We start from the raw sequence: 144,179 nt of genomic DNA, 5'->3' as shown, positions 1-144,179 counted from the left end.
ACCCTGTAACAAAAAGCTCCAGAGAGCTCAACCAAACGTGTCGATAGTTCGGCATAAAAAAAGAAAAAGAAGAAAAACTCTTTTCTTTCTTGTGCTTCTGAAGACTCCTTATAAGTTCCATGGAGAGGTACAGCCGATTATATCCAACTTGGCCGAATTTGGTGCAATAGTGATGAAGAGTATTCCGGTGTTACACAAACATGTAGGCCTCTCGGCTCCAACTAATGATTACCGTATGACGGATGAGGCCTCGCAGACTAAGAGTGATACAACCTGTGGATGACTCCCACAAGCATTAGCAGGCCTGTGTTACCATTCTCCCCTCTCCACCTTCCAGGGGATCTCCTTCCCCAAGTGATCAGGGCAGGCAGATAGAGATTCTTGCTGCATAACACACGGTGACAAAAGGGGAAAAGAAAAAAGAAAAATGGAGCAGGCCTGAGCATAAAACCAGGAATTATATGCTGAGGGAAAACAAAATGAACAAAAAGAAAGACTTCACTGTAAAACATTCCAGCAAATGATGACATTGTCACAGATTTTGATCTAGCCAATCATTATTTCAAAAAATTTCACAGTACCTTTATGTTGCACCCGGAGACGACTGGGATAGAGCATACTGTATTTCAATTCTTTCTCCCTGAGCCGCCTCTTGACATCCATAAATGAGCGTCGTCTTTTCTGGGTTTCTGCCGAGAAGTCAGGGAATAACATAATACGGGCATTCTCAAATTTTAGCTCTTTGTGCTTCCTGGCCTCCGCTAGCAGCATGTCGCGGTCCCTATAATTAAGGAACCGTACCAGAAATGGCCTTGGTGGGGCACCTGAGGGTCTGGCTCCCGTGGGGACTCTGTGAGCCCTTTCAGCCACATAGGTAGGGGGGAGATCGCCCAGAGACAGCAATATTTTGAAGAATCGCTCTGCAAACGCAGTCGTGTCTGTGCCCTCGGCTCCTTCCGGTAGGCCGACCACTCGTACGTTATTTCGTCTCTGGCGGTCCTCAGCGTCGTCTGCACGGCGTTGTAGGGCCCCCACCATCTCTTTCAGCTCCCTTAGCTGCGATCCCTGATTGTGTGAGACATCCTCCACTTCAGAAATACGATCCTCCGCGGTGGTTAATCTACCCCTAATCTTGTCCAAATCATGGCGGATAAGATTACATTCCGAGGCCAATAAGTCAATGCGCCCCATTAACTCAGATTTAGAGGCCGCTATAGCCTCTATGATTGGACCAGTTATGGCTGCCGTGTCCAGCTCTATCTCTGCCATGGAGGGAGGATTATCCTCGGATTGCGGTGCAGAGGAGATATCCTGCTGTGCCATCTTTACCTTGCTTGTCGTGGCGCGCTGAGATGTGTACACAGGAGCTGCTTCGGAGGAGGAGTGGGCGGGGCTAGACGCCATGCTGCTCCTAGAACGGAGATTTTGCTGTGCCTTTGGCGGCTGAGAACGGGACGTTCTTTGCTGTTTGGATGCCGAGGACGGCATAATAAGCCACCCAGATTGTTCCGCTCACCTTGGTACACCTTCAGCAGGGTTTTAGTCCCCAAAATCGGCCGTAGACAGGATAAAATACCGGAGGTATGCAGGAGCACAGAGCACACACGTCCTGCCTCGATCACATCCCGGCCACGCCCCCGTCTCTTGTCATTTTTAACATTTTTGACAGTTTTTTAGTGAAATGGTAGGGGTAAGTACCCCCTTACCATTTCACACAGGGGGGGCCGGGATCTGGGGGTCCCCTTGTTAAAGGGGGCTTCCAGATTCCGATAAGCCCCCCGCCCGCAGACCCCCACAACCACCAGCCAGGGTTGTGGGGATGAGGCCCTTGTCCTCATCAACATGGGGACAAGGTGTTTTGGGGGGCTACCCCAAAGCACCCTCCCAATGTTGAGGGCATGTGGCCTGGTACGGTTCAGGAGGGGGGGGGCCGCACTCTCGTCCCCCCCTCTTTTCCTGCGGCCTGCCAGGTTGCGTGCTCGGATAAGGGTCTGGTATGGATTTTTGGGGGGACCCCACGCCTTTTTTTTTTTTTTTGGCGCGGGGTTCCCCTTAAAATCCATACCAGACCTGAAGGGTCTGGTATGGAATTTAGGGGGAACCCCACGTAATTTTTTTTTAAATTTTGGCCGGGGTTCCCCTTAATATCCATACCAGACCTGAAGGGCCTGGTATGGAATTTAGGGGGACTCCCACGTCATTTTTTTTTTTTTAATTTTGGTTCGGGGTTCCCCTTTGGGGAATTTCCATGCCGTTTTTATCAATGAACTTCTATGTGTATTGTCGGCAATGCAATAGCCGCGGGTAGTTTTAAATGGGTTTTTTCCTTCAAAATGTCATTTTGCTGTCAGACTGTTCTAAACACAGGAAACATGCGCCCCTTTACAGGCATACTATAGACACCCCCCAGGTACGAAATTTAAAGGGATATTACACTTTTATTGTTTGACTTTAAGCATTATTAAAATCACTACTCCTGAAAAAACGGCCGTTTTTTTTAAACTTTTTTTTGCATTGATCCATGTCCCCTGGGGCAGGACCCAGGTCCCCAAACACTTTTTATGACAATAACTTGCATATTAGCCTTTAAAATTAGCACTTTTGATTATTCATGTTCGTGTCCCATAGACTTTAATGGTGTTCGCGTGTTTGAACGAACTTTTTTCCTGTTCGCATGTTCTGGTGCGAACCGAACAGGGGGGTGTTCGGCTCATCCCTACTGGCCACAGTTCGGCCCCCTTTAAGTCTGAAGGACAATATACTGGCCCTTTGATTAGATAGTGTGGAGACCCCTGCTATACAGACTGAGTGCCCACAGCCTGTACATTGAATTAGGATGGCACAGAGAGATCTACAAGCCCAGGGAAAGTAGACTGTGCTAGCAATGTGACCAGGGGGTCCTGGAGGATGAGGACCACTTCCTGTTACAGTGCCACCAGTACTTATCTGTGAGGGACACTCACTTCCAGAGACTCTCCGCTCTCATCCCAGACTTCAGTTCTATAGGAGAGAAGAAAAATCTTCAAATTCTATTGAGAGAAGAGGAGCCAATGGTAAAAATAGTTGCACAATATGTGCACAGATTGAAAGGGATATGAAAAACTTAGGACTTAAAAATCATCTAAATGGACTCTCCCCCCCTGCCATTTTATATTACCCCTACCCCCCCCAAAGACTGCCCTACAGCTAACCCCCCCCCCTTCCCATACAAACTCCACTGCTTTGGTAATTCTAAAATGTATTTGGTCCTGCCAATAATGCTTATTTGAATTTGAAATAGAATGAAACACAGAGAGAGACAGAGAGAATGAGACAGAGAGAAAGACAGAAAGAGAGAGGAAGAGAGAGATTATGAGTATAGGTTATGAGAGTACTATCTAATATGTGCAAAATAGTGTTTTGTTTTGGGGACTTGGGTTTACAACCACTTTAACCTCTTCCCGCGGGCTGAATGCATATATGTAAAGCTATGTAAACACAAAACTGTGCTGAGAGCCCGCACCCTGTACGCTCCCAGCACAGTCACCAGTAGGGATCAGAAAGCTCCCTATGCATACTTGCTATATTGCTTGCTACTTGCTTATAGTGGTCACATGACCTGAATGCCCGCCTCCACCTCCCGGCACCTAGAAGTTTTGAAAGAGCCAGGGAGGCGGTGGTGGGAAAGGGTTAAGCATGTGCTATACATGTGGAGTACCTGTGGAAGCTGGAAATCACTGTAGTAGGCACCATTACTAGCTTCCGGGTATCATGCTGACTGACCATGACTAAGGACTAATGTTCGAAACGCGTAGCCTTTTTTTTACAGCTTTGTACATGTATTTAATAAGGAAATACCATTTTGGATGTCATGCTGAGTGCCGACCATCCCTTTCCTTATTCTGGTACATTGGAGCTGTCAGCAGTCTCAAGGTCTAAGCACCGGGGGGAGCATTTATGTAGGAAGGTTGCACACCTGTTTACCATGCTGACTGGCTAACTACTGCATTATGAACACAGGAGGCCACTTGCCTGGCACAATCACCTTTCTGGGAGAATTTTCTCAATGAATGCAAAGCGTTCTTTGGATGAAATGGAAAGGAGGGGGGGCAGGGATATCATAAACACGTCCAATATGCATTCACTAAAAAATGCAAATTGCTCCCTGAATGGTTCCAGTGTTGAGCACGCAAGCGACCTCCTGTGTTCACTAAGCAGCAGAGCAACTGCCTGGCACAGGACCTGGAAGTTAGCAGCAATCACAGTAGTAGCGGTCCCTAAGGTGCATACTACAGTGACTTCCAGCCTCCATGGGGATCCCACAGGTATGGCACATATATACTATACTTTGGTCAAAGCTGAACCAATTCACCTATGCAAAAATTGCTGTACCCAAACTGCAGCTTTAGAGCTGAACTACAGGGATGGTTTAATTTGCATACCTAATTGGGCCAGCTTAGCTCAATGTAAGTATGTATATGTGATCCCTAAATATATTGTAGGGGTGAATTACAAATACTGACCTGCCCTAGAATGTTACCAATGAAGATTTATCACCAGGGCCGATCCTAGGGTCAGAGACGCCTGGGTGCAGAAAAATTTCTGGCACCCCCACATGGGTGTGGTCATCTTACTAACTCCTCCCCTTTACACATGTTTCTATGGCAGCGAGTCAATGGCACGACACCTGAGGATAATGCTCAACAGCTTATCACCGGTAATTCTAAACTTTTCAGTTTACAGTTGTTTCAGTTATGCCCCGTACACACGATCGGAAATTCGGCCAGCAAAAGACCGATGAGAGCTCTTGGTCAGAAAATGCGGCCGTGTGTATGCTCCATCAGACTTTTGCTGGCGGAATTCCAGCCAGCAAAAGATTGAGAGCATGTTCTCAATTTTTCGGATTGAAAAAGTTCCGATTGGAAATTCCGATCGTCTGTACCAATTCCGACCCGCAAAATTCCTACGCATGCTCAGAAACAATTTGACACATGCTCGGAAGCATTGAACTTCATTTTCTCGGCTCGTCGTAGTGTTGTACGTCACAGCGTTCTTGACGGTCGAAAGTTCAGCGAACTTTTGTGTGACCGTGTGTATGCAAGCCAAGCTTGAGGGGAATTCCGTCGGAAAAATCTTGGATGGTTTTTCCACTCTTGTGTACGCGGCATAAGCCTAAAGTGCAAGCATGCCAACCACATCCTGAATTTTACCAGCATTAACTAATCACAGCTCTACTACTTAGCAATGTAGGGATTTGTAAACAAGAAATAAAGAACTTCAATGCAGTAAAAGTCTGCAGCTCCCATTGGCTCCTTCAACATTTCTAACACTGATCAAGGAAAATGAAATAATCCTTTCAAAGAACATGTTAGCACTTAAATCATCCCGACACAATGATTGATATGGTGTCAGGATGACTGAATCACATTATTTCTATTACTACATTGTAATATATAATTAAATAGTTCAACTCACCATATTGTAGAATTGGTGGGAACCCTAAGCTTGTCACTTGCCACCAAATGCAGCGTGCCACCTTCACCTGCCACCAGATGTAGCGTGCCACTGTCGCCTGCCACCAGATGCAGCGTGTCACTTGCCACTATTGCCTGCCACTTGCCACCATTGCCTGTCACCAGATGCAGCCTGTCACTTGCCACCATTGCCTGCTACTTGCCAGCATTGCCCGTCACCAGATGCAGCCTGTCACTTGCCACCATTGCCTGCCACTTGCCATCATTGCCTGTCACCAGATGCAGCCTGTCACTTGCCACCATTGCCTGCCACTTGCCACCATTGCCTGTCACCATATGCAGACTGTCACTAGCCACCATTGCCTGCCACTTTTCACCATTGCCTGTCACCAAATGCAGCCTGTCACTAGCAACCATTGCCTGCTACTTGTCACCATTGCCTGTCACCAGATGCAGCCTGTCACTTGCCACCATTGCCTGCCACCATTGCCTGTCACCAGATGAAGCCTGTAACTAGCCACCATTGCCTGCCACTTGCCATCATTGCCTGTCACCAGATGCAGCCTGTAACTTGCAACCATTGCCTGCCACTTGCCACCATTGCCTGCCACCAGATGCAGACTGTCACTTGCCACCATTGCCTGCCACTTGCCACCATTGCCTGTCACCAGATGCAGCCTGTCATTTGCCACCATTGCCTGCCACTTTCCACCATTGCCTGTCACCAGATGCGGCATGTTACTTGCAAGTTACCACCATTGCCTGCCACTTGCCACCATTGCTTGTCATCAGATGCAGCATTAGCGTGTCACTTGCCACCATTGCCTGCCACTTGCTACAATTGCCTGCCACCTGCCACCATTGCCTGTCATCAAATGCAGCCTGTCACTTGCCACCATTGCCTGCCACTTGCCACCATTGCCTGTCACCAGGCGCAGCCTGTCACTTGCCACCATTGCCTGTCACCAGATGCAGCCTGTTACTTGCCACCATTGCCTGTCACCAGATGCAGCCTGTTACTTGCCACCATTGCCTGCCACAAGATGCAGCGTTTTACTTGCCACCATTGCCTGCCACTTGCCACTATTGCCTATCACTTACCACCATTGCCTGTCATTTTCCACCATTGCCTGCTACTTGCCACCATTGCCCGTCACCAGATGCAGCCTGTCACTAGCCACCATTGCCTGCCACTTGCCATCATTGCCTGTCACCATATGCAGACTGTCACTTGCCACCATTACCTGCCACTTTCCACCATTGCCCGTCACCAGATGCAGCCTGTCACTAGCCACCATTGCTTGCTACTTGCCAACATTGCCTGTCACCAGATGCAGCCTGTCACTTGCCACCATTGCCTATCATCAGATGCAGACTGTCACTTGCCACCATTGCCTGCCACTTGCCACCATTGCCTGTCACCAGATGCAGCCTGTCACTTGCCACCATTGCCTGCCACTTGCCACCATTGCTTGTCATTAGATACAGCATCAGCGTGTCACTTGCCACCATTGCCTGCCACTTGCTACAATTGCCTGCCACTTGCCACCATTGCCTGTCATCAAATGCAGCCTATCACTTGCCACCATTACCTGCCACTTTCCCACCATTGCCTGTCACCAGGGGCAGCCTGTCACTTGCCACCATTGCCTGTCACCAGATGCAGCCTGTCACTTGCCACCATTGCCTGCCACAAGATGCAGCGTTTTACTTGCCACCATTGCCTGTCACTTACCACCATTGCCTGTCACCAGATGCAGCGTGTTACTTGCCACCATTGCCTGCCACTTGCCATCATTGCTTGTCATCAGATGCAGCATCAGCGTGTCACTTGCCACCATTGCCTGCCACTTGCTACAATTGCCTGCCACTTGCCACCATTGCCTGTCATCAAATGCAGCCTGTCACTTGCCACCATTACCTGCCACTTTTCCACCATTGCCTGTCACCAGGGGCAGCCTGTCACTTTCCACCATTGCTTGTCACCAGATGCAGCCTGTCACTTGCCACCATTGTCTGCCACAAGATGCAGTGTTTTATTTGCACCATCGCCTGTCACTTGCCACCATTGCCTGTCACCAGATACAGCCTGTCACTTGCCACCATTGCCTGCCACTTGCCACCATTGCCTGTCATCGAATACAGCGTGTCACTTGCCACCATTGCCTGTCACAAGATGCAGCGTGTCACTTGCCACCATTGCCTGCCACAAGATGCAGCGTGTCACCTGCCACCATTGCCACCACTTGCCACCATTGTCTGTCACTTGCCATCATTGTCTGTTACCAGATGCAGTGTGTTACTCATAGCCTGCCCCCCCCCCCCCCTTCAGCTGGGCATGTTGGGGGCTGCAGTTTCCCCCTAGGATTGCAATGGACCAGCCAGTCCTTGGGACTACATGTCTCATGATCCTCTTTTCTCCTCCTTTTTGTTAGTTTTTTTCCCCTGGCCAATGCGAGGAAACATAGTGGCCGGCTGTCCTGGCAAGCACCTTTTCTGAGAACAGCAGCATGAGGAGGAGGGGGGGGTAAAGAGCCCACAGCTGCTCTCTCTCCACACAGAGACATAGCCGCTCTGATTTCCTATTCTGCTGCACGCTGATAGAAGGAGGGAGGGGGAATGTGCAGGAATCAGAGCCCTCTTCTGACAGCAGCGCCTGGAGGGGGGAGGGAGGTAGCACAGTTTCTCCTCCTCTGACCTGCTCGCCGCTCCTATCATTCTCCGGCGGGGAGAGCAAGCGGCAGGGGGATCCGCGGCACCTGAGCTTCGGCGCCCCCCTCTGCCTCAGTACAAAACATATTACAGCGCACACATTCAAGAATGACATTTCCTGCAAGGCTAGTTAAAAACACCTGAACATATTAAAAAAAATATGGGGGTTTGGTCACACTATATGGTCATATAGTGCTAAGCCCACTTACTGCTACAAAGTACCCCGAATTAGTGGGTCTCTCTGCCTCCCCCTCTGCCTCAGCTTGCGGCTCCTGGGCATGGTGCACCCTGAGCACCCGCCCAAGATCAGCCCTGCTTATCACATACAGTACAGTACATGATTATATACTCACTAAAAGCACAGATCAGAATTGCATGACATATAAGTAACTGAAAATTAATGTGCATAACCATGAAATAGAACAGCTCTCCAGAAGAAGAGAAATTACAGAGACCAAAAGAGAAGTTTATTTTAAAAAGAAAAATCTGTTTTTGTCTCATGAGCTGTAGTCATTGTACTACAACCTGCTATTCTGGAGGTAAAAAATAGGATTTTTTTGGTTAAATATTTTAATGTTTAAAATTTATGACATTTTTTTTTCACAGTGTGTACCAAAAGCTTAGCTTGGCCCAATTTAGGTATGCATAAGTTATATCAGATCAGCCTCTGTGAAAGCTGCAACTGACTGTAGTAGCCCTATCTGGCACAGTGATAGCCACATCCTTCCAGGTGCCAAGTGAATGCCCTTCTGCATGGTAACCGCAGAGGGTGGCTCAGGCTACTATGGTGATTTACAGCTTCCAGAGAGACCAATCTGATATCACATAGCATACTTACATTGGGCCAAGCTGAGCTTTTGGTATACACTGTGAAAAACTATCAGCTATTTTAAACATGCAATTATTTTGGCAAAAAGAGTATTTTTTATCTCCAGAATTGAAGTTTCTAGTACTGTTGAAATAGCTCCTGAGACAAAAACAGATTTTTTTTCCCTCAAATAAACCTCTTTTTCGTTCTCTACAATTTCTCTTTATATTCTTATAAAGAGCTGTTCTTATTACCAGCTAAACAAGTTAGTAATCAGTTGGGTTTATGTCATGCTTTTCTGATCTGTGCCATTACTGAAATTAAAATCATGTGTGTGATAAGTCTTCATTGGTAAAATTCTAAAGCAGTTCAGTATTTGCAATTCAGATACAATCACACCTATATTCAGGATTTATCATGTTAACTGCCACATTCTTGAATGATCACTGTGTTTGTGTATTTTTGCCACGCCAATTGTAAATCATGTAAGACAACATCTTCATATTCTACTGAATAATATTTGGTTTCTCCAGGAGGAAATAAATCCAGATTTGTGGTGAATTTATTAAAGACTAAGGTCTGCAAGATGTAACACCCTGGGGTTTAGTCAGGGAGCTCCTCACAAATTTACTTGCCAGGAGTCTTTATCTTGGTTGATTGATAGAGATCTATTGGTTTCTCCCTAAGTTTGGCCTTGTTGCACTTTTCTCTTCTATCACTAGGTGGCTGGGTGCTTGGTGGTACTAGGTACAAGAAGGGCAACCCAAGGTCAGGTTATGTGTATATGAGGTATCTCAGCCAATGGGCAGGGGTTTTCTTGAATCCCTTGGCCTGCCGGGAGAACCTATATATTCGGTGAGGTCAGATGATCTATGTTCTGTGCCATCTGGACGGCTGTCTGGGTGGACGTTTGTTGTATGCTCCCAGCTGCTAGGCCGGAGATGGGGCCTATCCCATGGGCATCTGGCTGCCAGACTGTGTGAGGGCCTATCCAGAAGTAAGAGGGCAGTGCAGGGTTGGGATTGCTGCTTGCAATCCAACCAAAAGTGACTGTTCTGTTGGCTGGAGAACTGGTCGAAGGTAGAAGGGAAGCTGTAGCCACAAAGGGACCAACCACTTTTACCAGGGACCACAGTGAGTAACTGAAGCAAGTTCCGAAACCACATTCTCACCTCAAGGGCATGATGGAGAATCAGGAAACCTCAGGCGGTGATTAAGTCAGGGACCCAAGCCACAAAGTAGGCGCTTGCAGAGCAGGCTTGTGAGTCAAGTCAGGGACCTCGCTGGTTATAAAGACCAGGGGCTCGTGCCCGAAGTCCAAGCCCGGGGGGGGGGAGCGCTTGGCAGGGGGGGGTGGGTGGGCTTGCTTGCTGGTTGCTACCTGGCTTACCAGTGCCCATTAATGCTGACCACTAAACTGACCTACCTGACACATGCACTGACCTACCTGACACATGCACTCACCTACCTGACACCTGCACTGACCTGACACATGCACTGACTTACCTAACTTTTCCACGTCAGACTTCAGATGACCTCTTAACCCTCTGCAGCTCAGCCTTACCTGTAGTGTGCGGCATGCTCATCCCATTCATGACCAGTCAGACATCAGGCTGCACGCTCCAGGCAGCCAGAGCCAGGTTAGGGGAGCCGCCCATTTAGAGCGCGCGCCAGATTTCATAGTGCTCGGCGCAAGCCCCCCCTCCTCCCGATGCCACTGCTTGCTACACATATATTATACAGCTTTCTTGTACAATTTTCCTTTAGATTTACCAAAATCATATAGTAGGAGGTCAAACCTAAACACTTTCAATTTGTATGCAATCAGGCAGGCCCTTGCACTATATAATTGAAAGTAAATCTCAGGAATGCTACAGTACAGCTTCTTTAAAGGGGTTGTAAAGGTAAAAATTTTTTCACCTTAATGCATTCTATGCATTAAGGTGAAAAAACTTCTGACAATACCGCCGCCCCCAGCCCCCCCGTTTTACTTACCTGACGCCTCGAAAGTCAGCTTCGCGTTCCCGACATCTATTCCTCCGCTCACCCTGGCCGCTGATTGGCTACAGTGGATGGATTGGAAGCAGCGCAGCCATTGGCTCGCGCTGCTGTCAATCACATCCAATGACGCGGCGCGCTGGGGGGCGGGGCCGAGTGATACAGTGAGCGGCTATAGCCGCCGGCTGTATCACGGGAGCGCGCCCGCAAGCACTAACCACCATGCGAGGGAGCTCGCATTAAGGTGGTTAATTCTTGCGGGGAGGAGCTGAAACAGCCGCGAGGGACCCCAGAAGACCAGGTTCGGGGCCACTCTGTGCAGAATGAGCTGCACAGTGAAGGTAAGTATAACATGTTTGTTATTTTTAAGAAAAAAAAAATTTACCTTTACAACCCCTTTAAATGAAGGCGGGAGCAGAAAGGCCAGGCATAGTCGTCATTCTTGATAAGTGCCTATGACAGGTCCAGTGGCTGTATTACCAATTAAGGACCGAGCATCTTTCTGAGATTTTGTGTTTACAAGTTAAAAACAGTTTTTTTTGCTAGAAAATTACTTAGAACCCCCAAACATTATATATATATTTTTCTAACACCCTATATATTTTTCTAACATCCTGTCATGGTATCCACCATGACAGGACCTCTTAAATATGAGGTCTGGGGTCAAAAAGACCTCAGATCTAATATTTACACTAAAATGCAAAATAAATAAATAAATAAATAAATAAATAATGTCATTTAAAAAAAACATTAAAAAATGTCCCTTTATGAGCTATGGGCGGAAGTGACGTTTTAACGTCGCTTCCGCCCTTCAGTGGTATGGAGGCGGGTGGGGGCCATTTTCCCCTCACTCGTCTCCATACCAACCCAGGGAGTAGATCGCCTCCGCCTCTACTGACGACTCCGCTAAGCGGCGGCGAGCACCGGAGAGTGGCGGGAGGGGGCCCCTCTCCTGCCACCGATAACAGTTATCTCGCTGCGAATCCGCCGCAGAGACCACTTTTATCGGAAATCGGACCGCTCACTGAAGAAGAGGATACTGGTATACTGGGGTTATGGTAGTTAGCTGCTGTCATAACAACGATATCCCTCTTCAAAGTGCCAACGAATATCGGCGTGAGGCGGTCTGGAAGTGGTTAACTGCTGCAGAACTGGAAGATAACTGCTGTAGAGGTATTGGGGGGGGGGTAGAGCGTTTCAGATTTCAACTAAGGTTGGCCATACATTATACCAGTGGCGTATTATGCATTGGTGAAGGGTGTTCACTGCACATGGGTCTCCAAGGGGTGGGGGGCCCACTGTGATCCACCCTGCACACATGAATGATTGCCCCTTGGTTTACAGCCGGGGATGATCGGTGCGGCAGGAGGGACAGCTGTAAGCACCGATCTCCCTGCATGACAACCGCTTCTCCCCCTCTCCATCCCGCAGTTATCAGTGCTTACAGCTGTTCCTCTCGCTGCACCGATCCTCCCAGGCTGTTCTCCATGTCCTCCTCCTCTTGTTCTCCTCCACTCCCCGTGTTCTCTCCCAGCCCGCTGTGTCCTCCTTCTCCGGTCCCCCGTTCTCCTCCTCCTCCACCCCTGTTCTCCTCTGGCCCGCTGTGTGCTCTTCCTCTGCCCCCCCCCTCATCTCCCACAGCTGGCTTCCCTCCTCTATGTTATTTACTGGTCCCTTCCTTTTCTGAATTGGACACAGAGAATGATCGTTACCGAATGCTCTCTATGACCTGTAATAACTGAGCAGAGTAACCTGTGTTACACTCTGTTTCAGTTTATGAATGACATCCCTCTGCCTACTCTACTCTGTCCACTGCCCCAACCCCCCCCCAAAAAAAAAAAAAAAAAATTTAAACAAATTAAGTTGTAAGAAAAATAAATACAGTGTTTGTAGCTGCTGACTTTTAATTTTTTTTTTTTTTAGCTGGACCTCCTCTTTAAGCCTCGTACACACGGTATGATTGTTGGACAACCGAGCGTCTGATATTTTTCAAAAGGGCGTGTGCCAGGATCCAGTACTAACATTACACAAATTGTTGTGCCACAAACACGAACGTAGTGACGTGCTACTAGGAATTTCAGCTCTTGAGCGCCACCCTTTGGGCCCCTTCTGCTAATTTCGTGTTTGGTGAGCATTGATTCCGAGCATGCATGTTTGTACTTTCGACTTTTGTGTGACGGATTTGTGTACTGACCATCCGAAAATCTAACATGGAGCTGTGGTTTGACAAAAATTTACTAGCCCGTCATCCGACACTTGTTGGCGGAAAATTGGAAAACAATTGTCAAAAGGAGCGTACTAACGGTAAGAATGTCGGACAACAGTCTGTGAACAGACAATCCCCTTCCAACAATCGTACTGTATGTACGAGGCTTAAGGGAAGGCAAAATCACCTTTAGATTTTTATTTATATATATGACCCTGTTGCAGATTTTCCTTCACTGTTAAAACCATTGTCAGTGGAACGGAAAGTGGTATAAACTAATCTTTCCCAGCAAGCTGCAATATATTACATTTTTGTTCTTTGTTTTAGATGCAATGTCACTTTTTGACTCCCTCACAAATCCCCAAAGTGAGCAGGCCCTTCATTCATAATCAGCTGCATAATTTGAATTCCATGTACTATGTATACTTGTCTTCAAGCATTTAGAAACTGATCATTTCTCAGATGTTCTACCGGTATAACTTGTTCTCTATACCCCTAGGGATAATGTTAGTTTCAATATATATTACCAAGAACATAATGTCCTATTTGCATCTCATACATTTAATGACCACATTTTTATGCCATAAAAGTAAGGGTTACATTGGAACAAAATTGCATACAGCAGGCCGGGTCAGTGACCCTTCAGTTTTTTTTAAATACTTTCAGCAGCTAATTTAATCACTAGCTGAGTATGCATCTCCTTTTTTATAATCCCTACCTATGCTCCAGTTTAAACTGGCACCATCATGGCTTTCCCTGGTTTCCTGTTTTAGGATTTCTTTAGCAGTATTCTATGGAGCCACCCTTGCATGCAGGCACTAGAGATGTGTCTCCCTACACTGTGTTTATCAATAGAAACACTCAGCCCCATAGCCTAGGATAGTAAGGCACTCCCCTGCTCCTCCCTCCTCCCCCTTTTCATTCTCCAAATTAACAGACCCTTTCCTGTGAAGATGGGAAGTCCAGGGAAGCAGCACTGAGAGAGCAGAAGTCAGCATCACTGAAAGTGCTTGGTTAAAAATTGTAACAAAGAGTTTACGGGGGAATTTTTATTTTATTGTGCTCAAAGTATTAAGGTAAAAAACACAGAGGGTTCAATGCTACTTTTTGTATACTACAGTTTCACAGGCGGTGGTGCCAGTCACTGCTCACGGCTTAGCTCCTCCAGGCCTCACTGGGGCACAGGGCTGGGGAGGGGGCGGGCGTGGCTGCCTTTAATTTGCAATTTGACTCTCATGTGCAAGCTGAAAAGCATAGCCAGCTATCAGTGTGGCAGGTAATAGTGTTGGGATCCTTTCAGAGCCTGGTGCAGCTCTGCCCCTATCAGCTAACTCTGGGTCCCATGAGAATGAAAGTATGTATTCTCCTGGGGTCTACTTTTTTTTTTTAAATCACTTTGTTTGTGCGCTGCATTTTTGGATTTTGTATTAATTTTGTCTGTTTTTGCTTATGATCCTGCAATCTAACTTTTTAGGGGTTAGGGGCAAGGAGTTCTGATCACCAAAAAGGTTTTTTATCATGGTTGTTGTTAGCTTGATTTATATCCCTGCTTTTCTACCTTGTAGATTGTAAGCTTTTTGGAGCAGGGCCCTTCTAATGCCCCGTACACACGGTCGGATTTTCCGATGGAAAATGTCCGATCGGAGCGTGTTGTCGGAAATTCCGACCGTGTGTGGGCTCCATCGGACATTTTCCATCGGATTTTCCGACACACAAAGTTGGACAGCAGGAGATAAAATTTTCCGACAACAAAATCCGATCGCGTCAATTCCGACCGTGTGTGGCCTGTTCCGACGCACAAAGTGCCACGCATGCTCAGAAGAAATTCCGAGACGGGACAGCTCGTTCTGGTAAACTTAGCGTTCGCAATGGATACAGCACTTTCGTCACGCTGCAATGTTAAAAATGGTTTAATACAGCGCACTCTCTTCTTCTTTATAATGTGACAAGAATTAAATAGTTTTGCTGCTCATATTCACACACACTTCTCACAAACTTTTATTTGTGTTTTTTTAGTGGGATTCCCTGAATATATTGTTATTAGTTGTCACATCTGACAGTTTTATATTTTTTTTTTTTTGGATTTTCAGCCTTTTTTTTTCTTTAATGTTTTGATTTTTTCCAAGGCTGATCTTTGTTCAATGTTATTTTTATTTTTACTCCAGAATATTTTTGGGTGTGTTTTGTGTGTCAAGTTACTCCAACACCATTGATATCTTTTATTATTTAATCTCAAGGAGATTGTTTGGTGTTGGTGTCCCTTGTTCATTTCACATTGTATATTTGAAATGTACCTGAATCCTCACAAACAAACTGTCCTTTTTGAAGTAAAACACATAGGAGAGTATAATTCAAAACAAAAATCCTTTATTAAGGGATCAGAACCAAACAAAGAGGAAGGCAACACTGGATCAACAGGAGAAATTAGCGAAGCCTGGGACCCCCCACGGCAGACATCAATTCTTCAACATCAAAATTGGTGGCCTGAGGAGTCCATATGTAAGGGAGGGCAGTCTGGTCCAGAAGTCCCAGAGATCCGGATAGCAGCAGATGACATCTGTGTCCCCAGGCTGTGGTACCACAAGAGGCTGTATCTTTTGGCCGACCAGACTGAACCCAGGGCAATCACTGTCTGGTCTTCCTTCCACGCTTCCTTCCGGGCTGTGGCTGTGCAGTTGGGGATGTGGCAGGACGAGGAGTAGGACCTGGAGGAGGACTGGGAGGACCTGGAGGAGGACTGGGGGGACCTGGAGGAGAGGGAGGAGGAGGAGGAGGACCTGCAGGAGGAGGAGGAGGACCATCACAAAGGTGTGTCTGAGGTGTCATTTGGCCCCTCATACCTTTCTCAAGAGCCTCCAATATGAGGGCCTCACACATGACTTGTTGGCCCTCCTCCATCCTCTGCATTTTATATGCAATGAAGGCAGCAATGTTCTCCTCCATGGTGTGGGGGTGCTCCCAGGACCTCTGTAGCCCTCCAAAAGAATCCTATAGCAGCCTCTTCTAGGGCACTCCTCCTACTGCCACTTTCTCTTTTCAGGGGGGGTGGAGGGACCTGCAGATCAGCCAGCCGGCTCGGCCTGGCCACCTCCTGGCTGAGACATCCCTGTGTATGAAAAAGGGACATGGTTGTAATGTTTTGCTTCATCAATCCCAATCCTAAATTAGTACTCCCAACTAACATCTAGTTAACATCATTGATTGGACAAGCAGAAATATTTCAAGGAATGCTATACCTGGCTCAATCTGGGCTCCTCCACATGTGGCCTGGAAGGCCCAGGTTGGGCGTCAGAAGCCTCAGCCGGGGGGGAAGGAAGCGTGGAAGGAAGACTGGAGAGGGATGGCCTGGGTTCAGTCTGGCCTGCCATAAAATGCAGCCTGTCGTAGTACAACATCCTGGGGACATAGATGTCATCTGCTGCTCCTGATCTCTGCGAATCCTGGACTTTCTTGCGCTCCCTTAGATATGTGCTCCTCAGGCAACCAATTAATATCTTTAAATAGGTGATGTCTGCCGTGGGGATCACCTGCTTCACAATTTCACACAATTGCACCAGTGCTGCCTTCCTCTTTGTTTGGTTCTTGAAATGGGGGTGGGTAATCTCCCACAGACAGGGCAGCTCCCGTAACATATCTATGAATACTGACATGAAGTCATTATCTTTCAGTAAGATATCCATGTTCACTGCAAGACACAACACAAGACAAAGCCTAATGTCAGCCAAAACTCTCCTAATCTTGTTACAATATAGGCCTCAATCTAGAAGCAGTATAGGCACAAGTTTGTCTCTTACCTTCGTTCTTACGATCGGCGCGTCCAATGCTCCTTCCTCCGCTCACAGATCGTACTTAATATGCACGCGTGTTACGCTTTATACACACTGCGCATGCGTGTAACTCCGCCCGCCCCTGACGTTCCTTCTAGTCTATACCCCGCCCCTTTTCGTTCGGCGCAGTGGGTGAAGAGCAGATGGCGGAGTTAGAACAGGTGCATGCTAATTCTAGCAACGAGGAGGAGGAAAGCCCGGATCCGGACACGTCCAGATCCAGAAGGAGACGTTTTAAGGCCACAAATATGTCCTTTGGGGAGATGTTGGAGATGGTCGACATCATGAAGAAGTCCGACTATGACGGAAAGTATGGGCCTTACCCCAACCCCAACATCAGAAAGGCCAAGATCATGGCGAAAGTGGTCAAAAGCCTTCACAGGAATTTCGGGGTACGAAGATCTAAAGATCAGCTCAGGAAGCGGTGGTCGGACCTGAAGTTGAGAGAGACAGAGCAGTACCGAAAGATCCGGAGAGTGCTGCAAAAAAGTAAGTAGTTGTGCTGTGTTCCTATTCTTTCTGTCTTTATTACGTTCGTGCTGCTCCATATGCTTTTATTAATTGTAACGTTTAAAAGGGCAACTTTAATGTTCATGGGCCCATTATTCGTTCGTATCAAACATTTTTCTTTCGGCCTCTAGAACACCATTGTTTAGGCCATATGCATTTTCCCACATTTTTTTTGGGCCTACTTGGATGCCAAATATTTGTTTGTGTAGATGGGTTTGTTACTAGAATGAAATGCAAACTAGATTGTGTGTAAGGAGAGGACACTGAGCAGCTGTTTTCACATCTGGACACTGGAGCACTAGTGTGGGACACAAGAACACCATTTTTATTAGGGGGCCACACAGGTGCTCCAGTGTATACTATAGGGGGGTCTCCATCTGTGAAGCTTGTACTAAACAGGTAAAGTATTGCAGCTTGACAAAGGGCAATAAAAAAAATACATCTTGGAACTCGGCTAAAATAGACAATTGTACCCCACTTCCAAGCAATGTTTCCTATTTCTAGTTCTGCCATCAAATATCTGTGTGCTAATTATACCATTTTTGTTTTACATAGGGGAGAAAAGACTCGGAGGACACCCCTCATCCGAGGAGACCAGAGACCCCCCACCTCTGGAAGAAGGGGAACTTACACCAACACAAGCTGAGCAGGAGGATGAAGAAGATGTGGTGGAGATTGGCACCACAACAAGTGAGTGTCTGCGACCACAGGCTCAGGTAAAAGAGATGGATGGTGGCAGATTTTTGAGACCTGTTTTTTTTTTCTTTATCTCTTTTTAGGTGATCGTGATGTGAGGGATAGAGAACGCTTTACTTCAGAAAGTGCCCAGATCCTGATCGGGGAGATCATGGGGTGTAATGACGAACTGCAAAACATCCAGCAAAAAATCCATGATGTTATTAAAAAAAATAATAACATCATTGATGTTTTGGGGCGAATTTAAAACCCCACAAAATCACTTTTTGTATTGTGGTTCAATCTTTTAAATTTTTTTGCAATGTTTTGAAAAGCCAAATTTGAAGGATGCACACAGTGTGCCAACATGTGCTATCTGCCATCACGGGAGATCAATGGACGCGTTTTGGGGGTGCAACCCCTTCCTCAATTATAAAGTCGCGTTGAGGAAGGGCTTGCTCCCCCAAAACACGTCCCTTGATCCCCCCTGATGGCAGATAGCACATGTTGACATTGGGAAATTGGTGTGCATCTTCCAAATTTGGCTTTTCCAGGGGTGATTTCCCCCCATCTGAACGCAATATCAAACACAGTTCCTAAATACTGATGTCTGATATAGCATTCAGGTTTTACCTAATGTGAACTTTGTAAGTTCAAGTTTTTTGGCTTTCTTGTTGGTTTTACACAGGCCTGTTTTATCTGAAATGGACATTTCAATTTTTGATAATGCTACTGCAAAAATTGTTATACAACAAACATGTTGGTTTGTTTTAAAAACCTTTGGTAAATGCACATGTGATTGTGCAGGTATAAAAAAGTGGCTTACTCAAGAATGTGTGGATTATTGTCTCAACACTACAATACTTTTGGGGTGATGTAATAGCTGTTTTATGCAAAAATGGGGGTTATTTCCTAAGGGCAAATCCTCTTTGCACTACAAGTGCAGTTTCAGTGCAGTTGCAAGTGCACTTGTAGTGAAATGTGTTTTTGCATTTAGGAAATAACAGCCAACAGTGCTTTGTATAAGGTTACCCAATCACGACATTTTCTGCACTCAAAACATTTCTGTCAGGGTCAGCTAAAACAAACACAAGCAGTAAATGTCCACAAAGATTTTCTTTTTTTTTTTAATTTTAAAAAGGCTTCACATATTGTCTGGCATATTGATAGCCCCCCTACCCGCAAAGAACTCCAGGTAGCGTAACCGGACATCACGGGCACTCAGGGAGGGCAAGCCAGGACGGCCACTTTCAAGCGCCGTCAGTGTGGTTTGATGTAGGATTCCGGCCTCAGGCCCAACTGAGCCAGCATAGTTGGCCGAATGTTTCCGTAAAAAGTTATGGAGAACACAGCACGCAAGTATTATATGGTTCAGTTTATACTCTGCCATATGGATAGGTGTCAGAAATAGGCGGAACCGGCTGGCCAGGATTCCAAATGTGTTCTCCACCACTCTTCGGGCTCTGGCCAGTAATTAAAAACCCTCTGTTCCGGGGTGAGGGTCCTCATCGGGAATGGCCGCATCAGGTTGTCCCCCAGCGCAAATGCTTCATCAGCAACGAACACAAATGGGAGTCCTTCCACATTGTCCTCTGGAGCTGGCAAGTCCAAGCTGCCATTCTGGAGACGCCTGTAGAACTCCGTCTGGGTGATGACTCCACCATCGGACATCTGGCCATTCTTCCCCACGTCCACATACAAGAAGTCGTAATTAGCCGTCACCACCGCCAACATCACTATACTATTAAACCCCTTGTAATTATAATAGTACGACCCCGAGTTGGGTGGTGGGACGATGTGGACGTGTTTCCCATCAATTGCCCCTCCGCAGTTAGGAAAGTCCCACCGCTGGGCAAAGTGGGAGGCCACAGTCTGCCATTCCTGTGGCGTGGAAGGAAACTGTTGAGGAAAAGACAATAAACATTACTATTTTTACTCTGAAACATGGCAAGCAGATTAGACACAAACATTATGGGGCAACCTCCAGATAGCATTTATTAAGGGGAATTTAACAAGGCCAAAGTATAAGGTACACCTATCATATTCCCCCTCCCTCCCCCCCCTCTCATGGGCCATTTCTAACATTATGGGGTGTGTGTGGAAATCTTGGACAGGTAACCCTCTTCACTTCATTGAGAGATGAATGCCTAAATAATGGGTCTTACTTGGAACAGCCCCTCCTTAGTTACACTATTGGCAGCCCACTGGACAGGTAAGAAGTGTCATAATACAAAGATATAAATACACACTGTACACATTTGAGGACATTTGGACATTCTGCTATTACCTATCAAGATAATAATAGGATACAAAAACTTTAAACAGTACCATTGGAAAGTATACAGGCAGGCCCTTGCACTACATGCTTTGGGTAATTCAGCCATAAATCTGACCACAAAAGAGATGGGTATAGTGTGTATGGGTTTGGCAAAGTCAGCAGATAGATGATTGAGGATAGAGAATTGGGATCAGCTGACTTAGCAGTTGGGGGAGGGAGGGTTACTAAAAATTATTTGGGGACACCACAAAAAAAAGCCTCTGGCGGGGGCGCATGCGCGGCGCGAACCGAGGAGGAAGCAAGGGCTGAGAGCTCCGTGAGCCGCGGAGACTAACGGCACTTCCCCGGGGCGATCAACGCACGTTATTCACCCAACTTATCCCCGCACCCCCGGCGGAACACTCAGCGCATGACGGGCACTAGAAATCGCCATGGAAAACCGTCCCAAAGATCCTTAACGACCTATTTGTTAAGAGAGAAGGAGAGAAACATGCAGGCCCAAGATGGCGCCCGGAAGGCACAGTCACAGGCACATTCTCCTACAGCAGCTCCCTCTCCACCGCATTCCCAGGGAGACAGTGAGTACACGTTTCAACTTACTAAGGCTGATCTGGATGAGAGCTTAACTTTAATGTATGACAAGATTGCCCAGAAATTTCAATCAGAGCTCCACAAATCTACTAACACGCTGTCCCTGGAGATCGCGGCCCTGGGTAGCAGAACTGATTTACTAGAGACAAAACACGATGAGCTCTCCTTGGTGTATTCTGACCTAAGGAAGGAGCATGAGTCCCTATCTGAAACGGTCCTGCAACTCCAAGCTCACATTGAGGACCTCGACAACAGGAACCGCCGCAACAATCTTAGGGTGCGCGGAGTGCCTGAATCGGTCACCGATCTACTACCCACGGTACAGAAGATATTCCGATCCCTCTTACCAGACTCCCCACTGTCGGCCTTCTCCTGTGATAGGATTCATAGGGCCCTTCGCCCTCCCCCTCCCCCAGAGAAACCACCAAGGGACATAGTGCTCTGCCTTAAGGACTTCCTGATCAAAGAGGAAATACTTAGAGCTTCACGGAACACCCCTAATATTCGTCTGGAAGGCACCCCGATTCAAATCTACCCGGATATCTCCCCTACCACCCTGGATAAGCGCAGGAGGATGAAGGAGGTTACTTCTGTTCTCCAAACTGCCAGTATTCGCTACCGATGGGGCTTCCCCTTCAAGCTGCAGGTGCCCCACAATGGCACAACCTACACCGTAACCACACTAGCAGAGGGAAAAGAACTACTGGTGAAGATGGGCCTACTTGATGCGGCTTCCCTGCCCAGACTACCCTCCACTCCACGTCACTCAGCTATTTGGGCAACCCCTCCACCTAGAAGAGACCGCCGAGATCAACGCCGTGACTGACAACAGGACACACTCTTCTTTTTTCTCCCTTTTTTTGGTGTTTACTTTTTCCCCCCACCCTTGTTTTTCTCTTTATTTTTCTCCCTCCAAGGTATCGAGATTTGAACATCTCCCAACATGCTTAGAGAAAATTGGACTCTCCCGGCTCATTACGGACTCCCGGTTGCATCCGCATGATTGTCCCTACACTCTTCATTAATGAGAACTGACTGGCTCCCCGTCTGGTTAGTGATGTTAGAGCTGGTTAATTCCCCACAGGTAAATTCCTCAGACGAATTTATGTCTGTACGGATGACACGAACACAATCACTCAGAGTGTCTGACCTTTCGGTCCGAATGGACACTTTTTTTTGGGTCCATGGGATGTTTTTCCCCATGACCCCCCGGAGCTATGTTTGGCCATTTTTTGGCCTAGTATTCAGGTTTCTAGTTTTTTTGTTTTTCTATGTTTATGATCTTATGCTTTCGTTTTTTTTTTTTTGTGTTATTCACACCAATTGGCTCTATCTTAGTGATTTATGTGCTACTAACTCAGAGTATAGATGCGGGCAGTCCCTCGGGACTGTGCGCCATAGCTGTGTCACGCCTCTGAAGAGGCCGGGTTGCTGTTTGGCTGCTCCCTCTCGGCCTGGACCCCTTACTGACCCTAGCAGATTCACTATAAACAATCATGGGTATTAAAATAATTTCCCATAATGTTAAAGGGTTTAATACCCCTCAAAAAAGAAGAAAAGCGTTCAAAACGTACAAATCTCTTGGCGCAGATGTTATCTTACTCTTTAGCCACTAATATCTTGCAGGACGCCCATATGAACTCAAACTCAGTATTGCTTTTGAGTTTAGACATAAACAAAGCATTTGATAGTGTCCTCTGGACGTATTTAGATACAGTTTTATCTAAATTTGGTTTTAATGGGGCATTTATACATGGCTTCAAAGCCCTTTACCATAACCCAAAAACCATAACCCAAAAACCCGAATTAAGCTTCCAGGATGTTACTCAGAATATTTCTCTCTGAGGTGTGGCACTAGACAGGGGTGTCCTTTATCCCCGCTTCTGTTTGCGCTGGCTATGGAGCCCCTGTCTAGATCCATCTCTAATGACCCAAACATCAAGGGCTACAGAAAGGGAGATCAGGAATTTAAACTTAGCCTTTACGCAGACGACGTACTGCTATTTATTTCAGACCCCCTACTCTCCCTCCCTAACCTCATGTCCTCCCTTGACTCTTTCTATAAATTATCGGGCCTGGGCGTCAACCCCTCCAAATGTTCGGCTCTACCAATTCACCTCCCGCAACTTCTATTGACCACTCTTACAGATAAATTTAAATTCTCATGGAACCATATCTCCCTACAATATCTAGGTGTTAAATTAGCCCCCTCTTTGAAACAGCTATACTCATTGAATTATCCTCCAGCTTTTTCCAATGTCAAATACCTCTTAAATCAATGGTCCTCCTATCACATATCATTTCTAGGGAGAATTCAGGCACTGAAAATGAACATCCTCCCCAAACTCCTATTCCTCTTCAGATCCCTACCCATATATGTTTCTCGATCAGTCCTTCAGAAGGTTCAGATGGACCTGCTTAGGTTTATATGGCAAAACAAAAAGCCACGAATGGGACGTGTACTGATGTATAGAGCCCAGAAGAGGGGAGGTTTGGGATGCCCGGATCTATGGAAGTACTTCCTGGCATCTCGGCTTATCCAAATGGCACGGTGGCATACCATCCCTGCCTCTGTACCATGGCTACAATTTGAACGGATCTCGGTAACTCCATACTACCTCCCCGGTCTTCTCTGGTCCCGCTCAATCTCCCCCAAAGAGATCACCCCACTAAACAATATTGTAGGCCAATCACTTTATCTATGGTCTCTTTACCGTAAAAAATTCAAGTTACAATCAGACGTCCCCCTTTTATCCTCTTTTTTGGGAGAACCCTCATTCCCCCCAGCCTTTTCCTCCAGTTTGCCATATCTTAAATGGATTGCACTAGGCTTGGTGAACCTCGCATCTCTGCTGCAGAACGCCTCCTTTTGTTCCTACACTCACCTGCAGCAGGCTTACGATATGGGCAGATCCGAGTTTCACCAATACTTGCAAATTCGACACTTCTACTCGACTCTTATGTTGGGCGGGGTGGAGATGTCGAAAACCCCATTTGAACTTTTATGTGGAGAAGCGGCGAGGGATAAGTTGACCATCTCCGTACTTTATCGATACCTTAATGATTATAACTCCCCTCAAAAATCCTTAGCAATGGAGGCATGGGAGGTAGAGATGGCCCAAGAGGTCCCTGACGGAGAATGGTAAGACATGATTGACAACATGCACAAATGCACACGTTCTGTGTCAATTAAGGAAACGGTACTCAAGCTTCACACTAGATGGTACTACACTCCAGAGCGTCTTCATAGAATATACCCCCTGGTCTCTGGCACATGTTTCAGAGGATGCCAGGACAGGGGTACGTTGCTGCACACGTTCTGGAGCTGTAAGGCCTTAGACACCGTTTGGCACAAGACTACATCACTCATAAGGCTTCTCTCCGGAATATCGCTTACACTGACATGTCAAATGTGTCTGCTGTTTGCGGAGCTTCCAGATGTTCCCCTCCCCCTACAAAAACTAATCCACACACTCTTCAGTGCGATTCAATGGGCAATAGCATTGAACTGGAAGCGTCCCCAAGTATCCTGGTCACAGGTGATTTCTCGTATGGAGTCCATCAGGTCTATGGAAAGAATACATCATACTCTCCTAGATTCCATGCCTATATTTGACCGAAAGTGGAACATCTGGACAGCTCATCTGCTTAGCAACAGACTGGAAGACCCCTCGGAACCCACGGCTGACCCCCATTGATGCAAATTTTAATTCTATTTGTTAGAACACGCAGAGGGGACACTCCCGGGCCTTCACAGCATATCTGATCCTTACAATAATAGACACATTGTTTTTTATTCCCTGACAGTAAACTCAATTTATTAGAAATGCACATTTATCACAATTGTATGCTTCCTGTTTTCTTGTTTTTTCTTTATTTGTTTGTCTTTTTATTTCCTTTTTATTTCACTTCCTTTGTTTTATGGGCTCATTATGTAGGATTATGAGAACTATGATTCGCACTGTGTGTGATATATCATTTCTCTGTTATGGGCTTTCTAACCATTGTGATTCACGTCACCACAGTGCCTGTACACCCAGATGTTATATTTTCTTACAATAAAAACGTTTGAAAAAAAAAAAAGCCTCTGGCACTCTGCCTGAATTTAAATCAAAAATAACATTACCAAACATTTTAGGGGGTGTTTGGGGTAAAGCACTACTATGGAGCTGATAAAATACATTGTTAAGTGACTACATGAGGTGATTATAGGGCAGGAGACACCATGCTGGGGAGGTTATCGAAGGGCAAATATGTATGAAGGACCTTAAATAATAATTACATAAAAATCCAGCATGCATGAGGACAAAGGGGACATTCACAGCATATTACAAGCATGGTAATTAGGGAATGAGGAAAGAAATACAATATATTATCAAACATTACAGACAATAAAATGTGATATAAAAGGATAAAAATCTTACCTTCATATACTCCTTCTGCAGGACCTGTATGATGGCAGAACAGGTCTCTGGGATAATGATCCCCAGAGCCTGGGGGGAGATGCCTGTCGAGAACTTCAAGTCCTGCAGACTTCTCCCTGTGGCCAAATACCGCAGGGTAGCGACCAACCTCTGCTCCGGAGTGATGGCTTGCCTCATGCAGGTATCCTGCCTGCTGATATAGGGGGTCAGCGAAGCCAACAAACGGTGAAACACGGGGTCCGTCATCCTGAGAAAGTTCCTGAAATCATCAGGATTATTCTCACGGATCTCACGGAGCAAAGGCATATGACAGAACTGGTCACGCTGAAACAACCAATTCTTGGTCCATGAACTCCTCCCCACCCTGTTCATGGACTGGACTTGTGTCAAGGTCAGGACCCCAACACCAAGCCCCCGCACAGCACGAACTCTACGAGGAGTACGCATACGAAACATGGCTAGAAAACGGTCAGCTGCTCAGAACGAAGTAACAGAACACACTGAAGAACAGCAAGGCCTGTGAAGAGCGACCTGAAAAACAGCAACGAGCAGGCAAGATCACACAGAAAACTCTGATACGAACTGACTGCACGCACTGAAGAGCAGATACAAACCCACAAGCACAAACTGAACGGCAGAAAACGATCTGAAAGCCACGAGTCTGAAAAAGCGCGAATCGTCTCTCACCAAACTTTTACTAACACGAGATTAGCAAAAGGAGCCCAAAGGGTGCAGCGCTTGGTTCTGAACCGGCCTTTTCTAGTCTCGTTGTACGTGGTGTACGTGACCGCGTGGTTGGCGATCGGAAATTCCGACAACTTTGTGCGACCGTGTGTAGGCAAAACAAGTTTGAGCCAACATCCGTCGGAAAAAATCCTAGGATTTTGTTGTCGGAATGTCCGAATAAAGTCCGACCGTGTGTACGCCCTATTAGTATATTGTCAAATCCTGGAGCATTATTTCCAAGACTTTTTTTTTTCCCCCAAGTACATTAATGTACCAAATGTTTATACTATAAAATAAAAAGTTGATTCTTTTTTGCTCTGTTTGACTTTTGCAGACTTTAAATACATATTTTATAAGTGCGAACTATTCATATCCCTTTAAATCTGTATTAAATCTAGTTATATACAAAAGTATTTGGTTGTGCACACATGCATGTCCTTGAGTAGAAAGTGTTAAGGAGAGGAGGGGAAGAAAAACCAAAAAAAAAAGGCAGAATTTCAGGGCTCTATTAATTCTTTTGTGGACTAGGTAAACCATGAAATATGTCAACGAAATGTGAATTCTCTCTAAGCACCATATTAACCCCCCCACTCCAAAAAAAAGGGTGTGGTGTCCCCCAAAATCCATACCAAGCGCTTTGGGTCTAGCAAAGATTTTAAGGGGAACTCCATGCCCAAATTTTAAAAAAATGGCCTGCCCCCCCCCCCCCAAATCCATACCAGGCCCTTTGGGTCTGGCTAGATTTTAATAGGGATGGGCCGAACACCCCAGGGTTCGGCTCGCACCAGAACACCACAAACAGGCTAAAGGTTCTAGGGAACATGCAAACCCTTATTAAAGTCTACGGGACAGGAACATGAAAAATCAAAAGTCCTAATTTTAAAGGCTTATAGTTATTGCCATAAAAAGTGTATGGGGACACGGGTTCTGCCATAGGGGACATGTATCAATGCAAAAAAAAGTTTTTAAAACTATTGTTTTTAAAGGCGCAGTAATTTTAATGATGCTTAAAGTGAAACAATAAAAATGTAATATTCCTTTAAATATCATGCCTGGGGGGGGGGGTCCCCTAGTCTGCCTGTAAAGTGGTGCATCTGTACAGTGTATAAAACAAGCCGCAGCAATAATGACATTTCTAAAGGAAAAAAAGTAATTTAAACTTGTTCGTGGCTGTAATGTATTGCTGAGTCCTGGCAATATAGATTAAAAAAATGGTGTGGGGTCCCCCCCTAAAATGAAAAAAAAATTGGCGTGTATCCTCCCAAACTCCATACCAGACCCTTATCCGAGCATGCAGCCTGGCAGGTCAGGATAGGGAGGGGACAAGGGAGCGCCCCCCCCCCCTTACTGAACCATACCAGGCCACATGCCCTTGTAATGGAAATTTGTAAGTTCTGTATATAATTGTATTCTATTTTGTATGTATTGCACACTGCCCTCACTGTGCACACGGCACTAATAATGTTTTCAGTAAATGTTTACATTCTTTCGAGTCCTGATTAGAATAAGCCTGCCTATGTAACGCCCCTTGTTACCATAAATGTACAATTGTAATATTAATGTGATACCTACGTAATCATGTGCATAAAAACCTTCAATTGCGTCATAATAAAGCAGAACAGTTATTTGGAAAGATGCTGAGCGTATCTTTTGTGTCTGTTCCCTACTGCAGTAGTTGTTAATAATTTAGAACCACTAATCAATATGAGGATAGGAGTTGCCTATCATCAATTTAATTGAGTCAGCATGGCGAGCTTTGCCTTAGGAGGGGATTCCAGGTGACCCTGAGTATCCGAAACGAGGAGCTTGAGACGATCCGGGAATTTCTGATAATCAGCCGGCTGAGGTAAGCCTTTTGCTTACATTTGAGTTATCAGACTTCCTTGATCGGTAAGGCATTTTCGGGACAAAGGGTACCTATTTTACTCCCCTTAATTGAACTGTATTGATTGGTGGTTATATGTTATGTTGTCCCTGTCTATTGTCCATCGGAGTGTTATAGATAAGAAAGGGAAGAATAGTGCTGTTCACAGGTATATGTAGTAAATCTGCTAGATAAAGTAGTTTAGAGGCAAGAGGGTATAGGCACAAGTAGAGAAGAGAGAAGACTGGCCAGTCATTATGGGCATTAAATTAAGTAAGGGAATGAAGGGTAAGAGACCCTCAAAAATGCCCAGCGCAAGAGGAGCGCTACATATGAACCGAAGGTGCGGTTCCGCCTATACTGAGCCCCTAGATTAATGGTTAGAGTGGACAGGGCTCCACAATGGGTAACTGGGTTATTGAAGGCCATAGGGACTAAGAATCATGCAGAGTAAACAGCTAGAGAAAACAGCTATCTATGTGAGCAGGATGGATCAAGGGTGACATTAACACTAGACAGAAAGGGACATTTTCATGTTAAGTTGTGGGATGAATTTGGGGTCAGGCACTATAACTATTAGAGTCAAGAAACAGAGAAATGAGAATTAAAACAGAATACTTTATATGTTGTCAGAGAGGGAAGATGGGATGAGCACTCTGGCTGCCCATCTGATCATAGAAGCTAGATATAAAAGATATCTGAACAAAATAAGGAATGCAGAATGTATGCAGGGAAATATTAAAGAGTTAAAAGAAATTGAGAGAATGATATGCATGTGTTGTGTACAAATGGGAAAAATGTAAGCGATTTTAGAGAGATATTGGTGTATCTGTGTGCAAATGCTGGGACCTTTAGTTCTATTGCTTGTGTGTGTCATGTACGCAGATGTGACCCCCTCCTTTGTGCTCTCCTGAAAGAAATGTGGCTGGGATGAGAGGTCAGTGATAAGCTGGAAGAAGGACACCATGCCAATTTCTGTTTTTTAGACAAAACATTTATAACAAAATGTGCCGGGTTAACGAATCTAATGGTAAACAATGTGATCACAATTATTTTGAATCTGTTTTCCAAACATGGTAAAATGAAGGTTACATTTAACCGTGTATTACACAAATTGAATATCCTTTGATAGTGGAAACACTGCATTTAAAAAAGGGAAATTAAGTAAAATTAAGTAATAATGAGTATTAATTTCTAATATGAGTTTAACAATTTTATTAATAATATAGATATATTGAAACTGGTTTAGACAACCTTTGGTTGGAAATGAAATCCAGGTTATTGGGGAAATTTGTAATGAATGAGATTAGTTTAGATTAAGATAACAATTTTGTAATTTTACATTTATTCAATAAGCCCTTATTGAGAGAAAAAAAGATTAAGATGAGGTTGTTATTTGGAATACAGCTGCCATAATATTTAACAAAGCCAAGATGGATGGAATACATAAGAAGTTTTTCTACAAAAATGAAATTTCAAGGTTCTTGATAATAACTTCATGTCAGTCCATGATGTGAGAGTTGTTATAAATAAAATTTAAATATAACAGACCCATCACATCAAATCCACCCACCCTGTTAGGATAGATGCCACCTGCAGCCAGTTGTTTTATAGTTTTTGATGCTTTCTGGTCCATCATACAGATTCTTGGTCCTTTTGTTTTTATTTATTTTTATTTTTGAAATCCAAAGCAGAATGTGTGGATTGTGAAATGATGTGCCCCTTTTTCTTGTAAGTACAGTGGTATAAGCAGAAGAATATTTTGGATTTATGGGCATCTCTCCATGACTGCAGGGTATTGTTATCATTTATTATAATATTGCCAGTCAGAAGTTGTCTTTTGAAACATGAAACTGGAGTTCTTACACAAATAGCGTGATATAAAACAAGCCATTGTAATATATTTATGCAAGCTGGACACAGTAATGAAGGGTTCACCCCGATATATCAGAGCTGTATCTTTTATGCAAAGGTGCTATTAGACAAAGTTAGATATTGTTTTAGTCAAACATTTAATTTTTAATGGTCCGACATTCTGTGCAGCAAATATACAGATAACTAAATGTTTGTCTAATGAAAGGTTTAAAATATGAGTTTGTTTATGTACAAATCTAACAATGAGAAATGCGTACATTTGAATCCAGCCACCTTATTGCCTCTATTGGAGGAGGCTGGAGACAAAGGAAGACACGTGTGTTAAATTGATGGTGTAGGAATCAGCTGCTGTGAGCCCAGTGCAGGACACACTCACTGAAGACCCAGTTATTACATTTTTTGTAGATTTGAGTATGCAGTTTATCACCCAGAAGGATACTCTGTATTCAAAGTCATTGGATCCTTTTTCCCCAGCTCAAGAAGCAGAGCTCCATGTTTTAGCAAAGCCTGTGAACTATAAAAAGAGTGTATATTTATATAGATAGTCGAGATATAGAGAGCTTTTGGTTCCATTTGAAGGGCCAGAAGTTTGTTTTTACTTCGGCAGGTAAACCAATAAAGCATGCCAAGTTAATTTGATCGGCTGTTTTCAGCCTTCCAGGTTCTTGCTGAGGTAGCCATATTAACTTTCACACATGGAAGCAGACCAGGCGACTAAGGATGCTGCATTTACAGCCCCGGACACTTGATGGGTCTGTGCAACTCACAGATTCCACCCTAGTTCTGGCCCAGTATAGCTGGGATTAATAATTCAACTTTAAGGACCCCAGAACGAGAAGAACAAGTGGTCCACAGGGGGCATCTTCTTATGAAACAGGACTTTGGAAAAGGTGATCATTTATGTCTGTCAGCCACTCTTTTCCCTCCAGCTTGACACATGAACTGTGTCACCAGTCACAAGCAGTTATGGCTGCCTTAGTAAATGAGCATGGGATAGAGCCAGGGTTCTCCACAGTTGTTTTTATAACATACCACTTCTTGTTTTACCTGTTACCAAAGGTGTTACCAAAAGCTGAACATCCCTCCCAGAGATTACAAAAAAGATATATCCAGATGCCCAAGTTAGGATCTTACGAGTATGCATTTTGTCTGTATGGACATGTTTTTTGGATGTCCAGTGGCAAATGCTACTGCAAAGGCCACAGTAAAAAGTGTTATCAGAAGTAGTTTGTAAGTACAGAGTGCCAGGGAGTACAGAGAGTAATAGAGGAAATCATTTTTTATAGGAGAGTCCTTACTAGAAGTTTGGAGGTTTTATTTTGACACCCCTTACTGTCTACAATGTATCAGACAAAGTAGAGTAAGAAACTAGAAAACTTTACTAGAATGTTTTTCTTATACTTTATCAAGCCCCTAAGGGGGATGTTGGACTCTCTCCCTATGGGATTTGGTTTGGGAGTGTGTTACTCACTTGCTTATATTTTGTCTCAGCTTCTGAAGTCCTTCATTCGGATCTCATAGAGAATGTTGCTGATCTTTTAAGGTTTTTGACAAACTCATTTATGTGTTTTCTCCCCAATTCCAGATCCTAAAAGTTTGGAAGGATCTAAAACTAAAGCCAGGTGACTTGTGGATTGTTAAGAGACATTTATATATAAGGAAATGTTTGGAGACTCAATACAGCATCTATTTCATGTACAGTTTTTGCAAAACTTGAAGGAAAAGTCACCTGGAGCCACACCAGACACTGCAAAAATGACTAAATTAAAGAAATCTCTGTGTTTGATTTGTTTCCCTCTTGTGATCACAGTCTAGGGTACTTTTTGATTCAGTTACTTTAATTGCAAGGGATATATATATTTGAAAAATAGTTTAGCCATGTTGAAGTCATATTTGTCTTTTGTACGTCTTCCATTTTATGTAGAATTGTCTGTGTTCACATATGCTGATAAGTCAGCATGCTCACAATTAAGCTAGAAGGCCATTCTGGCCACAGGAGTGTACAGCCAGTACTCTGTAAATATGTCTTATCAATCATTTGTTTTTCACAATGAAAAGTCATTTTGTAATGAAAAAGTTGCTCAGCTATTATTTTCTCCACAATGGAGTTTTTTGCCTCTTTGGCCAGGACTACCTCTACCTAAGCGTGTGGAGGTTCCAGGTTAAAGGTGATAGCAGGTATGGTTAGTGATCAAAATATTGATCAAAAGAGGGGAGACTGCAATGGAAATTTGTAAGTTCTGTATATAATTGTATTCTATTTTGTATGTATTGCACACTGCCCTCACTGTGCACACGGCACTAATAATGTTTTCAGTAAATGTTTACATTCTTTTGAGTCCTGATTAGAATAAGCATGCCTATGTAACGCCCCTTGTTACCATAAATGTACAATTGTAATATTAATGTGATACCTACGTAATCATGTGCATAAAAACCTTCAATTGCGGCATAATAAAGCAGAACAGTTATTTGGAAAGATGCTGAGCGTATCTTTTGTGTCTGTTCCCTACTGCAGTAGTTGTTAATAATTTGGAACCACTAATCAATATGAGGATAGGAGTTGCCTATCATCAATTTAACCGAGTCAGCCTCAACATGGGGGGGGTGGGTGCTTTGGGCCAGGGGGGCTCTGCGCCCATCATGTTGAGGGCACGTGGCCTTCCATTGTTTCAGACCTGCCAGTCTGCATGCTTGGGCAAGGGTCTGGTATGGATTTTGGGAGGGGACCCTATGCCAATTTTTTTTTAATTTTAGCATGGAAATTTTGCCGGGAAGTTCCCCTTAAAATACATACCAGACCCAAAGGGCCTAGTATGGACTACGCCATTTGTTTCTCTTTTTTTTCCCATCTATATTGCTGGGAGCCAGCAATACATTACAGCCGCGAGCAAGTTTGGACCATAGACTTTAATAGCGTTCGCATCTTCGCTAAAAAACAGTTGAATGCCTAATTGCCAATGTCACATCAGCATGAGCATGGTTGTTTCTATAATATTAATGCCTCAAATGCAAAACATCATTGTATAGAATTAGAAAAAATAACACTAGTAAATTTATTTTCTATGTATGATTGTCCTCAGCCCAATAGCCTAGTGGTCTGAACTCTAACTCTACCTTGAAAAACCTCATGGGTTCAAATCCCACAGAGGGTATCACCAGTGGCGGCTGATGAAGTTTAAGGATGGGAGGGGGGCCAGACCCTGCCCTTCCTTTTTGACCCCTCCCACTTGGTGAAAATGGGCGTGGTTTCCGCGAAATAGTAGGTATGGCTCTAAGGTAGTGTGGTTAGCGTCTGAGATGAATGAGGGATGGAGGGACAGTAGGACCAGATCCTACAAAACAATAGAAATATGTGTATTCTAGAAAGTTTAACAATCAGCAGATAAAGATATTCCAAACATCCCGGCACCATGGTTTTATGATGTCAGAATGATTGAAGCGCATTATTTCTATTATTACATTCTAATATAAAATGAAATCATTCAACTCACCATAATGCAGACGCAGTGGGAGCCCTGAGCGTGTCACTACTAGCCACGTTGCCTGCCACCAGATGCCATCAGGTGTCCCCAGTGGAGTCCGTCCTTACATGCAGCCTTTGTCCCACCAAATTCAGCCTGTGTCCCACCAAATGCAGCCTGTGTCCCATCACATGAAGCCTGTGTCCCACAACATGAAGCCTGTGTCCCACCAAATGCAGCCTGTGTCTCCCAAATGCAGCCTGTAACTCCCAAATGCAGACTGTGTCCCACCAAATGCAGCCAGCCTGTGTCCACCAAATGCAGCCTGTGTCCATCAAATGCAGCCTGTGTCTCACCAAATGCAGCCTGTGTCCACCAAATGCAGCCTGTGTCCCACCAAATGCAGTCTGTGTCCACCAAATGCAGCCTGTGTCTCACCAAATGCAGCCTGTGTCCACCAAATGCAGCCTGTGTCCCACCAAATGCAGTCTGTGTCCCACCAAATGCAGCCTGTGTCCCACCAAACGCAGCCAGCCTGTGTCCACCAAATGCAGCCTGTGTCCACCAAGTGCAGCCTGTGTCTCACCAAATGCAGCCTGTGTCCACCAAATGCAGCCTGTGTCCACCAAATGCAGCATGTGTCCCACCAAATGCAGCCAGCCTGTGTCCACCAAATGCAGCCTGTGTCTCACCAAATGCAGCCTGTGTCCACCAAATGCAGCCTGTGTCTCCCAAATGCAGCCTGTGTCTCCCAAATGCAGCCTGTGTCCCACCAAATGCAGCCAGCCTGTGTCCACCAAATGCAGCCTGTGTCCACCAAGTGCAGCCTGTGTCTCACCAAATGCAGCCCGTGTCCACCAAATGCAGCCTGTGTCCACCAAATGCAGCCTGTGTCCCACCAAATGCAGCCAGCCTGTGTCCACCAAATGCAGCCTGTGTCTCACCAAATGCAGCCTGTGTCCACCAAATGCAGCCTGTGTCTCCCAAATGCAGCCTGTGTCTCCCAAATGCAGCCTGTGTCCCACCAAATGCAGCCAGCCTGTGTCCACCAAATGCAGCCTGTGTCCACCAAATGCAGCCTGTGTCCCCCAACTGCAGCTTGTGTCCCACAAATGCAGCCTGTGTCCACCAAATGCAGGCTGTGTCCCCCAAATGCAGCCTGTGTCCCACCAAATGCAGCCTGTGTCCCACCAAATGCAGCCTGTGTCCACCAAATTCAGCCAGCCTGTGTCCACCAAATTCAGCCAGCCTGTGTCCACCAAATGCAGCCTGTGTCCACCAAATGCATCCTGTGTCCACCAAATACAGCCTGTGTCCCCCAAATGCAGCCTTGCCTGTGTCATATCGAACCCCCCTCCCCCCTGTTCTCCCCGGGAGCACAGCAGTACTTACCTTGCTCTGTGGTGTCCTCTCCTACTGTGTGGGCACTGGCAGCAGCGATGGAGGAGTTTCATATTTCCTGTTTCCTCTCTCCCGGGCGCAATGGGAGAGAGAACACAGGAAGTGACAACAAACTGAGATATCAATCAAACCGCCCGGCTGTAGTAATAGATACTATGAGCGCCGGGCGGAAGCTACTGGGCGCTTCGGAAAGCACCACAAGGTGGGATAAATGCCTGCAAATGAAGTGCCGCATCTGCAATCTTGTGATTGCATAGACGTGGCGCTTCCCATAAGTGCACTGTGTCCGGCGTCTGAACACAGTGCACTTAAGGACCTTTTTTTGTATTTTTTTTTTTAAGGGCCAGTATTACATTTTTTTTTTTTTTTGTGACTGCCTGGAGGGGGGCGTCCCCCATGCGCCCCCTATGGATGGGCCGCCACTGGGTATCACCTACTGAGAGCTTGCATTGTACTTAGCAGCATATGCTGAAAATAGCTGAATGCCTTTTAGCCAATACACATCAGTTTGGTTGATTTCATAATATCAACTCTTCCAAGTGCATGCAATGGTATGTAAATATTCAATAATAATATGGTGTGGAATTCCAATAATCACACACTAGTTAACGTGCAGTTGACTTCGGTGGGTGGTAGGTTGGCTGGGATTTGAACTCATAATCTGAGTGCTTTGTAGACATCGGTGCACAGCACCACGCCATTGTGAGAAGTACACTGAGACCTGCATAATAGTGTAGTATGATTAAAGAATGAACATAAATAATTACTGCTTCATAGTCACATAAAAAACTAAATTAACATGAAAAAAAAAACAGATATGCAACTGTAAATGTTCAATACATGTAACTTTACAGAATAGCAGATATTACTCTGTAATACTCATTCATAACTGCATTCGTTAGCAAAAGAAGAAAACAAACAAGGAATACTAATTGACATATACATAAATAGATGCACATGTTGTGTGATCATGGCTGCAGTGCAGTTCCATATAATAAACTTGGTAGCTATTGGCACTTGCAAATCCACAGAAATGCTGATTAGCGCCAAATCTGCATTTACAAACGCATGTTCGCTGCTAATGGCGCTCTTTTTCATTCGCATGTTCACCTAGTTGAAGTCTTAATTGGGCGCTATTAAATGTAGAGCAACCATTACTTCCTGGTTTTCTTAGTAAATCAACCCCACTGTGTCCTACATAATTTCTGCACCTGAACTATCAAAAGCAGTTCTTATTAACTCATTAAGTTGCCATTTATAAGTAAGAAACATTGGGGGATATTTATAAAACTGGTGAGTGCAAAATCTGGTGCAGCTCTGCATAGAAACCAATATCTTCAAGGTGTTATTATCAAAGCTTAACTGAACAATCTGACGCTAGAAGCTGATTAGCTACTATGAACAGCTGCACCAGATTCTGTATGCATCAGTTTTAGTAAATCTACCCCTATATAATTATAGTCTGGCCTTCAGTATTTGGATGGCTCATACACTTCCCATCAGTGATCGATTGGGAAAAAATGTGATCGTATTTTTATTCTTTAAAAAAACCCTGTTGGGGATAAACTCCTGATCTTTATGTTTATTCCTTTAACATATGGAGGGGTAAAAAAATTAAAATCCAAAGCTTTAAAATTAAAGCTTTAAAAATTTCAAATGAAAATATCATACTCTTCCTTTCATAGCCACCAGCCCAATTAAGATTTTTTTCTTGCATGATCAGATGCTTCAAATAATTTCCCCAACCTAAGTATCTCTTAAGACAGTGGTCTCCAAACTGCGGCTCTTTGCTTGCCTTTATCTGACCCTTGGGGTAATATCCAGGTAAGGGGTTAATCTAGCAGCACTAATTGAATATTAGTTATCAAAAATTACCAACTATATTGCCAAAAATTAATTAAATCACTTTATTAAATACTTTAAAACAGCATTAAACATGTTAGGCAACAGGTTAATTGGAGTAAAAATAGGTTGGTTATACTGGGTTCCGCTGGGACCCTGTTACTACGTATGTCATCGGATAATGGGTCAGACGGAGCGAACAATTTTTAATAATAATTACATTAGATCAAAAACAAAAACAACAAAAACAAAAAACATACAACGTGGAACAACGTCCGGACGCTTTTAGGATCTTGCTACGTATTAGCTGGTACGAAAGAAATGGTATAATATTTGGTGATATTATTTGGTTTGATTACCGCAATATCAATTGTCAAATGGGGGCCAAAAGGGTACCGGTAAGTAAACGAGAAAGATCCTAGTGAGGTATAAGGGGAAGGGATGATGGGGGGGGGAGGGTGGAGTGGTGCTAGCCGTGCTGATTGATATATGCCTGTTCTGGGCTGCAGGTTCTAATAAGGACACATACGAGGGTAACCTGCCTAATAAAAGAGGTGTCAGTAGAATTGAGGATATTAATAAGCAGGATGCTGTTGGTGGATAATTATCCACATGAATAGTTCCAATTAAAGTCACTGATAATAGCTGTGGTTAAGTAGATAAGAAGTGTATACTTGGATAAGTAAAATTTATGGAACTTTACCAGTCCTTGCACCGATTGTCCTCCAGGTCCTGATCTGAATTGATCATAAGACTCCCATCTTCATTGGCAGAGGATGTGATGTTGTGTGCAGCTTCTAATCCAATGTAAGTAGCTGGAGGGACAGCGGGACTTGAAATAGTGCACCGCAAGCTCGTCCTCTCGATCAGATCGTTGCTGCAGATGCCGCCCGATAAGCAGAGTCACCCAACTTCAGAGGTTCGCCTGAAGGGATTGGATCCACGGGCTAGCTAGTGTTAGCGTACATCTCCATCTGCCTCCTCGTTATCTCCCGTATTCGGAGTATAGCGTCCGTGACGTGTCGGCGTTGATGACGTCAACGCGTTTCGCTATTGGCTGTAGCGTAGCTTAATCTCGGACGAAACCAGGGCTTGTGAAGGCGCTCCTTTTATTTTAGCGGCTGCGTTCAATCACCGCCCTGGAATGTTTGAGTTTTACTGTGTATGGGTCTTTGATAGACCGATCATGTTCCTAAAGCTCAATCTGACACTTTTTATTCACTATTTTTTTGGCATAAAAAGAAGATAGGATTATTGAACGGTAATGGATACTAAAAGGGAGGGGCTGAGATCTTTTTAATTCTAATAGCCTATTGTTGTTAGTATGCCTCCAGAAAGAATTACTATTAGTTCACCCACTGTCTCGAGTTTTAAACAGTGAGGGAAGGTAAAAGGGGAGGGGAGGAAAAGAACAAAGGGAAGAAGGTTAGAGCACAAATAAGAGTGGACACATGGACGTAAACACATAGAAGACATATGTATATATACCAAGGGACTGGTACCAGTCGTATCGGTACATGTACATATGTGGCGTCAATACACTGGCTGAATTGGGACAAGAAACACACAAAGCAGGTCTAGACTGGGGCAATCATCTAGGTGGGTAGAAAGGGCTGGAAATTTAATTCAGTGTTTAACCCCACTGGGACTAGCGACTTCAGGCGGTACACCCACCACTTCTCCTTTTGTAGTAATATGCGGTCAAAGTCGCCACGTCTAGGGGGCAAATTTAAAGCATAAATACCTTTTACCCTCATGCCCCGTGAACTTCCCCCGTGAAATTGGGCAAAGTGTTTTGCTAGGGGTTTCTCTGGGATTTTGGTTTTGTCATTTATTTCTCGCAAATGTTCACCAATGCGGATTTTTAGCTGTCTTTTTGTTTTCCCAATATAAATTTTGGGACACGGACATGTAATCATATAGATTAGTCAGGATGTAGAACAATTAATTAAATCATGGATTTCGAATGACCCTTTCCCGTATGCGTCTGTAAAGGTAGATGTTCTGTCTACATAAGGGCAAATTTGACATCTATTACAAGGATACATGCCAAGTGTCCGTGGATAATCTGATAACCAGGTGTTTTCTTGTTTTCGAATAAATTCTGATTGTATCAAGATGTCTCCCAAATTCTTTGCCCGTCGGGCAACCAACTGGGGAGATGTACCTACAATCCTGCCCAGTCCTGGTGAATTTACCAGTAGGCCCCAATGTTTTTCTAGGATTGACCGAATGTCATTCCATTGGGATCCAAAGGTAGTTATTATCCTAACTGGAGCATCTTTTTTTGGTTGGTTACGTGCATCAGGAATACTAATAGGCTCAATTGAAAGTAGGATTTGGCGATTCCGAATCGCTGCCTTTTTCCTAGCTCGCTTAATTTGCCGATGTGAGTAGCCTCGCTCTCTGAAACGCATGTAGAGATCCTGGCTCTCCTTTCGGTAGTCACTGGCTTTTGAACAGTTTCTTTTGAGGCGCAAAAATTGGCCTACCGGAATACCGTTTTTTATCCAATGGGGGTGGTGGCTGGTGGCGCTCAAAAAAGTATTTGCTGCCGTTTCCTTACGGTAAGTAGAGGTAAGTAGTTGTCCATTCTCAAAACGTATTTGTAGATCGAGAAAGGACAATTTTGTTTGACTGAAGGAATACGTCAGATGTATATTGAATGAATTGACATTCAGTTCATGAATGAACTCCAACATGGGGGCCTACTGGTAAATTCACCAGGACTGGGCAGGATTGTAGGTACATCTCCCCAGTTGGTTGCCCGACGGGCAAAGAATTTGGGAGACATCTTGATACAATCAGAATTTATTTGAAAACAAGAAAACACCTGGTTATCATATTATCCACGGACACTTGGCATGTATCCTTGTAATAGATGTCAAATTTGCACTTATGTAGACAGAACATCTACCTTTACAGACGCATACGGGAAAGGGTCATTTGAAATCCATGATTTAATTAATTGTTCTACATCCTGACTAACCTATATGATTACATGTCCGTGTCCCAAAATTTATATTGGGAAAACAAAAAGACAGCTAAAAATCCGCATTGGTGAACATTTGCGAGAAATTAATGACAAAACCAAAATCCCAGAGAAACCCTAGCAAAACACTTTGCCCAATTTCACGGGGGAAGTTCACGGGGCATGAGAGTAAAAGGTATTTATGCTTTAAATTTGCCCCCTAGACGTGGCGACTTTGACCGCATATTACTACAAAAGGAGAAGTGGTGGGTGTACCGCCTGAAGTCGCTAGTCCCAGTGGGGTTAAACACTGAATTAAATTTCCAGCCCTTTCTACCCACCTAGATGATTGCCCCAGTCTAGACCTGCTTTGTGTGTTTCTTGTCCCAATTCAGCCAGTGTATTGACACCACATATGTACATGTACCGATACGACTGGTACCAGTCCCTTGGTATATATACATATGTCTTCTATGTGTTTACGTCCATGTGTCCACTCTTATTTGTGCTCTAACCTTCTTCCCTTTGTTCTTTTCCTCCCCTCCCCTTTTACCTTCCCTCACTGTTTAAAACTCGAGACAGTGGGTGAACTAATAGTAATTCTTTCTGGAGGCATACTAACAACAATAGGCTATTAGAATTAAAAAGATCTCAGCCCCTCCCTTTTAGTATCCATTACCGTTCAATAATCCTATCTTCTTTTTATGCCAAAAAAATAGTGAATAAAAAGTGTCAGATTGAGCTTTAGGAACATGATCGGTCTATCAAAGACCCATACACAGTAAAACTCAAACATTCCAGGGCGGTGATTGAACGCAGCTGCTAAAATAAAAGGAGCGCCTTCACAAGCCCTGGTTTCGTCCGAGATGAAGCTACGCTACAGCCAATAGCGAAACGCGTTGACGTCATCAACGCTGACACGTCACGGACGCTACACTCCGAATATGGGAGATAACGAGGAGGCAGATGGAGATGTACGCTAACACTAGCTAGCCCGTGGATCCAATCCCTTCAGGCGAACCTCTGAAGTTGGGTGACTCTGCTTATCGGGCGGCATCTGCAGCAACGATCTGATCGAGAGGACGAGCTTGCGGTGCACTATTTCAAGTCCCGCTGTCCCTCCAGCTACTTACATTGGATTAGAAGCTGCACACAACATCACATCCTCTGCCAATGAAGATGGGAGTCTTATGATCAATTCAGATCAGGACCTGGAGGACAATCGGTGCAAGGACTGGTAAAGTTCCATAAATTTTACTTATCCAAGTATACACTTCTTATCTACTTAACCACAGCTATTATCAGTGACTTTAATTGGAACTATTCATGTGGATAATTATCCACCAACAGCATCCTGCTTATTAATATCCTCAATTCTACTGACACCTCTTTTATAAGGCAGGTTACCCTCGTATGTGTCCTTATTAGAACCTGCAGCCCAGAACAGGCATATATCAATCAGCACGGCTAGCACCACTCCACCCTCCCCCCCCCCCCATCATCCTTTCCCCGTATACCTCACTAGGATCTTTCTCGTTTACTTACTGGTACCCTTTTGGCCCCCATTTGACAATTGATATTGCGGTAATCAAACCAAATAATATCACCAAATATTATACCATTTCTTTCGTACCAGCTAATACGTAGCAAGATCCTAAAAGCGTCCGGACGTTGTTCCACGTTGTATGTTTTTTGTTTTTGTTGTTTTTGTTTTTGATCTAATGTAATTATTATTAAAAATTGTTCGCTCCGTCTGACCCATTATCCGATGACATACGTAGTAACAGGGTCCCAGCGGAACCCAGTATAACCAACCTATTTTTACTCCAATTAACCTGTTGCCTAACATGTTTAATGCTGTTTTAAAGTATTTAATAAAGTGATTTAATTAATTTTTGGCAATATAGTTGGTAATTTTTGATAACTAATATTCAATTAGTGCTGCTAGAGTAACCCCTTACCCGGACACTTGTCCCCTTTTTTTTCCCCGTGTATTATGGTTACAGCATGCACCCAATTGACTAATTTTCAGGTGTTTCTTGTTCCCAATTTTCCCTATGCCTTGTATTATTTACCTTGGGGTAATATGCCTCCCACTGACACAAAGCACTATTTCTTCCACTGACCCCAACCATAAGGCATTATTCCTGCCACTAAGTATGGGTCACTATTCCCCCCACTGACACCAATAATGGGGTACTATTCCTCCAAGTAATACCACAGGCTGTTTACTCCCACTGATGCTGGGCCCAGGACATTTCCTACCCCCAACTGGCCACAATTTGCACCCACAACAAGCGCAACTACACTTCATCTGAGCACCACAAACCAAAAACGCTATTTCATTTATTTTTAGTATTATTTATTTAATGAACTTGTATAGCGCTTTATTATAGAACTTATATAAGTACTTTATTGGTACTTATATAGCGCCGTCAATTTATGCAGCGCTTTACATATACATTGTACATTCACATCAGTCCCTACCCTCAAGGAGCTTACAATCTAAGGTTCCTAACTCACATTCATACATACTAGGGACAATTTAGACAGGATCCAATTAACCTACCAGCATGTTTTTGGAGTGTGGGAGGAAACCAGAGTACCCAGAGGAAACCCACGCAGGCACAGGGAGAACATGCAAACTCCCACACACAGACACACACACACACACACACACACACACACACACACACACACACCATAATTCCAAGTCTTCATGTTTTCTTTTGCTAAGAAATCACTTTGAACCCCCCCCTAGCATTTCTTGCTGCAGCCATCTTAACTAAGGGTAGATGATTCATGTAGCATTTACTTCCTGGAATCCATCTGCCCTTAGCTCAAGCATGCAGGCAGGAGGGTGTGCTTAGCTGAGAAAGCCCCTCCTCCCCTCCTGAAGACTCTTGGGATGTATGACATAATTTGTATAGGCATGGAAACCAAAAAGTAACTGAAAAGAAATGTAAAAAAAAAAAAGAAGTTTAAAATAAGCAAATAAAATATACTTTCCTATCTATTTACTAATATTAGCAACATAAAGATTAAAAATAGTCAATGTTGATTGCGAGCACAACATTAAGAGCACAGCTTTAAGAGCACAACATTCATTACACCCCAAAATATAGATCAAAATGTCAATATGTATTATTATGAAAGATTTGCCGATATGTTCAATGACAAACTGTAGTCTTGCTCTTATGTTCTTTTGGGACAGCAACAGTTTTTTACTGGCACACCTCCCATGAAGGTTAAAGTGGTCCAATTTCTTTAGATGTATTCAGTTGGACAACAACTGTTCCAGAAGTTACCTGCAGATCCCACAATTCAATTTTGTTTATTTGAGGCATCTTTTAGCATCAGTCAGCTCTTGAGCTGAATTTGCCTGATTGGCCAATCCTGGACAAATTAACAGCCATTTGAAACCTACATCACGGGTAGATTGATTTTGTTGCAGTAAAAATGATTGTTTAAAATCAATTAGCAATCTTTTTAAATCCATTGCCAAGATTATATAGCTTTGCCTGGACTGGACACTCATACGCCTTTAAAACATCAAACAGTGTATATACAATATAGTCCCTGCTGGGTGTAAAACAATAGGCCTCTTGCATACGGAAAAAATCATTTACTGATGTTTATATGCAGGATCTTGTGAACAGAAAGATACTGAGTGAAGTACACAAGTTATGTTCTGCAAAGACACTTGTGTATACTGACATACAGGCGTGTAAATGTGCATATGCGTGTATACTCATAACATTCTTCTTCATCCTCTTCTAGCTGCCAGTGTTGCAATTGACCTAACATGGGACCCAGCTGCAATACCTGTATATATAATCTGTATGGATTGAAAAGACCTAAACCAATTATCATTCAAATACATTCACCTCATTCTATACAGACGGTCAGATGCTTGCCTACATTGGATAAACTCTACATGGTATACTGTACACCGGCCACTTCACTAGGTATACCTTGCTAGTACCAGGTTGTACCCCTTTTGCCTTCAGAACTGCCTTAACTCTTCGTGGCATAGATTCAACAAGGTATTGGAAACATCCCTCAGTGATTTTGGTCCATATTGACATGATAGCATCACGCAGTTGCTTCAGATTTGTCGACTGCACATCCATGATGCAAATCTCCCTTTCCACCACATTCCAAAGGTGCTTTATTGGATTGAGATCTGGTGAATGTGGAGGCCAATGGAGTATATTAAACATATTGTCATGTTCAAGAAACCAGTTTAAGATGATTTGAGCTTTGTGACATGCTGCATTATCCTGCTGGAAGTAGCCATCAGAAGATGGGTACTCTGTAGTCATAAAGGGATGGACATGGTCAGCAATAATACTTAGGTAGGCCGTGGTATTTAAATAATGCTCAATTGGTAATAAGGGGCCTAAAGTGTGCCAAGAAAATATCCCCCACACCATTACACCACCAGCCTGAACCGTTGATACAAGGCAGGATGGATCCATGCTTTCATGTTGTTTATGACAAATTCGGACCCTACCTTCTGAATGTTGCAGCTGAAATCGAGACTCAACAGACCAGGCAACGTTTTTTCCAATCTTTTATTATCCAGTTTTGTTGAGTCTGTGCAAATTGTAGCCTCAGTTTCCTGTTCTTAGCTGACGGGAGTGGCATCCGTTGTGATCTTCTGCTGCTTCAAGGTTTAATGTGTTGTGCCCTCAGAGATGGTATTCTGCATACCTTGGTTGTAACTAGTGGTTAATTGACCTACGTTTGCCTTTCTATCATCTTGAACCAGTCTGCCCATTCTACTCTGACCTCTAAAATTAACAAGGCATTTTCGTCCACACAACTGCCACTCACTGAATATTTTATTTTTTCGGACCATTCTCTGTAAACCCTAGAGATGGTTGTGCATGAAAATCCCAGTAGATCAACAGTTTTTGCAATACTCAGACCAGCCCGTCTGGCACCAACAACCATGCCATGTTCAAAGTCACCTAAATCCCCTTTCTTCCCAATTCTGATGCTCGGTTTGAACCTCAGCAAGTTGTCTTCACCACGTCTAAATGCCTAAATGCATAGAGTTGCTGCCATGTGATTGGTTGATTAGCAATTTGTGTTACGAAGCAATTGAACAGGTGTAGAAAGTGAAGTCTTCTTCTGGCAATGGGTTCTGTCAGCCATTTCACTGAATCATCAAACACCTAGAGAAGGCTTTTCTGGATAACGAAGCTTATTTTTGTGGTTCCTGCTTTTGGGGAAGACATTCACATTTAAGTGTTTAGCATTTTTGACAGGTTGGCTGTAAGTGTATGGCCACTGTTTGGAATTTCCACAGCAGTGTTAGCCATTGTAGTTTACCCAGGTGTGAGTACCAGTGTTGATTGTGTGTGTTCTCTCTGTGTGAGGTCCTGGTCTAGATCTCTGTCGTTTTGCTAGTCAGAAACTTGGGGTGTTTCCTAAATAAAACATTTCTTGAGTGCAGAAATCTCCTATAATTCTTTTTCTAAAATATAAAAAAAGCATTAGTTATTATTGGGGCATAGACATAATTAATCACATTTAATACACTAGGCTGCTGATTCCATCATAACCCGATGCATAGGCATCTAATATTATGACACAAATGTTAGAAATGTGAACAATTCACAGTGTTCCCCTCATTGTCAGGAAATTAATACGTAATTTTAAAAAATCCTCTTCCTCTTTGTTTTCCAGAGCCAGTAGTCTTGTTTCAGCCAAGTTTCCCAGTCTGGTTCTATTGTTACAAACCAAGGTGGGATTTTCGTTGCTGAATGGAATGAAGCCGTTTCAGAGGCTGATTACTGACTTGAATATCCAAATGTGATGATCAGCAGCCAAAAGGATAAAGGAAATTGGCACATAATGAATCACATTATCATTGGTGCGTTTAATTGTGAATCAGCTGTATATCCCTAGAAGACTTCCCATTTCAAACAGCATTACCATTTAGAATATGGTCGTATTCTCTGTTCCGGCTTTCCAAACCCAGATACATGCATTTCTAGTTGATTTAATACAGTGCTTTTACTGATGCTTCATGACCACTAATGGTAAGGTACATAGAGTTACATCACGCTTTGTGGAGCACAGCATCTGCTCGATAGGGACACTGTGTCCTTGACCTAGTAGTAGTTGTCAAAAGCAGTGTTTTAAGAACTGAAATGGAAAACAAGTATTTGTGCATCTGAATGGAACAAAGGAAAAGCAGTGCTGTTAAAACTTCAAAATACCCTGAAGACATGTTTGATTAGACATGAATATTTTAGATATTGCCAACTGTTACAGGAAAGCCATTATCTTCAAATAGTTTTTAATGGCAAGATACAGTGGTTTCTAAGAAATCTGGTACTTAAAACATTGCTGTAACTTTTACTGGGGACCAGAGTGATACTGTATCTTTTTCTGAGAATCCAGTTGTTGGCTTGTTGTTGTTTTACTGCTGTGGTTCCTAATGCCTCGTACACATGGGCCGAATGTCGGGAGACATGGCCGCTTCAATAAAAAAAATACGGCCTACCTTCGGCCCTTGTGTATGTCAGCCTGTCCGACAAAAGTTAGCCATTTGGCGAGCATGCTGGAAAACCAGCAGCCAACCGGCTAAGAGCGTTGATCACAGTGTTCCGGGCCAGTGGGGTGTCGTCCCCCTGTCAGAACACAACAGTTCAGCTGGGAAGATCGCTGTACTAACGTTGGATTGTTAGTATAGCGGCTCTAACCGCTATAGCTGTCAGGTTTTTTTGTTCAACCCAGCTGACCATAGATTCATTCAGCCAGTGGGCTGAAAGAAAAAAAGAATGAATTCCTCCATCCACACAATCAAGGTGGATAGAGGAATCCTCCCTGATGAGACATTGGGGTTGATTTCCTAAACCTGGAGAATGCAAAATCTGGTGCAGCTGTGCATGGTGGCCAATTAGCTTCTAACCTCAGCTTGTTCAATTAACCACTTTAATACCAGGCACTTTTACCCCCTTCCTGCCCAGGCCAGTTTTCTGCTTTCAGTGCTGTCGCAAGTTGAATGAGAGCAATGAAAAAAGACTGTTGTAATTTTTTAGGAAAATTAAGAAATTATAAAAAATATCACAATTTTTTTTTTTACATACTGTCACCAGTGCAGAACAGCATCATCATATAACTGGTGTGGCGGTGATCAGGGACACTGACTGGTGTTTTAAAAAAATGTTTTAATTTTTTTATTACATTTTATTTTAAAACACACTGTTTTTTATACAGTTAGCAGTTTATTTCATTGCTATAAGCAGGCATTTTACTGAACAAAACAGATTCATTCAGTTTGCTTTGTTTTTATTTATCTGTGATTGGCTAGAACTAATCACATGGTACAGATGGGCTGGGATTGGCCTTGTCTGTACCATTTGATAACACTGACCAATCACAGCTAGCAACACAATTGTACATAATGGATGACATGAAAGGTAGCCAGCCATTATTTACAACTGTCATGTGACCTGCTGTGATTGGTCATTGTGATCACCTGGTACTGACAGCAAGACACTGATCAGCCATTGGCTGTGTTTAAAAAAAATATGTATATATTTTTTATTTTCCGCTATAAAACATATCCAATAAAAAAACTGAAAACATCAAATTTCTTCATAAATTTAGGCCAATATGTATTTTGCTATATATTTTTGTTAAAAAAGTCCCAATAAGTGATACTAATGACATTGGCTGGGAAGGGGTTAACCTCTAGGGCAATCAGAGGGTTAGATGTGTGCCTAACAGTGCTTGGTGTGTGTACTGTGTGATGCTTATGTAGTGCTGGTAGATTTTTAATCTACCGCTGATAGGTAAATCTTGTGGGTTACTTGTTAGGTGAAGTTAGATTTGCCTCCAGCTTGGCTGAGTAGTTCCACACTGTGCCGGTAGGTGTCGTTGTCACCATGGGCTGGTGTTGGAAAGGTAACGTGTTGAAGCATATGAGTGCTCCTCTGTCCCGGGGACAACTCGGTGAAGGTGGTCCTCCGAGTTGCATACTGGGAGAGGGTATTTATGGGGGGAGTATGTAGCGCTGGTAAATTTTTAATCTACCACTGATAGGTAAATCTTGTGGGTTACTTGTTAGGTGAAGTTAGATTTGCCTCTGTTCCAGCTTGGCTGAGTTGCGTGTAGTTCCACACTATGCCGGTGGGTGTCGTTGTCACCATGGACTGGTGTTGGAAAGGCAACGTGTCGAAGCATATGAGTGCTCCACTGTCCCGGAGACAACTTGGTGGAGGTGGCCCTCCGAGTTGCATTCTGGGAGAGGGTATTTATGGGATAGACGCCATGTTCAGGGGTTCGTTTTCAGCCACCTGCTGGCCCTCCTGGCCGATATGGGCGGCACAGTGGTGCAGTGGTAGCACTCTCGCCTAGCAGTAAGAAGGGTCACTGGTTCGAATCCCAACCACGACACTACCTGCTTGGAGTTTGCATGTTCTCCCTGTGCCTGCGTGGGTTTCCTCCGGGTACTCCGGTTTCCTCCCACACTCCAAAGACATGCTGGTAGGTTAATTGGATCCTGTCTAAATTGTCCCTAGTATGTATGAATGTGAGTTAGGGACCTTAGATTGTAAGCCCCTTGAGGGTAGGGACTGATGTGAATGTACAATGTATATGTAAAGTGCTGCGTAAATTGACGGCGCTATATAAGTACCTGAAATAAATAAAATAAATAATAAATAAGAGTACCACCTCGTGGTCCTCCGTGCCGGTGTGTGGTTGGGCCCAGAAGCCTGTCTGGGGCCTACCACAGCAGCAGAGGAATGGTCCTGAGCTGTCTATCCTGAATGAAGAAGCTGGACAACCGAGGAGATCCCAGGGGAGGACCCGTCATGGAAGGATCATGCAGAGTGCTGGTCTGGAGAGGGGCCTGGTGACTCGGTTGGAGGACATATCCTGAAGTAATCTTATTGCATAGTACTGCCGGGTTGGCTTAAAGGTTCAAGTACTGTGTCTGACATTCATCGCAAACCAATGCATCCTGTGGCAGAGGATCATACGGGTTTTATTCCAAACAAGTCTGTGGCAGAGACTTTTGTTTGTGCTGCGTACTGGCTGCTAAGTTAGTGAGAGAAACCTATCCAGGCGGGCAAACTACAAGTGTTCAATTCCAAAGAATGTTCTAAGGAATATTAAGGAAAGGTATTTGAGCTTCCCTGCAACTTTCCTTCTGCCTCTTTCCTGCTACTTCCTTTATTACTTGTTCAATAAAGCATTGGAAAATATACTCAAGTGTTTGGTGCCTACATCGTCCAAAGGTAAACTCAACAGGACCCCTAGACCCGGTGCCGGTGAAACAGAGGTATCGAGAGTGAAGGTAATAGCCCGCTTTAAACCAGCAGCTCCACCGAGAGTTACTGCTACGCTTAAGTCGTGCATAAGTCTATTTAACAGAGTCCCATATTGCTAGTGAATTAGTCAAAATGGGGTTTAAAGCGGTAGTAAACTGTATAAAAAAATATATAGAGAGATCTATATCTATAGATATAGATATATATCTATATATAGATATAGATATACAGTGGAACCTTGGATTATGAGCATAATCCGTTCCAGGAGGATGCTTGTAATCCAAAGCACTCACATATCAAAGCAAGTTTCCCCATAGAAGTCAATGGAAACGAAGATAATTCATTCTACATTGACTTCTATTGCATGCAATACCGCATGTGGCCAGAGGTGAGGGGGTGCCGGAGAGACTCTGAAATACTCGGAGATCGCTCGGAAACCCTCGGAAACACTCGGGAACGGAGTATTTCCGAGTGTTTCTGAGTATTTCCAAACGGCTCAGAGTGTCACTGTCGCCCCCGCACCTCTGGCCAAATGTGGTACTGCGGTATTGCGAAACAATCCGAGGTTCCACTGTCTGTCTGTCTATCTATCTATCTATCTATCTAGATATAAATCTATATAGATATATATTATATATGTATCCAGAAATTAGCCCATCTACCCGCTTATTGGACCTATAAAATTCCTGTCTAGGCTACCCATGATGGCCTTGGATTCCCTGGGGTGGGGTTTACTTTATTTTTCGTGACCTCTCCTCCTCTGTTTTCCTTTTCCTCTTCTCTCTTTTTTCCTCATCCTTATCCTATTCCTTTCTTTTTTCTGTTTCCTCTTTATGTTATTTATCACCAGTAGCCAGTGTGCTGAGCCTTTATTGCTCCCTGGTTCTAATTCTGGTGTCAATCTTTTGCTGGTATTGGCTTATCGCCCTAGGGTTGGGGCACTGCCCTCTCGCACATCTGGAAGCCTATGGGATAGTTTTTTCTTTGGCCCCTATGAGGGTGCTTAGGCCCTTTCTTTCTCTTTATTTTAATATATGAACATGGGTCAATCACAGGTGCTGCTTAGTGTATTCTACATGTTGATCTCTGAGACATTTTTTGATTATATGTAGCTCACTCTCCAGGCTTTGATCGTTGAGCGTTGTACTGATCATTGCTTTCCTAATGGACCGTATTGGTATCGAGGGACCCTCACCTGGTTACCTTTTTGTCTTTTATCTGTTATAATTGTTTATACCATATAAGAGGCCTATTTGTCTGTGGTGTGTATACTTTCAGTCGCTGGCCTTGGTGTATGTTCACTGTTTTGTATGTTTGCCTTTTTACTCAATAAAAATATTGTAAAAGAAAAGTGAAATTCTGCCCGAAAAGGAGAACTTAGCCTTTAAATATGTTAAATGCACATATATTCTTATGGGAATTTTTATGTTGAAATGAATGGTCTGGCAACAGGGTCTCTTTAAGTCAGAAAAACGCTCAGTCACCTGATATGGAAACACTATGGTGGTCTAACACACTGTTGAAATCTTTGACTAGTGTGTTCTTTTAATTACAGATTAGACTTAAGCAGGAGTGCAGATTTTTTTTTTTTTTTTTTTGAGGAATAGTATTTGGCTAATAAAAAAAAAAAAAAAAAAATTACAAAGTAGAAATTGTGGCCACAGTGGGTGTTTGGCGATCGTTTGGAGAATTATTTGGACAATTATCAGATCTGTCATCATTGCTTCCACGTGGGTGATTTAATGCTTCTGAGAGTTGCAGATCATTGTCTGAGATTTTCACTAATTTTAATGTCTGACAGTCCTCATTCATCTCTCTTGAATGGAGCTGGCATTAACACAGAGAGTAGCTCAGTGATTATTGCGGATATGGGAAGACAAGAGATGCAGAGAAAAGTTTAATTGGCAGCAAAGTATCTACAGTCTTCTCTTGCAGCACCTGAGTTCTGGATTCACTAACCGCTAGGGAAAACATTTACATAGGGTATGTTCTTCTTTGTATTTGTTTGGGTATTGTATTGTATTTGTGATTATTCTGATTACTGGCATGTTAACTGACACAAACTGTCACTGTCAATTCAATACAATACAGAGTGTATGTATTTGCATTTGTATGGGCCTAGTGATGATAAAAAATCGTAAGGCAATTCCATGAATGTTCTAGAGCATTACATATTAAGTGCTTGCCGATCAGCCGCCGCAGTTGTACTGCGGCAACATGGCTCGGCTGCGTGAATCGGTGTCGCTTTTATATTTGGCCACTAGGGGCGCGCGCGCCCCCCGCTCGACCATGGAGCTGATGCGTGTGCCCGGCGATCGCTCGGGGCACACGGAGGGGAGAACAGACAGATCTTCTGTTCATACAGAATATGAACAGTGATCTGTCATCTCCCCTACACAGTCCCCTCCCCCCTTAAGTTAGAACACACAATAGGGAACACATTAACCCCTTGATTGCCCCCTACTGGTCAACCCCTTCACTGCCAGTGACATTTTTACAGTAATCAATGCATTTTTTTAGCACCGATTGCTGTAAAAATGCCAATGGTCCCAAAAATGTGTCAAAATTGTCTGACGTGTCCGCCATAATGTCGCAGTCCCGATAAAAATCGCCGATCGTCACCATTACTAGTAAAAAAAAATTAATAATAAAAATACCATTAAACTATCCCCTATTTTGTAGCCGCTATAACTTTTCGCAAACCAATCAATATACGCTTATTGCAATTTTTTTTACCAAAAATATGTAGAACAATACATATTGGCCTAAACTGAGGAAAAAAAATGTTTTTTTATATATTTTTGGGGGATATTTATTATAGCAAAATGTAAAAAATATTGCTTTTTTTTCAAAAGTGTCGCTCTTTTTTGATTATAGCGCAAAAAATAAAAACCGCAGAGGTGATCAAATATCACCAAGAGAAAGCTCTATTTGTGGGAAAAAAAGGACGTCAATTTTGTTTGGGTGCAACGTCGCACGACCGCGCAATTGTCAGTTAAAGCGCCGTATCACAAAAAATGGCCTGGTCAGGAAGTGGGTAAAATCTTCCGGGGCTGAAGCGGTTAAGTTGGTATGGTACAAATAAGTTGTAATATATAACAATTGCATATGAAAAAGCTCTTCCTCTAAAACACAACAGTATATTATTGTTAAAAGTCAAAATATTAATTACATTTTTTTTTTTATACAGACACGTGCTAGGCTGCTAGCATAATAAAAAGTACTTCTCATGTTTGCAGCTTCAGTTTTTGATGGCCAATTTACATTTTTTTTTTTTTACATTTTTTTTTGTTGTTCAGTTTTGAATATCGTTTTATGCACTGACTTATCAGATAGAATGGTCAAGTGCTAACTGCTCAAGTGCTCAAGTGCTGCAGGAGCAGAAAGGGAGCAGGAAAGGGAGCAGATACTGGTCGATATTCGAAACATGTGTGGGCAGGCTGAATGTACCAAGTTCATCGATCGATCAACTTGGGTGCAGCCAGCCTGCCGGATTCACATGTGGTTATTGCTAGTGGCTGCTATAGCCGCTAGCAATTATCACTGCCTCCTCCTGGCGGGGCGGCTTCCCCTTCCCGCCTCCACCCCGCCCCCTCCAGACAATTGCTCAGCAGGAGGTATTCCCCTGTCAGCAGTGTCTGCCTTAGTTAGTACAGCAATCTCCCAGTTTTTTTCCGTTCATCCTGCTTGGTTGGATGAAAAAAAATGAATGTGTATACCAGGCTTTAGTGTAAGAAGACAATGGGTTTGATTTACTAAAGGCTAATAGACTGTACACTTTGCAGTTGCACTCTGTAATACAGAGACCTTTCTCCAGAGTAATAGGGTGAAAATACCCAATCACATGCAAGGAAAATAAAAAAAGAATATTGACATCCATGACTGGATGATGGAAGTCAACAGAGCTTCCCTTCCCCTCATTTACTAAGCTCTAGAGCAAATTACCATGCGCAGTGCAACTGCCCTTTGAAAGTGCACAGTATATTTGCCTTTAATAAATCAACCCCAAAGACTTTGTCAGAGATTTCTTTGCCACAAGGTGCCATGTTGAAAGTCCAGTGACCAGTATGAGAGAGTGAGAGCGATAACACCAAATTTGAAACACCTTCTCCCCATTCGCACCAGAGAGCTTGTAACACTAATGAGTCACATGACACTGGGGAGGGAAAATGGCTAATTGGTCCCAATTTGGACATTTTCACTTAGGGGTGTACTCACTTTTGTTGCCAGCGGTTTAGACATTAATGGCTGTGTGTTGAGTTATTTTGAGGGCACATCAAATTTACACTGTTATACAAGCTGTACAACCATTCAAGGGTATACCCTTTATCGCAAGGATAGAGAGGGTAAAAAGGGGGGAGGCGTATGCCTATATATCAAGAATAATGTACAAGTGAATGTGAGAGATGACATCACTAAGGGAGCTAGGGAGGAGGTGGAATCCTTATGGGTAGAGCTCCAAAGGGATGAAGCTAAGGGGAAAATAATACTGGGAGTATGCTATAGGCCCTCTAACCTGAGGGAGGAAGGGGAGACAGATCTCCTATCACAATTTGGATTAGCAGCAAGGATGGGAAGTGTTATCATAATGGAGGATTTTAATTATCCAGACATAGACTGGGCGGAGGAAACCACGCATTCACCTAAGGCTCGCCAGTTCCTAAATGTCTTGTAGGACAATTTTAGTCAGATGGTAGATGCACCAACTATAAATAAAGCGTTACTGGATCTACTGATTACCAAAATTAGACATGGGAAACTTAACATTAATAAATCACCGGGACCAGATGGCTTGCACCCGAGGGTTCCTAGGGAACTCAGTCAAGTAATTGCCAGACCATTGTTCCTAATTTGTACCGACAGTCTACTGACTGGAATGGTACCAGCTGATTGGAGAAAAGCCAATGTAGCACCAATATTTAAAAAGGGCCCAAAATACATCCTTGGGAATTACAGACCAGTTAGCTTAACATCAATAGTATGTAAACTCTTGGAGGGGATGATAAGGGACTATATACAAGATTTTAGTAATGAGAAAGGTATCATTAGCAGTAATCAGCATGGATTCATGAAGAATCGTTCTTGCCAAACCAATATATTAACCTTCAATGAGGAGGTGAGTTGCCATCTAGATAAAGAAAGGCCCGTAGATGTGGTGTATCTGGATTTTGCAAAAGCATTTGACACAGTTCCCCATAAACGTTTACTGTACAAAATAAGGTCCATTGGCATGGACTATAGGGTGAGTACATGAATTGAAAACTGGCTACAAGGGCGAGTTCACAGGGTGGTGATAAATGGGGAGTACTCGGAATGGTCAGGGGTGGGTAGTGGGGTTCTGTGCTGGGACCAATCCTGTTTAATTTGTTCATAAACGAGCTGGAGGATGGGGTAAACAGTTCAATCTCTGTATCTGCGGACGATACTAAGCTAAGCAGGGCAATAACTTCTCCGCAGTATGTGGAAACCTTGCAAAAAGATCTGAACAAATTAATGGGGTGGGCAACTACATGGCAAATGAGGTTCAATGTAGAACAATGTAAAATAATGCATTTGGGTGGAAAAAATATGAATGCACTCTATACACTGGGGGGAGAACCTCTGGGGGAATCTAGGATGGAAAAGGACCTGGGGGTCCTAGTAGATGATAGGCTCAGCAATGGCATGCAATGCCAAGCAGCTGCTAACAAAGCAAACAGAATATTGGCATGCATTAAAAAGGGGATTAATTCCAGAGATAAAACAATTATTCTTCCGCTCTACAAGACTCTGGTCTGACCGCACCTAGAGTATGCTGTCCAGTTCTGGGCACCAGTACTCAGGAAGGATGTACTGGAAATGGAGTGAGTACAAAGAAGGGCAAAAAAGCTAATAAAGAGTCCCGAGGATATTAGTTATGAGGAAAGGTTGCAAGCACTGAACTTATTCTCTCTGGAGAAGATACCCTTGAGAGGGGATATGATTTCAATATACAAATACCATACTGGTGACCCCACAATAGGGATAAAACTTTTTTGCGAAGGGAGTTTAACAAGACTCGTGGCCACTCATTAAAATTAGAATCATTAGAAGAAAAGAGGTTTAACCTTAAACTACATAGAGGGTTCTTTACTGTAAGAGTGGCACGGATGTGGAATTCACTTCCACAGGTGGTGGTCTCAGCGGGGGGGCATCGATAGTTTCAAGAAACTATTAGAGAAGCACCTGAACGACCGCAACATACAGGGATATACAATGTAAAACTGACATATAATCACACACATAGGTTGTACAAAAATAAAAATAACCATGCGCTAACTCTAAACCATACTAATCAGAAAACATATAAGCTGCTGACACTGCAAATAGAAATTTTGCTGAAAACCGTAGAGTGTATAAAAAGGGTGCAGCGCTATAAATTCAAAGTGATACAAAGAAAATAAGCAGTAGTGAATACTATTACATCAGCATGCGGAGAATAAAAAAAAAAAAAAAAAAGGGGGGGGATAATATAGATGTGCTACCTCCTTTCTGGATTGATTATGTCTACTTGTGATGGGGGCGCTGGAACGCACGAGATTGAGGCTTGAGACGCACGCGGGTCCGCCATCTTGGCGAAACCCGGAAGTGCAGTCGATTGAAGTTGGGGGCTGGATTCGTAATATAGGGGTCTTAGTACCTATAAAAAGGAACATGGCAGCAGTGGGTAGGTACCCCAGAAGAAGTCCTATGAGACGAAACGCGTCGGGAGGACTCCACTGCCGCCATTTTTATTCACAAGCGCTTGTTTTGCTCTTCTTACAATGTAAGTGTGTTTCTTTTTAATAAATTTTACTTATTTACGGAATTACACTATATGGTCATTCTTCTTTCCTTTGTGGGGTTGGTCCAAGGACATCTCTAACTTCCACCCAGAAAAGACACCTTAGCGAGGCTTCCCTAGGACTCCAATGTATCGGGGGGTTCTCCTCATCATCCGCCAGAGGGCAACTGTATAAAGCTTTCCTGACTCATACAGCGTACGCTGTTTTGGGTCCTAGCTCTTCGGTAAGCCTCCATTTTACATGGGTGGTGGTATCTGCACGTTTGTATCTGTTTTATCACATTTCCGAAGAAGGTCATCAAGATTTTGCATATAGTCTCATTTCCATCTTCGGAGTATCTCCTGATTTACATGGTTGCTACCAGACTGTAAAACCTATACTGCATCCACCATCTTGAAGCCCAATATTCATGTTTCACTTTCAATACTTTGAGGACTATTTTGTGTCTTTTTGGTGTTTATCATAAACTCACGTGGTGATTATTAGTGTTCGATTATCAATGTGGATTGCCTGATTCATCTGCGATAGACACTCATCATTTTATCTAATATTATTGTTCATGTAATAGTATTCACTACTGCTTATTTTCTTTGTATCACTTTGAATTTATAGCGCTGCACCCTTTTTATACACACACATAGGTTGGACTTGATAGACTTGTGTCTTTTTTCAACCTCACCTACTATGTAACTATGTAACTATGCCAGAGCTCATCACTGCTTAGAAGAAGGCTTCTGTGCTGAAGGGTGTTCTGGAGAGCTGGGTAGAAGCTGCTGATTATGGACATTGCAAGAAGTTCTTACTCCTTTATACCTAAAGTACCTGTGATTGCTAACATTGGATCAAGGGCCAGGATTTGACATAGAGCAAGAGGAAAATCCAAGAGGAAGAATTTACGCAGAGCAAGAGGAAGATCCAAATTGACCTTTTAATCAGTTGTAAAGGTTTTTTTTTTCTGAAAATATTAAACATGTCTTATGTAGCAAGGTCTCCGGCCTTGTCCAGTCTAATGAGGACCTCGAAAGCCAAAGATAGCTGACATCCTTCAATATGTAGTGGGTTGTGAGGTATAGTGGGTGCAAAGATGGTGAAAGTCATTGGGCGCCAGACACTTCTTGGATGTAAAAGAGATTTTTATTTCTGATAGTTCTTATTGTATTTTGGGGGGAAAGAGGTTTAGGGCCAGGACACCCTTTAAGTAGTTGTAAATTCAACTGGCAGACTCCGAGACTTGAATAGGAGGACAGCCGTGCAGGGAAAGGCACCAGCAAGGCATCACTTCTGCACATGCAGGAATGCTGTCTCCTTCTATAGTAACAGTCTTTAACAGTTCCTAACTCAAACGTAACAGTCCTTTCCGCTCCACAACAACTGCCTCTTGTAGTTCAACACTGAGCTCCCGGTCTCTCACTAGACCCTCTGATTCACTGACTCTGAATCCCTTGAGCTACTCCAAGGTTGGCGGTGGTATCTCTCTCATTGCTCACCCACGCTTCCCTGCTGGGTCCCTAGCTTGGCACTCCAGATACTTCTCAAGCTTCACCTCTGCTGACTGGTGATGATGGTCTGTCGTGTATGCTGGAAAACCAGCATCTGACCAACTCCCGAACAGCGTTCTCAGCCAATGGCAGTGTTGGAGTGTTCTGGGCAGGGGGGTGGGGGGGGGTGCTCAGACGGGGATTGGGGGGGCCGAATTGCTGTCCTAACCTCACATGGTTAGTATAGTGTCTCCTGACAGTTTTTTTCCCGAAAAAAAAAACGAATAGTGTATACCCAGCTTTATGTGCAACCGCCCTGTCAAATTTTTGACATTTGGTCAGCGACAGCGGGTAGACTTCAGAATAAAATAGCTCAGTGGGGAGGATTCCTCCATCTACCTTGAATTTGTGGATGGGGGAAATTTATCTTTTTTTTTGTTCAACCCACTGGTTGAACGAAAAAAAAGACTCATCAATGGCCTGCCTAACGACTCATGCACACAGTCATAGAAGTAAATGACTATACAGTATGTTGCCACACTCAAGTACTTGCCAATGCTTTTTTTTTGCATTGCCGTTTACATGTGTATGTGTTGATGACACATTCCCCAAAATGTGGATGTTCTGCATTTGGGGAATTCATCACGTAAGTGGGTGTGTAAACACCAATGCAAAAAACCATCAGCCTTTTTCCTGAGTATGGCCTTGTAGCACATATATACGGTCCCATGGATAAAGACCCACTTCTGCAAAGCCGCATCTATCTGTGCGCTCAGCAGGAAGGGATTAACAAACAATGCAGGAGGACGGTTTCTAAATTTTGAACCCTTTGTTAGGACAGACAGTGTTCAGATCTAGTTTACAGCTGATAATGAAGAACTGCAAACACAATACAGACAGGGTTAATTATATTAAATATTACTCCACAGCCCCCTCCTAAACATTACAAAGCACAGAGAGCATGGAAGACTTTTTTAAGCAAGTAAAAAACAATCAAAAACCAGTGGGTTGAAGGAAAAAAAAAACTTGATTTTCCCATCCACACTTTCAATGTGGATGGGGGAATCCACCCTGCTGAGCCTTTATATTCTGACAGCAGAAAGACTTTCCCGCCTTCAGAATACACTGATCAGGCCAAATCTGGTGGCGCTGATCGAGTGGAAATTCTTCAACAGGGCAGTTGTACAGAAGTCGATTGGTAGATTGACTTTTGTACAACCACCCTGTCCATACATGGATCGAAATTAGTTTGGTTCCTGCTGAACTGGCTGAATTTCAAAATTTCAATCCATGTATGGGGCCAATTTAATCACCAGTTGTACTGTGGCAGAATGGCACGGCTGGGCGAAACGACGTTATGTAACGTCGCTTTGCCCTGTGGACACTAGGGGGGTGCGCGCCGATGCGAGTGCCTGGCGATCTCAATCACCGCCAGGCTCCCGCGATCGCTCGGGGCACACGGAGAACCGGGATCTGTGTGTGTAGACACACACTTTCCGGTTCTCTGAGGGGAGAACTGACAGATCCTCTGTTCATACAGATTAGTTCCCCTGCACAATCGCAAAAAGTTCTCTGGTCTTTGGCCAGCCAAATGGTCCGGGCTGAAGCGGTTGAAGGGGAGTTCCAAACCCACCCCCACCCCCCCCACCACCACCAAAAAATCATAAGTCAGCAGCTACAAATACTGTAGATGCTAACTTTTAATATGAGGCCTGTCCAGGGATCCCGCCTGTGTCGGCACCCTAGCCGATTTTCTGATCGGCTCTCAGGTGCTGCCAAATGTGGCACCAGAGAGGGGGAGGAGGCAGATAAGTGGAGCTTCCACTTTTGGGTGGAACTGCGCTTTAAGTTGCATTGCCCAGTTTGTGTTCTCCAATCTGTGAGTGTATCAATGGCTGACCTATTGTGTATATAGAACTGGGCATCACAACTCATTTTGGCTGTCACTTATCAGAAGAAAAAACAGAGTGCAGGAAGTGTCCTGTCTCATGCTGGGGCTTTGCAGGAATAGTAGATGATGGCCATTGTGTGCTAATGCTCAGGGTCATTCATAGAGCTAAGTTGCTGATTTGTTTGTTAAAGATAATGGCTGCTAAATGGGTGGTCTAGCAATTAACACTTGATGCACAGGGATCTGACATACCCAACCTAAAAGGTGAATACAGAAATGTACAAAAGTAAAAAATGCTTTTACTTCCCCCTTGTACTAGGAATACATTTGGCACATGAAAATTGCAACAACCTTTTTAGGGCACTCCCACAGAATTTTACTAAAACTTCCACCTAACTATAGCGCCAGAGAAATTTAAACTGCAGTTCTGTCAAGTCACCTAATATTTTTGGATGGTTTTCCTGGAACCTCAAGGCTGAACTCATGGCAAAAAAAAAAAAATATATATATATATAATGATATCTATAAATACAGAATATACCTCAATAGTCACAAAGCATTTCAATCAAATGTGTGTGTGTCAAACACTTTTGCAAACCCAGACATCACCTTGTAAAAGAAGAAGTCTCCTGTATCTGGCCATCATAAACAAGTGTACAGAATACGGGTGTTTTTTTAATACGTCCGCATGTTGTACTTGCCACAGCACAAAATAAAAAATACCCTGTGAAATATAAATCCTGAAGGACTAACCTACTAAACAAAAGCCCGCTATATATTTTTGTTTTATTTTCCCAATACACACTAACAATATGGCTGCTTTGAGCCCACACAAGGCCTCCTTCACATGGACATTTGGAAGCACTAATGTAAAATTCTGTCATCATTGCACGCCCAGGGAGCCGCAGCTCGACATAGAAGCGAATGGCTGTATGCGACAGTACTTCGATATACACCAATGTTTTCATGCATAGGCACGCATAAACCTGTGCATGTGTGTATAATGTATTCTCTGAACACAGATTTTACACCTTCAGGGAATATGACGTTCAGGGAATATGTCACACACACATGCATATTTTTACGCCCATGAGTGAAAGCATCAGCATTTACCTACGTGCAGCCATGTATGCACTTCTATGGTGGGCTGTACACACCACCTATGCTTCATCAGGCACAGAAAAATGACAGAATTTACGCTACACTGTAAAAAATATTGTGCTGGGTCTACTCAAAAAATCTGAGGCAACTATTTGCATCAGCTTTTTAAGTACTGTCAACTAAACTTATTTTTATCTGACTCAGACCTTTCATGTTTTCAATGTTGTTGTTTTAAGTAAAGCCAACTCCATTTTTTTCAGTTTATAGACCATAGTGTTTTAAGTTAGGGGTACATACCTTAAAGCGGAGTTCCACCCGCTTGGGGGGGGGGGGGAGTGGATACCCTCTTTTTAGAGGGTCCCAGCTCCCACTTCCTCCTGGCGTACTGCGGCACCGGAAGCAAGTTCACCTCTCCCCCATCTCGGCAATCATCTGGGACATGTCACAGGTACCAGATGATTGCCCGGCCAGTCACGGCGAGCCGCGCAGCTCGCGCATGCGCAGTGTGTGCCCAGCTGTGAAGTGGAAATGGCTTTGTAGTGACTTGGAAAAAATCTTATCACTGGTGGCGCTCTTTTGTCCTGATGGGCCTCAAACGTATGGGAACTGCCTTGTGCAGGCTTTCAAAGTTCCAAAAGACATCAAACTCTTTAAAATATACAGCATCAAAACTCGTGCGGTTGCACGTTTGGCAAATATATGCGTCCTGCAATTTCAGTCAAATGAAAAGATAATTCTTTTAAATAAATGTAACTCAATTAGAATATGGTAATGCACATACCTTAAAAGTTTTGTCTAGATTACTCAATATTATATATTATTTTTGTAAATGTAAAAGGTGTGTTTTAAGAACAATGAAAATTAAGTAAGATGCTTAAAATAATTAATTTACTTTGATAACATTTATTTTTATGTTGAAAATTTATAATTTTTTTATGTTAAAATTACAAGCCAACAGAATCATTTTTATCTGTGTAGAACCTCAAAACATTTGTGTGCATGAGGTCCTATAATGAGGAAGCTGGTTTATCTCATCCTCGTCTGAGCAGGGTAATGGCTAAAGTTGTCCACACTAGTATATAAAAAAAAATTCCAGTATACTGTATATACCATAATTTGTAAACACTATAAAGTTTGTGTAAACCAATCAATATATATACTTGGTATTTTGTTTTTACCAAAAATATGTAGCAGAATACATATTGGCCTAACTGTATGAAGAAATTATATATATATATATATATATATATATATATATATATATATATATTTTATTATTGGATATGTTTTATAGCAGAAAGTATTTTTTTTTTAAACCAATGTGTTTTATTTATTTTTTTTGTTTATATCACAAAAAATAAAAACCTAGTGGTAATCTATTACCACCAAAAGAAAGCTCTATTGGGAAACAAAAAGGGTATACATTTTGTTTGTCTACAGAGTTGCATGACGGTGCAACTGTCAGTTAAAGTAACACAGTGACAAAAAGGTATAAATTGCATGGTCATGAAGGGGGGTAAATCTTCATAGCTCTCAACTGTCCCTGATTTCAAGGGACTTCCCCTGATTTGGACCAAAGTCCCTCTGTCCCTTTTTCCTCCTCCCTTTTCCCTCATTTTGGTCTGATCTATATAGATGTATATAAAATGCACTTTTTAACTTTCAAAAAGTGTTTCCCAGTGCTAAACCTTTCATCCAATATCTAAACTGCTGCATTTGTAAATTCCAAAAGCCAATATAAAGGAATAGTGGTGGTAAAAGAAAACACTTTAAGGGGGCGTGGCAGGGGGTGTGTCCTATAGCTACATACTTTTGCAAATAGGTGTCCCTTGTTCCATTTCAAAAAGTTGAGAGGTATGAATCTTCTGAGGTCAAGTGGTTATTAATCTGGCTATACACAGACTGAGTTCAGATCAGTGTGTGGGCTCTCCAGCTCAACAGAGGTTGATTAAAAAACATTGGAAATTTTTTATCAATTAGCCGCTGCAGTCAGTCAGCTGATTTGTGTATTCTGACAGCGGTGAGTGCTGTGGTCAAAATACAATGTCCCGATGTGGGGAGGGATTCCTCTATCTACCTTTTTTGTGTGGACGGAGGAATCTAAGGAATCAGATGACTGAAAGGAAAAAGAAAAATAGTTGTTATGTATGGCCGGCTTGCCTGCCTGATTTGATACTAATTAAAATGATTGTTCAGGTTTGTCTTCATATTACATTCTTTTGGTAAATCCAAGGCTCCCCATACACCATACTCTCTGTAAGATGAACTTCAGATCTACCAAAACAATGTCCTAGGACAGGTATCTCTAAACTTTCTAAACAAAGTCCTTCAGGCTTTGTGGGGGGGAGTCCAGTGTGGTCACTAGAAGTAGAAAAGGTCCCAACGTCAGTGGGAAAAACAATGCCCTATCTTTGGTGGGAGGAATTGTACCCTATTGTTGGTGTCATTGGGAGGAATTGTTTCCCATTGTTGGTGTCATTGGAAGGAATTGTGCCCCATCATTGGTGTCATTGGAAGGAATTGTGCCCCATCATTGGTGTCATTGGAAGGAATTGTGCCCCATTGTTGGTGTCATTGGAAGGAATTGTGCCCCATCGTTGGTGTCTTTGGGAGGAATTGTGCCCCATCGTTGGTGTCATTGGGAGGAATTGTGCCCCATTGTCGGTGTCATTGGGAGGAATTGTGCCCCATTGTCGGTGTCATTGGGAGGAATTGTGCCCCATCATTGGTGTCATTGGAAGGAATTGTGCCCCATCATTGGTGTCATTGGAAGGAATTGTGCCCCATCATTGGTGTCATTGGGCCCAATGGTTGCAATTGTGCCCCATCGTTGGTGTCATTGGGAGGAATTGTGCCCCATTGTCTGTGTCATTGGGAGGAATTGTGCCCCTTCATCGATCTCAGTGGTGAATTATGCCCCATTGTTGGCATTAGTGGATGAAATAGTGCCCCAAGGGCCAGATAAAACCAAGAAAAGCACCACATCTGGTCCCCAGGCTGCAGTTTGGAGACCACCGACCTAGGAGAACCTACCGATTATATCCAATTTATTTGTATGCACTACATACTTCCTGGTGGATCTAATGGTCAGTACACACGATAAGAAAATTTCCGTAAGAGGAACAATCGGTTGATTATTTGTTCATTAGTATAGTGCTTTTGACAGCCGACTAAAGGCTTGTTCACGTGTGTGGCTATACTGCACATGTCTAAAAAGTGATCTGCGGTGGATTGCATTTGACAGGCTGTAAATAGGGAATATGTTGCTTCCTCGCTGCCTGTTTTAACCCTCAAAATGCCAACCCACTGTGCAGTAACCGAGTGCATTACTTGTGGTTGTGCCGTAACGAGAATGTGCTATGTTATATGTAGGCGCAGTGTGATGTGTTATTACAATGCATTGCATTGTTGTTGTTTTTATTTTTTATTTTAGGCCCCATTCAGACCTGAGTCATTTTCTGCCTGACACTTGAAACTGTAAAACCATCAACAAGGCAAATCCCATTAATTTCAATGGCCCCCGGTTCACTTCTAAACGTTCTGTCACCTCCAGCAAAATGCCTGTCACTCAAAAAAGTATATGAGCTTTCTTTTTGGCAGATTGAACCCTATAAGGTCTCATGCACATGGACGTTTTTACAGCCGCTTTTTTGAGCGTTTTTTGCAGCTTAAAAAGGCCTGTCTATGTTAGTCTATGGCTTCATGCCCACCTAGGTGTTTTTGAGCTGCAAATGGCATAGGCGTTTTTAAGCTGTAAAAAAAACCCAGGACCAGTGGATTCTGAGAGACGTTTTTCAGCTGTAAAAACGCTCTAATGCTGATAAACGCTCAAAAACGCTCAAAAACATCATTCACCAACGTTTTTTAACGTTTTTGATCCATTGAAAAAAAAAAATAAATAAATAAAATTTGGAAAAAAAAAAAAAAAACTCTAAAAACCGCTAACATGGAAAAACGCTAAAAAACGCTAATAAACGCTAAATGACGCTATTGCAAAAACGTTGAAAAAAGCTGAAAAAAGTAAAAAAATATCACTGCACAGATACTGGTGTTTTCATAACGTTATTTTAACATCCTGTGTGCATGAGGCCTAAACGTCAATCGGAACGCAGCAAAACGTACAACATGCGCATTTCATGAGCGTTTTGTTGCACGTTTTCTGTGCAAACAGTAGCTCTCCATCCCTAAACTCCACCACCCCTCTGCCACCTAGTGCTTTCTATTGGCTAAACAAAGACACCTGAAGATGTAAAACATTTGCAGTAAACTTCCAAAGTTCCTAAAAATCGCTCAAATAAAAATGCTGAAAATTTCTCCTATCAGGTGTAAATGCATCCTAAGACCTGGTTGAACTGCCAAGTCGCATGGCAAGTCGCACCCCATTTGCGGCAATGGAACCGTACAAATTGATTTGACTGATGTCGCAGAGACTTCGAAAAAGGTTCTTGCACTATTTTTATGCGTTTTAAGTGCAACTTGCATTGACTTCTGTTAAATGAAGTTGCACAGATGTCAGCAAGCCGCACATGAAATTGTATTGATAGTCAGCTTTGAAGACCTACTGAAGTAGTGTGACTTCAAAGCCGCACTGGTGTGAACCATGGCTAAGGCCCCATTCACATCACAGTGTAACGGGGACAAGCAATTTCATTGAGCAATTTGCACGAGATTTTACATGTCACAGAGGGCCAGCCCATTCACTTGCATGGGCTGCACTACGTGGCTTGTTTAACCTGAAGTTCCTGCTTCTTTTCAGGTGGCAAGCTTCAAGTGATTTTGAATGGCACGACAATTGTGGCAGAATCGCATCCATTTGGGGTGCCATTAGGGCATAATGGCACCCAAACACTCATTGCGCAGTGATCGCTCCGCTATTTGTAATCGCAGGCAGAATCATGACAGTTCTGCCCGCCATTCCAAATCACGAAGTTTGAATTAAGCCTTACTGAAGTATCACAAAACGACAATTTATTCAGCTGTATGTACAACGCTAAACACCAAGGTGTGTTGTAAAGTGTTGTTGTGTTTTGCTCTGTGTGAAAATGTTGACACATCCTGCATTCATACACAACACACCTGTATAGGCACTTTATTTTTTCTATGTCTTTGTGCAGCTAGTGTGAACGAACCCTTAACTACTTGCCGCCTGCGCTATAGCCAAAAGACGGCTACAGCGCGGGCCTTAATTGCCGGGAGGGCGTCCACTGATGTCCTCCCGAGCAAGCGCTGTGTGCACAACCCTACGGGTCGCGCGCCGGGCGCTCTGTGATCACTGAGTCTAATGCCCCGTACACACGGTCGGACTTTGTTTGGACATTCCGACAACAAAATCCTAGGATTTTTTCCGACCGATGTTGGCTCAAACTTGTCTTGCATACACATGGTCACACAAAGTTGTCGGAAAATCCGATCATTCTGAACGCGGTGACGTAAAACATGTACGTCGGGACTATAAACGGGGCAATGGCCAATAGCTTTCATCTCTTTATTTATTCTGAGCATGCGTGGCACTTTGTCCATCGGATTTGTGTACACACGATCGGAATTTCCAACAACGGATTTTGTTGTCGGAAAATTTTATATCCTGCTCTCAAACTTTGTGTGTCGGAAAATCCGATGGAAAATGTGTGATGGAGCCTACACACGGTAGGAATTTCTGACAACAAGGTCCTATCACACATTTTCCTTCGGAAAATCCGACCGTGTGTACGGGACATAAGAGACTCGGCTGATCACAGATCTGAGTAAGGGGTCGATCCCGGCCCATTACCACGTGATCAGCTGTCAGCCAATGACGGCTAATCACATGATATAAACAGAAGCTCTGTAATCTGTATTTTTTTCTTCCTCGTGCTGTCAGCGTGAGGGGAAAAAAAAGCGATCACCGGCTTCTGTCAGAGGGACATCGGTCCCTCACACAGAAAGCCACGGCTGCATTTTCTGTGCCCACCAGTGTCAGCTGCCAGTTCCCACTGTGCCACCTACCAGTGCCACCTATCAGTACCCACCAGTGCCACCTACCAGTGCCCACAGTGTCACCCACCAATGCCCACCAGTGCTGCCAATCAATGCCCACAAGTGTCTCATAATCAGTGCCACACATCAGTGCTGCCTATCAGTGTCACCTACCAGTGCCCATCAGTGCCACCCATCAGTGATCATCAGTGCCACCTATCAGTGCCGCTTATCAGTGCCACCCATCAGTGCCAACCATCAGTGCTACCCATCAGTGCCACCTATCAGTGCCACCTTATCAGTGCCTATCAGTGCCCAAAAGTGCCGCCTATCAGTGCCCATCGTATTTTAATTTAGCATGAAAAGTGAAAAGCGTGTTCTTCTGTAAAGAAGGCAGGTGAGAAAAGTGTGCTTTAACCACTTACAGACCGCCCGCCGTCGTTATATGGCGGCTGTTTGAACGAGGATATTGTTGTTATGGCAGCAGCTGGCTGCCATAACCCCGGTATCCTCGTTTTCAGCGGGTGGTCTGCTACAAGATAAAAGTGGTCTCTGCGGTGGATTCGCCACGAGATCACTTTTATCGGTGGCAGGAGAGGGCCCCCCTCCTGCCGTGATCCGGTGCCCTCCGCCGCTTACCGGAGCCGTCGGCAGCGGCGGAGGCGATCGCGTCCTCTCACTTGCTGTGCATGGAGACGAGTGAGGGTAAGATGGCCCCCACCCGTCTCCATACAATTGCTGGGTGGAAGTGATGTCAAAACATCACTTCCACCCATATGTCTTAAAGGCACATTTTTAAGTTGTCATTTTTTCAAAATTACAATTTTTTTTTTTTTAATTGCATTTAAGTCCAAATATGAGATCTCAGGTCTTTTTGACCCCAGATCTAATATTTAAGAGGTCCTGTCATGCTTTTTTCTATTTGGCCCCTTTCACACATGCGGACCGTATTTCATCCATCTGTTTTCGGATGAAATACGGACATACATGCATCCCTATGGGATAGCAGGTGTCAGCGGATGTACATCCGCTAACACCCGATGTTGTCCGGCTCCGCTCTCGTCCGATTCTGCGGACGGAAGAAAATCCTATTTTTCTATCCGTCTGCAGAGCGGATCGGATGAACACGGACAGACGGTCCGTGTTCCTCCGATCCCCCATAGGGGAGAGCGGAGATCTGACAGGGCGGTCCCTGCACAGTGTGCAGGTCCCGCCCTGTCATCTGCCTGCTCAGCTGGGGAAAGCGGAGCGATCCCCGCTGAGCAGCGGATAAACACGGGGCAGATCAACACGGATCCGTTCCGTGTGAAAGGGGCCTTACAAGGGATGTTTACATTCCTTGTAATAGGAATACAAGTGACAATTTTTTTTTTTTTTTTTTTTTTAAACAGTGTAAAAATAAAAAATAAAAGGTAAAGTAAATAATAACTTTTTTTTTTTTTAAATGCGCCCTGTCCCGACGAGCTCGCATGCAGAAGCGAACGCATATGTGAGTAGCGCCCGCATATGAAAACAGTGTTCAAACCACACATGTGAGGTATCGCCACGATCGGTAGAGTGAGAGCAATACTTCTAGCCCTGGACCTTCTCTGTAACTTAAAACTTGCAACCTGTAGAATTTTTTAAACGTTGCCTATGGAGATTTTTAAAGGTAAAAGTTTGTCGCCATACCACGAGCGGGCGCAATTTTGAAGCGTGACATGTTGGGTATCAATTTACTCGGCGTAACATTATTTTTCACAATATAAAAAAAATGGGCTAACTTTACTGTTGTCTTATTTTTTAATTCAAAAAAGTGTATTTTTTCAAAAAAAAGTGCGCTCGTAAGACCGCTGCGCAAATACGGTGTGACAGAAAGTATTGCAACGATCGCCATTTTATTCTCTAGGGTGTTAGAAAAAAATGTATAATTTTGGGGGTTCTAAGCAATTTTCTAGCAAAAAACACTGTTTTTAACTTGTAAACACCGCATCTAAAAAAAGAGGCCCGGTCTTAAAGTAGTTAATAGGATTGGGTCCTAAAGAGAAGAGACGCAAAAATTGCATGAGAATCACATCGTGTTTGGGGTGCCATTAAGAGATAATGGCACCCAAACACGTGTTGTGCAGTGATCGCCATGCGATTCCAAAATCGCAAAGTGTGAATGGTGCCTTATTGAACCATCACAATAGGACAATTCATTAAGCTCTATGCACAACACCACACTGCAGTACACTAATGCTGCGTACACACGAGCAGACTTCTCGTCGGACTGAACTCCAAACGACTTTTCAACGGAGTTCCGACGAAACGGACTTGCCTACACACGATCACACCAAAGTCCGATCCTTTCCAACGTGATGAAGTACGACCGGACTAGAAAAGGAAGTTCAATAGCCAGCAGCCAATAGCTGCCCTTGCGTCGTTTTTGGTCCGTCGGACTAGCATACAGGTGAAAATTTTTTTCGATAGGAATCGAGTCCATCGGAAAGATTTGAAATGTTCTATTTCTAGGTCCGTCTGAATTTTCAACAGAAAAGGATGAAGGTCCGATGAAGCCCACACACGATCGGAATGTCCGCCGGAATCATTCCGTCAGACCTTTGCTGCCTGAAAGTCCGCTTGTGTGTACGCGGCATTAGGCTACTTTCACAATGAGGCGCTTTACAGGCGCTATAGCGCTAAAAATAGTGCCTGCAAACTCCAGTCACTCCAGTCCAGTCTCCTGTCACTCCAGTGTGAAAGCCCGAGTGCTTTCACACTGGAGCGGTGCGCTGGAAGGACGCTAAAAAAGTCCTGCAAGCAGCATCTTTGAGGCGGTTTAGGAGTGGTGTATATACTATTCCTAAAATGCCCCTGCCCATTGAAATCAATCAGTGCTTTTAACCCTTTTTCAGCCGTTAGCAGGGGTTAAAAGCGCCCCGCTAGCGTCCAAAAAGCACTGTAAAAATGACGGTAAAGCGCCACTAAAAATAGCGACGCTTTACCGCCGACGCCAGCCTGCCCCAGTGTAAAAGTGCCCTAAGTGTGTTGTGTGTTGTGCTGTGTGAAAATGTTGGCATGCTGCATTCACAAGCAACGCACCTGTATGGTGTGAACAGGGCAAATAGAAGACAATACTGTCACACAGTTTTCAGGCGTTTTAACGCTAGAAATAGCACCTGTAAAGTGCCTGAAAACTGCCTCCTATGCCACCCGAATGTGTAAGCCCGAGTGCCTTCACACTGGGGGTTGTGCTTGCAGAACCTTAGAAAAAGTCCTGCAAGCAGCATCTTTGGGGTGGTATACAGCGCTCCCAAAACGCCCTGCCCATTTAAATGAATGGGCAGCGATTCCAATGCACCTGAAAAGCGATTCGGAAGCGCTGCAACACGGGCGTTTTTAACCCCTTCTTTGGGGTTAAAAGCTCCTGGTTAGTGGCCAAAAAAAGTGCCGCTAAACAGCGGTAAAGCGCAGCTAAAACGATCTGTGCTTTACCGCTAACGCACCGGCGGCCCCAATGTGAAAGGGGTCTAATTTTTTCCATATATTTGTGCAGTTGTTGTGAACGAGCCCTTAATATACATATTACCCTCTTATTGCATTGTAGCTTGAAAAGAAAAGTCTATTCTTCCGTAAATAAAACAGGTGTGAGAAAGTGTTTTTTTTCTTCTTTTGGTATGAGAAAAGTGTCTTTTTCTGTGGGTGTGAGAAATGTGTGGCTTCATAGGACTGCTTCCTGAGCAGAAGAGATGCGAAAATTGTGGCAGAATCGCATTGCGTTTGGGGTGCCATTAAGGCCTCTTGCACACTGCAGCTTGAAAAAGCGCACTACAGCTTTTTTCTTTACTGAGCTAAAATACAGCCCATTAATTGTAATGTGCGTATGCATACAGGCGCGTAAACAAGCACAGCGCATTCTTCAGTAAAAAAATACAAATAGAAACATCTGTTTTTAGTCAGTAATTTACACCTCATACGTGAAAATGCATGCAAATACGTGCAAATGTCCATTTACATATTGCACAGAACAAGAATGCCAGAATAAGTTTGGGCGCATTTGCGCGAAAATGCACGAGTGCATGAAAAGTTACGCGAACACGAAAATGCGCATAAATACGTGCAAATACATGCAAAAATTGTCTGAAAAAGTAGAGGCTCAAGCAGGAGTATCATGTGCAAGAGGCCTAAAGGATAATGGCACCCATATGCGTATTCTGCAGCAATCATCATGGCGCCTTATTGAAGCGTCACAAAAGGACTATTTATTCAGCTCAATGCACAACGCCACACTGAGGTGTGTTGTGAAGTGTTGTTCTGTGTTGTGGTGAGTAAAAATGTTGACATGCTACATTCATACGCAAAACATGCCCTTAATATATAAATCGCCATTGTATTGTATTTTAGCACAAAGTACAAAGCGTATACTTCCGTAAATAAGACAGGTGAGAGAAAAGTGTCTTTTTTTTAATGTGAGAAAAGTGTTTTTATTTTTTGTTGGTGTTAGAAGTGTGGTTTCATAGGATTGCATCCTGAGGAGAACAGACGTGACAATTGCAGCAGAATCGCATTGCGCTTGGGGTACCATTAAGGGATAATGGCACCCAAGTGCACGTTGCACAGCGATCGCTATGTGATTCCAAGTTGTGAAGTGTGAAGGGCGCCTTGTTGAAGCGTCACAAAAGGACAATTCATTCAGCTCTATGCACAACGCCACACTCCGAGGTGTGTTGTAAAGTGTTGTTGTGTGTTGCACAGAGTGAAAACGTTGTCACGCTGCATTCATACGCAATGCATGCCCTTATTATATGAATCGCCATCGTATTGTATTTTAGCACAAGCACAAAGCATATTCTTCTGTAAATAAGACAGGTGTGAAAAAAGTGATTTTCTTTTTCTCTTTTTGTGTGGGAAAAGTGTCTATTTTTTGTTGTTGGTGTGCGAAAAGTGTGGTTTCATAGGATTGTGTACTGAGGAAGAAGAACAATTGCGGCGGAATCGCATCGCGTTTGGGGTGTCATTAGGAGATAATGGCACCCAAACGTGCGTTGTACAGCGATCGCCGCGCGTTTCCAAATCGTGAAGTGTGAATGGCGCTTTATTGAAGCGTCATAAAAGGACAATTCATCATGCACAACGCCACATTGCGACACGCTGAAGTGTGTTGTAAAGTGTTGTGTGTTGTGGTGAGTGAAAATGTTGACACGCTGCATTGATACGCAATGCATGACCTTATTAGATGAATTGCCATTGTATTGTATTTTTAGCATGATAAGTACAAAGCGTATTCTTCCGTAAATAAGACAGGTGTGAGAAAAGTGTCTTTTTTTTTTGATGTGACAAAAGTGTGGTTTAATAGGATCACATCCTGAAGAGAAGAGATACGACAATTGTGGGAGAAGCGCACCATGAATGGGACACCATTAAGGCATAATGGCACCCAAACGCATGTTGCGCAGCGATTGCTGCATTCATACGCAACGCATGCCCTTATTATATGAATCGCCATTGTATTGTATTTTAGCATGAAAAGTACAAAAAATATTCTTCTGTAAAAAAGGACAGGTGTGAGTAAAGTATTTTTTTTTTATGTGAGAAAGGTGTCTTTTTTTTTTTTTTTGGTGTATGAAAAGCGTGTTTTTGTAAGATTGCGTCCTGAGGAGAAGAGAGGGAAGGAGTGTGGTGAAGCAGCGTTGGCCTTTTATGTATACAGAGGAGCCTTGCTGCTTTCACAGGGACACACCCATACTGCCAGTGTCTTGTTACTAAAACCTTGTAGAAACCCAGGAGGGGGCTGGAACAGCTCAATCCTCCTCAGCTGCCTGTCTATTGGCCCTGGCTGCCTCCCCCGGGCACATTTTGGGAGGAGAATGGTACAGGGGGATGGAAAGTTCTTTGCAGTCTGGTTTTTTTTTGTAACAGGGCGGAAAGTTTTCTCCAGGCTGTAAGAAAGAATTAGGCAGGCTCTCCCCTCCTGGAGCTACTGAACTTGCTATACTGGTAAAGGATTGGTGCTCGCATCACACAAGCTTGCTCTTTTCTGAGTCTGACCATTGTTTATAAGACCTTCTCCTATTTGTGTACCCAACAGCTGGCTGGTCGCTGGAAGCGAAGACGCACAACATGATGGCGAGGCTCCCCGTTCTCTTCTGTCTGCTATTCCTCATCGCAGGGATCAGAGGTAAGATCACCTGAGAGGATCTCCAAGCTTTGCCACCACCATACGTCTCTTTATCTCAACCATGCAACTGCCATTTTCATATATCATTACACTTAATACCAATAACTGCCACTTTTTTTTTTTTTTTGGTAATAAGGTTCCTTTATCCTGGTTTGTTGGCTTTGTGAATGGAGCCTGTTGTGTTCACGTGTGTGTGTGTGTGTGTGTGTGTGTGCGAGCGTCAGCCTGGAGCTCTCCCTTTGTGTACGCCGTTCGATTTGCATGCTTGGAGTAGAGCAGCTGACAACTGTTTAGGGCTTTCTAAATATAACCGGTGTGTGTGGATCTGTTTGAAAGAGATGCCCCTCCACCCTGCAGCGTGTGAATGCCAGCTCTTTGTCTCATCCGCCTGCAGATGGGTGGGGCACCTGGTCATTGTATAGGTGTACAAGGGGATTCCAGTGAGTTCTGTGTTCAGGGAGGTGAGCCCCCCCCCCCCCCCCCCAGGCTCATCATGTCTTCCTCCAACAATAGGTAACAAGGTGTGTGTGCCGCTTCGCTTCTATACATACCTCTGTTCCAGAAGATACTGTCACATTTGATGGGAAATAATAATAATAATTATTATATTCAGGATTTGTATAGCGCCAACTGTTTGTGCAGTGCTTTACAAAATAAAGGAAGACCAATAATATACAAGACCAGAGGGTCAATGTTATGGGATTACGGTTTGCTATATTGTCTACGGACAATATCGCGCCTATGTAAAAGGCTCTCGCACCATATGGAAAAAACGATTCCTGCGGTGCGACATATTGCGTTTTTTTTTTTTTTTTTTTTTTCTCCATAAACCTCAAACGGAGCGCATTTAAGAAAAAAAAAAAAAAAAAAAGCACACTATACACATAAAAAATGCTTTTAAAACCACGTGTGAGTTTAGGGTAAGACCTGATTCACAATGGCATGCATGTGTTTATTATTATTCAGGATTTATATAGCACCAACCGTTTTGCAGGACAGTCCTAAATGCATATAAATATATGTAATGATCTTAGGCTGCCTTCACACCTGCACATTTCCTAAACACGCAGAAATGCACATTTTGCACTTGCGGTACCATTAAGCGTTTTAATGACACCCCAAATGCGTTTTGCTGCATGACTTAAAACATTATAAACACGCACATTTAAAAAATAAAAATAGTGTGACACATCTTGACTGAAAAGGTTCTAGAGGTACTTTGGGGCGTCTGTCGCGTGTAGGTTAGTCCATTCAAGCGAATGGGCTGCCCTATTCACGACGTGTGTTAATGCGTGAAAAACGTGAGTGGGTGTGAACGCAGTTTTAAATGAGATAATTCACACTGCGTCTACGTGCTTTTTAGGTGCATTCACTTTTAACTGCGTTTAGAGAAAATAGAATTCTGTGCATCCAGGGGAAGATTAGATACCGTCAATGCATGTAAACGCAAGTACATTTAATCTACGTTCAGACCTGTGTGATTTATCGCACTCCAGCCATCACACAACAAGGGGAATCCTGGTATTGCCCATGAGGCCTATTTACACCTATATAACGGGCCTCCATTATTGTCTAGAGTGGCCAATTCACACCTAATGTAATGTGTGGCCGATTCACACGTAATGTGAGGCCATTATTGTATAGTGGCCAATTCACATGTAATTTGCTGCCATTATTGTCTATAGTGGCCAATTCACATGTAATTTGCTGCCATTATTGTCTATAGTGGCCAATTCACACCTAATGTAATGTGTGTTGTCTATACAGGGCCGATTCACACCTATGTAATGTGACTCTATAATTGTCTATAGCATCAATTCACACCTATTCAATGTGTTTTCATGCTTCTTTTGGTATGACATGCGTTTTTGGGCCCCATAGACTTCAATAAGGGTGCATGGAAAGGCATACGCACGCGTGTGAACGTGGCCAAGAGTACTTGATTTGGATAGAATAAAGTTTGTATATACTACACTGATAATTAAATACAGGAGGCTAGTGCGCACGTAGCTATCACAAAAACTGGGAAAGTTGGAGGTTGAATTTGATTGGTTGCTGTTGGCAGTTTGTGTCCAGGGCCATTCATCGATCCCTGTATAAATGCTCCAATGTGTGATTTTCAGCCTACAGCCAAAGCCTACCATTGATTTGTACAGGCGGCTGTATGCAAACGCCCATCACTCCTGGGCGCAGAAATGTACGCTTTTATCGGCGGTGTACGGCCCTTTGCGTCCCTGTAAATGAACCCTAAATCCTAATACATCGTATGGCTATAGACCGGCAGATGCTGTTCCAGCTTCGATATTTATTTCTATAGCTCCAGCTTCCTCAGCAGAGCTTCATGGTGGGTCATTTTTCCTGTTTTCCAGGGACGGTTTCAGATGTTAGGGGCTTACCTTAGCAAATGGCCTTGGCTGTGGACATTGATCAGCTTTAAATAAAGGAGAATTGCTTTGTAGAATATGGTGCACACAGTGCTTACTGTCTGTTTAGATTAGCTGAGCATTTTAGGCCAACGTGCAGAATTTAATGGCAGCTCAGCGCTTTACAACATGTTGCAGTGCATTGCTACGCATGTAAAGGAAAGAGAAATAAAGTATTTTGGCTTTTGCTGTTAAAAAAAAAAAAAAAAGCACATCAACTCCAAGTCCATTTAGCATGTGTCTGTGTGTGCAAATCCCAACATAAATCTTGTATACAGCCTCAGAATGTAGTGCAAATGGTGACCAACTGGCTCTGGCACACCCTCACCCATTTTCTACCCTTTTACTATTGGCCCATCATAATGTTAAGCAGACTTAATAGGCAGCCCATAGATGAGCCAATTTTTTTTTTTTTTTTTTTTTTTTTTTTTTATTTTTTCGTTCAACTGTTTTGATGTGGATGGGGGAATCCTTCCCACTGTGTCTTTGCATTCTGACAACATGGACACTTCCCTGCCATCACAATACACAGATCAGCACTGCACACTATAGCCTGCATCGCTGATTGAGTTGGGGAAATTCAACAGAGCGGTTGTACAGAAGTCGTTTGGTAGATCGATTTTTCTGTACAACCTCCCTGCCCATACATGGATTAAAATTCAGCCAATCTCTGCAGAACCAGCTGAATTTCGATCCATGTATGGCCGGCTTAATTGATAGAAAAGCACTTGAGGTGGTAGGGTGAGCAAATGAGCTGGTCATTGCAGTAAATCAGGATTTTGAGATTCCAGCAGGGCCGTTGCGCCTATGAGGCTTCCTGGAGCAGCTGTCTGATGCGCACCCATAGGGAGCAGCAAAGAGGGGGTTTCCAAGGACACTTAAAGGGGTTGTAAACCCTTGTTTTATTCAACTTAATGCATCCTATGCATTAGGGTGAAAAAACACTTGGCAGTGTCGGCCCCATCCCCCACCACTAATGCAGCTGAGAACTGAGGGAATGTTATCACTTATAAAAAATATATTTATTGTGTGTATGTGTATGTGTGTGTGTGTGTGTGTGTGTGTGTGTGTGTGTGTATATATATATATCTCTCTTGTAATTAAATTTTTTTTTTTTTTTTTTTTTGCTAAGACTCCTTTCACACTGAGAGCCGCCCCAGGCGTCAGTGGTAAAGTGGCGCTATTCTTAGCACCTATTTAGTGGGCGGTTTTAAAACACACACCCCCTGCCCCCCCCCCCATCGGCCAATAAGGGTTTAAAAACGCCGCTGCGGTGGCACTTTGCCAGCGGTATCACGGCGCTGCCCCATTGTTTTCAGTGGGTAGGAGCAGTGTATTCACCGCTCCTACATCGCTGCAAAGAAGCTGCTGGCAGGACTTTTTGTGACGCCCTGCCAGCGCAGCGCCCCAGTGTGAAAGCACTCGGGCTTTCACATTGGGTTTGCAGCTGAGGCTTTTTACAGGCGCTATTTTGTTTTTAGCGCCTGAAAAAGACGCCTCAGTGTTAAAGGGGTCTAAATGAAAATGTTTGGCCGTTCATTTTGTATTTTCAACTGAATTGGTTATTGGTTATTTTACAAAGTGATTGTAAACTAAAGTGGCAGTAAACCCTTACATATACCCACCGAAGTGACTGGCCTCAAGTTATATACGGAACTGAAACAAAATCCTCCAACATAAGTTGAACTTGTTTAACTGCAGCCCTCCTTCCTCCAGTCTTGTATGGAACTATGCAGGGCTGAGGCTGTCAAAGGCCTACTGTGTTGTGCCCTTGAGGGGGGCAGGGCCATCTCCTGGGATTCTGTGGTGTCAGAAGTGACTTATGCAGATGCCAGAGGAAATTGTGGGCAGACAGAAATTCCACTAAGTGCTTTGGATTGAGGCTAGTACACACTATAGAAAGCTATGCTTTGTTCATTTTAGAGGTTTACACTGACTTTTATTAAAGGAATGCTGGGCAGGAAGGGGTTAAGCAGCAGTAGCCCTTGAGATTATATATAATATTAAAAAAAAAAAAAAAAAAAAAATGCAGCTAGCTGAGAAACTGAAGTAGAAGGAAAACAGCAGCCCTGGTATATAAATGACATCAGCACATATTTTTGTCTCTGCCTAAACCTTTCCAGCCATGCTGAAGCAATATTTCTTAATTGGCAGCTTGGCCAATGCAGAGCGTTGTGTGGCCAAAGTGTACAGAAGTGTACAGGCTGAAGTGACACCAAACAGGTATGACTGAGGCTGTTCAGCATTGTTCGGAATATCCAGAAAAGCAGCCTAGGCCAGGTCACACCTGAATTTGGGGATTTGTTCTAGGTTTATGATCTCTTAAGTTTTTTATTTTTCCAACCTGAAATCCCGACTTCCATGCAGTGTGGTCAGACTCAGGGCAAGGCGTTTGCTGCACACAGCTTCAGACGTGTCTACAAAGAGTGAAAAGGTAAAAGCGGCAATCAGTCTGGAGTCAGTATATACTTCTGAATCATTCGGTTACTCAGATCGAATTAAAGGCTTATATTAAGGTGTGTCTTTGCCCACAACATGCTCATCAATATGTGCATAACCTGATTTAAATGAACAGGCAGTGTGCTATTAAAATACTTTTATGTAACTTGCTGATTAACAAACACACAACTTGTCTTTCTGGGAGCTTGTAAAGGTTTAAATGAAAGCCAAACTTTCTTTTTATTATTCCTTTTAAAGCTGAACTCTGAGCATTACACAGAAAACACCCTTGGGGCTCATTTACACTGGTGTTGTCTGTGAAACGTGATCCACAGTGGATTGCTTTTCATAGGGAAGCAAAGGGGCAGCTAACAGGCATTCAGGAGGCAATACTGCCCCCCCGGCAGCCAAACATGAGTGGGGGGGGGGGATGGGGGCATTTTTGGTACGAAACATTGTGGATTCCTTGGCAGCCTAAGAGGGGCAGTTGGGTGAGCAGCAGGGACCCGCCAAATTTCAATCCATGTATGGGCAGCCTGTCGCGTGTTTCCCGAATAGTCAGTGCCGCTGGCTATAGCCGGCAATGCTGATCGCTGTATTCTGACAGAGGGGAAGGCTTCCCATTGTCGGAATACAATACCACTGCAGGAGGGATTCCCCTATCCACATCGAATGCATGGATAGGGGAATCAAGCATTTATTTATTTATTTTTTTGCTTGCTGGTTGAACAAAAAAAAAAAAAAAAGCATAATGTATGGGATGCCTAAGGCTTGCAGTGCCTCCCCATCATCACACTGCAAGGGGTAATACTCAATAGGACCCCATTTACACAAGAATCAGAGCCAGAATGACAGCTGTCGCTGCTCTGCCTATATAAAGAAATGACAGGCTGATGGAGGCCACAAATGTCTGTGGCTGATCAGACCTCAACCAATTACCTGAGGTTAGAGAAAGATAATCGCCCCTGGATGCAGACAGACTGGGAGTTATTTACTGAAACTGGAGAGTGCAAAATCTGGTGCAGCTCTGTATAGAAACCAATCGGCTTCTAGTTTTTATTGCCAAAGCTTAACTGAACAAGCTGATTGGCTACCATACACAGCTGCACCAGTTTCTGAGTGCTCCAGTTTTAGTTAATCTCCCCCACTGCACCCAAGGATGAACATTGGTCCCCAACAGATAATTGCTGGATGTGCGAATAACCACGGACATGGGGTTGCCACCTGTCCGGGATTCACCCAGACAGTTCGGGTTCAGAATCATGCGTCCAGGTTTCAGACTGCCTGAAACCTGGACACATTATTCAGACCGGACTATGGCTTCCAGATACATCTGGATTAGAGGTGCTGACTGCCAAGGGGTGAGTGAGCTCACCATCCACCCCTGCCTGTGACCGAAGTCTCTCTCCTGCTTCTGAGTGAGTAAACTAAGGTAATTCAGGGTTCTCGGAGCACCCCCCTACATCAGTTCCCCTTTACACCAGAGGTTGCAATGTTCCCCCGTACATCAGAGTTCTTAGTGTCCCCCCTTAAATCAGGGTTCCCAGCGCATCCCTTATGTTAGAGTCCCCAGAGTTCTCCCTTACATCAGAGTCTCCCTTTACAGTGAAAGGGAACTTTGCGAATTCAGATGTAAAAGGGGAAAACTCTGGACTCTTGTTATTAATTTAATATGATTTAGAAATGTTATTTAATAGCAAAATCTATGTATAGTTTATACTATAAAAAAAAAAAAATTGCTGTGTGCCCCTAATGTGTTCGGGTTTGACTTGAAGAAAAGGTGGCAACCCTACACAGACAGCTGCAGCCACTATCAGGCTGTTATTGCTTTTGTATAAGCTGAGCGGCCATAGCTATTTACAAACACCTGTCATTCTGACCTCCAGGAATCTTCTGGTTCTTGCTGCTGGAATTTGCCCTATAGCCTTAATAACACATGTGACTGAGGCCTACGTTTTGGGTAGAGGAATAAGTTGGAATATAGCGTATTCCCTGCTTTGGTAGGCCTCTGACAGTCACTTCTCCTCTCCCATGCTCCAGGTTGTGAATGAGGCCTCACCGTCCTCCCATACAATGCAGGGTTGTTAGCCCTGCATGGTATGTGATTATGTCAGTGTGCTGCCGAGCATCTTAGAGAAGAGGCTTTAGGGGACCAGTCGCAGAGTATGGAGGACACAGGATTTTTGTGCAATCCCTGGACTTTAATTTAAGAGTATTGGGTGAACCTCTGTTCTTTTTATTGGTCCTGTAATCCTTGCATTTTATAATCTGACTGAGGTAGGTCTTCCTATTACAGCGTTTGGGCAAATCTAGATTTTTTTTATTTTTTTTTGTGTGAGCTTTAGGCCCCTTTCACACTTGTGCTGCTTGTCCTGCGACTTGTGACTACAAAGTCACATGACAAGTCATACCCCCATGATTTTCAATGAGTACCATTGAAGTCGCACAGACTTCAAAGTAGTCCCTGTACTACTTTGGCCCCACTTTGCTGTGAGTTAAACAGGCATTCCCTGAAATCACGCGACTTTGAAGTCGCAGTAGTGTGAAAGGGGCCTTTCGGGGATATAAAAATGGTATGCTGTGCAGTGGGAGCTAAATATCTTAAAGCTGTATGGAGGAAGCCCAGTTTCTGGGCTAGTACTGTATTTTTATGTTGGTGGACAAAAGGCAGGGTGCCCTTAGCCCTGGTTCGCACCACTACGGCTTTGAAATCTCGCTACTTCAGTGCAATTTCAAGTCGCAGATTAGTGTGATTTTTGGATCTCCAGTTTCATTGCAGCTTGTGACATCATTAAACAGAAATCAATGCAAATCACGATGAAATTGCAGAAAAGTAGTGCAGGAATTTTTCAAAGTGGCTGCGACTTGAGTTGCAACGATTTGGCGTGGTTCCATTGACGAAAATAGGGTGTGACTTGTGACCTCTTCCTGATCTGCATTTGACCTCTTTCTAAGCTGCATCACCCTTCTTTTGTACATAAAATTAACTTGTTTAAAAAAGAGCTGCTCAGACCCAAGCAAAAACTCATGTAGATGGGCCCTATTGGTGTCTGCTCTAGACTGGGAGATTTCTTCTTATTTCCCATCACTACTGGGAGCGGTAGCATTACTACCTCGCAAACATTGACTTAAAGCTGATCCAGGCAGATCTAGACTCAAATAATGCAGCTCTAATGCATCATTAATGCAAAAATGTATTTTTAAATGCAAGCAGTTTAAGTGCCTGGTTTGGAATCCCTGTAGAGCAGAGATCAGACTTTGAGAAGGAGAAGCGGTACAAGGCACCAGTCAGTTTTTTACTTCAGTGCTAACACATGATTGGTTGGAAGAGCAAAATGATGGAGAGATGAGCTCATTAGTGTGCTCCTTCTTTCATAAGCTTTCCATAGACGAGTGAGAAAGCCGAACGTTCTGTTGATCGAAAAACTAAAATGGCGCGTACCTTTCTGCCATCATTTGTTTTTGTTAACCCCCCCCCCTCCAAAAACCTGCTGGTAGGATAATTGACCTTAGATGTGTTATCACATTTCTGAATGCTAGTCCCTGACTAAGTAAGTAATTAGGGAGGGTCGACTTGGTGACTTGCCTTGAATGTTCAATGAAGAAAGGCTCTCGGGCATATCAGATGTGATGTCCAGAGAACTGGCCCATAGAATCACCTGAAAGTCATATGACCGAATAGAGCTATACGTTCATACATTAATATCTGGTTGCTGTTCGGTTTCTAAAGCTGAACTCAGGCAGGTATAAAAGGCACAAGTGCAGTCCATGTTGTCAACACGCCAAGCCAATGGACCCCCAATGAATCTGCATTATAGTGCACAGTAATGTACTGGCGTGCTGCGTTGGAAGAAAATTGGCACAGGTCCATGTTTTAGGTTCATTGTGGTGCATTTGGCAGCCAATTGAAATGGGCATTTCCATGCATTAACGCCACGTCGGACTGGATAGGTTCGAATTGGTCCTGTTAAAATGTATATAAACCCTAACAATAAACTTTTGCTTATTTAGTCCCTTTTGGTAAATCTTTATAAGGTTGAAAAAAAACACCTGTTGATCCTGCCCGAAATCTTGCGATCTGTGTTGGCTGTTATTTTACATTGTGCTCTGAGGACTACAAGAACGGCATGACAGCCAGGCAGCTAGCATTTTCATGAGAGGGCAGCGACAACAGCCTTTCATAGTTTAGCAATGCAGGCTTCTTTTTGGTTTTAAACATTACTGCTGTTTTTTTCCTTTCCTTGTGCCGACCGGAGAAATAAGAGGCGGGGCAAACTGAAGTTTGTGCAGTAACTACCCAGCATGCTTTACTGGCCCAGTGTTTACCTATAACCCCCTAATTGTGAGCAAGTACGTCATAGAATGGAACAGACTTTCTGGCAGTCGTCTAATTTCAGTTTTAATTTGGGACAATGTGGTCATATTCAAAAAATAGGTTCTGCAACTTGCTTATTCTTTTAGGAAGCTAAAAAATATATTCCCTACACATTCTTATACCTGTTGACCTCATCATCCACTGCTATTTTTTATTGGTTGAAGCTTGAGGAGAAGATCTATGACCTAATAGTGAGCTTCATGCACATGACTGTATTGATCTTACAAAGTTGTCCACGCTGCATCTGACCTGCTGTGTCTCCATACACTTTACACTGGCTGCATGCAGAACCTGGTAGCATAAACAAATTCATGGTGTACAGGCCTCAGCACTTGTGTGAATCAGGCCTATCTTAAAGGGTAAGTTTACCTTTACAGAAAAATCTGTAAGGTGAACTTGCACAGGACCCCCATACCCCCCTCCCGGGTCCCGCTGACCTGGACCACAGCGATATCCCGTTCTGAACCCCGGTATATCCGGGTCAGGAGTCCGGGGCTTTGAAATCCCCTCAGTTGAATGTCCAAAACATACCTCGACAGGAGAGACATTTCGGAGCATTCTAATTGGTCAGCGCTGTCACATGGGCGGCGCCGACCAATCAACAGTCACATAGCCCATCCTGTCAGCTATGAAGAAGACGCATTGATGCCGAGGGGATTTCTAAGTGACGACTCCTGACGCGTATATACTGGGGCTCAGAACGGGAGATTGCTGCGTTCCAGGTCAGCGGGACTGAGGAGAGGGTCCTGTGTAAGTTCACCTTAACAGATTTTTCTGTAATGGTGAACTTGCACTTTAAGCTGGCCAGTTCAGTAGGGACCACCTGAGATTCAAACCATATTAGAGCAGACTTGAGTACAACCAGCATGTCAGATTTGTAGGATGTGATTATTCCATACCTCCCAACTTTTTGAGATGGGAATGAGGGACACCTATTAGCAAAAGTATGCAGGCATAGGACACACCCTCTGTCACGCCCCTTTAAAGAAGAATTATATATTGACTTTTGAAATTTACAAATGCAGCAATTTAGAAATCGAAAGGTTTAGCACTGGGAAACACCATTTTGATAGATAAATAGTTAATTTTATATACAACTATATAAAGCGGACAAAAATGAGGGACAAATAAGGAGGAAAGAGGGACTTTGTTTCAAATCAGGGACAGTCCCTCCAACTCGGGGACAGTTGGAAGCTATGCAATTCCATTAGCAAAAATTATTGTTCTCCCAGCAGGGACAGCTCCCTGCAACCCCCCCCCCCCCCCTCCAACCCCCACTGGCTGTGTTGATTGGGGGGAGGGGGGGAGATAAAGTGATTTCCTTTCCTGTAAAGAAAATCGTATCCTCTTTGGTGATCTTAAGTTGAGATACGTACATTCTGCACTACCTCTGATTACTGAATGAGTTGAGGCTGGTGCCATTCTGCTCTGCAGCTACAAAAAATGTTTAATTCGGAGGTCGGTATAAACATCAATGGTGTAATCGGCAGCAGCACAGAATAACTGAAGGCCAAGTAGGGTTGCCACCTGTCCAGGATTCACCCGGGTTTTGAATCATGTGTCCGGGTTTCAGTTCACCTGAAACCCGGACACATTATTCAGACCAGGCTGTGGCACCCCAAGTAACCGAGATAGTCATACACAAATCTGCTGTCCGGGAGTTGCGGGCAGCTGTTTGGGGGCAGGTTTGACTGAAGGGTGGGGTGATAATGTCAGCAAGAGCAATTTGGCCACACCCACTGTTTGCCAAGGCGTGCTCTGTGCGCTACATTACTACTCCTTGGGGCATCCAAATGTAACCCAGGTCTTTTTATAATCCTACAGTGTTTACAGCAAACAAAATAAAAATTGCCCTGTGCTGCAAAAGTGTTCGGGTTTGGCTTGAAGAAAAGATGGCAACCCTAAGGCCAAGGTCGTTTTTCTTCTGCCCCGTCGGCTGATATTACTAGGCAGTGGTGGTGGTACGTAGTCGTAAATTTAGGTTACATGCATGTAAACATTGGCAAAAACGTATACATACAGTGTAAAATACAATTCAAATCGGAACTGTGAATGCAAACTTTTTCTTGTCTTGCTTTGCACAGCTAAATGCTATGCATTAAAACCAATATGTGCGAATGGATCCACAACATACAATACTGCTGCGTTCAGATCCGTGTAAATTAAGGATCTGAATTCAATGTACTGTACATCCAGGGTGTGTTTTGAACACACAGTACTGAGACAGCAGGCCTTCCCGGATGCCCAGAAAAAATTAAACCTATAAATGGCCTGAATCGTAAGGACTTTTTTTTTTTTTTTTTTTTTTTGTTTTTTCTGCACTACCCAAGAGCTATAACTCCCTGAGGCCCAGTACAGTTTGTGTGATTAATCCCGGCAGAGTTTGTTTGTTTCTGCAGCCAGTTGATCTCACCACCTGCTGCCACAAATATGTTTTACCGCAGTTACAACCGCCAGTATTGCTTAGGAACGAGTCTGGTACTGTTATAATGGTACGTGATTGCGCTTTGCTCTGTATGCACAGATTTTGGCTCTCCGCCTCTTTCTCTGCTTTTAATCAGTATTTGAACTCTGAAAACAGATTTTTATTTATTTTTTTAATTTTCATTTGGTTAGTTAGGCGTTGGCTTTGTATTTATAAAGCAGGACTGCGCTCGCTCAAGCAACATTATTTGCTTTTCATCCTTATGCTTCTAGTATTAGTATACAATACTAATCTTCTTCTTTCTTCTTTCTTTCTTCTTTTTCTTTCTTTCTTTCTTTCTTTCTTTCTTTCTTTCTTCTTCTTCTTCTTCTTCTCTCCTTCTTTCTTCTTTCTTCTTCTTTCTTCTTCTTCTTTCTTCTTCTTTCTTCTTCTTTCTTCTTCTTTCTTCTTCTTTCTTCTTCTTCCCTCCTGCATGTCTGAGCTAAGGGCAGATGGATTCCAGCAAGTAAATGCTACACGAATCATCTGCCCTTACTCAAGATGGCTACGACCAGGAAGGCTAGGGGATTGTTTTAAAAAAGTGATTTCTCAGCAAATATTAAAGCACGGAGACATGGATGGTTTGAGTTGAATGTGCAAAAAAATGATTTAAATATATATATTTTTTTTAGTGGTGCTCAGATACAATGTAGTTCCACTTTGAAAGGAAGAAGTCCAGCCTAATTAAAATGCAGTATAACACATTTCATTACAGTAGAACGTTGTAATATAAAGCCCAGTACCTGACACCCTCAAATTTTGCGTGTTTGCAAAAAAAGTATTGAAATAAATGTACGAAAAAAAAAATGGGCACTGCTAGTCAAATTAGAAGTTCTTTAGAGTTACAGGATAAAAATTTAACAGGAACTAAAAATCTTTTCTTTTTTTTTTTTTTTTGTGTGGTGTTTGATAGCGCACCTTGTCTAGTTTTTACTGTTATCCGGGCTGTGTTAAAGGGATTTCCCCCTTATTTCTCATTCTGCTCTCAATATTTTACCAGACAGGAAGTGAGTCAACAGCAAAACAGAGAGAAATAAAAATCGTACTCTTTTTAGTTACTATGTGGGCATTGTATTGGTGTATGCTGTAGTACGCCCGTGTAAATGAGAAAAAAAGAGAAAAAAAGGGGCATATTTGAAAAGCAATTAATGGGATTTTCACCAAACATTGACTGACTGGTGATGAATCAATCACTGTCGTTTAAAATCACATGAACCTGGAAGATTCACTTGCAGTAATTATTTGGTAAACGTCAGATTCACTACTTTTAGAAATCAGTTGACAGCCAATAAGTTCATATCCAATATGCAGTACATTCAGGACAACATACAAACATTTCTGAACCAGAAGTTTGTATTTGACTGGCCCAAAGAAAATGTGTGGGTTGCAAAGGGGATTGTTAGCTAACGGTGATGTACATGTGGGCTCACATTCACCTGGGGACCTAGCAGACAATATTTTTCTTCAGCCTCAGAAGATCTTCTCTCCCTTTCTCTGTTTAGTTACATTGTCACAGCTTTATTGGCAGGGATTCACCTTGCCAGGGAGAAATGATAACAGTACACTTGTCTATTTTTGGTCTGCTCCTGTCCACTTGTGATTCCATAGCTGCGGCTTCCCTGTGTCAGTGAGTGGTGACTGCTGCAGGGGAGAGGAGGAAGTGTCGTCAACGGCTGGGACATAGGAGCCTCAGAGTGACATTGCAGCTCCTGGAATTCAAGCTCTCCCTCCTCTCCCCTGCAGCTGCTGCTCACTGGTACGCAGTTAAATGAGTATACACCTCCCTTCTTTGTCCCCTCCTCTTCTCCTCCCCTTTTTTTTTTTTTTTTTTTTTCTTTTTTTACACCGGTTCGGCAGTATGGTTAGGTGGAGGCGAATGGACATTTTTAAGCATAGTTAGTTGGGCTGGAAGTCCACTTTTAAGTGTTGTCCCTTCTGCCTTGAGTGTGAAATCATCAAACTTCCAAGAACAGTGGGAAACCACGAATAGCAACCCCTCACCTCTGCCGCCGCCCCCCCCCCCCCCCCCCCCCAAAAAAAAAAGAAAAATCGCATGTTTCAAGATGTTCTCTCATTCCCCATGTCAGGGCCTGGCTGCTTTTGGTGATGGTGTTGCCTTTTTGTGAGTTGATATGTCACTTTGTATACATCACATGCCGATGTACTAATAGGATAGAGGCCAAAGATTTCTGGACTGATCAAAGTTCCCTTATGTAGATTTAGCTCTGTTTCACACCAGTGCAACTTGACAGTTCAAAGTCGCATGACAAGTCACATACCATTTGCGGCAATGGAACCATTCAAATCGCTGCGACTTTGAAAGGTTCCTGTATAACTTCTTTGAAACTTCAGTGTGACTTGCATTGATGTTTGTTAAATGAAGTCGCACAGATGTCAGCAAGCCGCACATGAAATGACACTGATAGTCGGCTTTGAAGTCGCACTGGTGTGAACCAGGACTTGCTGAAGTCCTAGGTGGACAAATCTATCCAAGGATGAGGGGAAATGAAAGATCTGTTGTCATTATTCAGTATTACTTACAGCGGAGGCTCCGTTCAAACAGAATCGCATGACAATGCAAATCACATCGTTGGTTGGTCACATTAATGCAACTCAGCTCAGTGCAATTTTGGAAAGGGTTCCTGTCCTACCTTTGGTGTGTTTGTTTTATCCCCCCCCCCCCCCCCCCCCCCCACACATAGAATATGCAAAAACTGAAAATCTGATTGCAGCAGTGTGAACCTAGGCTATTCAGATGTTTACTTTTCAGGTATACATGGTGGCATCTGGAAAACATATCAAGTGTGGTATACTGTATATACTAGGAAATGTTTTCTGTAAATACAGTGTATGTATAGCTAAAGAATAACAACCCCTTTTTAATGGTTTATTATAGCAGGATATCCTAAACTCTGGTTCCTTGCCGAACAATTTTCCTCTGTTTTAGACTGAAATTCAAAAAGTATGTGACTCATAGAACAGGAATGACCGTTTTTATATCATGTGATTCAAATTATACAGAGGACTGCCACACTTGGGGAAAACATTCAGTAAAACCAGCAGTAACAAGATATAAGAATTAAAAAAATTCTATAAAAACTGCAATCTTTGAACGAAAGCCCCATACACACTATTAGATTTTCTGCAGATTTTTGTCTTCAGATTTACCAAAACCATATAATATGAGGTCAAACCTTTTTTTAAGAGTTTTAATTTGTATGCAATCAGGCAGGCCCTTGTACTACATGGTTTTGGTAAATCTGAAGGCAAAAATCTGCAGAAAATCCTAATGGTGTGTATGGGGCTTGACTCTACATGATTTTCGTTCACTTTGCCCCATGTAAGCTCACGCAGCATGTTTGTGGACGTCGCTCTCTTGGACAGCACATTGATTGATTACTGCTGCCTGATCAAAGCTGAATGACAAATGCTGTGGCTTTGATACCTGGCAGCTGTTCAGTCTTCACAAGGGATATCTTGACTGTGTTGCTCAATTCCTTTCTGTTCATGCTAACCACACACCAGCACAATAGAGAATGTTTGAATAGAAGATCACTTAGAGTAGGGTTACAATAGCGATTAAACTTATTTTCTACTAAGGCAGGTCAAAGATGGTTTGAGTTTCTTACCTGCAACTATGGGGTGCTGACAGGGCAATCCCTCCTGCCTAGATGCCTACACATTGTATTCTCCTCCCGGTGGGGAAAGCCCCCCTCCCCTCAGGAGAAGACCGTGATTATTGCTGGAGGCTTTAGCAGACACTAGCAATCATCGCAAGTAAAATTCAGCAGGCTGGTTGCATTGGGTTGATTGATCAACTTGATACATTCAGCCTGCCCATACAGTTTGAATCTCGGCTGGTTCCTGTTGAACTGACCAAGATTCGAACAGTCTATGCAGGGCTGGTGCAAGAATTTTTGACACCCTAGGCGAAACCTAATGTTGCCTGCCCCCCCCCCCCTTTGCTCCACCCCTGACTCCACCCCTTTGCCCTTCCCATGTTTACCCCGCCTTTTAATGAAGCGCCCATCAAACGCAGCCTCACCAGCGCCTATCAATGAATGTGTGCTTGCCTTCCATTCATTCGGGAGTCGGGACACAGACACAGTCCTCCACCGCCACTGCACCTCTGACATTATGTGCAAACGGAGCAGCGGTTGCCTGCTGATGCTTAGACTTAGTTGCCTGCTGCAGAGAAAAGAGAGTAGGGACACCAGTGGCTGGGCGCCCTAGGCGACTGCCTAGTTTGCCTAGTGGTAGCACCGGCCCTGAGTCTATGGACGGCCTAAGAGATTTAACTTGCTGCTGATCATCTCATTAAGGGCTCATTTCCACTTGCTTCGGCTTCAACACACATTTAACGACTAGTTTATATTGCTTCAAAACAAGGCTTCGGACAAGCTTTGTTAAAGCTCTCTGAATGCCAGTCAAAGCTCCTGCCACTAAATAAAATGGTTAGCTTACAGTCCTGTTTATGCTTTGCTTTTGCTTCGGCTTCACTTCAAAAATGATACCCCCATTTAGCTTTAGTGGCGGCTTCAAAACGTCTTCAAAGCCTCCATAGAAGTCTATGGTAAAGCTCGCTTGAAGCCCCAAGCAAAAGCAAGGTGTAAACAGGACTGTAAGCTAATCAAAGCCCCTGTCCCTAAATAAAATGATTAGTCTTACAGTCCTGTTTACGCTTTGCTTTTGCTTCGGCTTCACTTCAAAAATGATACCCCATGTAGCTTTAGTGGCGCTTCAAAACGTCTTCAAAGCCTCCATAGAAGTCTATGGTAAAGCTCGCTTGAAGCCCCAAGCAAAAGCAAGGTGTAAACAGGACTGTAAGCTAATCATTTTATTTAGTGACAGGGGCTTTGACTGGCGTTCAGAGAACTTTAACACAGCCTGTCCGATGCCTTGTTTTGAAGCAAGTGTAAACTAGCCCTAAAGGCGCGTACACACGGGCAGACTTTTCGACCGGGACTGGTCCGACGGAACAAATCCGTGGGCTTCATCTGACTTTTTCTGTCAAATCAGATGGACTTTAGATTTGAAACATGTTTCAAATCTTTCCGACGGACTCAAGTCCGGTCGAAAAATCTGAACAAAAAAGGACGCTAGGGCAGCTATTGGCTAGTGCCTATGAACTTCCTTATTCTAGTCCCTTCGTATGTCATCACGTTCAAACCAACAGTCATTTGAATGGAATTTAGTCCGTTCGTGTGTGGGGCAAGTCCGGTTGTTCGATAAGTCCGTCAGACCTTTGATGCTGAAAAGTCCGCCGTGTGTACACGGCATAACAGTACATTGATTTTACAGTGTGATGACAGTTGGATAACAATCGGTATAATCTCCCGGAAGCAGAAGGATTATATCACTAGTATAGCCCTAGGTTTAGGGGTAATTAACAGGCTGAATTCTACTGAAAGGGGCACCTTTTTATCTTTCAAATAGAAGAAAGGTTTAAGGCTGGTTGTGTATGTCACTCAGCGAAGTAGACATTCTTTCAAAACATAGCTGGCCATACACAGTTCGAATTCAGCCCTTTTCTCCCTGGATCAGTTAAAATTCAGGAGGCAGACAAGCAGAGCTTCCGCTTTGAAGTAAAGCTGGTCATACATGTTCCAAATGTTGGCCGACACCTACAGAATTGGCCAGTTTTCAAGCTATGGATAGCCTTGTCAGGACCACCTGGCTTGGCAAAAGACAATATCATTATTGAAGTATTTGGCTGAAAAATTGTCAGCTGAATCCATTCACATGAAGTCACTGTCCGGGTATTCAAGCAGGTGCTGTGACTGTCTTAATACAATAGCTGGCTAGAAAAGATTCAGACTTTTGCGCTATTTAGCGTGGATCAATTGATTTTGCATCCCAAACAATACCATAACAGAAAAGTCCAAAAAATAGGGATTACCTAGGCATAAAAAATGGACTATTACCTTTTTAAAAAATAATCCCTATAACTTTTTTTGGTATTTTCTGGCATGGAAAAGCATCTACACTTCATCTTTAGTGCTGGAACCCGCTGCTGTTTATGGTTTGACATGAAAAAGCAGAGTTGTCTTCTTCCATCCTCTCCTTCAAGAGAAGGAAGGACAGACCAGAGAGCAGATTTTACAAGTTAGAAAAACTCTGGAATTTCTGACTACCTCAGAGGGCTCCTTTTTGCCCTATGAGGTAGTCCTAACTGACTTTTCTTTGTTCTCATGTGTCTCAGGTAGGATACGGCTGTTAATGGCCACTAGGTCTTTTGCACAATAGCCATTTGGCCCATGTGTTATTAGGCCCCAACATTTCCACCCAAGAGGCTCAGGTGCCAGCAGCCAGCCCAAATGAATGACACGCTGAAATATGTGACATCTGGATGTTGTACCAAGTGGTACTCTCTTATAAGGCCGTATGGATTGAGGAACATATCCCTGGATACCTTTTTTGGCCCTAAATGTGAGTACACAAGAGAATTCACACTTTGACTCCCTAGCGATCAGGGGTAGTTGAGACGCTGGATAGGTAATATAAGATGATATCGTCATAATGGAGATCTGGGAATCTTTCAAAAAACATGGACAGACAAACAAAACAAAGTGGGGAAGGCCCTGTGTAATACCGTCTGCGTTTTATTAGACAAAAAACAATGAGTGCATACTCCCAAAAGCCAAGGTGTCAAAGTGCTGTATCGGTCAGAATCCTTAGGGATGACCTGCTGATGCATTTCGAGAAACAAGCCCTCTTTCTCAGAGCAAACTAGTCTGTGTCAAAAATTTAAGAAGGATCCTGAGTGATAGAGCTTCTGCTCACGCTTCTGTGTCCTGGGTTTTGTACAACTTTTACACCTTGGCTTTTATGTTTGGTTTTTATCTAATACATGGAAAATACACTAGGCTTTTGCTCCTTTTTGTTTGTCTAAATGCATCCAGCCACTGCATATTTCATAATGTCATTTATTTTGAAAGGCTGCTGGCAGCAGGGCTGGACGCTTCACCTTCTCCCAGGTTTTCCCCTGTAGTAAAAAATTACACTGTATATCTCCCCCATACTGATTTCCAATGCTTGTAAAGTATCATTTGTTTTGCTGGGACATTCAGAACAGTTTACTGCTGAACCATTACTTTACAAATGTTGTCAGGTAAACAAATGTCTGTCTAATGTTTTGCATGCGTCTCGGTGAATGAATCCTGAGACTAAATCGCATTAGAAAGAAACAATGGGGCTCTTTGTCATGTGTGCAACTCTATTTCATCCTGTACCAGATTCTTTGCCACACCCGTGTACAGATGTCAGTAGTTTTACTAATACATTATGTCCTTTCTGAGTTTGCTGTACCCTTCTTCTCTCTCTCTCTCCTTCCTTTTTTTTTTTTTTTTTTTTTTTTTAATAATGATAAAAATGCTGTCTTTATGCAATGAATTGGTTGATATCCGCAATCCCTAGTAAGAGCAAGCAAATTCTAAAATGCTGATATTCCCTGTTGCAATTTTTAAATATAAGCCCCACTAATACATTATATTTAAAATTCCATGCCTGTAAGTCCTCTTCTAAAAGGCTTTAAAGCTGAACTCCAGGGAAAGAAAAAATGCTTCCTTGCAATGGGGCTGTCCGCTGCAAGGGTTAAGAGCTAGTTTACGACTAGGGGGGCCACAAAAAGTAATTGTACTTGCCTATCCTGTTTTCTGGCATTCTCCCAGACTGTAAGACCGGTCCCCACAGCTTCTTCTACTCTATGATCTGGCAGTCGCAGGTCCTCTCACTTCATAAAGTCCAGTGCAGAGCCCAAAGCCCTACATTGGACATAGGGATGCCAGTCCACTGCTGGAGTGTGGGAGTAAATGAGAGCGCCAGCTGCCTGGGGAGTGGAGGATCAGGTAAGGAAACCCATAAGTGCTGAATCACATATCAGATACAGTGGGGAAAACAAGTATTTGTAAGTTTACCCACTTGAAAAAAAAAATATAGACTCTTCATATCAGAGGTGTATTTTTTTTAAATAATAGAGACAGAATATTAACCAAAAATCCAGAAAAAACACATACAAATACTATAAATTAAGTTGCAGTTCAGTGAGTAAAAATACGTATTTGGTCCCCAAGCAAAACATGACTTAGTACTTGGTGGAGAAACCCTTGTTGGAAAGCACAGAGGTAAGACATTTCTTGTAGTTGGTGACCAGGTTTGCATACCTCTCAGGAGGGATTTTGGTCCACTCTTCTTTACAGATCTTCTCTAAATCCTTAAGGTTTCTTGGAAACTCGAAGTTTCAGCTCCCTCTATACATTTTCTATAGGATTAAGGTCTGGAGACTGGCTAGGCCACTCCATGACCTTTTATTGTGCTTCTTCTTGAGCCACTCCTTTGTTGCCTTGGTGCTATGTTTTAGGTCATTGTCATGCTGGAAGACCCATCTTCAGTGTGCTGACTGAGGGAAGAAGGTTCTCATCCAGGATTCTAAATAACATGGCCCTTTCCATTGGCCCCTCAATGCAGCAATGCTGTAGAAAATTTATGGAGGGAACTGAAACCTTGAGTTGCTAAGAGGCGGCCAAGAAACCTTAAGGATTTAGAGAAGATCTGTAAAGAGGGGACCAAAATCCCTCCTGAGATGTGTGCAAACCTGGTAACCAACTAAAGAAACATCTTACCTCTATGCTTGCCAACAAGGGTTTCTCCACCAAGTCCTAAGTCATGTTTTGCTTGGGGATCAAATACTTATTTTACTCACTGAACTACAACTCCATTTATAACATTTGTATAGTGTTTTTTTTTTTTTTTCTGGATTTTTTTTGGTTGACCTTCTATATCTTTCATTTAAAATACACCTATGATAAAAAAATATAGACCCTTCATTTCCTTGTAAGTGGGCAAACTTAAAAAATCTGCAGGGGATCAAAAAAATTATTTTCCTCACTGTATGTGGACCAGTGCAAAGCGGCTGTGCCACCGCCATAAATGTAAGTGAGGTGGTCTGCAAGTGACCAAAGGGTAACTTTTTAAGTGCAGTTACTCTTTACATGATCCCTCTTTCTTATACAGATCGCCTGGTGGACCACTGGGATCCAGAAATGCTCATCTTATCGCCATTTAGGCTTCATAGAAATGAATGGAGATTCTTCTGCTGCATACTGTATATGTACACAGAAGATAAAAAGCCCAGTTATTATTATTATTCAGGATTTATATAGCGCCAACAGTTTATGCAGCACTTTACAACTGAAGGGTAGACCGTACAAATTCAAAACGCTTACAGTAGGAATCGGAGGGACCTGCTCGTTAGAGCTGTTGTGGACCTTCTGTACTGGTGGCCGTGGACCACAAAGAGAGGAGCAAGGACAATTTTGGGTAGTGTAGGGGAATGGTTTCTTCCCTCTTCTAGAAAAGGTGTTTTTTTTTTTTTTTCTCGTCTTAGTTTTACTGCTGGGGGGTGTTCTACGTGCCACTCAATTTTGGATGTGGGGAGAGATTGTGCTCACTGCTGAGTTGTAAGTCTAATAATTATTAGCAGGAGTTCCTGGAGCACTGGTAGGTGTTTCAGGGTTCATCCATGTTAAAAAGGTTGAGCGAGGATGCTCTAGTGACATAGTAGTGAAATTGCTTTGCTCTCCAGTTTATGAACATCGGAGTAAAGTTACAAATGCAACACTTTATGGCCACCAGGATCTTTTCATGTACAGATGGTTGTCACTACTATGTAAAGTAGCAGAGTCAAATTAATTACACGTGTATGTGTTGCTTGTCACAGTTTAGTGAAGCCAGTTCCAGGCTGTTTGCTCAGGATTAACACATTCCATGCTAAGTGAGGAAAGTGTTATGGGGGTTTATTTAAATAGCATGAGGCACAGAGCCCTAATAAGCCATGAAGGTCATAGAAACCATTGCTTTTTATTTATTTATTTTTTTTTTTTAATTCCTTTTCCTATCTGGTATTGCTAGAAGTGCATCCAGGGGACAGTACTGGGGGCAGTGCACTATGGCATAGAGACTGGGCACATGGCAAGAAAAAATGCCTGTGAGGTTTTGGCAAACCCATTCAAATAGGTTACCTTAACACTACTCACATTAACAGAGCACCTAGATGTCAAAGGGACATTGCAATGATATTTTTCCAAAAATTGCTAATGCCTTGGATTAGATCGCTCAACAGGGATATCACAGGATGAAAATACAGTAGTTTAAATGGCAAAGGGGTATTGGCATGATACATTCTTGAGAAGGGGATGTATGTTGTGCACAATTGGGTCCTTTTCACATGGATATCATCAGATCAGTCATGGTTTTTGCTTAGAAAAAAAACTGATGTAAACAACATTCAGGTTATGACAGTTTACATGAGTTTGCATTTCAGTCTACATTCATTTTTGCATCCTCCTTTTTTTTTTTTTTCGCTGTTGCAGAAACCAATCATATATGAAGTATAAAAGAAAAATCTTTTCTAACGAACATATAACGGAAAAGACGTAAACACATGACATCCACTTACATCCTCTAAATGGAAAAGGACACAGCCTTGTTCTGTTTAAAAATAAAACTTATGGACGCATAGAGCAGGGCTCGGGATCGAGCATGCACAAGTGCCCCCATAGCAAGCAGTTTGCTATTGAGGGGGCACTGGTCAAGGGAGAGGGGAGAGGAGCCAGGAGCGCTGGTGTGGGACCCAGTAGCTCTGTGCAAAACCAATTGCACAAAGTAGGTACGTACGACATGTTTGTCGTACAAAGCCGAAACTTTAATACCACTTTAAATAGACTCTGCCTGACCCAAGATGGCTGCTGCAGTCACATGGGGCAGAAGCATCCAACTGGCTAGCTTCCCCAGTGACCCAAGAAACCATAGAGGAACCAGGCTCCTCTTGACTACCTCGCCAATTGCAATGCTGCTGTGAACGAGCGCCACCTACAGTGGAGAAAGTAGACTGCACCTGCCTAAAAGTGGTTCAGCTTTATTTGTTCATTCATTCATTCATTGTCCTTATTTCATCCATATATTTCCAGATTGTTTAGGGCAGATTTACACCTTGCTGGTTTGCCTGCATTCTGGTAAGATGCCAAACCATATATGCTTCCATGGGCTTTCTTCAGTTTTTAGAAAACAAAAACAGAATCCTTCTCACTGGTTGAGCATGCAAACTGGAGGCAAAAACACAACTGTGAAAACAGGCTTTTAATCATGTAGGAATCTTGGGGGAGGCAAGCAGGGCTGTTGCTCTTCCAAATTGAAAGCATTCCAATGTTTGCTTGGAGATATACATCCAACTACATACCAGGTGCTTGGAGGAACCTGGTACAGTCAATAGAAGTCCAAACCACCTCAACTGTCACCTCTCCATTTAAACCAACGGTGCCTCTAATGTAGGATCCTCCCAAACCACCAAGTCACACAGAGTAAGTCCACCTGTCTTGTAGAAAAACCTGATTTCCTCTACAAAAAAAGCAATGATTTCACAATAAAATAAAGAATTACCATGCCCTAGAGTTATAAAAGATTATACAATAAACACCTGACGGAAGCACTAATCTGCTTTTTCACCAGGACAGGAAGCACCCTGACTTTCCCTAAACGGGACACAGACAGAAGTGTAAGCACTCTTTTCTTTGTAAATAAGGAGAAGATTTAGAGCCTTTGTCATGTTTTGATTGTGGTCTGTGTCCCTGTTGGGCACATTCTTTTTGCTTCTGTATGGTCACCCACTAGAACACAAACCGCAATACAAGCGATCAGATATTCTAATATATTCCTACTCAATCCGAATCTTAAAAAAAAAGAAATACCGTTTTTGGAGCGCCGCTTTATTTACATGGGTGCCACCTGTAGTCGCCTAGCTGATTGGATCCGTCCCAGTTTTAGGAGGTTGGCTGGTTGGCATCACTTCTAATTTGACAGCCGTGTGGTTGTGCAGCCCTGAACACACACTGTTCCTTCAATTTTTCTAATGGATAATGGGCACAATTGTCAAGACAAATCAAAGGATGGAACTTTTTTTTTTCATATCTGAGTGAATGAACTTTGAACTGTGAATGTGGGAAAAAATCACACATCCAGCGTCTCCGCCCTGCTGCTGGGACCTCCCCTCCCAGTATACAGCGATTGTCGGCTTTTGAATAAGTAGTTGGGATTGATGTGTACTCAGAAAAGCTTCAGCTGTCAGTGATGCAGTCTGAATCTGTGTTTATAAACCACACTGCTCAGAAGAATATAGAAAGATACAAAGTAACACTATGGGGTTTATTTACTAAAGGCAAATCCACTTTGCACTACAAGTGCATTTAAAAGTGCATTCGGTGTATATCTGAGGGGGACATGCAAGGAGAATAAACAGCATTTTTGATTGTACATGATTGGATAATGAAATCCACTAGAGCTTCCCCTAATTTCAGATCTAAAGCGACTGCCCTTCCAAGTGCACTTGCAGTGCAAAGTGGATTTGCCTTTAATAAATCAACCCCAATGATGTCTTTTTTTTTTTTTTTGTTCATTCATCTGCAGATTGAGCCCCGGTTCACAATGCCGCGACTTGTCATGTGACTTGAGTTCAAAGTCGCATAACGAGTTGTGCCCCATTAACGGCAATGGAACCCTTCTAATCAGTGTGACTCAAGTCACTTCAACTTAGAAAAAGGTTCCTGCACTACTTTGGTGCAACTTCAACACGACTTGCATTGACTTCTGTTGAAATCGGATGGAAGCCGCGATGAAGTCGTGCAGGGATGTCAGATTCAAAGTCAAGCAACTTTGAAGCCACAGCAGTGTGAAAAAGAGCTAAAGGGATGAATTTGGATCTGCAGATGTCAGTTGAAGCAACCTGACCAGTTAAAAAAAATTATATATTTTTATTTTTATTTTTTTTTGTTACTGACCCCTTCTTAACCCTTAGTTTATGCTAATAAGCCCAAATTGACTCTCTCTTATCCTTCTCAATGTAGTTATTTTCCTGCTGATTTTTAATTTTGTTACCAATTTAATATTTTAAACTTCTTCCTTTTTTTTTTTTTTTTTTTTTTTTTTTTTTTTTTTTTTGTTAAATGTGTAAATATATGTTAATTTTTACATTTCCCATGTTAAAGTGCAAAAATGAAGGGGGGGAAAAAATCACTTTATTTCATTTGTAAATGGCTTTGCAAAGTTACAGAAAAAACATGCACGTTTATTCATCTGGAGTAACACTATTTTTAAACTACCATTGCTCAAAGTGCATTTCGTTTGAGCCCCCTTTTTTTTTTTTTTTTTTTTTTTTTTGTTCTTCTAAGGATTGCGAGGGGGGGGGGGGGGGTCCATTATTGCAAGACAATATCATGAACAGAGAGCCCTGTCTGTCCTTAAAAATATGTATTGCTCCCTTTTTAGAAGTGACAAAGATCATGCTGAATAAACTATAAGTACCTGTAATAAATAAAATAACCGGTCTAAAGCAGAGATCGACCGACTTTGGTACATTCAGCCTGCTCATATATGGTTTGAATCTCGGCCAGTTCCTGCTGATCCAGCCAAGATTGGAACTGCCTATGGCTGGCTTTATAAACAAAGGTAGTGGAATATCTGAAACCGGGACAGGTATCCATCCTGAGCCTGTAGAACTGTGCTTGGAAATGTGCACATAATTTTGCAAAGCTGTTAATCGTGGACTAGATTCTAGTTTCCATATGTTGATCGTTGTCGGTGTACACTGATTATCTGACAAAGCTCACTTTTCTAAACATGATCTGATCATAAAACATGACTCTTTAGGACCCCTACACAAGAAAATAGAGCTTCAGGGCATTTTTTCTATTTACAATAAAGCTTGTTGCCTTCTGTACTTTGGGGAGTGTCTCATGGCTGTCTGTTGCTGTCGTCTCTTCTAGCTAAATGCCCATGAGGTTTCTGTAGAACCTCTAAGACTGGTCATCGGGGAATGCATTATTTGAATAAACATTTTTTTTTTCTTTGTCTTGCTTTCTATATCTCCATCTGTTTACCAGACTGTTTTCCCAACCTGCTATAACCATGAAGTTAATCTGATCATATGGCAAATAAAAAGTTACAAATGTTGTGAAAGCATGAACGTTTATTATGTAATTCAATGAAACTGCAGAAGGACCAGATACGTATTTTATATGGTCTGACAAAAATAACGTGGCAGCACAGTGGCTGGGTGGTTAGCACTTCTGCCTAGCAGCACTAAGGTTGTCTGTTCCAAGCCCAACCATGGCACTACCTGAATGTTTGCATGTTCTTCTTGTGCCTGTGTGGGGGTACTCTGCTTTTCCTCCCACACTTCGAAGACATGTTGGTAGGTTAATTGGCTCCTGTCTAGTCTGTATCTACCAAGTGTATGTATGACTGCGAGTTAGGTAGGCCATACATGGCTTGAATCTCGGCCGGTACAGCAGGAGGAACCAGCTGAGATTCAAACTGTGTATGGGCAGGCTAAATGTACCAAGTTGTATGTACAGATGCTGGCTAGCAATAATCACATAATCCTGTATTTCTATATGTTTTTTTGTTTTTGTTTTGTTTTTTTCCTTTTTTATCGTAGGTAACCTCAATCTTTGTTTTTCATTTGCCCAGTTTTGGCTTGGCAACGCCTTGATGGGTTTACCTTTATCTAAAAAAAAAAAAACAAACAAAAAAAAAAAACAACCAACAAAACTACCTGTGCCACAGATGTGACTCAAAATAAAATAGACTGTGCCCCACAGCTATGTTGATCTAAACTGGTGCCAATATGTGTATTGCACCACGTGACTTGTGTTTTGTGTTCAAAATTGATCACTACTATGTACATTGTGACCTTCTATCTAATTCGGGTCAAATTGTGCTTGATTACATGGACCATTTCCTTTGTGTTTTTCAGGAGGCACGGCAGCAAATTCATCATATGAATGGGCTGCTGTGTTCACGCAAAACACAGTTGTTAGAGCTGCATTAATGTGAACCTAGCCTAATAGACAGTAATCACTGACTGCTGCCCAACATCTGGGTCCAGCCAACAGGAACATTTTAGGCATTTGGAAGAATATCGCAGCCCCGTGCCCTTGCCACCTAAGCCCCTTTTAAACCTAAAGCTGTCCATATACTGTACACAATCCGCTGAAGGAGAGAAATCGGTTGCTTTCCCCATCCATGCTAAATAGTCTGGAAAAACCAACTGTCATGCTTCTTTTGCTGTCTGTGTCCCAAGCTAGGGAGTTCACTTTGTCCTGGTTGTCATTTCCACCAGATTGGATAGTGTGGGAAAACCCAATATTTAGAGTTATCCCCAGAACAGGAATACAAAGCATTTGACACAGTTCCCCATAAACGTTTACTGTACAAAGTAAGGTCCGTTGGCATGGACCATAGGGTGAGTGCATGGACCATAGGGTGAGTACATGGATTGAAAACTGCCTACAAGGGCGAGTTCAGAGGGTGGTGATAAATAGGGAGTACTCGGAATGGTCAGGGGTAGGTAGTGGGGTCCACCAGGGTTCTGTGCTGGGACCAATCCTATTTAATTTGTTTATTAAACGATCTGGAGGATGGGGTAAACAGTTCAATCTCTGTATTTGCGGAAGATACTAAGCTAAGCAAGGCAATTAACTTCTCCGCAGGATGTGGAAACCTTGCAAGAAGATCTGAACAAATTAATGTGGTGGGCAACTACATGGAAAATGAGGTTTAATGTAAACTAATGCATTTGGGTGGCAAAAATATGAATGCAACCTCTGGGGGAAGCTAGGATGGAAAAGGACTTGGGGGTCCTAGTAGATGACAGGCTCAGGAATGGCATGCAATGCCAAGCTGCTGCTAACAAAGCAAACAGAATATTGGCATGCATTAAAAAAGGGATTAACTTCAGGAATAAAGTGATAACTCTCACTTTCTACAAGTCCAGCCGCACCTGGAGTATGCTTTCCAGTTCTGGGCACCAGTCCTCAGGAAGGATATACTGGAAATGGAGCGAGTACAAAGGGCAACAAAGCTAATAAAGGGTCTAGAGGATATTAGTTATAAAGAGAGGTTGCGAGCGCTGAACTTATTCTCTCTGGAGAAGAGACGTTTGAGAGGAGATATAATTTAAACTTATAAATACCGTACTGGTGACCCCACAATAGGGATAAAACTTTTTCGCAGGACGGAGTTTAACAAGACACATGGCCACTCATTAAAATTAGAAGAAAATAGGTTTAACCTTAAACTACGTAAAGGGTTCTTTACTGTAAGAGTGGCAAGGATGTGGAATTCCCTTCCACAGGCGGTAGTCTCCGCGGGGGGGGGGGGGGTGGGCATCGATAGCAGTAGAAGCACCTGAACGACCGCAACATATAGGGATATACAGTGTAATACTGACATATAATCACACACATAGGTTAGACTTGATGGACTTGTGTCTTTTTTTTTTTTTTTTTTTTTTTTTTTCTTCAACCTCACCAACTATGTAACAAAGAAAAAATTTCCAAGGGAGACAATTGCTCTTGTGACAAATGTCTAGGAAGATATCTTACTTTTTGGAGATATTTCCTCCTTACTTTTTGTTGCATCTACAGGACAGGAAGTAAGAGTAAAATTTCTCCAGCGCCTGGTGACCCTCTGCTATGGTGGCCAATAGCCTGCAGGCCATACACAGATGGCTCAGGGGGTTAAATGCTCATTAAGTCTAGGGAGGAGACTTTACTAGCAGTATGTTTATCTGCACTCTGGTTTTGGTGGAGGAGGCAGTGGAGAACCGGTCACATGGATCGAGGAAGCATGAAAAGCTATATTTTTGTCTATTTCCTGAAATTCAGCTTTTACTAATCCCCCATCCCAATCCAAAGGGGGGGGGGGGGTAATAAAATAAGGTTGTATCTTGATATACATTAAAGGGGAGTAATCCACTCAAATGTAATATTTTATTGCTAGGTAGAGCATAAGTCGCTTATCTGAACCCCTGACGTCTTACATATTCCAATAGTGAGATGTCCCTGACAGCTCAGCTCTGTTCAGATCTCTCACAAATAGGCTATCCAAGAGAAATTACTTTCAGGTGGTTTAACCCTACAACATCTACCAAAAACTGAAATATCTGTCAACTGATCTCATAAACCCACGTACCTTGGGTTGCCTTATGAATTTTTACACAATGGTTTTCAGAATAAAAAGTCAATATAAAATGGAAAAACTGAATTGAATACTTTGTTTGTACTCCTAAACTTTGAAAACCAAAACCAATCTGAGAGGCGGACCTCCAAAATCAAAAACCGTTGACAATTGTGGTGCGAGGAAAATCTGCTTTTAATTCTTTAATGTTCACGATTGGTTACAAACTGAATGACTAAAGGGGAATAAAACCGTGACTAAAACCTTTTTAGTATGTCAAGTTTGAGAAACTCAACCCCTACCTAGCTAAATTGAATTTCTTTCCCTTAGTAATTGTTTCTGAAGTCCAGCATGGTCCTCCTTCCAGCCCAATTTATTTATTTTATTTCAGGTACTTATATAGCGCCGTCAATTTACGCAGCACTTTACATATACATTGTACATTCACATCAGTCCCTACCCTCAAGGAGCTTACAATCTAAGGTCCCTAACTCACATTCATACATACTAGGGACAATTTAGACAGGATCCAACTAACCTACCAGCATGTCTTTGGAGTGTGGGAGGAAACCGGAGTAACTGGAGGAAACCCACGCAGGCACAGGGAGAACATGCAAACTCCAGGCAGGTAGTGTCATGGTTGGGATTCAAACCAGTGACCCTTCTTACTGCTAGGTGAAAGTGCTACCCACTACACCACTGTGCAAAATGGATGGAATCTACTGTGTGGGTCCAACCCCCACATTTAATTAGAGTAGTCTTTTAGTTTCACTTCCCGTTTCATTCAGAAGGGTCGTCCTGGCCAAGGCCTCAGTAACAGCGTAGGGGTCACAATTGGCTGCTGGGCGGCGATCTTCGAAGTAGCCGAAGCCTTCCTGTCCGACCTGGCGTGGGATACCAATACTGGCACCACGGTTGGCCACACCAGCTGAAAATTCATGAATGCTGGAGGTTTCATGCTGTCCTGTCAGGCGTCGAGAATTGTCCTTTCCACCTCGTGGGTCGTAGACACAGATGTGGTAGTCGTGACGCTTTCCTAGTTTCTCAATGGCATCTTCAATGTGTTTCAGTCCTCCTTCCTTCCGCATGTCTTCTGTGCTGTAGTTTGTGTGACACCCAGCCCCGTTCCAGTTGCCAGTCATGGGTTTTGGGTCCAGCGTTGCCACAACACCAAAATCCTCACATACTCTGTGTAGGATGAAGCGAGCCATCCAAAGGTGGTCTCCCATATCAATACCTTCAAGGGGTCCAACTTGAAACTCCCACTGTGATGGCATAACTTCTGCGTTTGTGCCACAGATTTTGATGCCAGCATACAAGAAGGCTTTGTAGTGACATTCCACAATGGCAGCCCAATGTTTCTATTCATTGCGGTACTCCTATGCTGCCATCTTGCATATGTATAGACATGCTGTAGGACTCTCTCTCAGGTCTGTTGGACATGCCAAAGCTGCACAGTATGTCTGCACATATGTGGAGCTATGTGGAACCCCCTTCACATACGCTGTTATGTGCCGGGCTAGGTCCTGTAGGCTGGCAGAAACCCAGTGCTTTCTGGGTATGCATGTGCAGCTCTGCAAGGTTTTATTGATACTGTGCTGTCTGCTCATGTGAGTAATTACACTGCATTAGAGCTGCACGATTAATCGTCAATCGTTATGGCGATTTTTTTTTTTTTTTTTTTTTTTTTTTCTTCCCCCATTGCGATCTTGACAAGTGTTTCACGATTCTTGCCATGCAAAGAATTCTCTCTGCTCTTCTGAAGCCACAGCCCTCAAAAGAAAGGAAGAGAAAAACCGGGCAGTTTGCCAAGAATCACAACATTCTTTAGCAGTGGAACTTAAGTATAAACATTGTAACAATTTGTCAAAGGAATAGACTTGTGTGTTTTAAATGAGGAAAGTTTAACCACCTAAACACTAAACCTTTTTCTGACATTTTGTTGGTTTCAAGTTGAAATCATTTTTTTAGTAGGGACTCCAGAGAATAAAATGGTGGTTGTTGCAATATTTTATGTCACACTGTGTATTTGCGCAGTGGTCTTTCAGATGCAATTTTTTGGGAAAAAATAATTTTAATGAATTCAAAAAATAAATAAACCAGTAAAATTAGCCCAAATTTTTTTTTTTTTTTGTATAATGTGAAAGATTTTACGTCGTGAGAGAATCGTGATCTTTTTATTCTAAGCAAAAAAATTGTGATTCTCATTTTGGGTAGAATCATGCAGCTCTGCATACATCATCCTTGCCTAGTAATCTATATGTTTCGTTTACAAAAAAACAATTGTTTAGAAGGGAGGTAGGAGTCAAAGGAGGGCAAGTCCTATTTATTGGTGAATGTTCACTTTTAAGATGGATTTGATAAACTACAAAAGTGATCTCATTCAGTTTCCTCTGTTGGGCTAGAAGGCTGTGTACAAGTCTGGTCACCGTCTGCCTGTCATGTGATCATTTAAAAAAGCTCAAAATTCTCCTCCCTAAAAATAAGTCAGGAGATGAGTAACTCTTCTGTAATGCTCCACCCAACATTAGTCAGAGACACATTCCTGTATGCGGTATCTGTTCACTGAGAAATCAGTACAGCTCTCTGACTCTGGTGTGCTAGACCAAAGCTTGCAGAGTCTCATATTTTAGTTATTAAAAAAAAACAAAAGGAAACTCAGTGGTTGAGCTGAAGCCTATTGAGTCATGTACAAGCAAGCAATTCACTTTTTTAATTTTTAATAGAATATTTTTAATCCCAGCAGATCTTTGATTTTTGTACTTAGAATATAAACACCCCACCCCGTGTGTGTAATATGTTCATCTGTATACACACACACACACACACACTCTCACACACACTCTCACACACACACACACACACACACACACACACACACACACACACACACACACACACACACACACACACTTGGGTGTGCTTAGGAGCAGAACTCATGGTGACCTGTGCTTTGCACATCAGGGCTAACTGTGGCCTGTTATGTGCATCGGACACCACGGCTTATGTTGACCTAGACTGTACATTGAGCACTAGAGATCCATGACCTGCACTGTACATCTGGCACCAGGGCTCTGACCTATGCTTTTGTCTCTAGCACCAGTGGTTATGGTGACCTTTGCTGCACTTCTAGCACCAGGATTCCCCATGACCTATGCAGTGCGTCTACCGCCAGGGCTCACAGTGACCTGAGATTCTGCGCTTTACACCAGAGCTTGTGTCCAGTGCGGTGTGTCCGACACCTTTTTGGTCTAGTCTTCACTGAATTATCTGTCGGGAGATGCAACCTAGGGAAAATCTTCAGAAATGCGACCATCCAAGCCAACCTCTACTTCTTGCTTTGTCAAAATCATCACTTCATTGTCGATATGATTTTGATCTCTTTTACTGCTTCACTGGGGTGGATTTACTAAAGGCAAATAGACTGTGCACTCCATTTTCCCCGTATCTTAGTAAATGCGGTAAAACTGCCAATTTCAATCACCCACACGTGTGCAAAAATGGGGGGTGTGTGTTTTGGGGTTTTTTTTTTTCCTTACACCTGATTGGTGAATCTTCACTTTGTAAAAAATACCCACATTTACTAAGCTCTGGGGAAATTGAGTGTATGAAAAGTACAGTCTTTTTGTGTTTAGTAAATCTACCCCACTGGCCTGACCCTTTTTTGCTGCCTTTGTGGTGCTTTGTAAAATTTTTGCTTTTACCAAGTGTGTGTGTGTGTGTGTGTGTGTGTCCTATATCTCTCCTTCCCCAATTTATTCTTTGCAATGTTTAATGACACATGTTTGTCTATTTACTTGGCACAACCTCATTATAATAATTTTTTTTTTTTTTTCCCGCAAAGAGGTATAATATTGGCACTAAAATTTATTCTGTGTGGGTGTGGTCCCTCCTCCCTGAAAATATGCATTTGATAAACAGATGTGTGGATACTGTATAATGTGACCTTTAAAATATTGCCACTGTTTTATTCTCGAGAATTTTATTGCTATAAATGGTCAACTGTAGGTCAAGACACACAAAACTACTTTATTCCAAAACATTTAGTGTGGACAGGTCTTACTGAAGTTATGTATTTTTCTCTTGTCCATGCATTATTTGCCTGTTTGTACTGTACAGTATGTGTATTCACTTTTCCGATATATAAAGTGTGACATTTTTGTGTGTGTGTGTGTGTGTGTGTGAGATTTGTTTTGTGTTTTTGTTTTGTTTGTTTGTTTTTTTTTTTAACAACCCCCCCCCCCCCTTTTTTTTTCCCCTCAATTACAGGTCAAGAAGACTTCGATTTGGGCCAAGCTGTAGGTAAGCAAGTAATACTAAAATTGAATTGTCAATAGGTGCTCTGAGGCTTGCCATTAGAACTTTATTCACAGGAGGATCTAACCGATGCATACTAGCCCATTATGCTTTTACTTTGCAGGGGAATAAAGGGGAAGTAAAACTCATCAGGGTTTACTTCCTCTTTAACACACATACTGTTAATAAAAAGCGAACATAGAGGGGCAAACGAGCCCAAATATGTATAAAAAACATATCACATAAACGTCACGCATAATATCACATATATGGTGCGGAAATAGCCAACATGTTTCGTGGTGGCCGCCGCTTCCTCAGGGCTTAATTCTCCGTATATGAGACCAATTATCTGATATGTGTATAAACAAAAATTAATCATTACATGTTACCATGTACAATATATATAATGATTAATTTTTGTCAGATATTTTGTCTTGTATACAGAGAATTAAGCCCTGAGGAAGCGGCGACCACCGCGAAACATGTTGGCTATTTCCGTACTATATGTGTGATGTGGTGTGTGTGTGTTTTTTTTTTTTTTTTTTTTTTTTTTTTTTACGTATTTGGGCTCTTGTTTGCCCCTATGTTCTCTGTTTGCCCCCCTGTTCTCTTTTTTAATTACTGTATATGTACTAATACATTTTTTACCTTTTTATCATCTTGATCGATATATATTTAATTTTCACCATGAGAGCCACAATTTATCCTTCATAAATCCTTAATTTATATTTTCCTTCCTTTTACTTTAAAAAAAAAAAAAAATTATTGTAATTTTCAGTGTGAATACAAAAATATTTTCCTTCTTTACTATTTACCGGGCTGTTGCTCCCTAAGGTGTGGAGTGTGGGACATTGCTTTCCCCTCCCTCTTAGGCCCTCACGGTTTATAACTTAAACCTGTATACACTTTTAATTCTGGTGGCACGCATTTTCAATTGCTGAGGCATTGCTGCTTTCCAGTTGCTTCAGCTTTTCCACACTTCTGGGTGTATGAATACCTGCACCTCCTGCCTGCCGATGGAAGGTCAAGTAGTTGACCCATTCAAAAGGGTCGAATACCCGCAGTGGTTGGCTGCATCACTTGAGGACATGGGTCGCTGGTAAGAAAAGTATAGATGGGCTTCTTTTACAGGCTAGGCTTTCCCTATAAAGCAGAGCTAAACCCCGATTCTCCTCTTTTCAGGTCCCCCACTGGCTCTTCCTCTTCAGCCAGTGCCCCCAGCTCCTACTGCTGTCTCAAAACATATTTTTTTACAGCTTTCTCAAGGGGCAAATGTCAGCTCATTTCTATACATTATTTCCAATCCTTTGAATGGCTGGGCCCATTTGCTGTGTGTCAGCTACGGTCCTCTAATTCCAGGATCAATCTACATGTGTGAGCTTCTACAGGAGAGATATATTCCAGATCTCCTTGAGGAAGCTGGCTTTGTCATGTGAAACATGTTGGAGATGTTTATATGAGATCTTCCCTATGACTAACTTGAGATATAGCTATCAACCACTGGCATGACATGTAACTGCGATTGTTTTAAACAGTACCTATATTACATTTTTGTATTTTAAAATGTCTTCTAATGTGGTGTACAATAAAGATATGACCACTTATATATTTTTTTTTGTGGCATGCTAGTCTCAGGTCTAAAATGAAGAGGTTACTCACAATATGAACATTTTTGTACGACAGAATACAACGTCAGAAGTGACGTAATGTGTTGAATAGTTTTGTATGTGTTATTTCGTTTCTGAGCATGCGTAGTCCTTGTTCTTACGATTTTTTTAATTTTTTTTTTTTTTTTTTTTTTCGTACGAAAACCATACTAATGAAACAATAATCAGACATTGAGTTCACATCCGACAAATTTTATAGTCTGCACATCCAGCTTTTGTCTAACGAAAAAGCAAAATTGGCTGTCGAAAGCACTGTACTAACGATCCAAAAATCGGCAGATAGCTAGTCGGACAAATTTTTTCCATCTGATTTTCGTATCATTAGTCAGCTGTCCTAGATGGTAATTCTGTTAAATTTGGAGAGATTTCCTTTTTCCTGTTGCATCTCCAGAAGTGGATGTAAAGGCAAATCTCTCCTGCCTGGATATTGGTAGCAAAAAAATAACTTTCCTTTCTCGATTTACTTTCAACCCCACTCAGTATGGTTGTCACCCCAGGACAGGAAGTGAATTATTGGCAAAGTTGCCAGTTTAAAATAAAGGGGGAAAACTTCTAAAAAAAAAAAAAAAAAAAAAAAAAAAAAACTAATGCAGCCACTATATAGGGGCCAATAAGCAGCAATACTATCCATTTTTGTTCTTGGGTTTGGATATGTTTTAGTAACTTAAGCCATGGAATTCCAACGAGAGAACTTTATTAATATTTGCATTAGCTATCTGGCAAATCAAGTCAATATAGTAATTTTTATACATGCCACAGGCTAGCTATAAAATTCCAGACTAAAACCACTGTATAATAATGTGTGTACTACGTATCTAGCAAAATAAGTCAATATAATAATTTTTGTATTTTTTTTTTTTTTCCCCACTGCTTATATAGGTGATGATGATCCCACAGGTAGGCTCTACATTGGTCAATGAATGTATTTGAATGTGTGTGTTGGGGTTCTGCACATTAACAGTGCATGTAAGATAGCGGGCTCAGTTTGCTGTGGACATGGCCTGTATTTTCAGTGAGCGAACTCCCAGGATGGCTTCATTCATAGTTTTTACGTCCGATTCATCTATTGTTAATACACTTTTTTTTTTTTTTTTTTTTTTTTCTTTGAAGACGAATTCTGAATCAGATGGTGTCTTCTCTGTAACAATGAATACTTCAGATGCTACCTGGGTCCTTATTGTCATTCCAGAACTAATGTCCACATGTTTGTGTGAACAATGGTCAAAGCACTGCACATATTTGCCATGCATGGTTCTTCTTGGGCATTAGATGTCTTGTGCTAAACACCTACAAAAGCTCTAGCTAATAGTGGTGTATGGTTGTTACTTATTTTAAGCCAGGACAAAAATGTGTGTCTGATAAACTATCGTACCCCCTTGTCGGGGCTAAGATATGAGTGACAGCAGTAGTGTCTGCACATGCAGACCTGTATTATGTCAAAGTACACATTTTGTCATAAGGTGGTTGTAAGTTTTTTTTTTTTTTTTTTTTTTTTTTTTTTTTTTTTTTTTTTTTTCCTAATGTAAAAAATTAAATCATCCTTTTGGACGGCTGCTGGCCATCAAGTGTCTTTTTGTTCCTATAAGTTGTGATTTTTTTTTTTTTTTTTTTTTTTCTTTATATAAAAAAAAGCACATATTGTATATAGCCTTTGATTAGTCTGATTATTTTTTTTTTTTTCTGATGTTTTAATGATATTTTTTAAAAAAGGGATGTGTTACCATACATTTCTGTATCACTTCCAGTTGCACCTACTCCAGAAAAAAAAATCGACCCAGCAGTTAAACCTGATGGTGAGTTATTTGAGATGCGATGTGTAAAAGATAGTAATGTCAGTGTTCTCCACTATGAGTGTTATCTTGTAGGTACATGTTGTAGAGTAGAAAGTGGGTTATAGATGCAACTATGAACATTGTTTTGTAAAATTGTTGAAGCTTAATCTTCATTATTGCCAGTCCTAGCAGTTGACTGTAATACATACTACATTGCATTACAAACTTTTGAATTGGGAAAAGATATCTGCTGAGCCTAGAAAATGACATTGCATCTTGTAGCATTTGCACTATCAGGAATGAACATCTGGTAAAGCACTTATGCTGCCTGGTAGAATGCCGTGGATTAGACAAGGGTGTTTTGGTGTTGTGCTTAAAGCTGAACTGCGGGCAGTCTTTATAGAGTGTGTATGTACAGATAAATACTGTATATCTCTGTAGGAAGCAGCACTTTTTACCTCTCAGGCCTCTAATGCGTACACATAACAATAGGATGACATAATAAATAAAAAAAATTATAATCTCTGGCTTTTGTTTCCTCATGGTTTTGGCAAAATCAGTTTTTAGACCTGGAGCCGGAGATTTATTAGCGATCCGGGTGGGATGAAATCTCCAGTCCTGGGTCCATATTTCATGAACCACCAGCACATTTGTCAGGTGTGTGCTGGGCTTATTAGTGGTGACCTGACTATAGTTCTGGGCTCAACCCTCCTGAGGAGTCTGTGGGTGCAAGAGGGGTGCATGGCTTCACCGAAAAAGACACAGACCCAAGCCTGAGGGGCTGCTAGCTATTCAAAGAGTGTTGGCAAATAACCCCCCTCATCTGTGAGGAAAGCCCTTTGATTTTGTTTTCTGGAGTTTACTTTAAGGGCTAGTTTACACTTGCTTCAAAACATGGCTTTGGACACGCTTTGCTAAAGCTCTCTGAACACCATCCAAAGCTCCTGTCACTAAATAAAATGGTTAGCTTACAGTCCTGTTTACACCTGCTTTTGCTTGAGGCTTCAGTGGGGCTTCAAGCGAGCTTTGCCATAGACTTCTATGTAGGCTTTGAAGCACCACTGAAGCTACATGGGGTATAATTTTTTAAGTGAAGCTGAAGCAAAGCAAAAGCAAGGTGTAAGCTAACCATTTTATTTAGTGATAGGAGCTTTGACTGGCATTCAGAGAGCTTTAACAAAGCCTGTCCGAAGCGAGTGTAAATGAACCCTAATAGGAGTGGGCCAACAACCCCTTAAATTACAATTTCTGGCAACACTCTTATGCTTTTTAATTCATATAATGATACAAAGCAACAGTATTGAGAATTTCATGCTCACTATCAAGCACATTACCAACAGATCGCAGTAAAACATTTAAAGCAACTGGGTAGGAAATGACATCATGAAATAACCAACACCATATGTGCGCTCTGATGTTCCTTTTGAAAGGGAAAGGATAGATAAAAAGATCATACAAAATAGGGGGATCTAAAATGGAAAAGGTTAAGATCGCAGTATTGTATACAACTACTCCAACCACTGTCGTGAAGTATAAAAACCCATCCTACAAACACAAAAATAGATCAGAATTCAAACCCCCTTGGCGTGCGTGTACCTACGGCATGTATCCTAAAATCTTTTTTTTTTTTTTTTTTATACTTATCCCATCTCTCCCTCGCTGGGTTGTAGGAACACAAGTAATCTAAGATCTAATCGGGCACAACTTCCTGTCTATTGACCATCTCAGAGCAAGACATGACCCCGCCCATTTTAAATACCAGATAATTGACTTGTTACTAAACCCCTGAGAGTTTGGCTTGCTTCCTATTTTGTCTACAGGACAGGAAGTAAAGGGAAAACCTCCCTACAGGTCACAGACAACACTTTAAAAAAAAAACTTCTGTTTACTGTCTGTATACTTGAATATACAGTTGTGATCCACAAAAAACAAAAAAAAAATATATATATTTTTTAAGTTAACCAAAAGCAAAGAAAAAAAAAGCCCTATGCCAAAGGATAGGAGGAGGGATGGAGAGGCAGGATTATCCTCGGGAGGCTGAAGGTCCACTTTAAATCTAGGTGAACAAAGTGCAGTTTTGCTAATGAGAAAAGTGAGATTATTGCAGCAAGTCTCAAGGAAAACGTGGAAGGTATGGACCCAGCTATGTAGAAAACCTAAGCAGGTCTTATGCCGCGTACACACGGTCGGATTTTCCGACGGGAAATGTTGGATGTGAGCTTGTTGTCGGAAAGTCCGACCGTGTGTATGCTCCATCGAACATTTGCTGTCGGACTTTCCGCCAACAAATGTTTGATGGCAGGTTCTCAAATTTTCCGCCAACAAAACTTTGTTGTCGGAAAGTCCGATCGTGTGTACACAAGTTCACGCATGCTCAGAATCAAGCAGAAGGAGCCGCACTGGCTATTGAACTTCCTTTTTCTTGGCTCGTCATATGTCTTGTATGTCACCGCGTTCGTAATTGCTGGCCAACATTTGTGTAACCGTGTGTATGCAAGACAAGTTTGAGCCAACAACTTTCGAACAAAAATCCACGGTTTTGTTGGTGGAAAGTCCAATCGTGTGTACGGGGCATTAGTCTGTAGGTAATATGAAGGTGAAGATTTAATGCATGTACTGTATGGGTATTGTAAAAAGGATTTGGAAAAATGGCTGTATTTAATCTCTCTGCTTCTGCTTTGCATTTATGGATAAAAGTATTTCAGCATGTGACTGTTTAGGTTTCAATAACTTGAGCCCTCTTATGTACTGTATGTCAAGTGGCAGGTTTCAGAGTGTGAGTTACCTTTTACCTTATCTTTAGTTCCCAAGCCAGCAACCTTGGCACCTAAAGCGGATCCCAAGCCAGCAACCTCGGCACCCAAATCAGCGCCAAATGATGATGGTAAGGACATTTTGCTTAAAGAAGATTCGTGGATAAAGTAATGAAGGATGCATAGTGGCCTCATGGATCCATAAGGCATAAACCTCCGAGGCCCACACAGAATGCAGATGCCACCTCCTTTGCCATGATACTGCTTTACACAGTCCAAGGCACACACCTCTCCTTATTTCGTGATTGCATTTTGGGTTGTGAAGGGTGTGCCAAAGCAATGTCAAGATCCTGCTTTTAGGCAAAATATAATGTTCATTGAAACCTACAAGCCGCCGGCCTCAAAGGCTGCCGAGCCTTTTTAGTTTTCCCATTTACAGATCACTGAATGAGTAGTGCGGCTAAGTGGGCGCTCAGCCACAATTTTTTAAAATTGTGATAGCTACCTTGGGGAGGAAGGAGAACACTAGCTGTCAAAGTGGGGAGGGGGGGGGGAGCTGGTCCATTCGATACATGTTACACCCTGAATATGGATGTAACATATTATGAAAGGTGACCTTATCCTTTAAGTGGTTACCACAATAGCAACCGCTGGGAAATCATCCAATGAGGCCACTTTATTCAGTGACTATTGAGGGCATTTCCCTCATCTTTAGAAAGAAATCCTATCCCTCTGTTATTTCTACGGAACAAAAAGTGAAGGAAAATCTCTTCCAATGGGACACAGATGGCAAAAAAAATTGTTCTAATCATTCTCTACACAAAATTTAAAGAGACAGGTTTTGCCTTTTTAAGCATTTCTTGCTGCTTTAAGCATTTAGAGCAAATAACGCTAGAAAGTGTTCTACATCAAAAAGTTATGCTTCTTGTCCTGATTTTTACTACGGAAGTTCAGAAAATGTAAATTACATGTGTATATTCTATGTACATTATACGGCTAAAATGTGTCTAGTCCTGGCAGTCTAGTTGGGTTACCACATTGGATGCATAAATAACCGGAATCTATTCCCCAATATATGTTGCTAGTATGTTTTTAAAGGTATTGTGTTTGAGCAGTCTGTGCTAATTCTGTTAACTTTGTTCTTTTTCTTAGCTGGTTTTGACTTGAGCGACGCTTTTGGTGGAGCTGGTAAGCATTGCATTATCGCTGAAAACTCTTCTGTGTTCTCTGTCTTGTTAAAATGAATGTGCAGTAGATGGGCATCATTAAAGATCGATATTTCTAGCATTCCTATCTGTCTCTCAGAAACGTGGCACTCTCCCATTGCCTGCCCTGCAGTACACTTTTGTACATATTTGTGCAATCTTTATACAGTCTCCTTTGGATTTACAAACGGCTGTGTAGCGTGAACTTACCTACTACCTAAATACCAACTGGTATCCAGTATGGTGGACCCTTAAGTTTCATTATTGGTAAACCTAAAGGAGATTGTTCAATTTTTCATTGTAACCTGTATGACCAGAGTAAGGCAAGCCATAGATGATTTTCTTTTCTTTTCCTCCACCACTGGGGGAAGGAAAGAAAATCATTCAATTTGGACTGTGTTGATGGTGGAATCCATCCTGCAGCACTATTGTGTTCTGCCGGCAGGGAGCCTTTCCCTCCAGCAGATCACAATGATTACTGCTAGTAGCTGTATCCGCCGAGAGTAATCATATGTAATAAACCCTACAGGCTGATTGTACCCAAGTCAATCAATGGATCGACTCGGGTACAATAAGCATGTCCATAGGATTGAATCATGGCCGGTCCCTGCTGAACCGGCCGAGATATGATCGATCTATGGCCAGCTTTAGACTCTTTCCTTTGTCTAACCATAAACTAACTTTACGCTTTTTGCCTTTACTGCAACCACCTACCCATTTATGCTTCAGTGACATTAGTCTAACTCCTTTTTAATCTCTTGTCCTACTCCCACTCTCAGCTTTTTCCTTGACCTAACTTAGTGTTTCTCAACTCCAGTCCTCAAGGCACCCCAACAAGTCATGTTTTCAGGCTCTCCATTATTTTGCACAGATGATTTGATCAGTTTCACTGCCTTAGTAATTACCACAGCCATTTCATCTGGGGGCAATCTTAAAAACATGACCTGTTGGGGCGCCTTGAGGACTGGAGTTGAGAAACTCTGGCCTAACTTACATTGCCCACCTCCACTCCTTTTGCCCAGATACATACCTACTTTGATTTCGAAGCCTCAGGTGTTTATGTTCTGCACAACAGGTCTTAAGTGTTCTAGCTGCACCTGCACAGTAGATCCCCATTTATTTCTATAGGGCTGTTTCAGAAAGCCAAAGACGCTTGGGACAGAGGCCCATAGAAATCTATAGGGTACTACTTTGCAGATGCGATCAGGACACTGAAAGACTCTTCAGTGTTGGATGTGCAGAAACACCAGAGGCCATCCGATTTAAGGGAAATATGCATCTAGGGGATTTGTACATCTGTTTAATGACCTGTTGACTAATCTGGTTTCATTTTGAAGAGAATTCTCTGTAACAGCTTCCATTGTGTACAGTCAGACAATGGTTTATGACCCTAAAAAGAGTAGAGGCTCAACTGTTCTGGAATTTTATCACAACAACCTAGTTGCCAGCATTTAAAAATAAATAAAAAATGCCTTAAGGCTTTTGCAAAGATGTGGCCAGGGAGGGAGCACAAATGGGTGAAGCCTCAAAGTTTGGTTAGCAAAAGGGTAACGCTATAGAAGCAAGTAGCTTCCTCACTCTTTAGGGATCCTATTACTTGTGAATTTCTCACTTGTGAAAGTATCGCTAGTGTGACAAGGGTCTGTAATCCTACAACTGGGTCTTCACACGCAAATTAATTACTATAGCAGCATGATTTGCTAAAGATCTGAATTTCATATTGGCAAATGGCATAAACAACCTAGTAGCACCTCCTTCCCATTAAGTTTTTTTTTACCCTTCTCCAGTAATCCCTAATCCTGATTATTTTATAGTATCAATATGACACCCCCCCCCCACAACACTAATCTAAGTTTCCCTTTACCAAGCAATTTGAAATTAAAGCTTCCCTTCTTTTTTAAACTGCGTTTTTTATTAATCATTATCATAGAAAGAAAACATTAGAAACATATTACATAGAAAATGCATTGTACATTTAGCAATTCATCAGTATCATATGTATTTTTTCATACATGTGTTCATTACAGGACATATTGTATTCAATTCCCAGACGAATAGAAGAAATGTACCTTTTTTAACTAAACAACCCTAACCATCTAAACACTTGCACATATAGCAATAAATAGTAGAAATTTTTAAGACGCCATAGTTCTTATATCTTAGATATTACAGGTAATAGAAATTTTAGTCCCTATCTCAGGCGAATAGATTCATCTCTTATGACCTTACAACAGGAGTGCAGCCCATCATTCAAGGATTTCACATGTATCCGCAAGTTCAGTCCATTCTCCCCATATTTTCATGAATTTACCTGCACACCCCCTAGCTTCATATGTAAGTTTGTATGTCGGTAATAGCCGATTAATCAAGTTTTTCCATTGATTAAGGGAAATAGGTGTGGAATGTATCCACTGCAAAACTATTGTTTTTCTGGCATAATATAATAGGAAACGCAGGAATTGTTTTTGATATAAGCCTAACTCCACATCCTTGAAGATTGCCATTATACACCACTTTGGACTGCAAATATTGGGCAGATTAAAGTTAGTCGCAAAAAAGTGTGTTACTTGTGATCAAAACAGTCTTATTTTTTCGCAGCTAGAGAGCATGTGGAGTAGATCCCATGTGTTCCTATGACATTTATGGCAGATGGGACTGGTTAGTTTCCACATCCAGAAAAGCCACAGAGGAGTGTAATAGATTCTATGAAAGATACGTAATTGTATCATTCAGTCACTAGCAGAAATTGCCGTGACAAAATACATGTTAAGGAGTTCTTCCCGATTGTCATCCGATAGGTCTGGTATATCTGCTACCCAATGGTTTTTTTAGAGCTTGTAAAAAAAATGGATTTATGTTGCCCCGGTGTCTTTTAATAAGTGGAAATCAGCCCTATGTGTTCAGGTTGTATTAATGCTCCCTCTAAAGCAGAGTTTTGAAAGAAAACATTTCTAAGACCTAGTTGGGTCATGCTGCATGTTTTAATTGAAGATACCTAAAACTCCATGTGTTAGGTATCCAAGTTCCTGCCGTAGCGTTTGAAAGGATTTGAATTGACCTTGATCATATAACTGAGATATATATGTTAGGCCCATTGTCGCCCATAGACAGGCATCAGGTAGATCATAAAAATGAGGAAATGTGGGATTAAACCATATTGGATGATTCGGGGATATAGAGGCTGAGACATCTGGAAAGAGAGGTTGACATTGTCCATATATCCTAAGAGAGACCTTTATTATATCTGTACCCTCATCAACTCTAACCGTTTTCCTGAATATTACGTTTATTTAGAGCTTTGTATGAGGAAAGCAGGTCCGCCTCTGCCACAGTAGCAGCATTATCCAGCTGTGGAAAAAGCCACCAGTGTATGTAGACCAGTTGCGAAGCATAATAGTAAAGTCTCAAATTTGGCAGAGCTAATCCACCCTGATTTGTAGGTAATTGTAACGTAGTCAAAGCTATTATAGGGTTCTTAGGAAACCATAAAAAAGTTGACAGTAAAGAATCGATTTCTCGAAAAATCTTTTGGGTACATACACAGGACTATTTGCCAAAATATATAAAAATTTGGGCAAAAATACAATTAGTATACCCATTAGTGTTAATGGCAGGTTTGCCCAGCTGGTTATTTTGCTTTTAAAGGATTCTATGCACGGTAAGAGATTATTTGTTATATAGTTGGAAATCGGTAGTTGTATTGTAACCAGGTATTTTAACTTTGGGGTGACTTGTAACGGGCAGTCTGAGGAGAGATCAAATGGGAGGGTTGGATCCACAGGGAAAACGCTGGATTTAGTCCAGTTCACCCTGAGACCGGAAAAGGTTCCAAAATCACTGATTAGTTGTAGCATTATAGGGATTGTGACCCGGGGATTAGATAAAGTAACATATATCATCCACGTAAAGTGATATGCATTCTTCTAATGAACCGATCCGCATGCCTTGCAAATCTGGTGAGGATCTAGTAAGTCTGGCCAGGGGTTCTATAGCGAGCGTGAATAATAGTGGTGAGAGTGGGCACCCCTGCCTGGTGCCTCTGTGAATTGTGAATGATTTGGATATTATTCCATTAATCCTAATGCGGGCTATAGGTTGGTCATACAATATTCGGATCCAGGTGAGAAAGTTATTCCCTAACCTAAATTTTTCCAATATATAGAAAAGATGAGGCCATTCAACTGAATCAAATGCCTTGTGGGCATCAAGGGATACGACCGCTTTGGGGACAGTCAGTGTATTAGGTGATTAGAGATTTGTAAACAATCTACGTATATTACTATATGTAGATCTCACTGGAATAAAGCCGGCTTGATCTGCGTTTATTAATGTAGTAATTACTGAATTTATGCGGGAGGCTAAAATTTTAGATATAATTTTCAGATCCGTGTTAATTAGGGCAATTGGCCTATACGATTCACAGTAAAGGGGGTCCTTATTGGGCTTAGGAATCAGTATAATTAAAGCCTCCCTCATAGCTGGGGGGAAGACCTTTCTGTTAAACGATAGTGGAGTAAAGTTTATGTAGTGTCTGTATCAGGACCTCTCAATGTTCTAGATACCACTCAATGGGAAAACCGTCCGGTCCCAGGGTTTTATGTTTGGCGAAATTTTTAAGGGCATGATCTATAAAGTTTCTTTTCTTAGTATTGCACTCCTGAGCAGCAGCTACAGCATGTTCCTCAACCTTCCCAATATAAAAAATGACCTGCTGTTGTTGGGATGCTTCTATTGTCAGATTCCAGCATCTTCAGGAGGGTCGGGAAAGGCAGCCAATGCCACTCAGACCTACCGACTTCTTCACGTTTCCACTCTTCTGAGAGGAGAGGTGGCCTTACTGGGCTTGCTCCCTATCTCAGCAGTGTTGCCGCCCTCACACTGCCTTGTCTTGCTGTGTTAGCGTGTAAGCATGCAAACCATAGGCGCTAGTGGGCAGCACTGCCGCTGGATGAGCCAGACACAAAGGGAGAATCTGCTATTGCTTATCCCTTTTGGGTCCTGTACATTGAAGCAGTGATAAAGCAGGGCACAAACATTGTGGGACACAGTCTTCATGGACAACAAATACCCCATAATTTTAGGAATTGGAAATAAGAGGCCCAGAATCAGCCTTTCTTCAGGGGATTGGCACTAGCATGAAGGCACCTGGATGTTCTTGGCTTTTTGCACAGATATTTTGCTTTAAAACTGGAAAATGTGTTTTCACAAGTTATTGCTTGGATTGATCACATGCATTTTTTTTTTTTTTTTTTTTTTCCTTACAGAACCGACAACTCAGAAAACTCAGCCAGGCCATGGTGGAGGAGGAGGAGGCGGCGGCAGTAAGTTCTTGGAGTTAAACAGTTGTTAAGATGTAGTAATTCCATTGAGCTACTGAGAGTTCCCTCTGGTGGCTGACCCCCTAAATCTATTGAGTACAATAACAAAAATATGGAAGAGCAGGCTTGTAATATTTAAAGTTTTGAATCCAAAGCTATTTTCAGGTAAACACCAAAGTAATACCTAAAAGTATGCATGCACTGGAAATATACCCCCCTATCTATGTTAACCACTTCAGCCCCGGAAGATTTGGCTGCCTAGTGACCAGGCCATTTTTTGCAATACGGCGGTGTGTTGCTTTAACTCACAATTGCGCGGTTGCGCGATGCTGTACTCAAACAAAATTTATGTCCTTTTTTCCCCACAAATAGAGCTTTCTTTTGGTGGTATTTGGTCATCTCCGCAGGTTTTTTTTTATTTTTTGCGCTATAAACAAACAAGAGCGACAATTTTGAAAAAACTTATATATAATATAGTTAAAATTTTATATATATATATATATACTTTTATATTTTTTTTATCAGGACTGCGACATTATGGCAGAGATCGGACACTTTTGGCACATTTTTGGGACCATCGACAATTACACAGCCATCAGTGCTATAAAAATGCACTGATTACTGTGTAAATGTCACTGGCAGAGAAGGGGTTAACACTAGGGAGCGATCAAGGGGTTAACTCTGTTCCCTCGTGTGTGTTCTAACTGTAGGGGGATGGGACTGACTAGAGGAGATGACAAATCATTGTTCCTAGCTAGAAGGAACATGCAATCTGTCTCTCCTCTCAGAACAGGGATGGGTGTGTGTTTACACACACCCATCCCTGTTCTGGCTCTCGTGCCCGGCGGTCATTGCAACCGCCGGCCACGCGCATCAGCAGTTCAGCGGGCGCCTGCTATACCCGCTTAAAGGGCTGACGTACAGCTATGACTGTTCACGGGAATGTGCCGCCCTATAATGACGGCGGCTGGTCGGCAAGTGGTTAAAGGAAGACTAAAGTGTATTTTCTGTACCGTTCACACCTGGGCATTTACGATCGTGGGCAGAGTCGCAGCGATTCTGCCCGTGATTCCAAAGCACTCTGCAAAACTGACAAAGCGCACCACGCTTGTTCAGTGCCATTCATTTTCAATGGCACCTAAACACGGGTGCATCGTGCAAAGGTTGTCACAAGCTTCATGCAATGCAGTTTGCTGTGATTGCAGCACAATTTATTGTGGCAGAATAGCGCCCATCTTTAGGTGCCATTGAAAATGTATGCCACTTGAACAAGCGTGGTGGGATTTGTCAGTTTTGCAGAGGGTTTTGGGATGGCGAGCAGAATTGCCACGATTCTGCCCACAATCGCAAATGCCCGGGTGTAAACAGGGCTTAAGTCATGCGCTTGCTTCTAAATGAATGCTGTCTTTTGATCTGATTCACGTTTTTATAGGCTGGTGTGTGTTTTTTCTTTTTGTTTGTTTTTTTTGTTTTTTTGTTTTTTTTTAATTACATTTTTTATTTTGCAAGTACAGAAACTGCTCTTTCATAGATACACTACAGTGGGTGAGCGATTATCACCCTAGGACAGGAACTGTTACTGGCAGCATTATAATAAAAAAATGAACCGAATTTGCAGTGTGTTTGGCGGGTGTTCGCTCCGCCGAACGCCCTGCAATGCATGGTGCAGATCTTTGCCCAATCAGGGTGCAGTAAAAGCTGGTTGTTAAGGAGATAACTGATGAGTCATCAGCTGTTAATGGGCTTCACCCGCTGACAACTGAATTAAAAAAAAAAAATGCATTAAAAAAAGTGTGGGTTACCGTCTGGTATTGATTTTAAGGGGAACCTCAAGCCAAAATGAAAGTGATTGTAAAGTCTCTTCAAAAATAAAAAAAAATAACAAAAATGTTATACTTGCCTGCGCTGTGTAGTTGATTTTGCACAGATCTGCCTGGATCCTCCTCTTCTTGGGTCCCTCTTCGCTGCTCCTTGCCCCTCCCTCCTGTCTAGTGCACATACAGTCAGCAGCTTCCTATGGGGGCACTAGAGCCGAGTCACAGCTCCGTTTGTCCATTCAGACACAGAGCCCCGGCCCCGCCCCCTCTCTCCCCTGATTGGCTGACTTTGATAGTCGCGGGAGCCAATGTCGCAGCTGCTGTGTCTCAGCCAATCAGAAGGAGTGTCCCGGACAGCTTAGACATTCGTGGACAATCGCTGGAGAGAGATGGGGCTCAGGTAAGTAATTAGGGAGTGCTGGGGAGGCTGCTACACACAGAAGCATTTTTATCTTAATGCAAAGAATGCATTAAGATAAAAAAAACCTTCTGCCTTTACAACTCCTTAAAAAAAAAAAACACAAAAAAACAGTGTCTTGCCCCCCAAATCCATACCAGACCCTTATCCAAGCATGCAACCTAGCAAGTAAGGAAAGGAGGGGGGGAGCGAGCACCCCCCCACCTCCTGAACCATACCAGGCCACATGCTTTCAACATGGGGGGGGGGAGAGACACAACTCTGGGCTGTGGGGGTCTGCGGGCAGGGGGCTTATCAGAACCTAGAAGCCCCCTTTAAGAAGGGGCCCCCCTTATGTGAATGAGTGAGTATGGGGCACATACCCCTACCCATTCACTGAAGAAAGTGCCAAAAAGTAATAAAAACAGACAATTTTTGACAATTCCTTGTTTTATTAAAATTTTTTTAGGTGTCCCCCAATATAAATCCATCATCAATCGTGCCTCCCCTGGAACTTGAAAAAAGTAAAAAAAAATCATCGGCCCAGCATGCACCAGTCTGAGATGCCACAAGGGGGGGGGGGGCAGTGCCATGGGGTGACGTTGCCAGGTGGCCACACCCTTACCTATATTAGAACTTTTCAAACGGCGGAGGAGGCATTCAGCGGTCAGCCATCAATGAGTGCGGAGTGGAAGCACTGCAAGCCATACTGTATTACACAATGAAAAGGGAGTTGGTTGATGGGAGCAGAAAGCACAAGAATTGCATCACCCGTGTTTTTGCCCCCTTGCTATACAGTCATAGACAGGGCGTTCCTTAACAAAGCTAGTGTGTGTTTAAATGCTGCGGAAAAAGTGGGGTCATTACCTGCCTATGCTGTCTTTAAGGGATGTCTGTTTAGAATACTGGCTGAACAAAAGTACAAAACTTTTGCTAGAGAAGGCTGTTCAGCCATTTGTCTTTAAACTTTAAATCTAGCAAAACCATGAAGAAGTGTAAAAAAGTGACTTCATAGTTAACACTTGTGTGTATTCGCAATAATGAACTGATTGGATGTGAGAACCCCAGTGGGAGTTCCCAAGATTAGGCTGTCAGCTCCCACAGCTAATAATGGCCCCTCGCATGTAATCTCTCACGCAGCGATCACATGCCAATGATCGGCCCTGGATGCAGATTAGCTGTGGGAGGCAGCACTCAGTCTCCCACTGCTTTCATTGAGGCTGCCTTCTGCAGATTATTGCAAAAAACCTTGCATTCGCAGGTGTGAATGCACTCTTATGCCTTGCAGCACTAGGGTCCTCGGTTTGAATCCCAACCAGGACACCACTATCTGTAAGGAGTTGAAATGTTCTCTCTGTGCTTGTGTGGGTTTCCTCCAGGTACTCCGGTTTCCTCCCGCACTGTCCAAATGACATGCTGGTAGGTTCATTGTTTTCTTGCTAAGTTGGCCCTAAAATGCGTATGTACTATATGTATTTGAGGTGGAGACCTTTATAATATAGGGCCCTTGAGGAAGGTGACTGTGCAATATGTAAAGCACTGCATAAATTGTCAATGCTATATAAATACTTGCAATAAATAATAAACATACAATAGTGGTAACTGGATTGGAAGAGAGATCTTCTTCCCCAACACACTGGATATAGATTGTACAAGGCCATCCGCTTATCGTTCCTCATTTATTTTCAGTGCATGCCTAAAGTCTTGTATTTCACTTGTAATAATGAGGTTTCTTTCTTTTAAGGCTTAGATGACAGGGACCTGATTGATGCTGCTGGAGGTCTGCCCGCTAATGATCCCAGTGGTAAGAATGCATTGTTTTCACAGATTTGAAAAGTGGCCTTCAAAATGTGCTCCATGGTCTCATTCACTGGGCCTGACCCTTCCACTTCTGCAATTCTTTGCTAAATGTTGGTTATGCAATAGTGTCACAGTCATAATCCACAACTATAAATCACTGCTTTTTATTGCCACATATGTTTAGTTGCTAGACCCTTAAAGTGGAAGTAAAGACAAAACCTAACTCTAAAACTACTCCCACCCACATTATAAGCCTAATCTATCTAACCCTGTAAAGAATAATTAAATTAAGTAAAACTATACTTAACCTGTTCTGCACACGCTCCGGTCCCAGGCTGAGCTGTCCGCAGCAGCTTCAGTGTGTAGGAGAGGCAGTCGACAATGGAAGCCCCATAGTGCCTCTATTGGTGATGTCACTTTCCAGCCATTGTTGGCTTTCTCCTGAACACGGGGGGAACCGATGGAGACTGGACCAGAGTAGCTGCAGAACAGGTAAGATGGGGATCTTTTCTTTTCAGGGCTAGATAGATTAGGCTTAGATTTTGGCTGAGAGTAGGCTTAGTGTTAGGTTTTGCCTTTACTTCTACTTTCAGGTATACGTTATTGGTATATTGTATAGGTTTTTAGCACTAATTACTAAAAAAAGAGTTTTGAAGGGTATCTAAACTAAACAACAAAGTGTAAATGTATTGCAGCTTACCAATCCCTAGATGTGATTGCTGAATTAGTTTTATATATTCAAACTAAGAACATTTTCAGTAAGTACAGAAAATACCTGTGGATCTTGCTACAAATGCATTGTCCTAGTCACTTCCTGTGAGATGACATGAAGGTGCAAAGGATGTTCTCTTCCATCTGTAAACTACTGATCTTTCATCCTCCATGTAATGGAGATGGAGAAGAAGACCTATTTGGCATCAAGCTTGGTTGACAACTATGGTTTCGTTCATGGATACAGTAGATGTGAGCATAGCCAACCAAGGACAAGAGGCATGCTGTTTTCAGGATTACCAGGGGAAAAAAGATTTTAAAAAATGCCAGAACAAAGAAAACGAATGCAGCCACATCATCTAAGGACTCCTAAGCTGTAATATATAACTTTTCTGAATTTAGATGCACATTTTTTTTCTTTTATTTATTTATTTTTTTTGATTGTACTTGTTCTAATATAGTAATTATTGGCTGCTTTACTATATTGATGCCAGCTGACCACTGTTGTCTGTTTTGGCACATACTGACACATGGAAAATCATAAATGATGGTTTTTAAAGAGGAATATCATTCCCCTTTCCTTTGGCTTGGTTTTGCCCCCCAGACCCACAATCTATTTTATGGTGCATGTGCAGATGTTCGGAAGGGCTCTGCCCGACCTTCTGTTCCTGGCAAAGCTCTTCGACACATCTGTGTACATGCAGGGGATTTTCCAAAGGTTCGGAACGTCTATAAAAGTCACATGTACGGGAAGCTACGTGTGTGTACATGCGCCATAGGGCTATGTTTGGACTCGAAGCCTGGCGGCACATCTGTGCATGCGCAAAATGCAGGATGGGTGGGGGGGGGGGGCACTAATGTCATTCTTGCCTGGACAAAAAAATAAGTAACATTTTAATACCCAAAAATGAGGGGGTGGGGGAGAATGGAGGCAGGGCAAAATTAATGTTAGTTTTAGGATGAAGGTCTGCTTTAACTTTTGCGCAGTCATTTCTGCTTATTGTGTGAGACAGGAAATGGATACCTACTTTGGACTGCTGATAGAAATAGAAAATCATATTCATTGCAGTAATTACACTATAGAATATTACAGTGGGCAAAACCACATCATAGTAGTTGTCATATCATAAAAGTAGCAGTTTATAAATAAGAAAACTTCAAGGATGTGCTGGCAGCAGAATTGTTATTACTGGCACACAGATTATATGATCATGCATAATCCACACAGTAGCAATATTTTTAGTTCTCCGAACAACCACCCATTAGTAATGCACCATCACCTCTGCTCATAATGCCTTCCGGTGATATCATTAAAATAAACCTCTAAATACTAATGGTTAAAATTAAATGTATTTTCTGGTTTAAATGCCAAATTTGCAATTTTAGCAAAACCTTCTTGTGAAACACCTTGCTAATATTGCACTGCTATTTCCTGGCTTGGTGTTACTGCTCATTGGACAGGGATGATGTTGATGACCTGTATATTGAGAAAATTTTGCAAGGGAAGGTGACTTGGGGTCTGATCATACAATCAACTTTTTAGATTTTACTTTACTTTAGATTTGCCAAAACTATGTAAAAAGAGAGCCTACATAAACCAACCAATTCACACAGGCCTTTGCACTACATAGTTTTTGAGACCTAAAAGATTGTACAATTAGATTGTAATGCGTATGATGAGCTTTTGGAGGCTGCCAGGATCTGTATGTGTATGTCACCTATCTGTGTGAGTGATGTGTGTAAATCACAGCACTAGCTGCTGGTAAAACCATAAACAATTAAAAAAATTTGAAAATGTATACTGTTATGGGGGGGGGGGGGGGTAAATTAATCCTGGGACCTAAAATTTGCATTTTGAAATGAGAAAATTGGCTCTGGCAGTGAAAGGGTTATGGACAATATTACACAATATGCACATGAATGTTGTCGTTGAACTGCAGATAGTGAAGTATTTGAAAAAATGTGTCATAGGCGCAAAAATATATAAATCTATAATATGTGACCTAAATAGCAGATCTGCGACAGTTACAGACCCCCCCAACAATAGTGTGGGGTAAGCAATGTTACAGAAAATGGTGTAACTGTGCTGACCCTAAATAGTATATTTATCTTACCACATATGAAAAATAATCTTTATCAGTGATTCATCATCATGAATTCAAATAAAGTGCATATTTAGTGAACTGCAATATTATAAAGAAAATTATCCTTCTTAATCAAGAAAAAAATATATAAAATCATGTGTTAAACAAAATCAGTCCCAATATTCCTCTTCAAAGGATGATTATCCAAATTTCACATGCACAAATCCACATCCATGATTGGAAAACTTTCACCAATTCGTGAAACACCACCACCTTCTAAAATGGACACTCACAAAAAACAAGGTAAAAAGACACCTTTTGGTTTATGTTGGGTTAACCACTCCACTCATATAAGCATGCCTGAAGATTTCCCAATTGAATTTCCACATTTAATCTCAGGATCTCATAAAAGGCAAAAGGCCATCATTGAGCAACATATTATAATTTAATCATTAAAATAAGTATAGGGAATTTTCACTCACGTGAAAAAAGTGTGGTGCCTATAGACTGGCACTAAGTCTTTCCAGCAATGCTCTTGGGGCTAGCAAGCGTTGTTCCGTCTCCCGGGATCGGTCGTACGATCAAAGCCTCGATTTGGGGCAGGAAGTGACGTTGCCGTTACCCAGAAGCCTCTATGTTTCGCATCTAATCATGCAGCTTCAATACACCTTTTCTTTAGGGCCCTTTCACACTGGGGCGGGGGGCGGCGTCGGCGGTAAAGCACCGCTATTGTAAGTGGCGCTTTACTGTCGGTATTCAGCCGCTAGCGGGACGGTTTTACCCCCCGCTAGCGGCCGAGAAATGGTTAAAAACCACCGCAAAGCGCCTCTGCAGAAGTAAAGCCGCGCTGTCCCATTGACTTCAATGGGCAGGAGCGGTGAAGGAGCGGCATACACTCCGCTCCTTCACCGCTCCGAAGATGCTGCTAGCAGGACTTTTTTTCCCGTACTGCTAGCGCACTGCTCCAGTGTGAAAGCCCTCAGGGCTTTCACACTGGAGACAAAGCAGCAGCACTTTCGGGTCGGTTTGCAGGTGCTATTATTAGCGCAATAGTGCCTGCAAACCGCCCCAGTGTGAAAGGGCCCTTATAATATAATATTGCAGTTCACTAAATATGCACTTTATTTGAGTTCATGATGATGAATCGCTGATTAAAGATTGTTTTGTTTTTGATATGTGGTAAGATAAATAATAATAAATAAGTCAACAGACTCTGTTGAGAAAGGGGCGCGGCTTGCTTACCACCCAAGCGCGCTTGCCCAGGAAACGCGTCCACTACTGATGACGTCATCCCCCTGCAGCCAGCTGTCTCGTGTGTCTCAAGCCTCGTTCTGAGGCCACTCCTCCATTGTCTGAAGCCGGCTCATTACAACCAGGAAGAGCTGTCACTACATCCACCACAGAGACTGTTCACGGGCACAGGACTGGGAGCGCCATCCATGACTCTTACTATCATGCTTGTTTTTATCACCACAATGTGAGTTTATCTCTATATATCTTATTAAAGCAATTTAAATCTATAAAAACGTCTGCACCCAGAGGCGCCTCTTTACTTGTTGTATTCTAACTCTGAATTAGGCCTAACTTTGTAGATTCGCCATTTGCTGGCAGGGGACCGCGGACCCCTTTGGTGTAGCATACAATAGCAATAAAGTGTCCTTTTGTGCTAGCTGTATCTAGGTGGACTACTGGTCCCAGTCAGTCCTGTGCGAACTCTGCCAGCCCTCCTGGCTACAGCAGTCTGACTTCAATGCCAGTAACATTAGTCTCTCCCTCCTGGCTCTGCAGCCACTCCTGGCATGGCTCTCCCAGATCTCCTGACTGTGCCTGTCACACTCACCGAATAGGTGAATCCTTCCTGAAGATTTGCATGGCAGTGTTCCCCGCTGTCCTCTCCTGCTCAGGACACCCCTTGTATGGGTTGTAATGGAGGGGTTCCCTTACAGCTCCTAGCCACAGCCCAAGGTCACTCCCCCCTCCCCAGACAGGGGGGCTCCCTACAAGGCCTCGACAGCCTAACACTCCATCTCTCAATTCTTCCACCCGAACAACTTCTCCCTAGCTGGGCTGACCCAAGGTATTTAAGGAGGTCTGCACCCTGCCTGTCCTAGTTGGGGATTGGTCAGGGCTCCTCAACACACCCCAGGCAGCTCCACCTCTCTTCCCCCCCTCATCTGCTTCTAGAATCTTCTCGCAGCCAGAGGGAGGTAACAAAGAAGTGACACTGCTTGTGAGTCTCCAGCCTACACTAAACCACTCCTTAGCTCCAAGATCAAAACAAACAGGCCTAGCTTTAGGCTAGGCCTGTCTAATTTTACTTGCACTGGCCAAAAAACGAATTCTAGCACCTACCTAAGGTAGAGGGTGTTGCACTTTTTTTTTTTTTTTTTGGCCAATTTGTTGGGCAGATTTAAAAACGCAAAGTGTGTCAAAAACGCACTACATGCTTTTCTGCAGCATCTCCATTGAAATCTATTGAACAAAAAATGCACAGTTCCTCCTTTTAAAAAAAATCCCAGACCCTTTCCAAAAACGCAGCGTCTGAAAAAAGCATAGATGTAAATGTGTTCCATAGGAAACCATGTTAAATGGACTAGTGTGTCAGCAAAAAGCACCAAAAAACGCATAGGTGTGAGCCAGCCAATGCCTCAGTGAAAAGGTAGAGTGCCAGTTCACACCACAATTCCTGTGTTCTGTATGCACGTTTTTGATGTGTTCCGGTGCATTTATGTTTTGCCGCAATCCAAATTCCATGCAGAAAAAGTGCAGCATATTCTTACTTTAGTTGATTACACTGGCGTGAATTAAAGCCATTGGAATACATGGAAAACATTGTTCATTAATTTTTGATGCAGATTAAAAATGCACTGGGCTGCATCTGGTGTGATCCGGCCCTTTAGAACTCGGATGTGGCTCCTTGGTCAGTTTATAGCTGCCCTCATTGCCTAATGACACTGACATGAGAGGACATTGATCGGGTCAATTGGCAACATGATTAGAGGCAAATGAGCCTGCCTCTCATTTAGCAAAATCGTGTATTGGTGATCCCTGTGCCTGGAATCCCAGACGGCAATATGGGACACATTTGCACAGATCTGAGACTAATTTTCGCTCCAAACAGGCGCACAATTAGGAGGTAATCGGAGGAAAGTTTTATACTACTTTTAGAGCAGCGGGAAGCATTGAACTCTTGTAGATCGTCTTCTATTCTGTCTCATGGCTCCTGTTAAGATCTGCATTGCACAACGGATTCCCTTGAAATGTGCCCCAGGGCAGCCATGTACAAATACACCAGGCACAATCCTCAGAAGGTCAACAACTGTTTGTACCTAGGCAACAAAATGTATGATTCAGCGTCTTCCTGTTATGAACCCCCACAGCTTGGATTTGTCATCGTGATTTCCTCTGCTGCAACAAGTTTTTTTTGTAGACAGACCAGATGCTTTGCATGCTTCTTTTCCTGTTTTTAATGTTGCTTGGTAACGATGCCCTCTAAATATTATTTATTTATTTATTTTTTTTAATAACCACGACTTGCCACATGTTGGCACTGAATATGTCATCAGATTGCAAAAAAGACTGCAAGCATTGTATTTCTTTTTTTCTGCCAATTACGACATTCAGGGGATTGCATACATTGTTATGGAGCTGATTAATACAGGGAAACAGAGAATGTAAGTCAGTGAGCATTTAAACTGGTTGTAAACCCTTACACACCCATTTTACCTACAGGTAAGCCTATAATATGGTTTACCTGTAGGTACCGGAAATATCTCCTAAACCTGCACGGTCTAGGAGATATTTACCATATACGATTGCGCCAACGTCATCGGCGCATGCGCACTGAAGAAAGGGCACGATTGTGCTGTTTCTAGAAAGCCCGTGCCCGTCGGCTCCCGCGTGGGAGTGATGTCACGCGACTCCAGCCAGTCACAGAGCTGGAGTCCTCGGCCCCGGAAGGAAGAATAGTGAAGATGGACGCGACCACCAGCAGGGACATCGCGGGCTTCGTTTGCAGGTAAGTGGCACATACTAGCCCATTATGCTTTTACTTTGCAGGGGAATAAAGAGGAAGTAAAACCCATCAATGCCCACTTCCTTACATTCTCTACTGTTTCCTTGTCAATTTTTAGGGCTGGGATTCCCTGTTGTCAAACAAGCCTGTTTTGAGCTTGGGGCTCTGACTATACAGTATATTCCTACAGCAGTTTACACTGATTATTACAGGCTACGTGCGCGAGCCGTGCTGCACGTTATAAATGGCCGGACAATCTTTTGGGACCTGTGACAGAGAGGTGAACGTCCGTCCGGCGCCATGAACGGAAGTGGGAGCTGTGAAAAAATAGGTACCCCCCCCTCCCAAAAAAAAAGACATGCCAAATGTGGCATGTCAGGGGGTCACGAGCACTTAAAGCAGAAGTTCTTTTTTTTTTTTTTCTCTTTCACTTTCTCTTTCTCTTGAATGGCTCTTCATTTCATGCATATGAATAACCTCCCAGTGAGAACAAACGTTCTAGCGTGTTTATGCCCCTCACTGTTTGGTTTCACAGAGCAAAGAAAAACTACTTAAGCTGGGTGTACACAGTTTTTGTTTGTTTTTTTCTCATCCACTGGGTTGAATTAAAAACAAAAACAATTTCTGCATCTATGCAAGCGATGTAGATGCATGGATCTTCCCCACTGTGTTATTGTATTGTAACAGTGGGGGCCTGTTTCCCTCAAGGCCCCGCCAGAATAAACTATCGCTGCAGCCGTGTTCACATATATGCGGCTGCGGTTCACAGCCATAGGATCTGGTGCGTCCCTGGTTCAGGTCCAAATTTTTGCCTGCATTCACACCTGAACCGAACCCAAAGACGCACAGGACCCTTTTTGCAATACAGACCGTGGCCACCCTGGACCTGTGTGAACCGTTCACACTCGCCTGTCAGTGGATTTGAATGCGGAAAAACCTGCATCCAATTTGCATATATGTGAACCCAGCCTGGTAGAGTATGGTTTTTCTCAAGTTGCACACACTGCACCATTGATGCATTTGATATTGCTGCTGTTAATCAAGTTGACTGAATAGCGACTTGGTGACTAGCAATCACATTTTGCTGCATTTGTCATCAAATTATCTTGTTCATCTGTGCATATTTAGTTAGTTCAGATTAAATCTATTCTGTATGCTTGCTGGTATAGCAGTATATAATAAGTTAAATAGAAATGTGTTGCATCAATTTGTTTTTATTTTTTTTTCATTCAGAACATGATGGAAAACCAAGTGGTAAGTGAATTTTATTTCCTTTATACTTTCATGGGTACATACAGCATTGGTTTGATATTCTTATGATTTTAAATGGTCAGTCCATTCTAAAAAAAAAAAAAAAAAAAAATTTAATTTTTTTTTTTTTTTTTTTTTTGTGGATGACCAATTGTTAAACCACCCAGCTATTTTCTACCTGTAGTGAAACCTCAGAACTTGAATGCTAAGATCTGGGCATCTGCTATAGTCCCAGTCACCTTTTTCAATTCCTAATTTGTTTTTATAATGCAACGTATTGAGTGTAGGCATCCAAATATGGAAAGGAATCCCTTAAACAGCAAGATGGGTTAAAATAGAGCCACAGATCGATGTCATTGCTCAGTTAGACGGCACTGAAATTATACTTTTTGCGGACTGACCTTTTTAAAAGAATCTTTTATTGCTACCAGCGCATATGCTTTGTGTGATCAATTTTGCAGTACAACATGGTATTTAAGCTTGAACTAACTCCCTGATATTTATCACATGATTGCACTACCTATCGTTACCATACAGATGATAGTTAAAGGGTCCATCCTCACGAAAATGAGTCAGATACATGCTTGATGAGATCAGTGCACTTCAATTCCCCTGTCTGCACACCTGTAGCCATCATAAGAGCGTTTCTCTGTCTGTTTGTGAAAACAAGAACTTTTGAATCCGAATCGGGTTTTAACTCTTTTTTTTGTAAAATTAGAAAATAATTGCTGGCAGACACATGTAGCCAGCCATTTGTAGTGTTTAAGACATACAATACATGGCCAAAAGTCATGTGGACAACCCTAAAAGGTGTGTTTTTTTAAAGCCCTTCCAGAAGAGGTTGTTACTGCCTCAATGGGATCCGGGGGTGATTTATGGGTGAAACTCCATTTTATTCCATTTTGGAATAGAATGTTTAATAATGGCTCTAATGGTTAGCTGGCTCCAAAGTTTTCTTCTTTCTTTCTTCTCTCTTCTTTCTTCTCTCTTCTTCTCTCTTCTCTCTTCTTCTCTCTTCCTCTCTTCTTCTCTCTTCTCTCTTCTTCTCTCTTCTCTCTTCTTCTCTCTTCTTCTCTCTTCTCTCTTCTCTCTTCCCTCTTCTTCCTTCTCTCTTCCCTCTTCTTCCTTCTCTCTTCCCTCTTCTTCCTTCTCTCTTCCCTCTTCTTCCTTCTCTCTTCCCTCTTCTTCCTTCTCTCTTCCCTCTTCTTCCTTCTCTCTTCCCTCTTCTTCCTTCTCTCTTCCCTCTTCCTCCTTCTCTCTTCCCTCTTCCTCCTTCTCTCTTCCCTCTTCCTCCTTCTCTCTTCCCTCTTCCTCCTTCTCTCTTCCCTCTTCCTCCTTCTCTCTTCCCTCTTCCTCCTTCTCTCTTCCCTCTTCCTCCTTCTTTCTCTTCCTCCTTCTTTCTCTTCCTCCTTCTTTCTCTTCCTCCTTCTTTCTCTTCCTCCTTCTTTCTCTTCCTCCTTCTTTCTCTTCCTCCTTCTCTTCTCTTCCTCCTTCTTTCTCTTCCTCCTTCTTTCTCTTCTTTGGGCTGAAAGGGGAGGGGGGGGGTTCCCTCCATCCACACAAGCGTGGTCGGTGGAGGAACCCTACCCTGTGGGACATTGTATTCTGCCAGCGGCTCCCACTGCTGTCAGAATTCACTGATCTGTGGCTGCAGGGCTGATTGACACAAGTTTTTCAGCGTGTCCGTTCAATAGAAGTTGATCTAAGAATCTACTTCTTTCAATTTCGTCTAGGCCCAGCGTAAGGCGACAGGGGCTGACTATGACCAGCAGACCCTCTCCATAATAAAATTATCTCTTTTGAATTATCTCTTTTGGGTGGACTGACCCTTTAACAACTACTGCATCTGTGTGTATGTAAAGTGCATCACAAGCACCACTTGAAGCTTATGCTGTGCATTACAAAAATGATTAAAATCAAGGATCCTAAAAGCTATGCTTGCAATTATAATTGTGCCTGCCTTTTTTCTTTTATCTGCTTTGACAGTGTAATGCTTAGTTGCTTTGGATAAGTCGAGCCTGACTGTGCAAAATGCTAGTTCAATCTTCTGCTTTTTGTCAGTGGGGAAATAGAAACGTGCATTCAAAATCTGCACCATTCTAAAATTTAGATGAATATTGAATGCTTTAGAAAGTACTGTTGCTTTTTTATGTCTGGTATAAAGTCGGTAAGAGTTGTGTAGATTTTACATGTATGGGGGTCGTCATTGGATCCCACTGATCCTACATATCTTATTTCTTGCTTGTAAATTTTGCTAGGCCGTGCAATGCAGCCGTCGTCTGGTATGTTTTAGACCTTTTAGACTCATGGGTGTTATTGTCCCCCTTCTTCCTTTTTTTTTTTTTTGTTGTCCTTTCCACCATTGTAATTTTAATGAAGAAAAAAAAAAAAAAAAAAGAGAGAGAACCCAGACAAAAAACAATAATCAAGTTCATTGTCGGTGACTGGTCTTCGCTGTCTTACTTTCTCCTTGGATGTCGGTCTGTTACCTTTGTTCATCACACAAATCTTCTGTTATGTAACATGCATGTTTCTTTTTGCATGCCTGCGGTCTGCTTTGCTGTATGCATCAAAATTAAGAATCGGAACAGACCTATTAACGGCATCTAGCTAACTATTTTATTTTTGTATTTGGCAGGTGGACAAGAAGAGGGTCAAGGACAAGGTGCTGGTTTTTCCGTTTTTATATCCTGTGTTTAAATGCAAATAAAAATTATACATTTACTACCCCAGTGATCAAAAAAAAAAAACTACAGGCTGATAAACCTTGGCATTTTGGGGAAGGGAGGGTGGCGTTCCGGAGTGGGGAGACTGGGTGGGGGGTGGTGTTGGTGTTTTCAGGGTGCTGCCATGTGTGCAACCACCATCAACAAGGAATGGTTATTTCAGACTTTACCAATTATTGTCTGATTGTTCTTAAGATTAACTTCTACATATCACAGAATGACTGGTTTACCCCTAGCTATCCCACTCTTACTGATTCTATTTAGTTGAAGCGAGTTCAAATGTTCACACAGTAGCAATATTGCTGTGTATTAGTGCAAAACCTGCCCTGCCAACCTACAATTGAGGATATTGATCAAATTTGTTGCACAGCATAATGGTGCAAAAACGGAGCAGTCAAATGTATCTGTAAGATTGTAGCATGTTTCATCATTTCCTCCTACATCTCTAAATTAGCACTGTGCCAGTATAAAATCTACCTGTGCCTAAACTTTTAATTCAGCCAGCGTTTATTGATTAAAAATAATCCAGCAAATATATATACTATGACTAATTATAACTACAGCAAATGGTTGCAATCTATTGAAAAGAAAGTTCCTCTTTGCCTCCCCCCCTTCCTCGTTAACATTTGGCACTTTTTTTTGGTTGTGCTTTTGTGTAATCCATCAAAAGCAGACTAGGATGACACCAGGTGCTTTTAGAGCTGAAAATACACTGTGTTGTCATGACCGAGGAAGATGGAAGCACACTTTAACTGCTGATATACCAGAAATATTTTCCTCTACTTGCAGTGTGTTTGATGGGAGGCTTTAATATATTTGCTCCACTGACTGCACAAGCAATTTTTACCATGTGTACCCTAGTAGTCGAATTACCCTGAACAATTTTGTCTGACCGTTGTGTATGGTGTTATTTTTGTTCAGAAAAACAGAGCGTCATAGCCGGTGTTTTAAGTGCTCTGGGTGTGGCTGCTGTTGGGGCAGTATCCAGTTTCATCGCTTACCAGAAGAAAAAGCTTTGCTTTAAAGGCCAAGCAGGTACGTGCCTAAATTGTATTCCACAAAGTGTCTTCTATCTTACATAGGCTCTATGGCAAAAATACATGAAAAGGCTGTATGGGAAAAATACATGAAAAGGTTCTATGGGAAAAATACATGAAGGGTTTGCTGCACAAAGCATTATACAGTCTTCAACAGGAACGCAGATGGAACAAAACAGCCTCCTGTATTTAGTAAATTACTACATTATGCCAAATGTTTTAGATCTAGTTAAGGGCTCATTCACACCATACGTGCATGAAAACTGATGGGAAAACCAACATTAGTTCCACGTCAGTTTTCATAAGCCTCAGTTATGTGCCCTATTCACACCAATGTTGATGTCATGTGACTTTCTTTCCCATACAGAAAAAATCTGCGTGTGAACAGGGCACATGTGCCCATGCAGAAAAACTGCACCATGATGTGAACGAGGCCTAATGTTTACTTCCAGAAATTCTCTGTATTGCATATTTACATTGGTCCAGCTTGGCATAATGTAAGCATGCATTATTCAACTGTTGCTACTATAGTAATTGCTGCGATCTTCCAGGTTCTGCTGGTGTTCTATGTGAGCGGATCCCCGCTGAACACTGATCATAGGGTTTGCTTTGCTCGGCACTGCCACTATTCATAAAACGTCTTGTTTTTTTTTTGTTTTTTTTTCTCGATGAATACGAGGGGTTCTCTGATTGGACAGGGTGGAGAGAAAGGGTGTTGACATCATAATGTCTGCCTAATCCAATCAGAGAATGCCTTGTATTCATTAAAAAAAAGAAAAAAATACAAGGTCCCCGTGGTCATCATGCAATGAGCAGCTGTTCATACAGAACACCAGGAGGACCCAGGTGATGGTGGCTGTCGCTGTAGTAGAGGCAAATCCTGCAGTGATTTCCAGCTTCTCCAGTGGGTCCATCAGGTATGAGTAATGCATACTTACATTGTGCAAAGTTGGACCAATGTAAGTTTGCAATTGAAATTCCTGGAGTTTGGCTTTAAAGGGAAGCTCTAACCACAAGATTTTGCTGTATAGTGGGGAGCTGTTAGTCACTCACTTTTACAAATTGTGTCCCATTCAATTCTAGAAGATCCAGAAAATGTAAACATGGACAATCAAAAAGGAGATCAGAATGACCCACAAGGTGAGCTCTATTCTAGCTATAGTACTGTCCTCACCATTGTTCTTCTAAACCTTATTGTAATAAGTCCTTTGTTTGTTACCTGCTTACCTTGCATGGATGATAAATTGACACTAAATATCCTTATTCTTCAAAAATAAACCATACACATCCTCTATCTAATGGCCCTGTGATCTGTATTTTATGAAATTTTTTCTTACTGTGTCTCTTTGTGAGCTCCTGGACCTCTTCCTTTTCCCCTCACTTCTGTTTTGTTTTGGAATGAGCCGCGCACACAAGTTGCAATCACGTCCACTGATCTATGCACACTACAAATCCCTCAGAGGGTGGCTATGTTCCCACATACAGTGGCACTATAGAGAAGGAACGTAACCACCCTCTAAAAACAAGTCCACTCACAGCAGAAAAAAGAGGAATTTTGAGGATCAAGAGAAGGCTTATGGCAATAGAAAGTACTTTTTGAATTAGAAATACATACTAGAATAGATTTTTACTAGAGTTTAGTGTCATTTAAAACTATTTTACAGAGAAACCTTTTTTTTTTTTTTTTTTTTTTTGGGGGGGGGGGGTTCTCCAAGCATATAAATTTTAGCAGGGCCTTCATAACTGTTTTAACTTTTCTCTAAAACATGCAGGTTAAACAGAAAGCATGCCAGATTCTGATATGCAGATAGACCCTCTGTCAGTCTACAACCTCTCTCACTGGTTGCTGACATGATTATGGTTTCCATTATGTTTGAGAACACAGGGAGGTCCTAATCCTTACATTATGCTCAAAATAATGTCATGCATAGAAGGTCTTGCAAGGCATTTTTGCAGTTGCTGAACTTCTTTAGCGCACAATTACCTCTGTCAGAGAAAGGGCAAAGCTGTGATCAACAGTCTGGCTTTACCTGCTTTATGCTTTGCAAGATGGCAGCACCCAATGGGGGGAATAGCCTGGTCTCAGGGGACAAAAAAAAAACATTTTTGGAAATAAAAAAAAATTGGCAAGAGCGCCTGTAAGTATTTGGAGATCTGTTTACAACAGAGATTTCCCTTCCCAGGATGACTGAATCGATCAGCGATCAATCGGTGGACGACACCCACTCATCGACTTGTGCTGCAACTACACGGAAGTGCTGGATCACATATCAGAAACGCGATCCAGCGCAGAGAGGCCACTTTTGCCTCCATGCTTCTAAGTGAGGCAGTTGGAAAGCGGTTAAACATGCTGCTGGCATGCTTCAGCAGCCTTTCAACAAGCTGGAAGAAGTTCTGAAGCCTGCTAGCAGCTTGTTTAAAGTGACAACCAACACTCCCATTAAGGATCAGTGTTCAACATTTTACAAATTGGAGGTGAATGGTACTTTTAAAGGCTTCAACAGAGCTTGCTGAAAGCTCTGCACATGTTTTTTTTAAAGCTTGCTGTTCACACTGCTCCTATACAAGATGTAGCCCTTGTGAAAACGGCTAAAGGGGCTGTGTACTTCAACTTGGAAAGCTTGCCATTGCTGACCATCTTGTAGAAATACTAGTTGCCTGGCTGTCTCTGGCTTTAGTATTTTCTGTTTCACTGACATGTGGAAAGCTTGGAACCAGTTAATTCAGATTTTCTTATCTGTATAGTTATTCCAGGTCAAAAGCGTCAATGGCAGTGAATAATTGTCATCTAGACAACTAGCAAATGGAAAGATCAGCAGTTCAGCCTCCATATTCTAGCCTCAAAGGTTCATTCTAAGTCTAGTTTATTTGGTTGCACCAAACGTCCAGTTGTTTGCACAGTATCCTGTTAGCTTAGAATGTTTATTCAGCTGTCAAGTCTTCCCTGAACCATTAATGGATCACATCCTTTTGTTTACTCACCAGTAATAGGCATTTAATGCAGACCAGTATTCAAAGGGCACTACTTTCCAAAACAGAATCTAGCTTGTTAGTCTAATGGCTTATTTAAAGTGAACTATTGAGGTTACACCACTTCTGTGTTCAGGTAAAAGTTGAGTCTATGTAGATTTCCCCATAAAGTGCTAATAAGATGTGAAAGCTCTCCGTATTGCAATCAAACAAATGTGTCTCCTTTTTTTTTTTTTTTTTTTTTTAGAGAAAAGGAAAAGAAGTTGTTAACTATACAGTATATGCTCTGCTTGTGCTCACTATCCAAGGCATGCGGGGTTGGCAGATGTCCTACTGGTGGCAAGAGCTGACAATGCTCTTAGCATCATGATCTCCTCCTTTCTGACTTTACATACATATGAACTGGCACATTCGTGGTCAACATTTTTGTGTCCTTTTCTTCATGGACAACTGAACTCTAGCACTTCACTTTTTCAGACAGTGCTCAAATATGTCTCTGAAGCAGAGGTGTAACTAGAACCTTCAGGGCCCCCACAGTGGTGGAATGCCAGGGCCCAGTCACAAGTGTGACCTTTGGGACCTTGGTAGTTCCGCCACTGTCAGGTTTTTGTTTTTTTTTTTTGTTTTTTTGTTTTTTTTTTTTTTTTTGTTTCTTTTTTTTTGGAGCAATTTTAGGAGCTCTGTTGGGGGGCTTTGGTGAGATCAGGGGTCTAAACAGACCATTCACCTATGAGACAGAGAAAGGGGATTAAGCACACAGCCCTCAATCTCCTCTGCAGTCTCAGCAGCACAGAGCAAATGGACAGGAATAGCTTTGTACAGAGCTTCCCGTTCATTCACAAACAAGCATAGTAAAGAGTTTACTATGCCTCAGTTATGAATGAAGAGTCAGTGATTGGTATGGATCTCTGACACTATTCATCAAGACAAGGAAGGGGCCAGTAAATTACACATTTACTGGCCCATTCCCCACTCTCTATTCTGAGAGATCCCCCGCGCCTTTCAGCGGCTGCAGGAAGTGATCAGTTCCTCTATACGCTGTCCTCACAGCCCCGCCTATACAGGGGATTGCATGGGTCCCCCGAAGCAGTGTCCCAATTGAAACCCCTGTACGTGCACCCCTTCTCTCCATGTATCCAATTAATGGTATGGCTAGTAGTAGTTGGGTTACGTTGAGTTGAACTGGACTTGCTCTGTGATGTTGAAGATGTTTTGCTACTTGTCCGAGTAGTGTTTTGTTTTTGGGTCCCCCCAGAAGAAGCTACTTCTATTCAACATTACAGAACAGGTCCAGTTGAAAGTGATGAACTACAACTATCTCTAGCACTCAAATAGGTTTTGCTGCTTGCTTTGTTTGGCCTTTGTATGGCCACTGTGAGTTTTTACATACAGATATTTGCTGTTAAGGATGATGGAATCCTAATGGATGATTCTTGATTCCTTTGCAGATTAGACTGCTTATATTTCAGAGAATCCAAAAATTGGCATTTCACACATTTTCACCTGGTTTTGCAACCAGTTTTCTAATCCCTACTGGTTAGTAGTAGGATTTTGATTTTTAAGGAAATCTTGCTGATATTTCTTTGTAAAAAAAAAAAACACTGCTTTCTGGCCAATCGTGCTGACCCCAATGGCTTCAGTGGCTTTATAGCATGGAAGTCAGAGATGGCAGGTTTGATTAACAACTTCCTTTTTGTACTTCTACTTTCCTGTTCTAGCAGTTGCACATTGTGTTAGTTGCATGCTGTGTCTAAAAATGACTTATGAGATTGACCCAGGCTGTCCTGTGCACTTCGTAATGTGGCATACTCTTCCACAGAACTACAATTCTGTTTGACGATGTGGCCATTGTTCATCTGCAGCACTGAAATGGGATAACAGGGAGCTCAGTTCCACAAAACAAAGGTGTATTTAAGGCGTTTCCAAGCAAAAGACTGTTAAATATAATAGCATTTTGTGATAAAAGTCTATAAATAGAAAAAAAGGAGCAAGATTTCAACTGGGCTTCAATCATACGTTGTGCATTGTTTGCACGTATTATGCAGACATTGTTTATAATGGTAACCTAATGTGCGATATGGCATTCAAAGCAACAGAATTTGTCTTGTGAAAAAAACACTTTCTCCCTGCAAGGTAGAGGCATAATGTACTAGGATGCATTACATACTGGCACATTATGAAAGACTTGCCTTGAAACAGCCCTCCAGCGGTGCGCTGTCACTGATGCAGAGGCTTCCATCTTCACCCGGTCTTCCTTCCCGGTTTGTGGGCTGCTTGAATGCTGAGCCGCTATGATCTCACTCCCAGGTATGTGCGCGGGAGTCAAGGCCAAGGCACAGAGCTCTGAGGGAGCAACACAGATATGCTGTTATCGGCTGCCAAACAAGCAAGTATCTCCTAAATGGTGCACGTTTTAGGCGATTATTCATTTACCCTACAGGTAAGCTCTATTATAAGCTTGCCTGTAGGTAAAAATCAAAATGTGGCGTTTACTACCGCTTTTAATTACATTTTTTTTACAACGCTATGACATATGTAAAGAGCATTGTTTGACTTTTTTCTCTGTGCATGAAAATGAGCACAATGAGGCACACTGTGATTGGCAATATCTTGTAGCTGCCTAAAGCTTGACAATGTATACTACTGTGTTTTAAGACCATGCATTTTACCTTTCAGTCCAAACCAACCTACTTTCAAAGTAAATGCCGGAATTGAAGATGGTCATCACATCCCAGAGAAAAAGAATTCTAGAAGAAGAAAAAAAGTTTTTGCCATTGGTGTTTTTAAAAACTAGATGAAAATACACCAACATTCTGCAGAAAATGGTCACAAGCACAGTGAAGGATATTTGTGGACTTTTTATACTAGAATATCTTGTGTCTTCTAGATTTGGGTATGGAACACAGAGTTTAGTTTCTTTGGGAAAGCTGCACTTGAAACATGTTCAGTTCACTTATTTACTCCATCAATTGGTTTTAACATTGCCTATTTTAAAGTAAATCGAGACAAGTTAGGACATTTCAGCTTTTTTTTTTTTTTTTTTTTTTTTTTTTCCAGTAGAGCTGAAACTGCCCATACACTGACAGAGGGAGGTTAGGTCGTTTTAGACATAATCTGCCAACCATTATCTGGGTGTATAGCATGGATGACTGTCCACACTTGATCAGTACCATCCCCGATACTGAACTGGTGTGGTGAACAAGATGGTAGCACAGTGACCTTATCTTGTATATTTTGGTCATTGAGCAACTATTTCCATTGGTTTGTGCATAACCAAAAAGTTCTACTTATTGCGACAATATTGTGATGCCACCGTGTGCTTTTATTTTAAATTTATTTTTTTATTTTTTCCACATTTGAACTTCTGAGTTCAAGCTCAAGATGGGCAGCCTAATTTTTCTATATAAACCATCTTAAAGGAGGACCCCAGGCAAAACACAATCTGATAATATGTAAAGTGAAAAACTTTTCACCAATGTCTGATTTTGTCTTTTGAATGGACTGTTTTGGGAAAAAAATGTAATCTTTAAAGCTTTCAGCCTGCAGCCGAAAATAAAGCCCACCTTACATATTCTTCTTGTATAGATTGCAGACATCATAACTGCTATTCAGCTGAATGTTACATTTATTTTATGCAAACTCTTCCCTTATTTACTTTTTTATTGGAGAAAATAACACTCAGCTGATGAGATGGGATTTGCAATATTCATGTCCTTTAACAGTCTTGTCTGGTGTTCTCCTTTAAATCCATTTTGCTGGTTTGTCCTGCCAGTCTCTTGTTCGTTAGCTGTGTTCCACACACTTGGGCTGACTTATGAAAACTGGGGCAGAATTGGAATTGTTGCCCATATAACTACATATCTGCTTCCTTCTTTCTTTTTAAAAACATGAAACCCGATTGGCCTTGAGAAACCATTTAACCCTTTTTTAGGTTTCATTGCTTCATAAATCAGCCTTAGTGTAAAGAACTGTTCGTTCATTTCTTCTAGATGCTGACTTCCACTTAATACATGTAAGCCATAGCCAAGTAAAATTCTTTCTTTCTTTCTCTTTTAGTCAATACTGTTCTTTTTCGATGTATCTTGGCTGATATAGACCATAAGAAAGTGGCGTGTTATATTGATCTTTGGTATCTCACGTGGTTTAAAGTTCAGCCTTTTTGGTCATGTAAGAAAGTAAAGTTAAATTAATCTATATCTTTGTCATAAAAGGCCGTTTTTGCACATGTTGTGCACGGCAGCAAAGTCAACTATTGTAAGAGATCCAGTTGCTTTGTAATGTGTTTGATGGCTAAAAATCCACTTCCATTTTATTCTTCTCTTGTTGATATTACTGATGGATGTTTTTTGTTACATTACACTGTTGCTTAGTTTTCAGTGAAAATTAAGAAAGATTAAGCCAACAACCCAGGACAGGGCTTGATAACATTCTTAATGAGAATCTGTCCTTGCTGCAGTTATAGAGTGTAGGTACCACATACCTGCAGCAGTCTCTAAAGGCCCATACACACGATCGGCCTTTTGACAACAAACATGCAAATTACCTGTTTTAAGGCAACATCCGACCGTGTGTACGATCCATCGGACAAACTTTTTCAGTTTTCATAGGACAAATGTTGGCTGTGCGAACAGACAAACTTTCCTGCAACAAAAGTCCTACGTCGGCTAGTCCGATCGTGTGTACAAAAATCCATCGGACTTTAGTCCAAAGTACAAACATGCATGCTCAGAACCAATGCAAAAGATCAGCCAATACAGCAGTTGTCCAAAGGGTGGTGGTAATGAGCTGAAAAACCACATGATTTGGTGAAAGTTGACTGAAAAAGTCCTGCCATGTGTATGCATACCAAGTTCACGGCCAACGCCCTTTGGACAGAAATCCACGGAAAAGCTTGTTTGAAGTCCGATCGTGTGTATGAGGCTTTAAGTTGGCCATATACATACAGTATAGATTATTTTACGTGTTAGCCTGCAGGTTGAACCGAAAGTTGAACAGGTTGCTCGAGTCACTCTACACAGCATGGATGGACTAATCTCTTGCTGTGGCTATTGAACTTTGACGGCCAGCCCTGCCAGCTGTTAAAATGCTCAAAAAGTGCCTGCATCTGGATGAAGGCACTGTTCAGACAACATATTTCATCTGGCCCCTTCAACTTTACTATTGGGGGATGTCGGATGGGAGGGGGCTGACAGGTCCTTCCAATGAGTGAATTTCATTTGGTCAAATTTAAATTCAGTGTATGGGCAGCTGTAGGCCCTGCTGTTATGGCCAAAAAAACAAGCTTTTCTGAAAGACGAAGCCTGACACTTCCACGTAGTGTCAGAGCTTGCCAAAACCTCCTCTGTACTTTTCTGTTGGCCTATCACTTTGATGGGATACCTCACTGGCTGACAAGATTGTGCAGGAGGCTGGGCAGCAGAATGGCTTGAGTTTTGGCCATAACAGCGGGACTTCTAGGCTGCTACAGGTATGTGCAGTGCACTTTATACCTGCAGCATTTTTGGTATGTGTTTTTTATGGCATAGTCTCTTTAAGGAAAAACTCCACCCGGAACTATGAATTCTGTATGACTAGGAAGCCTGATGCAGTACACTTACCTGCAATGAAGAGGAGTTTCAACCATCAGCATTGTTTACCAGAACTGCAATACTTTTTGGCTGTTCTGCTATCTAGAGGTCAGTCACTGTAACATTGGGTACAATGACAGACCGTGTAAGAAACAAGGTGAGGAGAGTGACACAGGGATTTTTTTCTGTAGGTAGTGCTGTTTTCCAATGCTTTACTCAACTGCTGCAGTTCACAGTTCTGATTAGAGTTTTAAGTAATCCGTTTCAGATGTCAATGTTTGAATTTTTGGAATATAATGCAAGTCTGTAAAGTCATGGAGGTTAGTAGGACAGAAAAAAAATGTTGTATGTACTTAGACGTGCTTCAACTTCTTGTTCATGCTTTTGTGTGTTTGTTTTTTTTGTTTTTTTTTTTTTTTTTTTTCTTTGAACATGTCAATTGGATGTTAAAATGTAGTAAATAAAAAAAAAATGTTTTTTTTTTAAATTACTGTCATGTCCTATTATTACCAAAATCAGTAATTCTAAGAGATAGCCCTACTACTGCATTAACAGAATTCTTACAGCCGAAGGAATACAAGTATGTGTGGATTATTTTGGTACATTAAAGTGTGCTTAAAGGAGAAAGGCAAAATGCCAGTTAAAAGATGGGTTGCACACCCCTGAATGCAGACAGTGCGTGTGTTTAGGGCTACGCACCTATAACTGCATGCCTGTGAAACTCGGATGGGGGTGAGTCCATACAGCTGCTGCATTTCCATTAACTGACATAAGCTGTCTCAATGCAGCTCCACACTACTGGGGATGCACAGACCACCCTGGCACGTCGTACAGGCCTCTGCCAGTGTGAATGAAATCCTAAGCTCACAGAAAATTTAGTCAGGGTGGTTGCTGGCTAAGGACAGATAACAGCTGAAGCAGCAATGACCGAAATATAAATAAATATCTATCTATCCTACAGGTGTCATACATTCTGTGTTGCTAAAGATTTATAACTCCTAAAATAAAAAGAGCAAACGGGATTAACGGACTACACTTACTGTATATAGTGTACATATTGTTCTGTGTTCTACGATTGATGCAGATGTGCATTGCTGCAGGATACAGAGCTTTGCTAGAAGGAATGTGTACTGTGTCTCCTGATCAGTCAAATGGGGAATCCTAGGAATGTCACACTAGATCTAAACCAAAAAACTATTCCTCTCGTATATGTTCACTCTAGGAATAATTCTGACTGTTATCTATGCTACAGAAGACGTAACCATTGCATGAATGTATATGTATATACAGTGTGTGTGTGTGTGTGTATGTCAGCGTGCAATCTGCCAACACACAGTACAATTTCACACAGATTGGCAATTAAGTTAGACCGAGCACATAGACACTAAAATGCAACAATCTCTCCAGGGATATTCGTCCTACATGTTTGCAGCAATCTATCTATACAAGAGCCCTTTATACTGTCTTCTAACTTTCAGGGACCTTTAGGCCCCTTTCACACGGGCACCATCAGTTTAGCCACGTTAAAAACGTATCAGGTCTTATCCGTTGCTTCATCTGTCTTCATCCGTCTTCTGTTCCGTTAATCTCCGTTTTCATCCGTTAATGTACACATTTTCATCCGTTTTTTCATCCGTTTTTGTATCTGTTTTCATCAGTTTACAGCAGTGTCGGTGCCTTTAAGGAAATTACCCAGAAAGCATTGCTCCTCCCATCCTACATTCTAATGCGTGAACAATTTTCCAACTACTTTCTATCGCCATCAGGAGAAGATCCATGGCAGTACCAATATAT

The 144,179-nt window shown here is 42.5% G+C and overlaps 2 protein-coding genes across 3 annotated transcripts; one reads left to right on the top strand and one right to left on the bottom strand.

Moving 5' to 3' along the window:
- Positions 1 to 71,877: 71,877 nt before the first annotated feature.
- On the top strand, positions 71,878 to 142,872 carry CD99 (CD99 molecule (Xg blood group)). 2 transcript variants are annotated; one of them, XM_073616392.1, is made up of 15 exons: positions 71,878 to 72,107; positions 72,199 to 72,288; positions 105,269 to 105,301; positions 107,842 to 107,859; positions 108,708 to 108,755; positions 111,538 to 111,618; positions 112,640 to 112,675; positions 117,957 to 118,013; positions 121,969 to 122,028; positions 130,068 to 130,088; positions 132,344 to 132,367; positions 132,724 to 132,750; positions 133,733 to 133,846; positions 134,932 to 134,988; positions 139,495 to 142,872. In XM_073616392.1, the coding sequence occupies exons 2-15, from the start codon at positions 72,231 to 72,233 to the stop codon at positions 139,518 to 139,520; spliced, it is 660 nt and encodes a 219-aa protein (XP_073472493.1). In that variant the 5' UTR covers positions 71,878 to 72,107; positions 72,199 to 72,230; the 3' UTR covers positions 139,521 to 142,872. The 2 variants fall into 2 exon arrangements, with proteins under 2 accessions (XP_073472493.1, XP_073472494.1); XM_073616393.1 differs by lacking the exon at positions 132,344 to 132,367 and having other exon boundaries at positions 71,883 to 72,107.
- Positions 101,749 to 103,939, bottom strand: LOC141129865 (glutamine synthetase-like). Its single transcript, XM_073617914.1, has 2 exons — positions 103,913 to 103,939; positions 101,749 to 102,360 (listed from the first exon to the last, which is right to left on the bottom strand). Exons 1-2 carry the CDS (start codon positions 103,937 to 103,939, stop codon positions 101,749 to 101,751), a joined length of 639 nt encoding a protein of 212 aa, XP_073474015.1.
- Positions 142,873 to 144,179: the final 1,307 nt, after the last annotated feature.

Source organism: Aquarana catesbeiana, linkage group LG02 (genome assembly GCF_042186555.1).
Source record: "Aquarana catesbeiana isolate 2022-GZ linkage group LG02, ASM4218655v1, whole genome shotgun sequence".
NCBI lineage: Eukaryota > Metazoa > Chordata > Amphibia > Anura > Ranidae > Aquarana > Aquarana catesbeiana.
The sequence above is the reverse complement of the archived record's forward strand: the minus strand, read 5'-3'. Positions and strand labels throughout refer to the sequence as shown.

Excerpts from the sequence above, each read along its gene's own strand:
- CD99 (XM_073616392.1), top strand. The coding sequence starts at position 72,231 with ATGATGGCGAGGCTCCCCGTTCTCTTCTGTCTGCTATTCCTCATCGCA. Across the intron at positions 133,847-134,931 it reads TTGCTTTAAAGGCCAAGCAG|AAGATCCAGAAAATGTAAAC; the intron begins GTACGTGCCTAA and ends ATTCAATTCTAG. Across the intron at positions 134,989-139,494 it reads AGATCAGAATGACCCACAAG|TCCAAACCAACCTACTTTCA; the intron begins GTGAGCTCTATT and ends TTTACCTTTCAG.
- LOC141129865 (XM_073617914.1), bottom strand. The coding sequence starts at position 103,939 with ATGAGTTCTGCTCCTAAGCACACCCAA. Across the intron at positions 102,361-103,912 it reads CTGCTCCTAAGCACACCCAA|AAACATTGGGCTGCCATTGT; the intron begins GTGTGTGTGTGT and ends CGCAATGAATAG.